This window comes from Lygodium microphyllum, chromosome 11 (genome assembly GCF_053477565.2).
Source record: "Lygodium microphyllum isolate KBCC chromosome 11, Lygodium_microphyllum_v1.1.10, whole genome shotgun sequence".
In the NCBI taxonomy this organism is placed as follows: Eukaryota; Viridiplantae; Streptophyta; class Polypodiopsida; order Schizaeales; family Lygodiaceae; genus Lygodium; species Lygodium microphyllum.
Genome location: NC_141145.1, coordinates 18,108,735 through 18,252,913, shown reverse-complemented (window position 1 = coordinate 18,252,913; position 144,179 = coordinate 18,108,735). Strand labels below are relative to the sequence as shown.

General features: G+C 41.9%; 2 protein-coding genes across 2 annotated transcripts; one reads left to right on the top strand and one right to left on the bottom strand.

Moving 5' to 3' along the window:
• Positions 1-35,152: 35,152 nt before the first annotated feature.
• On the top strand, positions 35,153-132,683 carry LOC148028588 (uncharacterized). Its single transcript, XM_087688849.1, has 19 exons — positions 35,153-35,350; positions 35,733-35,796; positions 60,160-61,905; positions 64,941-65,113; positions 65,187-65,266; positions 67,378-67,509; positions 67,591-67,707; positions 67,813-67,905; positions 68,003-68,080; positions 68,199-68,255; positions 118,139-118,565; positions 118,741-118,796; positions 118,885-118,976; positions 119,117-119,199; positions 119,310-119,389; positions 119,584-119,663; positions 119,771-119,816; positions 130,397-130,541; positions 130,633-132,683. The coding sequence occupies exons 3-19, from the start codon at positions 60,188-60,190 to the stop codon at positions 132,027-132,029; spliced, it is 4,854 nt and encodes a 1,617-aa protein (XP_087544975.1). The 5' UTR covers positions 35,153-35,350; positions 35,733-35,796; positions 60,160-60,187; the 3' UTR covers positions 132,030-132,683.
• Positions 99,483-100,419, bottom strand: LOC148028589 (uncharacterized). The gene is made up of 3 exons (XM_087688737.1): positions 100,090-100,419; positions 99,641-99,966; positions 99,483-99,537 (listed from the first exon to the last, which is right to left on the bottom strand). Exons 1-3 carry the CDS (start codon positions 100,303-100,305, stop codon positions 99,483-99,485), a joined length of 597 nt encoding a protein of 198 aa, XP_087544863.1. The 5' UTR covers positions 100,306-100,419.
• Positions 132,684-144,179: the final 11,496 nt, after the last annotated feature.

The window sequence follows — 144,179 nt, the reverse complement described above, 5'->3', positions numbered from 1 at the left end:
TTTAAAAAAAAATTAAAGTGTGTTGTTTACCTCGATCATCATTTGGTTTTTTTGAAAAAATGGCCTTGTGACATCAAGCAGCACAACCAACCAAAAGACCATAGTAATTTTTATTTTTATGCTCTACTACAAGTCCTTTCAAATTTTCAACCTTCCATTTCTAAAATCTCTTACAAAAGATGAGTTTGAATCAAGTCTCCTCCACAAAAAGTTATATTTGCATACTTGCTTGATGTAATGCATCTAGTATCCCCCACAAAATGTTATATTTGCATACTGACTTGATGCACTACATGAAGTGTCCCCTAGAGAGCACAATAAGTTTATATCCTAACTTGATGATATAGTGCATTGGAATTATCCACCAAAATGGAAAACTTTCATAGTAACATGATACATTTTTGTATCCATGTTCTCTCCACAAAAATGGTAAACTTTCATACTAACACGATGCATTTTTGTATGTAGGTTCCCCTACAGATTAAAAACTTACTTAGAGACTTGTTGCACCTACATGAAATTTCCCTTACAAAGTGGTAAATTGTTTTGTTATACTAGGATACTGATAAAAGATCTAATTCCAAATAATTAATCCCATCATGGAAGGCTAACTATCGTTCCTATGAGATAGATTATTAGTACCAAAGACATCAAGTTCAAATAGTTGAGCTAACAAAAGAATGTCATCAATGTGGACATAAGAATCTCCAATCACACATGATCTATAGAAACAATATTTTTTTAATAACGTAGTACTTGTCCAAAATGTCTTCATGCCCTTACAATTAAGGTAAAAATTGTGGGATTCCAATACCTTCTAAGAATTTGGGGGCACTAATCACTCATAGTAACCAAGATTAGTAGGTAGTGGTTGGACAGAGAATTATTGTTTTGCATGGCATGAGGATGGCTTCGAATTTGTTATGTGTGGTAGCTAGGAACCATTCCCTTTTGGAAGACCCCAATAACCCCATGTGAGCCCCACATTGATCCCACATCTACATTGACCCATCTTTTATGTAGATTTACCCATGTATGCTAGGGAGTCTACCCTTTTGGATCAAGCAATAGCATGGGGATGTGGCCAGTTTGGTTCTTGCTTTTTGAGTTGGTAATTCCTTAGACACTATTGGTTCCTCTTGTAAACTAATAACTACCTTAGCCTATTACCCTTCAATAGCTATAGGCTATAGCACCTTCTTTTGATAAACAAGCATTGGTTTTTCAACCACTAGCTTGGTTGGTTTTGAAGTTTTTTAATCTTCAATTGACTTGACTGACAATGTTGATTTGCATTTAGGTCTAACTCTCTTTTCTTGAGCTTGTGCTTATGGTCATAGGGGGTGTTTCTATGGGCATATTATGTAACCAAATCTATTGATTACTTTCATGGTAACCATGAGCACATAGAAGAGCTTTTGGGACCCATTCTAGTTTTGAGCTAAATTTTTTGTTGACACTCATGATGGACAGCTCTCGGTCATGCCTCTTTTGGTAGCCTTAGTGCTCTTTTTTATTTTATCAAGAGAAGCTTTGCTAAGGTGCTCCCATTTTTCTTTTTGAGCTTTGAGTAGCTCTTTGAGAGCACTTTCTTTCTTTCCTAACTAGGGTTCATGGTTGATCCCAATGTAGCTTCTTTGCCCTTCCGTTGAGGGTAAGAATGATTTCCTTCATTGAAAGTCTTGATGATTTCAATGTTTGGAAGGCTAAGATCTATGCCTTGTGCCTTGTATTGACATTGCACTTAGTTGCATGCTAGAAAGTTCTTCTAAGTTTTCCTTCCCACCATATTCATCATGGTTTGGGAGCACGTGAATATTATTGGCACGATTTCAATTTCTATTGCCATGATAATCTTACACCCCTAGTAAAAGTACGAGATACATGTGTATGGTTTGATAATAGTGTTGTTTGGTACAAGTTAAGGATGTTTGATTTTAGTCCATGTGTAACAAGTTAAAATGTCATAATTAGAATCTATGTCAATGAGAGCATCTATGATGTTCTATCTTTTTGGTATGTCTGACCTTAAAAAATGCGGTTGGTATTATACCCTTGTCATCATGGTCAATTTTTAATTGTCCTTGATCTTTCTCATTTAAATGTTAGGCCTTAGACCCTAATGTGGTGCTATTGGTTGTCTTGCTCTTTGGGTAGTCTCAATATATGTGAGTGATGCCACAGTCGTTGTATCATTGATCGATCTTGTCTTCTTTCCAAGATTCCTACTTCTTCTAGAAATTTGTTTGACATATGCCTTGGTTGATTGAAGTTCCGGCACTCAATCATCTTGTGTGGTTGGCTCATACCTATTCCTTTACCATATCTTAACATAATGATTGGAATGTGATAGTAGTCTATGAGAACTACATTATCCTCTTTGTCATACCTAATGTATGGACTCATGTACTCCTCTTCCAATGGCTTTTCAATGGGGTCTACACACAAGGGTATTGTTAGAAGGGTACATTATGATTGGTCTTCGGGGTCTTAGTATCTCAATCCTTGGAATCATTGATCCTTGGCTAGTTAGTGTTGGCAGGACCAATTATTGGGACATGCTAGAAAGATCCCTACTTGGTTGTTGGGATCCAACACTTGTATGTGGAGTTAGGTATAAGGGCTTTCTTGGGGCTCTATAGAAGGCAACATCATGACCAAAGTGGCTACAATTTTTGCACATTCAATTAGGTGTAGGACACTTTGAAAGTCGATGGTCCTGGCAATAGTGTATGCACCATACATTTGGTCAATAAGTCCTCGTCTACTTCATAACTTCCATGAGTTTTTTATATTTCTCCACTTGTTTGGTAATAAGGAGAACCTCAGTTGGCTCTTTAGTCGTAGATGTGGCACCCAATCCTATTACTAAGGTATTAACTAGTTGTATTCTACTTGGAGCATGTTGGAATGGTCAAGAAGTCATTATTACAATAGGTTTGAAATAAGCATGATTTCAAAACCTCATGACACCATCAATTTCCCTTTGCATTTCACTCTTTCTTTTTGTGTGGTTATGGTCAGATCTAGTAACCAACGAAAGATATGTTTACTTTGGCCCTTGAGGGTTTGTAAGTTTGGTGTAGAGCCTCCTCCACCCTTAATTGGTTGATGTCAAACTTAGTAAAAAACTTTAAGTTTTGTATGGACTCTCATAGATTCAATGGAACGTCCTCCCTAAATTTTTATATCACCATCCTAATAACTTACCTTTAGTTTACTTCTAGGTCTAATAGCCCTATCATCTTTTAGGTGTATTGTAGAATGGGGACTTTTTTTATTCCCAATCAGTATTTTGTACATTATGGACTAAGAGAACTTAGATCTAGAACCTCTAGCTTACTTCATCAGCACATCCACCAAAATGTTCAGTAGCCAAATAGGTCACTTCTATTTGTCTTGCAACATTAGGTTTCTCACACACCTTAGGGGTTTTGTTTTTCTCATGTAGGTAGATAGAGAGTGTAGCCTTTATCATACCTTAACTTAAAATTAGAAATGTTCATGTAGATTCTTTATACCTTTTTATGTCCAAATGGAATGTATTGACAATTGAAAGAGATATGGTCCATAACATTTTTAAAAAGACATTAAATATTGTCAAGGAATTGTGATACACATGATTAAATTGAAAGCCTAAGATAGTTATGATATATCGAGTTTGATAAGTGCAAAGAAAATTTTGCAAAAATATAGATTCCAAGTGCAATTGTCTTTTCAATAGAGTAGGTTCTCATAATTATTTCCTCAAAACTTGCATTAAACCATTGACATCTTCTACAAGGTTCATCAGGATGATAAGGGATGGGTCAAAAGAAAAGCATTCTCTCATTGTCCAACTACAACTCCTATGCTTTGACACTTATCATGCCATTTATAAATTCAACAAGAACATGTGAAATTTAATCATTTGTAATAATTACTAGTTTTTTGCAAAAAGTGGATTTGATGGGGCCTTTAGCATTGGTCATTTCCTATAGAGGACTTTAGATGTCCTTATTTTGTTTGACATGAATTGTACTATTTGGATCCCCTTTTCATTATATCCCTTTATGTATGAATCTATTTGGCCTTTCATATATTACCATTTGGATGAAACATATTGGAGTTTCATTGATTTAGGAATTCAAATTTTCCATTAGCTCATCTTGCAGGCATTCGCAAGAAATAAACTTGGAGCTTCCATTCCAAATTTGGCATGTCTTTTATGATATAACATACCTAAATGAACACTTGGGGATGCATGAGTGTAACATGTCAAACATTTCTTACATATTATGAAGATGGACATGCACTAATATTATAGGTAGCTTGATGAACTTGACTAGCATTGGGCCTAATTTAGGCTATTCTATGGGATTGATAAGTCAATTTATACAAGGAATAGAAAAGCCTCACTTGGATTCAATATTATGGCTATGGAAGCATGATAATTGATATGTTTATTCATACATGCATCTAGAAACTTTTGCTTGTATCTTTGGTTCATGAATCTAGGAAGTTTTGCTTATACCATTTAATATAGTTCATGAATCAAGATGAATATGAATTTAGCAATATGTTAAAGCTATGGTGGAGTATACACTTCTGTAAGAGTATGACAAATACCTATTGGGTGGGATATGATGTGTATATGATAGGAGATCCACCAGTGTATATGTATTCATTCTTAATAGTACCATGATGAGTTGCAATAGCAAACAATAACCCATAACATCATTATTTAACATGGATCTAGAGTATAGAGGAGCAACATCATTTGCATGTCAAATTGCTTGGCTTTAAAAGCATCTAAAGGACTTGGGATTGCAAATGGATAAGCTAGTTAACCTAACAAGCAATGTGTAGCTTGCTAAAATCTAATTCTTGTGAAGGTCCAAGAAAAAGTGGTAGACACCTTTGCCAAGCCATTGATTAGAGATAATCTCATCTACTTTAGAGAGATACTTGGAATTACATACATTAGTTGAGATTGTGGGGAGTGTTAAAGTTATTTAAGGTCAAATCTATTTCATATTGAGAACATAGGAGAATAAGTTTAGTTAAGTCAGCATCATTAGATCTTGTATGGCTTGATTTATTCTAATGTATGGAAGACAATGCAGGAAGAATGGAGGGGGTGTGTGTGTGCACGTACATGCATTATCTCACATCCAATAGGGGGTTTGACTTCATGAAACTCAACCAAATCCCAAGTAACATTTGATGCAAAAGCATTTATCTATCAAATGTAATATGCTCTTAATGTCACCATGATTGTGAACATATATGCAATGTCTAGTAGTAAAGTGACTTTAACTTTAAGTGTCAACATGATATTTGACTCTACTTGACCTTCTCAATCATTATGAAGTACTTACTCAACTACTTCTATTCAATAATATTTTAATAAGTTCTTCTCATTCAACATACTCCATTCTATTTTTTGCCATGTATGAGCATGTCTAGCCAAAACAAATTTAAGACATCTTCATCACCATTGTCTATCATCAAGGAAGAGATATACAATCCAACATATTTCCCAAATCATTTTTGAAAGTACTTGAATACATCCAAGGTCCATCCTTGTGTGTCAAATGATAAAGCTATTATACTTACTAAAATCTTCAATGAGAGAGTACCATGAGCCTAGAAATGAAGCAATCTATGTTGGAGCCCATATATCTAAATGAAACAAATGTAAAGGCATGCTACTATTCTTCACAAAAAAATGTAGGGTACACATGATCAAAGTTTTTATACTCAAATCTAGGCAAACCACTAGCAATGCCCCTATGTTCCATGGTCATCAATTTCTAAAGGTTGACATGGTCAATCCTTATGTTCCCTTTAAAAAGCAAGGTTATCAAAAGGTAGAGGTAAAGAAAAAGGTCATTATGCTTCCTCTAATAAGGCAAATGAGGGACATTTAGATTAGGTATTTGCTATAATAGATGCATGGGGTAATAAGCATGGTTATATTGGTTCAAAATATGTTTGATATGTGGATTTTAGAGCATATAATTACATGTCACCTCATGGAGAATGGTTTGATGAGATGACCTAGTGTGTACATGGACATGTATATACTTGTGATGATGCACATAATTATAGGTCTCATTAAGTATTATTCCCTCCCACAAACACGTCTGCTACCCATGTACACACTGAGTGCTATCATTATTTTTCTCTCTATTATTTGAAATTTGTGCCATTCAGACTAGTGTGTGTTTTAGTGTCTATGTACATGTATTGTGTATGTATATGTGTGTTATCTTTGCCAAAGTGGATGTGCTAGAGAAGATGTTGAAGATGGTCATATTGATGGACATTCAAGATGAATATCTCTTTGTTGCCTTCTAGAAGATGAACATGCTTCAAAAACTCTTACATATATGAAGACTATGATGTGTTTCATTAGTTTTGCTATCATGGGAGATACAGTTTTTGATGCTATGTGAATATCTTTTTCTTGGTGTTTGTTTTCCTTGTGTGGTTTCATAAGAATATTATTCCCTCCCACAAACATGTCTACTACCCATGTACACACTAAGTGCTATCATTATTTTTCTCCCTATTGTTGGAGCTTTGTGCCATTTAGACTAGTGTGTGTTTTAGTGTCTATGTAGATGTATTGTGTACGTATATGTGTGTGTTATCTTTGCCAAAGCGGATGTGCTGGAGAAGATGTTGAAGATGGTCATAGTAATGGACATTCCAAATGAATATCTCTTTGTTGTCTTCTAGAAGATGGACATGCTTCAAAAATTCTTACATATATGAAGAACGTGATGTGTTTCATTAGTTTTGCTATCATGGGAGATACATTTTGTGATGCTGTGTGAATATCTTTTTCTTGGTGTTTGTTTTCCTCGTGTGGTTTCATAAGAATATTATTCCCTCCCACAAACATGTCTACTACCCATGTACACATTGAGTGCTATCATTATTTTTCTCTCTATTGTTGGAGATTTGAGCCATTCAAACTAGTGTGTGTTTTAGTGTCTATGTACATGTATTGTGTATGTATATGTGTGTGTTATCTTTGCCAAAGTGGATGTGTTGGAGAAGATGGTCATATTGATGGACATTCCAGATGAAGGTCTCTCTAATGTCTTCTAGAAGATGGACATGTTTCAAAAACTTTTACATACATGAAGAATATGATGTGTTTTATTAGTTTTGCTATCATGGGAGGTACTTTTTGTGATGCTATGTGAATATATTTTTCTTGGTGTTTGTTTTCCTCGTGTGGTTTCATAAGAATATTATTCCCTCCCACAATCATGTCTACTACCCATGTACACACTGAGTGCTATCGTTATTTTTCTCTCTATTGTTGGAGATTTGTGCCATTCAAACTAGTGTGTGTTTTAGTGTCTATGTAGATGTATTGTGTATGTATATGTGTGTATTATCTTTGCCATAGTGAATGTTCTAGAGAAGATGTTGAAGATGGTCATATTGATGGACATTCCAAATGAATATCTCTTTGTTGTCTTCTAGAAGATGAACATGCTTCAAAAACTCTTACATATATGAAGAATATGATGTGTTTCATTAGTTTTGCTATCATGGGAGATAAATTTTATGATGCTATATGTGAATATCTTTTTCTTGGTGTTTATTTTCCTCGTGTGGTTTCATAAGAATATTATTCCCTCCCACAAACATGTCTACTACCCATGTACACATTGAGTGCTATCATTATTTTTCTCTCTATTGTTGGAGATTTGTGCCATTCAGACTAGTGTGTGTTTTAGTGTCTATGTAGATGTATTGAGTATGTATATGTGCATATTATCTTTGCCAAAGTGGATGTACTGGAGAAGATGTTGAAGATGGTCATATTGATGGAAATTCCAAATGAATATCTCTTTGTTGTCTTCTAGAAGATGGACATGCTTCAAAAACTCTTACATATATGAAGAATATGATGTGTTTCATTATTTTTGCTATCATGGGAGATGCATTTTGTGATGCTATGTGAATATCTTTTTCTTGGTGTTTGTTTTCCTCGTGTGGTTTCATAAGAATATGAAAAATATGCTTGTTGATGTTCTTGGTGTTCTCTTGAGAGCTCCACATCATCATCCACTAATGGATGCCAACTAATCAACAAATGGCCTTTATTTTGCATAGTCCTACATGCTTCTTCCATCTTCAACATGTTGTTGGAATTTAATCAAGATGAATCCTTCCAACACTTGTAGTTGTGCTAGAATTTGATCAAGGTATCCCATGTAGAGTCTTGCAATTTATGAAATTCATGACCATTGCATCTAAAATGTGTGTGTGTGTGTGTGTGTGTGTGTGTGTGTGTGTGTGTGTGTGTGTGTGTGTGTGTGTGTGTGTGGAGGGCAAAGAATGTGATAGGTTTTCCTTTCTCGAGCTTAGATGCGCAAAGGAGACCCATCCCCTCTATCTTTTAACCCTTCATTCCCTTTTCAAAATATCTTCGAGATACAACTTTAGTGTTACAAAGTAGCTATCCAATCCAGAGGCTGAAAATAGTATTTAGGAGACCAAGTCAGTAGAAAATAATGCCATGAACACGGTTGTACTTTCAGATCTCAAATCCGAGCTTGTTTGCCCCTCCGATTTTAATGGAACCACTTGCACGTGTTGGGGGTAAAGGCACCTCCGCCTAGCCACCCGTGTATTACTACACTGACAGCCCCCACCAGTGCACACAGCAGGTGGCGGGCGCCCGTCACCGTCACTTTATTCTTTATTCTTTTAGTGACAGTTTGAATAAAGGAAGGCCCAGTCACACATTGTGACTGTTGGAGTTCCCATTTCTTGTCTCTCTCTTCCTTGCTCATGCTCTCCCGCCATAGCTCTCAAGTGCAAGCTTCAATCCTTCTCACCTTTCAACTGGTATCAGAGCACGGCTTCCCGACTCTTGAGCTTGGCTCATGGCATTCTCAGCTTCCCATCGACTCCTCACTTGCCTTGGGTCTCCTTCCCGGTAGCCATAGCTCATTCTCTTGACCTCCCGTCACTCTTCGACTTCCAGAGCTTCTTCCCGGCCTATTGAGGCACCATCAGGGCATTGACATTGAGGTATTGCTTCATTATTTCAAAGATTTATCTCATTCCACAGGTCTAGGTAAATAGGGTTTTCACAGGTTGTGGGTAGCAATAGCTCACACCTCTTGGAGCTTCCTTCACCTGGATCTTGCTTCTAGCTTATCAAGGCTTGCTGAGGCTTGGTGTAGGCCTTCTTTGACCCCCATTTGTGCCCCCTTTGGGCCCCATTGTTGACATGTGGGACAGCAAACCCCCCTAGCCAGCTCACGTTTTTTATGCGCCAGTTTCAAAATCTGACCCAAAAATCACTCTTTTTGTCATATCTCGGGCATTCGGAATCCGATTTAGGCAAGGTAAGAGTCTAAGTTGGGGTTTTCGCACGCTTGGATGCGATGGTGATGTCGGATTTACCAAATTTTAATGATAAAATATTCTGCAATAAATATTAGGTCTGAGACAGCATGTATTTGTATGCCTATGGCTTATGTGATGCTTCTACTGATGTCTATTGATACCAGATCACTTGTGGATGTTATGCCTCTTATGTGAGACGCATTTGGAGCTGATTTAGCTCAGCCATTGACTATTTTGAACAATCCTAGATCTGTCCAAAACAGGGCAGCCACCTGTTACTTCAATTTTATGCTTACAGGTCTTGGCATTTGATGCCCGATTATGCCCGATTGGTACCTATACATATGGGAATGTATGCCTATGGTTTGCCTGTGGATTTGAGCTTGGATTGAGCACTAATTTGCTCAGTTTACAAAGGTTATGTGTTTTGCTAGAAACTTCAAGGTTGAAGCTATTTATGCTATAGTTGGGTTATGCCTATTGGTCATAGGGTGCTCCCGGCTACTCGGTATGATGTCATGATGTATTTGGACTATGCCACATGTCTTGTTTATGCTCCGAAATGCTTTTGAGCTGAGATTAGAGTTCAATTTGGGTTTGACTGTCACTTCTTTGCAGCTGGCATTTCATCTATGACATGGTTTATGCCTAGGCTACCCAGTATGGGTTATGATGTCTTGGTGAATGCTTTATGCTTTGGCCGTGGATGGCAGTTGTTTGAGCTCGTCTTGACATTCATTTAAGTATTCCCTTGAGCAGTTGGACATTGACTTGGATTTTTCCGTTACGACTTGGCTTTTTCCATTACAACCTTAGATGCTATTGAGGCATTGTCTTGGTTACCTGTCTTTGGTACTTTGACTTGGTTTGCTTGAGCTGTTGAGCTCGTTTATCTGCCTTTTGAGCCAGTGGGAGCATCTTGTATGCTTGACCAACATTGAGCAAAAGGTTTATGCTATTTGAGCATTTTGCAGATACTTGAGACTTTGGGATCTCTTACACTTAAATTTGCATGGTTCATGCACTAATATCTTGGAATTGCTTTTAACCTGAGCTTGGGCTTTGCACTCTAGTGAGCATACACCTACTGGTGTTAGATCTTGCCAGTGTTATGTATACTTTGCCCTACTGTCCAGGGGGTATGCCTACTCACTGACGGATGCTTTGGTGACATGTTTAGGTGTTTGCTCAAGGTCTTGATGACTGTTTGGTGTTGATTTATGCCCGTTTATGGCTGGTCATGTCTTGGCTGTCATTTCTTGACTTGGTGCAATGATTTGGTCAGGAATTGCCTCTCACAATACCCTGCTGTCATTTATTATAGCAAGCATATAACTCCGGACTGACATGGATTTTTCATGCTGAAATATTTTGAAATGATGTACTTTCACTAGTACTTGGTGGACAGCAGTTGTGGTTACACTTTTCTTGCCATCTTCTCTCGATTTTGGTGATTTTTTGGTCATTTTCTACAGTAAATAGCAAGCAGTTTTGAACTGTCTACAGTCTTCCAGTCTGCATTGGCCAGTTCATCCACTGATCATGCTATTTTCAACATCACTAAGCTTGATGGTACGAATTACTCTTATTGGAAGAGCCAGATTTGGCAGGTGTTGGTGCAGAAATCGCAGATCAAACCATTGAGGTTGAGCGAGCATCCATCTACAACTATGCCAGATGAGGAATGGCTTGAGCTTGATGAGTTATGCAAGTCCACTATTGTATTATCTCTCACAAAACAGATTCATTACAATGTATTTGAGAAAGAACAGAGTGCATGGCAGATGTGGGATAAAATCAAGAATCTCTATGACAAGAAAAGTCCAGTGAGTCTAATGTATTGGCTGAAGCAGCTTATGGATTTGCGCATGAAGGAGAATGTGACCATGTCTACTCACTTGAGCCAGTTCCATGCTATACTCAAGAACTTGACTTCGCAGGACATCACTTTTGCAGAGGATGTCACTCCTCTTTTCTTGCTTGGTACTCTTAATGAGTCATGGGATGTATTTCACACTGCATTATGTGCCTCTGCTACTATCTTGAAATTATCTGATGTTGAGAGTGCTCTTCTGCCGGAAGAGGTTAACCATAAGAATTTGGATGCCTCTCGTGTGTCGCGTGCTATGACAGTTAGAGGTAGGAATGATGGGTATGGGAAGTATGGCAGTGCTAATGGTGGCCGTGGATGGGATTCTCAAAAATCTCGGTCCAAGTCTCATGGGAAGTCACGTAGCAAATCCCGTGGCAGGAATGCAGATGTTACTTGTCACCATTGTGGGAAAAAGGGCCATATTAGGCCACAATATCATGAACTGCACAATGAAAGGCACAAAGATAAGGGGAAAGACAAAGTACAGGATAAGTCTTCTGATCGCAGCATAGTGCTTGCAAAGTGCAGTGTTAAAATTGAAGAGATCAATGTTATACAGCTTGAGGATATTGATGATGATTATATCCTTGCAGCTTCTTCTAGTGCTTCGCAGATGACAAAGATACACTCTATGTATGCATAGTGTTGGCTCTTGGACTCAGGTGCATCCTTTCATGTGACACCTTGCCGAGAGTGGTTTTATTCATACCGCACGGTTTTAGGTTCTGTGCACTTGGGTGATGACAGATCTCTTGATATTGTAGGCATTGGTGATGTTAGGCTACAGTTTCCTTCTGGCAGCAGTTTTGTTATGCAGGATGTATGTCATGTACCTGCTTTGATACGCAATCTCATGTCAGCTGGACAGCTTGATGATACAGGTTATCATATATCTTTTGGAGACTCTGCATGGAAGATCACTCGTGGCAGACTTGTGATTGCGAGAGGTGCCAAGGCTGGTAGCCTCTATCCCTTGATTGTATCTGCTTCTTCCCTTGATCATGTTTTGTCTATGGGTTTTATCCCACATGTATCTCTTTGGCATGCCCGTTTGGGCCATATGTCTTTGAAGGGAATGAAAATGCTTTCTACTTTGCAGTACTTACCGCCCCTTGATTATGCATGTTTTGATTCATGTGAGCATTGTCTTTATGGCATGTAGACTAGGTCTACGCATAAGAAGTCTGGTAGGCCACACATGAGTGAGCCCTTGGCATTGGTACATTCGGATGTCTGTGGGCCCATGCCTTGTCAGTCTATGGGTGGTGCCAAGTATTTTGTTACTTTCATAGATGATTTTTTCAAGAAAAGTTTGGGATTATCCCATTAAGCTGAAATCCAATGTCTTGGCTGTGTTTCAGAGATGGCTTGCATTGGTTGAGAACCAGTCTGGGTATAGGCTAAAATGCCTAAGGACAGATAATGGGGGTGAGTATGTCTCACATGCTTTTGAGCAGTTATGTGATGAGAGGGGTATTAAGCGTCACTTGACCCCCCCCAGAATGGTTTGGCTGAGTGGATGAATAGAACCATCCAGAAGCGTGTACGTAGTATGCTTAGCCACGCAGGCCTACCATAGAGCTTTTGGGCTGAGGCAGTTAGTACAGCTATGCATATCATAAACAGATCACCTTCTACTGGTTTGGATTTCCAAGCTGTCGAGGAGGCATGGACTAGAAAACCTCCCTCTTATGCGCATCTCTGTGTCTTTGGATGTGAGGCATTTTGCCATGTGCCTAGGGACAAGAAAAGTAAGCTGGATTCTAAGAGTGTCAAATGCATTTTCCTTGGTTATGGGGATGCAGGCAAGATGGGTTACCGTCTCTAGGATCCGCAAGCGCAAAAAGTCATCCGCAGTCATGATGTAGTCTTCCATGAAGACAAGATGCATAGGCAGCCTGAGAGAGTTATTGAAATCCACAGGGTCATATTTCAGGAGGAGCCGAGAGCTCCCGCACAACCAGTTGGACAACCTACTGCTGCAGCAGATGCTCCTAGTCAGGGTGTTGGATAGGCAGTTGGGCAGGTAGCAGAGCCTGCCATGAGACGGTCTACTAGAGACAGACTCCACCTGATAGACTTCAGCCCTTGATGCATTATGTCTTGGTTATAGATGCAAGAGAGCCTTTCACTTATGATGAGGTTATGCACAGGGGTGACAATCACTCTTGGGAGAGGGCTATGCAGTCTAAGATAGACTCCTTACATAAGAATGAGACTTGGGATTTGGTTTCCTTGCCTGAGGGCAAGAAGGCTTTGCCATGCAAGTGGGTGTACAAGCTGAAAAGTACCCCTGGATACCCCAAGCTGGCATACAAGGCTAGACTGGTAGCAAAGGGTTTTAAGCAGGAGCATGGTGTGGACTTTGATGAGGTCTTTTCTCCTATGGTTAAGATGACCACCCTGCACTTAGTCTTAGCTTTGATTGCTCAGCTTGACTTTGATTTATGCCAGATGGATATCAAGACGGCTTTCTTACATGGGGACTTGCATGATGAGATTTATATGGAGCAGCCTAAGGGCTTTGCAGAACCTGGCAGGGAGCACCTAGTGTGCAAATTGAAGAAAAGCCTTTATGGCTTGAAGCAGGCACCTAGGGAGTGATATCATAATTTTGATGCCTTTATGCAGTTACAGGGCTATAGCAGGAGTGCTATGGATCCGTGTCTTTACACGAAGAAAGCCCGTGATGGTTCTTTATTGATTTTGGTACTCTATGTGGATGATATATTGATAGCACGGAAAGCCCATGATGAGCTAGATGCTCTTAAGGCTCAACTCAAGAAGAGATTTGAGATGAAAGATCTGGGACATGCCTCTCGCATACTTGGTATGTGTATTAGACGTGACAGGCATCAAGGACTCCTCTACTTGTCACAGAGGGAGTACATTCATAAAGTCCTTTAGCGCTTCCGCATGCAAGACGTAAAGCCTATTGGCTGTCCATTGCCTTCTTATATGAAGGTATCACAGGCTAATTGTCCGTAGACAGATAAGCAGAGGGCCGAGATGGCCAAGATTCCCTATGCATCCGCAGTGGGTAGTCTTATGTATGCCATGATAGCCACTCATCGAGATATTGCCTTTGTAGTTGGTGTTGTGGCACGCTATATGGCTACACCTAGCAAGAAGCATTGGGATGGCGTGAAGGGTATTATGAGGTACCTGAAGGGCACTGTAGATCTGTGCATAGGCTATGGCAGCCAGATACAGGAGTCATGGGGTACACTGACTCTGATTATGTAGGAAATGCAAATAGTAGGAAGTCCACTTTCGGCTATGTATTCACCTATGCTAGAGGTGTTGTTTCTTAGATGTCTAAGGTGCAGAAATGCACGGCCCTTTCTATTATAGAGGCCGAGTATGTTGCAGCCACTGAGGCTTGCAAGGAGGCCATTTGGTTGGGTCGTTTGGTTGCTGACCTTGGTATTGATGCTATCCCTACACTGCATTCGAATCATATGAGTGTTATTTAGTTAGCCAAAAATCTGGTATTCCATGCGAAGACGAAACACATTGAGGTGAGGTATCACTTCATACGTGGGGTCGTTGAGGACAAGTCTGTTGACCTTGTCAAGATCTCGACTAACCAAAATCCTGCAGATCTGCTCATGAAAAGCCTCTCTACAGAGCGCTTTGCCTTCCTCAGGAGGTTGATGGACGTGGGATGAGATGACGTCTTTCCTCATCCTGTTGTACATGTGTACATGTTGTACTATCTTTTTCTTTTTCTTTTCACTCATCACTTGGGTAGATTCACCTTTAAGTGGGAGGTTGTTGGGGGTAAAGGCGCCTCCACCTAGCCGCCCGTGTATTACTACACTAACAGTCACCAGCACTGCACACTGTAGGTGGCGGGCATCCGTCACCGTCACTTTATTCTTTATTCTTTTAGTGACAGTTTGAATAAAGGAAGGCCTGAACACACATTGTGACTGTTGGAGTTCCCATTTCTTATCTCTCTCTTTCTTGCTCTTGCTCTTCCACCATAGCTCTTGAGTGCAAGCTTTGATCCTTCTCACCTTTCAGCACACAATGCAAACACAAAAGGAGATGAACTAAATAGGTGCTAATTAAGAGCTTAAGTGGCTTAATACTCAAAATTTATTCACATGAGGACGAGATGGGAGGAGAGGGGGTGCATTTTTCGATTTCTTCAGCATTGCCTCATATTATGTGTTAAAGTGCGTTCTTATGCAATTTCTCTTATTTCACCACATATCTAAGAATATGATGGCGCTTACAAAATCCATCAAAGGCAATGGTGTGAGAGCTAGATTTTGGGACCCGTTTTTGAATTATTTGAGCCCATTCTTGGAGCAAAAAAGTGGCCAGGATGCATCAAGGACAAAATTTTCATGCAAATTTAAACGATGGCGAATGGTTTCCTAAGTGGATTTCGACGCCAGGAATCCAACACAAGTCTCCTTCGTTGATCGAAGGTCGTTTGATCCCCCATTTAATCCCTGCAAGGTTTAGTGCTCTAAAGCAACTATGTGATTTGAGAGCCGAAAAGTGCACGACGAGATCTATGTTTATAGATTTTAACGTCACGGAGCTAGCCATGCAATTGAATCGCAATTCCAAGTCTATTTGCCCCTCCAAACAAGTCGAAAACCCTCACAGAGCAATGTGAAAGTGATTTTTTCAAAGTGGACATTTAATAAATGACATGAAATGAAATGTAAATGAAAAAAACATACAAATTCTTACCCGACAAGAGGAGGGGGCGTTTTTTGTTTTACGCCCCATTTCTAGATGGATTTGTGTCTCTTTAATACACCTCGATCAAGAGAGGGAGAGATGGAAGCCTGATCTACATGCCAAGATCAAGATTTTGACTGTAAACATGTGAAATATGATCAAGGAAATGAAATTCTGATTTCTTAGTCTTTCTTTCTCCTCTCTCTTGTTGCTGCTCGTTCATATGCTTGATTCTATGAGAGAAGGGAGTGAGGTTTGATAAAAAATGCTGATGAAGTGATGGTGCTAGAGCAAAAAGGATTGTAGATCGGGCTATGGAAGTGCGTCAGCAACCAAGAAAGAGCATCAATGACCTCCTAACCTTGAAATACGAGTCTCAAAAAGTGTATTTTTATGCGTAAGTGATCGTTCTACTTGTTTAATGATAGATTTTGGTTGAAATTGTTTGGAAATGGTTGTCTTTGGTTGTTAATGTTGTAATATATCAAAGATGCTGAAGAAAATAAGAAAATTCAGTCACATAATAATTTATACATAAACCCATAAAACTCGCGACTACATGGTTTCAAGAAAAATGGTCAATTTTGGGATTTTTGTGGTGTTTATGGGGTTTGTGTGGAATAAAAAATGATATAAAATTAATTCTCAGTATACATGATCAGTCCAAACTAGAAAATAAGAAAATATCATATTTTATGTATAAATAAAAATAGAAAAATAAAAAATTTAGAAAAAATAAGTTGTTTACATTCGAAAAATAAGAAAAAATAAGATTTATGTGTGTGGATGTGTGACATGACTGGAGCATGAGGGAAGATCCTTAGTTCAACCTTTTCTTTGTGTTAAAGTGGAGTCTTTATCGCTTTTATAAAGAAAAGCACATTCAAAATGCTTCCTATGTCTATCAACGCATGCATAACCTAAGCAGTAGGGAAAAGGAGGGGTTTTGAGAGTGACTAATTACTAATAAGATTCTAACTTCTAATCTTTTTCTTATGCATGGCATATAGGATGTTTATGGTTTAAGTTTAAGAGGGTCTAGCAGCATGAGAATGCTCGGTTCTAACCCTCAGCAATGCAGCATTACGTGTAGGTTAAAATTCGTTGAAAGAAATGTCTTTGTACCTCACAATGTTGCTTTCTAAATGATAAAATGATTGAGCACTATGGTTCATACACAATTGCATTGCACACAACTCATGGTACCATTACTGGATACATTGCAATTGTATTCATGCATATGACCTACATTGGGTATGTGAGATATCCTAAGTTGTAGGTTTAGATGATCGGTTTCCTTTGGGACTATTTAGTGAGGCAGAATAACCATATCTCCTAGAACGTTTGAAAACAAGAGTGGAGTTTGTGACATACGTTCTATTTGTGTTAGCGGTGTATCAAGGAGCCAATCCCCAAGGTGTAGGCACAGGGGATTCACTAGTAGTAATAAAAAGACGTCACATGTGTGCAAGAAATATATGAAAATACCCCTTATCTACCCCCTATTTATGGGACCTTACCTTATCAAATGTACCTTCCTTCCCTTAAATAACCCCCCTCCCTTACACTCACATGGTACCATACAGTAAACCCTAGTGGACCCCCCAGGGGTGTAGGAGAGCCGCAGTGGGGCCACGGCATTTAGCCAAGGGGTGCCTCTTGTGTCTATGCTTACGAGGTGTTTTACACCGATATATGTAGGGACTCCCTCTGAGGAGTGTGGGGAAGGTTGAACCATTAATGGATTACAATCCAAAACAAATGTAAAATTTACTATACAAGTTAGGGCACTGTGTCCCTTAAATGCTCCTAGCTGTGAAGCCGAGAGGGTGTATTCTTTGAGTGTAGAGAGGCCTGTCGGCTTCCCAACATGGTGAGAAGTGGAAAATGAGATTAAATATGCTGATTTTTTTATCTTTCATATGCATATAGGTCTTTTTTTAGGTGTAAGGAGATAGTAGCACGAGTTTTCTCAATTATATCTTCTACATCACTTCAATACATATAGTGAAAAACATAAAAACATATGATTGTACACATGGAACACGTTGTTGTTTTTTCTTTGTTTGTGCATTTTAGAGCATTCCACCTTGCATGGAAAGAACATAAAAGCATGGTATCATAATAAAACTCCTAGATGCATAGCATTTGCTTGAAAAAAAACACGTTGATCCACATGGAGTGGAAGAGGATCCCTGGCCATAGGTTAGCATGTTTATTCTTGGGGGAAAGTTTATATGAGTTTATGAAAAGTCTCTTGGAATGATAAATATCAAGAGAGGAGTTTGTTACGATGTTCTAGGTGTTGCAAACGGCCCATCCTGGGACCAATCCCTAGGCTGTAGGAGAACCATACGAGCCACAATATTTAGCTGGGGTGCCCTTTATGTATGTGATTCAAGGTGAGATAGTCATCTACATGTAGAAACTCCCTTGCTTGGAGTCACAAGGGGTAATTAGTTGGACTACAATCCAAATTTGCATCTATAAACACAACAGTTAGAATAATCATTTATAGTACCCAGACACTCCTGGCTATGAGGCCGTGTGGGGTCGTTTGGTGTGTTTAGGAGCTCTTGGCTAGAGCCATCAGAGCTAGTGTGTTAGACCCATTTCAGATCCATTTTACATCACAGACCCAATGTCAGGCCCATCTTAGGTCCCAACGTAGAGTTTGGCTCTTTCCCACACTAGGATTAGTTTTGGTAGTCAATCGCATTGAGGGTCTCTTCTAGTTCTTCAATCTTTGTCTTCAAATCTTTAACTAGCTTGGTTCCTTTGTGGAACTTCTTTATGTCTTTGTGAATATCTTCTTTGCCGAATGGATTTATTTAAGCAACCTCTCTTTCTTCTTACATATATATTTGAGCTAGTGACAAAGCTCAAGCTTCTCTTTGAAGGAAATGCCATTCCATATTTGAAGTTTTCTCTAGTTGGTTGACATCTCTTTGAGCTAGTGACAAAGCTCGAGCTTCTCTTTGAAGGAAATGCCATTCCATATTTGAAGTTTTCTCTAGTTGGTTGACATCTCAGCTAATATAGTCGTGCTCCCCCATTGAGCTTCAACTCCCTTATAGATTGGTTAGCACATTAGGGTTAGCTTCATGTTTTGTTAGAATCCCCTCTATGACCATCACTAGGAATGCTAATAATAAACCCCTACAAACACAAAGGTTTAAGAGCCATACATAGGCAAGCAATTTTGACTCTAACTAGTCTATGTAATTGTGGTGACTGTTGTGTGTATAGGTTGAATGGACTTGAACAGCATGTTTTGCACGGTTGACTATAGCAAACATGGCATTACTTTGTTTCTCTAACAAGGAAAGTTTTTGTGGCAAATCAATGCTCGCCATAAAAATGAATTAGTAGCAAATATAAAAACTTTCAAGTTAATCTTTCAAAGAGATTTCTTAATAAGAAGATCATGTATTTGCAATTTCTATGATTGCAAAAGTTAAGCTTTTAAACTATTTTCATCAAATTTTTAAGGTATTTTGGAAAATGCACAATCTCTTTCGTTGTAAATCTCAATTTTTGTGAACATTGGGCAAAGTTCTCTCTCTCTCTCTCTCTCTCTCTCTCTCTCTCTCTCTCTCTCTCTCTCTCTCTCTCTCTCTCTCTCTCTCTCTCTCTCTCTCTCTCTCTCTCTCTCTCTCTCTCTCTCTCTCTCTCTCTCTCTCTCTCTCTCTCTCATATATATATATATAGCAACATGGGGGGGACATTGTGACTATGCTTCCTTGATCAATGATGGATTTTTTGAGATGATGTGTACCCTCATACCACCAGGTAGTCTCTTTCGTTATCAACATTTTAGATATTCTTTAATTGTATTGTTTATCCCGAAACACAAATAGTTGTAACTTATACTCTTATAGGCCATTTTGGCCTCTTGCAAATGTTAGTAAATCATTTCATTTGATCTCTCTCTCTCTCTCTCTCTCTCTCTCTCTCTCTCTCTCTCTCTCTCTCTCTCTCTCTCTCTCTCTCTCTCTCTCTCTCTCTCTCTCTCTCTCTCTCTCTCTCTCTCTCTCTCTCTCTCTCTCTCTCTCTCCCCCTCAAAAAAAAAAAAGCAAGTTTGATTTTTCAACATTTCTATGGCAATTATACTTGTGTAGATGATAAAATTGCAAGTGCATGTAGTGGCATGAACTTGCACGAATTCGGGCTTTAATGAGGTAGCACATGTTCCAAAGTTACTTTAGTAACATGAACTTGTGTGTGGATAAAAGAATTGGAAGTTAACATTTATTGTTGGGAAGAACACCCATCTTTCACTCAAAGGCGAGGCACCTTGGTGCCACATTGTACTTAAAGGGGAAAAAAAGGATTGGAAGTTCGTGTTAGCATGAGTGAATGGATTTGTAGCCTGATGAGATTGAGTATGGATTTTAGTATTGTGGGTATGTGAATTCGATCCTTGGGTTGCACTTCTCTCATGGCACCGATCTAAAGCTTCACGTTGAATGTAGTAGCTTACAATCTTGCTTGTGTTTGGGCCTTTAATGATTTAACATGTGCTACAAGAATTACACAGGAGGGGCCAATGAAATTTTCACAATGAGCAAAACAACATTAGCTTATCTAAAATAAGTAGCCTTGGTTGTGCAAGGATAATGAAGCAATGCAAGCATGCAATTGTATGTTTGTAGGAGAAAAAGTTAGAGAATGATGTTGTTTTAGATTTACAAGACATGGGATATGCTCTTTTCATCAATTCAGATCACAAAAAGGGAAAGGAGGAAATTGATTACTATTAGGAATGAAACAAATCTATGTTAGCTAGATTATGATGATGTTGGTAATGTTATCACAGTCACAAATCATGTGGGATGGAGAAGAGGTTTCTATATTCTCTAAGTATAAGTATACCCCTAACTCCTCATGGGAGTTTGCTAGATGTTGGGAATGGATTGCATGTAGGCTTAATTGTAGAGAGACCATTCTTTATAGAGATTGGAATATGATTGTGGAAGGAGATGATAGATCACATGGGTGAGGATGAATGATCAAGGAGGAGAGGATGAATTAGGAAGCATTAAAGGTTAATGCAAGATTAGTGGATCTTATTTGTTGTTCTAGTGATTGTACTAAACTTATAAATTGGCATGATAGACACCATGATGACACATGAAGGGGTGCTCACTCTGATAGATTATATGTGTGTGGGTATGAGAGTGGTTGTTCCCTTAGATTATCTATTTGTGTGGGTATGAGAGTGGTTGCAACTCATGTTAGGAATAGCTCCTGGGCATGATGGCATACCTATTGGTTTTTATTCTAAAGTTTGGGAGTATTATGGTGATTATTTGTGCACATTGATAATTTTGTTAGGCAAACAAGTTATCTTCTTGTGAGAGAAAATCAAGGTGTTATTAACTCCAAAGAATGAGAATAAGAGGAGGCTATGGCACTTCAACATCTTACAATGTTAAATGTCCCTTATAAAATGATGGCTAAAGCGATGGCTTTAAGGATCAAATTCATTCTATCAAAGCTATCAAATGCAATATGGATTTTTTCACTTTAGGAGAATTCATAATGTTATTCTTAATATTTTGTTTGGTAATAACCATGGTATGGAGCTACGAGGGGGATATTGTGTTATCAATATATATTCAGATAAAGAGTATGATATGAATTGATGGGAGTTCATCTTGCAATGGCTAACTTGTGAGGTTTGTTGAGATATCGAGCTCCACTCGTGATACGCCAGGGTGACCGTTGTGTATTTATGTCACCGACTTGTCAGTTGCAGACACGGTTGGTACACCGCCCATGAATAATAGCTACATGATAGCTATCCTTAACTACTCTAGTTCGTGGCTCAGTTAGTATGCCACCTTAGTTAGTTGAGTTTGGTTTGAGACCCATATATAGGGTTCTTCTATTTCTTTGTATTTGAGTTCTTTTTGGCTTACACAACTAAGAAGAGGAAAACTGTTTTCAGCCTCCACCCTTGTGTGTCTTCCCCCATTGTGCAAGCAAGAAAGCTTCAAGCGAGACTCCTTCCTTCTCTCCCACAATCTTGACATGGTATCAGAGCCTTGTTCGTGGTAAGGAGCTCAAGAAAGCAAGCCAAGCTCGCGGTGGTCTGGTAAGAGGAGCAGTGTTGCTTTCATTTTCTGTTTTGGGAGCAGATCTCTGCAGGTAGCACAGCCGGAAAGTGCAGGAGTGCACTGTCTCAGGTTGAGACGCCCTTCGCGGTGAAGCAAGAGGGCAGTATATGCTGCGGGAAAGAGCTTTAGCTCGCGGCGACCCTGTTTTTTTTATTTGAGGCCATTTCGGGGCCTGTTTTGGAGGCGGAAGTTTTCTGCACGCACTCAGGAAAAAGCCCTGTTTTATGCTGTGCAACCACTGTTCTACAGGTCGGTGAAAAGTTACTGTAGAAATCGCATCGTATGCTTGTGCGCAGAGACATTGGGAGTTACAGAATCATCCCTGTTGCTTGTTGATGCAAAATCGTCACTAGGAAGTGACTGTGTGGTCAAATACCACTTTCGCCAGTTTTGCAGATTTGCCCTTGTGAGGGTGAAGCTGAGTTTTTGCAGTGACAGAATTTTTCGCAGTGTTCTGTAATGGCGTCTGATTCTCTCTCACAGATTGTAACTGAAAAGCTTGACAAGAACAACTTCCAGGCATGGAAGTTTAGAATGACGAATTTCCTTATGGGAAAAGGATATTGGGAATTTGTTGCAGGAAATGAAGAAGAACCAGTTCTTCCTGATGTTCCCAATCAACAGCAAATGCAGGCATTCAAAGCATGGCATGAGAGAGCCAGGAAAGTTATGTATTGGCTGTCTATCAGCATTTCAGACTCTATGATTGTGCATATTCAGGATGCAAGTACGCCAAAGGAGGCATGGGATACTTTGTCAAAAATGTATAGCACAAATACGCAAGCCAGGAAAATGCAGCTCAAGCAAGAGTTGCATAATGTGCAAAGAGAAAGTATGAGCATCAACGACTACCACATGAAGGTGAAGAAGATTGCAGATGCACTTGCTTCCATTGGGTCGCCAGTGGAAGATGATGATTTAGTTTCTGTGACCTTGAATGGTCTAGGAAAGGATTATGCACAGTTTCGGACATCCATTTCAATTCGTGAAAGATTTCCTGATTTTGAGGAGTTGATTGCTCTTCTAATTTCTGAGGAACAGAGAAATGGTGGTGCATCTTCTTCAGGAGGAACTTCAAAAGAAGCTGTCTTCTACTCAAATGCTGGAAGAGGTAGAGGCAGAGGTAGAGGAGGCCGATTTGGAGGCCGTGGTAGAAATCAGAATATGCAGCAAACTCAAGAAAACCAGTCCTATGGAGGAGGACGTGGTAACTCTAGAGGCAGGGGGAGCCAAAGAGGTCGTGGTGGATGGCAAAGAGGTCAAAATGCAAACAGTAATGTTGAATGCTACTACTGTGGTAAAATGGGTCATATGGCTAAAGACTGCTATAAAAAGCAGAATGACATCATGAATGGAAAACTGCAACAAGGGAATTATGCATCTTCTAGCAGACAGGGTGATGACAGAAATGAGCATTTGTTCATGGTGCAGCACATGAACAATTTTGTGACAAGTGCAGAAGAAAGCAATGATGTATGGTATGTTGACTCAGGTGCATCAAACCACATGACAGGTCATGCAGAATGGATGGAGGATGCAAGGAAAATGGAAAAACCAGGATTTGTGGAGACTGGTGATGATACTGCACATCCTATTGTGCAGATTGGAAAAATTCCCTTGTCTATGCAGGATGGGAAAAAGAAATACCTGTCTGATGTATTTCATGTCCCGAATATCACCAAGAATCTAGTTTCTGTTGGTCAAATGGTTGAACAGGACTTGCAAGTCAGATTTAATCCTCATGGATGCTTTGTTGAGGATATGAAAAATAAAGGTCGCTTGATAGCAAAAGGAAAGAAGAAGGGCAGAATGTTTACATTGGATGCAGACATGCCTGAATTGAGTGCAGCAATGTTTGCACATGGGACCGGTGTAGTTGCAGATATTGATATCTGGCATAAACGCATTGGTCATGTTAATGTACAGCGACTTAAATCAATGCAGGCCCAAAACATTGTTGCAGGATTGCCAAAATTCAAGGTTGCAGAAATGCATAAGGTATGTGAAGCCTGTCAGTTTGGAAAACAGGCAAGGAAACCATTTCCTAGACATGTTCAAGAGAGTGAGAAGCCATTGGAATTAATCCACTCTGATGTGTGGACTACTAAAGCTGCATCTCTTGGAGGCTGTCATTATTTTGTCACTTTTATTGATGACTATAGCAGAAAACTTTGGGTGTATTTTATGAAGAAGAAAAGTGAAGTGTTTGGGCATTTCAAAACTCTTAAAGCTATGGTTGAAAAAGAAACAGGTCTGCAAATAAAATGCCTAAGGTCAGATGGAGGGGGAGAGTACCTCTCAAATGAGTTTGCAAGGTTCTTGCAGGAGCATGGCATAAAGCAACAATATTCATGCAGTTATACCCCACAGCAAAATGGAATTGCAGAAAGAAAAAACAGACATATTGGAGAGGTGTCTCGTGCCATGCTCAATGAAAAAGACCTGCCAGATTTTTATTGGGCTGAAGCAGTTGCTACAGCAGTCTACATAATGAACAGGACTCCCACTGCAGCAATACATGGAATGACTCCAGAGGAGAGGTATACTGGTAGGAAACCAGATATTTCTCATTTGAAAATTTTTGGTTGCATTGCCTATGTACATGTGCCAGATGAGTTGAGATCCAAGTTGGATCCAAAAGCTGAGAAGTGCATCTTTATTGGTTACTCTCTGCAGCAAAAAGGGTATAGATGCTATAACCCTTCTACTCGTAAGTTTACAGTGAGCAGAGATGTTGTTTTTGATGAGATGAGTAGCTGGTATAAACCAGTAAATGTGATTGATGATGTAGATGCACAAAATGGTAATGCTGCACAGAATTCACAGCAGCAGTCACAAAATATTAGTGGACCTGGAGCATCCTCTAGCAGTGGTTCACATTCTTCGCCATGGACAGGCAGATTGAGATCAGGAGAATCTTCTCAAAGTAATGCAGATAGTGGTATGCAGGTATCACGAAAAGGAAAAGAGAAGGTTGATCAGCCCATGTTTGATGTGAATGCAGGTCACTCTTATGTGGATGGTGAATCCAGTGGCTCAGAACAGAGCATTGATGATGAGTTGGGTATTCCTTCTATTGTTACACCTGGAGTAAGAAAGACCAGGGATGTTTTGAGAGCACCTGGGAGTGAACCTACTTTGCGCAGGTCTACGAGAGCTAGATATCCTGTGGATAGGCTGAAATATGATGGATTTACAGCCATTCACTATGCATATATGGTCAAAGTGATACAGGAACCAGAACCCACTTCTTTTGAGCAAGCCATGGGAAAAGAAAAATGGGAGAAAGCCATGGATGAAGAAATGGATGCCTTGGAAGCAAATGCTACATGGGAGTTAGTACCTTTGCCTAAAGGTAAGAATGCAATTGGCTGTAAGTGGGTTTATAAGGTGAAGCACAATGCAGATGGTTCTGTAAACAGATACAAGGCAAGATTAGTAGTCAAGGGGTATGCACAAACATATGGCATTGACTATGAAGAAACATTCAGTCCGGTTGCAAGGATGGCAACCGTAAGAGCAGTCATTGCTATGGCTACATCAAAGGGATGGTCTTTACATCAGATGGATGTAAAGAATGCCTTCTTGCATGGTGATTTGCAAGAAGAGGTCTATATGGAGCAGCCACCAGGTTATGTGCATGGTGTTCATCCTGAGTTTGTTTGCAGGTTGAAGAAAGCTTTGTATGGCTTGAAGCAAGCACCTAGAGCATGGTCTGACAAGATAGGACAGTATCTTGTCACTATTGGCTTTCAGATTTCCAAGGCAGATTTCTCACTTTATGTGAGAAAAACAGAGAAAGGTATTATGCTACTTGTCATTTATGTTGATGATTTGATTATGACAGGTGACAGTGATGAAGATATCCTTCATGTGAAAATGCTATTGAAGCAGAAGTTTGAGATGAAGGATTTGGGAGAGCTGCGTTATTTCTTGGGCATTGAGGTGATTAGATCACCAAGTGGGATACAGCTCTTGCAGAGGCAGTATGGATTGGACATGCTGTCCAAATATGGGATGACAGGCTGTAAGCCTATTTCAGTTCCTTTGGAGCAGAATGTGAAGCTGAGCACAGATGCAGGTGAGCTTCTGGAAGACCCTACTATGTACAGACGCATAGTAGGAAGCTTGATTTATATGACTATTACCAGGCCAGATTTGAGCTATGCTGTTAGATTGGTAAGTCAGTTTATGCAGGCTCCAAGGAAACCACATTTGGATGCGGCTAGACGCATACTCAGGTATGTGAAGTCCACATTGCAGTATGGACTATTTTATGAGACTGGGGTTCAGATACAGTTGCATGGATACACTGATGCTGATTGGGCTGGTAGTATTTCTGATAGACGATCTACCAGTGGATATGTGTTCTCTTTTGGGAGTGTTGCAGTCACTTGGAGCAGCAAGAAACAGCCTACAGTTGCCTTGTCGAGCACAGAGGCTGAGTACAGGGGTGCAGAAATGGCTGCATGTGAGGTAGCTTGGTTGCATAAGCTACTTTATGATATGCATCAGCCTACAGATGGACCAGTTGTCATTTATTGTGACAACATGAGTAGTATACACTTGGCAAATAACCCAGTCTATCATGCTAGAACAAAGCACATTGAGGTGCATTATCACTATGTGCGAGAGAGGGTTTTACTAGGTCTTATTGATCTAGTTTATGTCAGCACAGAGGATCAGGTAGCTGACATATTTACGAAGGCATTGGGTGCAGAGAAGCTGCGCAAGTTCAGAGACCTGCTTGGTGTGCAGGAATTGGGATCGAGCTCGAGGGGGAGTGTTGAGATATCGAGCTCCACTCGTGATACGCCAGGGTGACCGTTGTGTATTTATGTCACCGACTTGTCAGTTGCAGACGCGGTTGGTACACCGCCCATGAATAATAGCTACATGATAGCTATCCTTAACTACTCTAGTTCGTGGCTCAGTTAGTATGCCACCTTAGTTAGTTGAGTTTGGTTTGAGACCCATATATAGGGTTCTTCTATTTCTTTGTATTTGAGTTCTTTTTGGCTTACACAACTAAGAAGAGGAAAACTGTTTTCAGCCTCCACCCTTGTATGTCTTCCCCCATTGTGCAAGCAAGAAAGCTTCAAGCGAGACTCCTTCCTTCTCTCCCACAATCTTGACAAGGTTTTGGTAGTGCCTTCTACAAGATGGTCGATACTTTGTTTAGCAATGCATCTACTATCATAAATATTAATGGGTATTGTACCCATGCCTTTATCTCAAGAGATCTATCATCAAAGGTTGTCCTTCCTCCCCCTCTATTAATTGCTATGTCACAGCCATTTCTTGAGCATATTAATTACAAGGTACAATTGGATCCTATTAAAGGTCTTCCACTCTCAAATGGCTAGATGTTGGCCTCCCAAATTGCTGACAACACTTTGAATATTGTTGTTGTGCTAAAGGATGCCTTGTACAATATTTGATGAAGTCCTATGATGGATTTGATGATGTGTTGGGCTCTCTAATAAGTAGAGAGAAGACTAAGTATTTGCTTCTTGTGACTGGGTAGGCAAATTAGATTCAATTGAAATGTTGGTCTAAAGTGTATTGAGAAGGGAAGATATCATATATTCGTGTGCTCCTATTGGCTTCATTGTTACAATGGCACATAGATTTGATTTGGATCCTTGCTAAGTTGAAGGACAAGATCAAAGGGAAAAATAATTTGAAACTGGGCTTGGTTGGGAGAATAATTGCGTTGAAGTCTATCTTGACTCCTATCATGATCTTTACTGGCTCTATTTTTCCCTTTTCTAAAAGTTGGAAGAAGTTGGAATCTCTTTTTAATTCTTATTGTAGGTCCTTTGAAAAGAACATGAATTGGTTTGTAGTGTCTTTGAAGGTCCTTATTGCTCCTAAAAGTAGAGAAATTGGCCAATCTATTAAGGATAAATCTCAAAGGTTAGGTTTTGGTATTATGAAAAGGCTCAATAGCCATCAAGCTTGGGCTATTCTTATGAGACACTAGATTGTATTTGGGAAGGCCTGGTGCAATTTGATCCCAAGTATCAATTGTTGGAATATACTTTTAAGCAAAAATGTTGAAGGGAAGATTAAAATTTCTCAATTTTCTTAACGTTTGCTCAATGCCTGGAAAGAGGTGCTTGATAGGTTCTCATGGACACGTGATAAAAATGGTAGGATGGATTCTTCTTTGTCCCATGTTATCCAATTGCAATAATATGAGGCATTCTCAAAAAAACTCTATCCAATGAGTTCTGGACCAAGGTTGTGTCAAAGTACTAGTGAGAAAGGTGGAAGGACATTTGCGATCATCATCTATCATGGATTTCAATGGACTTGGCATCATTGTGGATCGATTTCATCGCTTTGAACCAAGACTATTTGTATGAATTTGATCCTATCTGAGAAAAAAGAGATGTGGCCCACTATAAAGTTTGAAAAAGAAGTCCTTCCCTCTTATTGGTCGAGTTTCTCCTATAGGTGCTCCAACTATTTCTACAAAGGCTAAAGTTGATCTGAGCAAAGGGGATAGTAACTATTGTAGGAAAGTTCATTAGTGTTGGAAAAACTCAAGCAAGAGGGCTACCATAAGAACTTGGACGAAAAGGCTCAAATGGTGCCACTTTGCTACTCCATCATTCAAACTAAATATTATGCTTTGGTGTGTCCAATAAGCTACCTACCAAACAAAGGCTACAATTTCTACCCCATTCACCTTTGTGTTTTATATGTAAGAGACATGTTGAGTCCATCAAGCATATTATGTGGGAATGTTTAGGGCTAAGTATTGCCGAAGATATGTTGAGAGGAACAATGACATCTACAAGGTTGCATGCTAAAATCATGTTCAAGTAAGGAGATAAATGAAATATGAATGATGAATCATATAAGATATGGGCTATTATCAATGGGCTACTATTTAGAGTAATTTGGACATGTAGGAATAATACGGTTTTTGGGGGGACACATATACCCCTATCCATTTTTGGTTCATCATCAATCATCTTAGAGATGATTTGTATGTAGTTGTCTTTGTTTTGGCCAAGAAGACTAGTGTTTAGAGCCAGGTCACACCCAGTTTGAGTGATATGCCCAAGCATGCCAAGGGGAGTGGAGTTATCTAGACCCCCACAAACCTTGCTAAAACTTTGAAAATCCTAGGTGCTAGCAACATGCTAGTGGGGTTACCGCATCCTCTCTTTACAATTGGTCAAGGTCTCGAATATAAGTAGGATGTATTTCTTTATGGTCCAATAGACTTGCTTGCTTTTCAACATTAATGAAAGCATAGCTATAGACTCCCTCTTCTTGCGTTGCCACTGCAACAACCACAATGTTACAAGGAACCTCACAAGACACACTTATTCCTAGAAGCATGGGTGGCTCTTATAGACAACTATTTTTTTCATTTTAAAAAAAGGTCTTGGAGATGAAGCATTAAACCTTTTTTAAAAATTGTACTGAAATGGAATGCCTCCAAATGCCAAAACATTTGCTTTCGCCTTGAAGCTTGTGGCTAGCACAAGGGCGTTACAAGTTGACAAGCAAGTGCATGCTAAATTTTTCAAAGGAGAAATGGAAAGAGAGGTTCAAGTTGGCAATGCATGGGTTGACATGTATGCTAAAACTAGCTCCCTACCACAATGATAGGAAGTTCTCCAAGGGTTGGTAGTTTGAGATGTGGTTTCATGGGCTACAATGATGTCAAGATATGTAGAGCATAGAGCATTGAAAAGCTACTTAAATGTGAACAAGAAACACATGTAAAAGGTATGCCTCCCTCTATTGTAACATTTCTTTGCTACTTGAAAGCTTGCAAACTTGTAAAATAGGTAAAAGCCTCTGTATTGAGATTTTCTCAAAGGGATTGAAAAGTGATATTTCTATAGGTACTGTGCTTGTGAGTATGTATGAAAAAAGTGGATTCTCTAAACATAAGCTTGGAGAGAAAGCACTAAAGTGTTTTGAGTAGATATGGCTCAAGGGCATATTGCCAAATGATGTTATGTTTGCCTATTGCTTGAAAGCTTCTGTTGTCACGAGAGTTTCTAAACAAATTTGGATCCCATGTGTGGATATCACAAAGAAGCGACTAGAGAGATACTCACCTATTGACAGTAAGCATGTTTGTCAAATATGGCTATCTTGCTGAACCTCGCAAAATGACTAATACATTGCTAGTTAAAGATACAGTTTCTTGGAATGCATTGATTACAAGTTACTTTGAATAAGGGGTTGGAGAGGATGGACTGAATTGTTTTTAGCAAACGAAGATTAAGGGCATACGTGTAAACATTTCCACCTTTTTCTCCAGCTTGAAAGCTTATAGTAGCATACGATCTATAGAAACAAGGAAAAACATTCATATGAAGCTACTAAAAAAAGGATTTGACAAAGCTAAATTTGGGCAACGCACTGGTGGACATGTGTAATAGGTGTTGTTTGCTTGCAAATATACAATGTATGTTTCACAATATGTTAGTTAAAGATGTTGTTTCTTGGGCTTCTTTGATTTTAGGATATGTTGAGTGCAGGCATAATAAAGAACTATTAGATAGGTCCATACAAACGATACTCTCTAGTGTGAAGAGTAACATTTATATTTGTTTGCTGCTTGAAAGCTTGTGGCAAAGAAGGTGCCCTAAAAACATGTTGAAAAATACATATTGAGCTTTAAAAATTGGGACTAGAAAGTGATCTTTTTGTTGGCAACTCACATATAGACATGTATAGAAAATGTGGCTCACTTATCATGGGGTCCAACTAATATAGGCCCATGCAGAGAACCATGAGATTGAAATGGTTGTATATTGTTTTAAGGCAATGCATGAGTTGGGTATAAATCCTGATCTTATCATATTTGCATGCTTGCTTGCTGCATGCACCCCTATGAGCTTCAACATGACAATAGAGCATAGAATCAAACCAACTCTAGATCATTTAACTTGAATGATTGATATTCTTGCACAATCTAACAATTTGTTTGAGGTTGAGAGGTTTGCCAAAGCAATGCAATGCTTTTCATCCCAGAAGTCTTAGCAACTCTTCTTATAGTGAATATGAAATATATGGCAAGGTAGAACTTGCTTGACATGCTTCTAGCAACTCGTTGAGCTTAATATGATATAGAAATTCATGGCGGTAATGAAACAACCTTCTAGTGCATTAGTAGAGGTGAGCAAAAAATTGCACAAATTTGCTTCGAATGGTAGTGCAAGTGAGTGTTCGTTGAGTATGTCAGATGAAACAAACGTTGACTTTATACTTGATGGCTCAAGGATATGTGACTCTCTTAGATGGTTTCTATCATTTGACTATGTCAAATGACGAATACCCTAACTTTATACCTGATGGCTCAAGGATATGTGCCAAGTTTGAACATGGTTTTGGTACTTTCAGAATTCCAACTAGACTCTTATCAGTTTGTAGATAAAGAATCTGACAAATCAAGGCATTATAGTAATGCTAGGTTTTATAATACATTGATGAAGTACAATAATCTTGAGACAATGCAAATTGTGTGATTGAAATCATTGTTGTCATAAGTTCTGGATTTGAAAACGATTGTGACTTGTTTGATGGTGGCAACTCCTAATAGTGTGGTCTAGTACATAAATTTCCAAGTTTGAGATTGAAAGGTGCTACATTAGGTGTTGAAGTATGCACACATTGCATTTGGGAGTATAATTTCAAAAGAACATTACATTCATTTATCTTGAGCAAGTAACTAAATTTTGGTTTTCCATTGAGACCTTTAGTCAATTACATGCGATAATTTCGATATCTGTCTCATGTGCTTTTAGCGCCCCTCACATGGCCGACCACCTAGGCATGACAACAATGTGAAAGCCTTTAAATGAAAGTGAGACCTTTGTATTATATACAACTAAATATATAGGGGGAAGCTTTGTGGGAACCAAGTAGTGCCATGAAATACAACTATGCTTCTCTTTGAGAAAAGGACTAAGAGGCAACAATGAACATATCCATAAAAGTTTAGCAATGAGCCAATGAAGCATGTAATGATCTAGTATTTTCTCAATGTCTCTTGAACATATGGATAAGCCTTAAGATCAAAACAATACCTCTCAAGATATTTATGATTCATATCTTGATGTTGTGGATCTATATTAATGACAACTTAGTATTGAGACGTTTGTATATACCAAGTAGTAGGACTCCCTATTTATTAAGTTGATCATAATGATCAACCATTACTGCTACTCTATTTAATTTCGAGATTTAGTATAGCACCAAAAAATCTATGCATGTCAAAATTCTAAGCACCAAAATTTTAGTGGGTGGTATTTCAGGTGGATGTAGGAAGAAAGTGTTGGTGTTCCATAGCTTGTAGTAAAAGCTAGTTTATAGGATGGCATGTCTTGCTGTAGCACAACACTTCATTAAAATTTTTTGGACTAAAGAATCACAATAGTTAAATGGCCATAACTTCTTCACGATGACTCATTTTTGCATGTGAAGTCGAGTCACAATTAGGAGCTTGGGTACATGTATGAAATTTGGTCAAGAAAATAAAGGCCTCTTCAAAATCCTTAAATTTTTAAGAGGATTGCAAAAATGGTAGACAACTTAAAAGTTACAATCTTGGGAGAAATTTGCACACTAAGAGGAAGAAAATAACAATATACAAAACTGAAACACATCAAAATAGAACAACCAATTAGACTTTGATAATGATAGGAAAGAGTTATTTGGTACGAGCATCAACATCAAAGCATTCACCAATGGCCATTGTGACCACATCAAAGACAATTTTCCCTTGGATCTAGTTGGCAACTTCCCACAGGCATACCCAATAGCCGTCCATTTTATTGATCACCTTGACTAACTGGGCAAAATATGTAACCAATTCAAATGTCTATCTGAAAGGCCAAGTTCTCTCTTTAGAGACATGGGGTAAGTGTATACCTACACATGAGTTGAGTTGTTAAGGAAGGCAAACATATTTTGATCTCAAGAACTTCAAAGCAAACTTTTGGTTGAAACAATAGGTCTCATCCTACCTATTTATTTACCTACATAGCTCTTGAGTACTGAAAATTAGACCTCTACAAGACTTGGTTTGCTCAACTTTCTATCTCATTTCTTCTCTATTTTGAGTAATTTGGTTGTCTTTGTTGATCCGTTTGTATTAGTGTTACCTTCAGTAGCATAAGCAAAAAGTAAATTGATAAAGGGTACATTGTCAAGAAGCACTCCCATCCCAACCACTTCCTCATAATTACTACATGCTCTAGTAAATAGACCATTATGCACATAGACCCTCAAGATTGCATTAAGCACAAAAATATTTTTAGTAGCAACTCTCTTAAATGTACTAAATGCAAAAGAAACACTGCAACACTTTCCATACATTTGAATAAGAGAAGCTATGATGGAGTTTACTGACTCAAGCCCTAGTAGCATTGTTCTAGCATGGATTCTTTCTCCTTCCACCAGATTTGGAAGGTTAGAACATACATGAAGTATAGTGATATAAATTGTCTAGTCAGGATTCACGCCTTTGCTTTACATTGAATTGAGAAATTCAAGTGCATACCTTCCATATTGTTGATCATTTTTGCTAAAATCATCACATTCCACATGATTACATTTTGTTCTAGGAGATTGTCAAAAATAATCAAGGCATCTTTCAAATTGCCAAACTTACTACATATCAACAAATGCAGTTCAAATAATGGCATTGAGTTCACATATAATTTTTATTAGGTATGTGTGAGCAAGTGTGCCTTCTAGTAAATATTCCCCACTTGCATAAGCATCAAAGGTGCTGATCATACTTGTTGCAACATTTCATAGAGAAGATGAAATGCATCATTAGCAAAACCCAGCAAATCGAGTTGTGCATATCTGGGTATCATCGCATTCCATGAGAACATGTCATGTGTAGACATCTAGTCAAACAATTTCCTTGCATAGTCTACACATCCACAGTTAGTGTACATCTTCACCAAGGTAGTAGCCAAAATACGATTGCTATTGCATCCAACGAACATGATAAGACAATGTATCTGCTGCTGGCCTCTTAGAAGATCTAATTCATTGATTAGTAGACATATCTTAATTTGCATATTTTTTATATGTTATTTTATACTGATCTTGTTGAAACTAGGGATTCTTGGACGTTAGCACCAAAGGTGGCTTTGTCACGTAGAATCCCTCATGGCATCATTACAGCATACAAACTAAGACACTGATTAGTGTCACCATGCTATGCATAAACAATAATTATGGCATTCCAAGAGACATCATCTTGCACTCACAATCTTTGGAATGCTAGATGTGCTTCAACTATGAAACTACATATAGTTGTTAAGACAACATCACAATCCAATCTCTTGAAAATAGAAAGTATATTGCACCATGTCCCTCTTGCTATTAGGTCTCTCTCATATTGCAGGCAGAAATGATACATACAAGAGTACCTATGTTAGGTGGAATTGCCTCTTGGTGCATTTGATTAGAGAGATAGATACCTTTGTAGCTTGACGATGGCACATGCATGCGCATATGTTGTAAGAAGGCTGTTGGAGTTGAGGCCGCAAGCAAGAGTGTAGTGATGGAGGAGAGCTTGAGCTCTAAAAGACTTGGCCTTTTAGCAGGCCTATGGGAAGGCCAAGGTGGTGTAGGTATGATGGAAGGATGGAAAGTGGTGGATTCTGATGATTACCGTGGTGGATAAGCTATGATCCCCATGGTGAACCATTCTCATGTGGACACCGCACACACACAAACAAACAAATAGACAAAGACGAGAGAGAGAGAGAGAGAGAGAGAGAGAGAGAGAGAGAGAGAGAGAGAGAGAGAGACCCCAAGGGTTCCAGGTTAGTAGCCTTTAATATCACCCCATGGAAAAGCAATAATAAAAGTTTATAATTCAAATTTTTTGATTTTCTATGCTAAGGAAAAATTTCGGTCAAAGTGATCACTATGGGGATACGGCCCAAAGAGTAAAATGATTATAAAAAAAAGTTCTATGGCCGCAACAGGAAGCAGCCGGTAAATTTGACCGCCGGGCCCCGGCGAAAAGCAAAAGAGGGACGGTCGCGATGGGTAAACGCAGCGCCTCTCTCTCTCTCTCTCTCACATGTCAGACTGTACCGTGAAAAGGAAAAAAAGGAGGTCTACAAGAAAAACAGAGTAAAGAAAAAGAAAAAAAAGAGGAAAAAGAGAAAAGTCGGAGGAACGCCGCAGCAGCAGCCTCAGCCCGGCTATGGCGCTCCGCTCCGGCGTGGCTTCTTCTCAGCAGGCGGGCCTGCTGCAAACCCTAGCCACACAGGAGGTTTCTTCTTCTTCTTCTTCTTCTTCTTCCTTCTTCTGCCATTCTTTTCCTTGGCCTCTGTCCCCCTTCCTCCTTACCCCACTCCTCGCCCTCTCTTCAGATTCGCTCGCCTTAATTCTCACCCCGCCAGCGTTTTCCCCGACTCCGACCCATGGCTCTTCCCTTTTGCCAGCATTGCTTTTGAAAATTATTTAAAACGTAAAGCAAATTTTCTCTTCTCTTTTCCTGCCCCCAGTCTGTTATGTGCAGGGGAAATTTTTTAGGCATGCCTCTGCTCATGCGCATCAGGGGTTCTCACAGACGAAATCGAATTGAGGATTTTTTAAATTTCTTCTGGCTGGAGACCCAATTTTGTAGAGCTTTGAATTTTGGACTATAGCAGGTCTGCCAGCTGGAATCTGCAGGGGCAGTCAACAGGATCACAGCGCCTGCGACACTAAAAATTGGTAGGCATCTTGTGCCCTGTTGTTTTGGTGCTCTTTAAGAAGAAATTGTTTCAACCCACTCCTTAGATTCTAAAATGACAAACGTAGTGCAAAGTCTGCTGAGGCGTTTCAGTTTAGGGTCCTGCAATTCATGTCAGGCTTCCTTTTGCAATTGCAAGTCAAATGTGACTCACCGGCTGCACAAAGCCAAATCCTGCACTATGATGGTTTTCGTTTGCAATCGCAAGTCGAATGCGACTCACCGGCTGCACAAAGCCAAATCCTGCACTATGATGGTTTTCGTTGTGATAGCAGCGTTCAAGAGTAATCACTGGCTGTGCTGCAGAAGGCACAGCTGAAATCTATCTAAGTGCTATCGTGCACAATAACGTAACCCTGTTGCATTGGTTTTGATTGTAACAATCGCACATCCAGAAGTGCTGCCGAAGGCACAATTCAAACCCTACAATTATGTCACACTAGCAATTGACGACAAAGAATGTAGCCCAGTTGCATTCATTAGGGTGATGGGGGATGGCCGTGCGTTGGTGCTGTAGTCAATTGTTATCAGACTAGCACTATGATGATGAACGTGGACAACAGCACCTATTCTCTAGTTAACGGGGATTTACACGGATTGGAGCAACAGGTTGGCCTCAATAGATTTTAGGCTTTTGAATGCTTGGGTACATTGTATCATATAGTTCAAGTCCCGGGCATCTATTTTCAGGGTATTGAGGGTTGGAGTATTAGAGTGTGATGCATCCCGCTGTTGGAGAATGTGATATATTCCACTACATCTGAAAATTTTGCACAACAGCTTTTGTGCATACACATGTAACCTCCAAGTTCGTGGGCGTAAATAGATATAACAACCAAAATTAGAGGAAGTGATTGCCTTGATGGGACCTGGTGATGTTATAGGTAGGACTAGCAGGTATATTGCCAAAGAAGCATGTAGGATCAGGTCATCATGGGGGCAAGTATTGGTCACAACATAAATATTGGTAGATACCTGCCTTGGAAATGGACAATGGACATGATGGCAACCTTGAGGGCAACCACCTAGTGCCTTGGCTACTCAATTCAAGCTGACACACCTTGACATCAAAAGCTGCTAGCAGACATTTTGATAGGACAAATGTTTTGGACATTTAGGACTAGATTGCTACAATGTGGGAGAAGAATGGGAAGCTAGAGTTAGTTATTATGGACAAGTGGGGCCCAACTTTCTTCCAACTGGAAATTCGAGTTGCCCGCTACATCCTATCCATTCTGCCACGGAGGATCCTCTTGGACTTATATGTCAGCTTTTATGTCTGTGCTCCTTATTGTGGCTGTTACTATCAAAAGATGGCGTACCAGCGAGACAGTAGGGTTTGCGGGGAGGTACACGGAGTGAACTTGGCAAACATGGAGAAGAGAGGGGAAGAGAGAAGAAACTCTGATGAATGGAATGATGAAGTTCTGAATCATGGGGTGAATTTGATTCAAGGGAACAAGGATGCCGTAGCACAAGGAAGATGATGAGGACAGCCACGAACCACGGACTGCAATTCTCTTGATGGGATGTGAGGGCAAGGGAGAGATTGGAGAGAAGAGGTGATGGACTGAATGAATCAGTTGTGAGGAATGAACGAGAGAGTGGTCTATAAATAGGCATAGTCAGTCTAGGATGGCGCCCCTTCTTAGGGCTGCAAACCCTAAATGCAAAACGCAGAAACACAAAAACGCAAACTGTGGGTAAAGGGTGAAGGGTTTCTCAACACCCCCTCTCAAGCCCAAAAAGGGGAACAAGAGAAGAGTGAGGTGGTAGAGATGCAATGCTACATGCTGAAGAATGCTCATGTAGTAGGTGCCACTTGGACGGTGTCTCTTGTGGGGAAATTGTTCACTTGCCCAAGCGCCCTAGTACAAAGATGATGAAAACATGCAATGCATAGGAGGAATGTCGGACGTTGTGTGGTGCCGAGAACCATAAGGATATACCCATACTCGATCTCGGGAGGTGGCTCCATGCTGACCAAGTGACCAAGGCAAGAAGAGAAGAGGAGGAAGAAGATACAGAGGATCCTTAAGATCCAAGATTTCCACCTGAAAGGGAACCTACAGTAAAGAACAATAGACAGAGTGAACTGGACAATCCGAAACTCAACGTCGGGAGAGAAGCCATTAGCTCCGGGGGGGCGGGAGCATCTCCATGCTGTTTTGAAAAAAAATGGCCCCCCCTTATAAAATCAAATTTTTTAGAAGGGCCTAAGGCCCCTCTCAATGTCCATGCCCTAAAGTTTTAAAACTTTGACCCTTTTGGCACTACCTAACTCATTTCTCCACCGTCCAACTTCCGCTGAAAATTTTTGCATGCCCAACTCGAGGTCCTACATTACTAGCCACTTGCTTTGGCTCAATCCACATTTGGAAAAATGATGAAAAATCCACAAGTGCTCTTTGAAGCTACTTTAAAATCCCATCTTTCACAGTTTGTAAGAATTGCCAAATCCGTCTTTGCTACTTTCGACGAGGTCTAATTCCGCCTTAAATTTGCTCTTCTCCATGTCTTTCCTTTGCACTTTCACGAGCTTTAAAATATGCTCTCATTGGCGACCACGAGATAGGACAACTCAGCTTGTCGAATCCCATGAACTAATTTGCACATGCAAAGCCACAAAGAGCATCAAATGCTCTACTTAGAGACACAAAACAGAGCATAGCCAAAAAGCTTAGCACCCCTTGCGGTATTTCTTTCAGGCTATTGAGAGTTGCATTAATTGGATTCAAAAGAATGTGCAAATGTCCAGGTTGGCCAACTAAAACTGGCCGACTGGGTGCCAAAAATGGCCGATTGGCTGAATATAATATTGAGAAATGTGATCAGAGGTGCCATGTGGCACTGCTGCATGCCCAACTGACGTGCTTGGGATAAGGTGTCCACTCCTAGTGACTGCTGAAAAATGCCCAAATTGACAGGAAATGCGTAATCGTCCTTGAGAGAACTAATACATCACTGTAGCCTGACAATGCCAGACCAAGGAAGGATTGAATCTCCAACACTAGTGGGATAGTTCACTTTGTGAACTATGTCCTTATGTCTTAGATTCTTCAAGACCATGAGCCTATCACAGTTGATGAGGCTCTTGCATAGGATCTTGGTGTAGTGCTATGCAGATTGAGCTCGATTCTATTGAGCGGAACTAGACTTGAGAGTTGGTTCTGCATCCAAAGAAGCGGAAGGTGATTGGTGTGAAGTGGGTCTATAAGACCAATGGATCCTTGGAGAAGCATGAGGCCTGGCTTATTGCCAATGGATTTGCCTAGCGCACAGGGTTGGATCACTCAGAGACCTTTGTACATACAACTCGAATGTCCACTATTCGAGCTATCTTGGCTCTTGCAGCTCATCACCATTGGCTTGTTTTCCAGATGGACGTAAAGTCTACCTTTCTGAATAGTCATTAGAGGTGGAGAGATTGGAAAATCTTTGTTGTAAATCCTAATTTATTGCGAAAATTAGGGTTTGAGAGCCACATTGGAATGCATGCTCAGAATTGAGGGCCCAGGACTTGAATTCTAACAACTTGAAATTGAGGAATTTTAGGGAGATTCAAGAGGCTAGCTAGCCAATCTTAGGACTTATAGCTCCTTATAATCCATCATCTAATGGTGTAGCTGAGCAAATGAATCACACTTTATGTGAGAAGATTCAGTGCATGCTGTCCACAACTAATCTCTTGCAATGGGTGAGAAGGTCTACACGTGTCAGGAGACCTATACGGAGGTTTGATCCCTCTTTGGACTGCATTTTACTCACAGATGAGGGTGAGCCTCTCACATATAAAGATGTATTATCATGTGAGTTAAAGAAAAAGTGGGAGCTAGGAATGTAGGAAGAAATGAAATCTTTGTATCAGAATGATACTTGGGATTTGATTCCATTGCCCAAAGATAGGAAAGCTATTTCTAACAAATGGGTCTATAAAATCAAGTGTGTGGATGGCAAACCCAAATACAAAGCTAGGCTTGTGGCTAAGGGTTATACACAGAAAGAGGGGATTGATTTTTAGAAAGCCTTTTCACTTCTTGTCAAAATGACCACTCTTCAGGTATTGTTTGCTATTGTAGCATCTATAGATCTTGAACTTGATCAGATAGATGTTAGAACTGCATTGAACATTCTTGCATGGTGATTTAGAAGAAGAGCTATACATGAAACAGCCAGAGGGCTTTGTTATGCCAGGGAAGGAGCATTTGATGTGTAGGCTTAAGAGAAGCTTGTATGGTTTAAAACAAGCTCCTAGAGAGCGGTATAAAAAATTTGATGCCTTCATGCTCTCACATCGGTTTAAAAGAAGCAATGCAGATCATTGCTTATATATAAAGAAGGCTGAGGATGGAAGCCTTGTGCTTTATGTGGATGATATGCTTATTGCTGGTAAGCATAAAAGCCAGGTTAATGCACTAATAAGACAGCTGAATTCAGCCTTTTCCATGAAGGACTTGGGTGCAGTTGAACACATTTTGGGCATGCGTGTGACGAGAGATAGAGAGCAATAGCTCTTATTTCTCTCACAAGAAAAGTATATCAGCAAAGTACTTGATCGTTTTTCTATGGCAGATGCTAAGCCACTTGGCGTTCCTTTATCACCATACCTCAAGCTTAGCAAGCATATTGCCCAAAAGATGATAAGGCAGCCAGCTTTATGAAGGGCGTTCCTTCTGCTCATGTAGTGGGAGTTGTGAGCAGGTTTATGTCAACAATCTTGGCAAGCACATTGGGAGATTTTTGAAATGCATCTTCCGGTACCTTAAAGGCACACAAAGAAAATGTATTTGCTATGGAAAGGGTACGTTAGATTTGTTGGGATATTGTGATGCAGACATGGTAGGTGACTTGGATACTCGCAAGATAACTAGTGGGTACATATTTACCTTGACTGGTGGGGCCATTTCTTGGTGCTCTAGATTACAAAAAATAGTAGCACTTTCTACCACTAAGGATGAATATATTTCAGCCACTAAAGCTTCAAAAGAAGCTATTTGGCTTGGTTGTTTGGTCAAGGATTTTGGGCTGCATAGTAAAACACCTATACTTGGATGTGATAGCTAGAGTGCTATATGCCTGGCTAAGAATGCCATGTTTCATGCACGTACCAAACATATTGATGTGCGGTATCACTTTATTAGACAGGTTTTGGATGATGGTCTAGTCACATTGACTAAGATCAGAACACAAGATAACCTTCTAGATGTTCTCCCTAAAAATCTTGCAAAGGCTCAACATGAGCCTTGCATTCGGCTAGTGGGAGTTGGTTAAAGGTTTGCCAAGGATCTTTAAGTGGGAGGTTGTTGGGTGTAAAGGCTCTTTTACTCCCTCTCCCGTGTATAAATTTACTTGTACATGTGACCGCACCCTTATGGATGTAAGTGTACCGTACCCTAAGTATAAATACATTCTTTTATTCTTTGTGTGTACCACACTGATACACACCCATCTCGAGTCTCCACTCTCTCTGCACACTCTCTACTGCTGAATACACCTTCTTTGTCACGCACACTATGTGGGCACTTCCGCTTGCCCTTCACTAAACACAGAGAAATATTTCTTCGAGTTTGTTCCTGTTATAATGAGAGGCCTTCCGATTCCACACAAGTAAGGGGCTCTTGCCCCCCGCCCCCCCCCCCCCCCCCCCCGAAATCCACAAAAACCCCCTCTGCAAATAGAAGAAGACGACAAATTTAGTGAGGTGTGGAAGCCAAGATAAGACTCTGGAAGTGAATTTAGAGTAAAATTCACAATTTCTACATCCAAAATAACCTCATCAATATTCAGCAGCTACTCAGGTAAGTCCTGCAAGTGTGTAAGGTGATAAGTCATGTTGTCACTCTCATCCATATGTGGATTAGCCAATTCTTTTCGTAAGTAAGAGATTTTGGCTTCATTGCGAGCTACAAACATGTGTTCCAAGACAACCCAAGCTGCTTTAGAGATCTTGCACGACTGACTATGAAGTATAATAGCTCTCTTAATTGACAAGGCAATCAATGACAAAGCACGTGCATCCTTTGAATCCCATCTCCTTTGATATGCCGTAGGAGGAGCAAGGGAAGCAACAAGAGCAGCTGGCTATCCTCTAGCACCAAATCGAGGTGTCTGTGGTGTGAGCTCATTTAGTCTTTGCAAATCACCTATGGGATAATCCCAAAGATCATTCGCAACAAGTAGATTGTGCACCATAAAGCTGCACAGGAGATAGTTGGTACCATCTAGCTTATCCTCCTGAGTGAGGACTCCCAAAATGTTGTTGTGATCCCGGGTACGTTGATTTGACATTGCTGCAAATTGATGCACAAATTCAATAGCCAAACATTTCCAAGATGAAATGTGAGATGTACCCAACTAAGTACAAAAATCCTAGCACAGGATATGAATGTAAGTACATCGTAGTAAATTTCCTTGAAAAGCGTACCCACACTACACAAACAACACCCAATCTACAATTTACAACATTTGAGTGTTGTACCATTGCATGTGCCTCGAAACGTATGCCTAATATTAAAGTCAGCAATTTAATGCTGAAAATCCTCAAATTTTTATTGCAATAATTTAAGTTTGTACAAATTTCTATGACCAATCTAACATGAACATCAAGATAATGCTGTTGCAACACCTGTTGACTGCTTTGGGGGGTATACCAAGCAAAAGGCCCAATAATTTAAGTTTGTACAAATTTCTATGACCAATCTAACATGAACATCAAGATAATGCTGTTGCAACACCTGTTGACTGCTTTGGGATGTATACCAAGCAAAAGGCCCAAATTTTCTTGACAAAGTTTCGAGAAATAGAATAGATTTTATACTTAGAACCTTAGAATTTTGTGTAATGTCGCCTTGGGATGCATGCAGTCAGCAACCAACAATTGGACTTCACCTTGGGATGTGTGGTGGACCAAAAAATCAGAAAAGCCTCAAATTTCTCGTACAAATGTTGAAGAAATTGTGCAATGTTGGGAATTTTGATGGAGTGAGAAATTGAAATTTCTTTAAAATTGAACAAATGTTCAAAAATCCCCAAATTTAGAAATGAGGGTTTTTGCGTTTTTTGAATTTTCAAAGATTTGCAAAAAATAATGGGCAAGGTTGAGAAAATGGTGGGCAAGGCTGAGAATATCATGAGCAAGGCTGAGAGAGGCTGCATGCAAGATCATGTATTGGATTGTGCACAGTTAGAAAATAGTAGCAGCTCCTCCTCCAAAAACAACTTCTCTTCTAAAATAGTGACTCCTCCTTCCAAAACAGTAACTCCTCTTCCTTTGTTGTTTGAGTGGACTTCGCATGGGTGGCACAACTAAGTGGTAGCGAGATGGAATTCACGTGTCTAGCTCTGATACCAATTGTTGGAAATGGAGGAAGAGAGAGAGAGAGTGAGCAGTAGATAGTGTGAGCTGAAAAATGAGTACTTGCTGAATTGAAAGTGATAGAATGAAAGTACAACCTTAGGTTTAAGGAAGACCTAACCCCTAACTCAATTGAAGTCAACTAACTCTAGTACTAACGTTAAATGTGGTGACAACTTATTAACTTAGCTGTGTTCACACTGCAAACTAATTGACTAGAACATTGGGCATTGCTTGTAGAATTGGCTAATTTTAACATTTGTCTCTTCGGATTGACCATCTGTTTGGGGATGGAACGACAAAGAAAAGTTCAGCACGGTGTCCATATTTTCAAACAACCCCTTCCAAAGTAAACTAGGTACGTGTGGGTGAAATCAGCCTTCCTTCTGTGGATGGGTGGTAAATCTCTGATTACAACTTAATTACAGCAACAAACAATAAATGCAAATCTAAAAATACAAATTTACCTATTGATCTTGGACAATGCGCACTTGATTGGCACCAAAATTGGTGCCCCTTTTGGTATTTCTTTAGCTTTATTGAAGAAAAAGTTGATTTACAATGGGATTCTCTTGATCCCCTTCACAATCCAAACTCCCCTTGCTGTCCAAAGTGACTAGTAAGTCTTCAATCTGTTTTGCCCCTTGATTCGGTCACTTAATTGGCCTTCACCCACTTCATAGACAATAGAAATGTCCCAAATTTAATGACTGGTTAGTCCTCCACCTGATTTTAGCTGAAATTCACGTTCAGCCCTGAAAAATCAAAGTCTTGGAGCTTCCAATTTTTGGCACGCTTGTTGAGGTTGTTGCTAAACCCTAATTTCTGTTGTAAATTAGGGTTTCAGAGAGAAATTTGCAATTTCTCAGCCTCCAAGGGTCCAAATGCTGAGATATTCGGAGCAACGCTGTGAAATGGCTGGGAGATGAGAGAGAAAGCTCTAGAGAGAGAAAATTCAGAGTTTTGTCGGGAAGAATGACTGAAAATCAGCCAAATCTAGCTGCTGCCCTGCCACAACAACATTAAATGCTGTCGCCTACAGCTGAGACATCCAAATCAGCTGTCACCTTGTACCTGGATGCAATCGCCCAGCTGTGGAGGGTCTGAATCTACAATCGCCTCCTCAAAACTCACTCGTGACTGGTTGCAATGGCTGAAAATAGGCTAGCCATGGCTGCTCACAGCTCTCCCACATTTGCTACAGCAAGAATGATCTCGTTTTTCTTCGTCTTCAGCCTTTTACCAGCCTGTGTGGGCAAGTTTGCCAAGTGGCAGCCTTCCCAAATGGTTTTTCCAACATTATCCATCATTAAATATTAATTTTCAGTCTTTAATTACTAAAAATTAATCTATTAATTATTTCAGTGCCTAGAAAAATAATTTAGCTGGCCAATAATTAAATTGGCTAGGCATCTTCCTCTCCCAAGTCTCTCTGTGCCATCTTTGACCATTAGATTGGCGTTAGGTACCATTAAACGCCACATCTCTAGTGTCACCAATTGACACTTATGGCCAAATGAATGACCTAGGCCAACGATTGACACCAGGTACTACCAAGTACTTGTGTAACATAACTTATAACAACTTTTGCCTTTGACATCCTGTGATTTTCTTGGGTCCCGAGCTCGTAAATTTACTCTAACCCCAGTTGCATCTCACATGTGCAACATTTACTTAATCATGTGATTAAAAATTAATCCACATGTTAAGTGAGGTTTCAAAAATACATGTCCTCATGACAATGGGTCTCAATCACTCTCCTAATCAACTCGGGCATGCCATGATGCTGAAATATGTATTGCATAAACAATCACTCCATTTGATTAACTTTTATCTTCTTCCTGATAGGAATGAAGTGGGCATATTTACTAAACTTGCATATGATAGTCCAAATCCCATCATTCATTGTAAGAGCTCTTCGAAGATTGAAGATTAAATCCATAGCAATACTTCGACAGGGCCTATTAGGTATAGGCAAGGGTTGCGATAAGTCTGTTACCTTTTGCCTATCATACTTGATCTTTTGTTACACACCCATCATTCCCTATAACAATTCTTACAAGATCAAAGAAAAAATCCATAACAATGCTTTTTTAGGGCCTTTTTAAGTGTAGGCAAGGGCTGCAAGAAGCTTGACACCTTTTGCCTATTGTAGTTGACTTTTGACATATAATGCATGTATGGACGAACTCCTCTACATTGTTAGAGATTGGCATTCCGTGGATAGGCAGGTTCAAATTTGAGTAGTTTTCAGCAAGTGTACCAGGCAGTCCACATGGCAGGCAACTGACGTTAGCAGGTAGGAGGCAAGGTAGGTGATATGTGTTAGGTCGGACAATCTGCAGCATGTTGGATTGTGCAGGTCGTACAGTTTCTGTCTAGTCGGCTGCATTTAATGCAGCCAACATGCATTATTTCATATATTATTTGTGGCCTATTTATAGGCCCTAGTCTCCACAATTTTTTATAGTTTAGTTCTCAGGTTTCTAGGCTGCTGTTCATGGAGATTTCCCTCGGGGTTCACTGAGTGTGAGATCTTTGAGGTGGAGACATACACAAAAATACTATTTGCACCTATGTACATATTGGCATCCTTATATAGCATTCTTTACTGCAGATTTTTTGTGTTTCATTCTCTCTCTCTCTCTCTCTCTCTCTCTCTCTCTGTTCACTCTTTGTCTTGGTCATACGTGTTGGAGCTCAGCTGGGGATGTGTAACAGTTCGAGGAGAGTGAGAGAGTGACGGTGAGAGTCAAAGAGGGAGAGTGAAAGTACGATTAGATTTGAGTGTACCAACAATGTGTTGGTACATAAAGAATAAAATGTATTTATACTCGGGGCATATTAAGTGTGCATTCACATGTACAAATGAATAGTGTGTGTGTGTACTATACATGGAGGTCAAACGGGCCTTTATCCCAACAACCTCCCACTTAAAGGTCCGAACTCCCACTAGTCATATGCAATGCTCATGCTAAGCTTTGCTTAGATTTTTAGTGAGAATATTTGCAGGGTTGTCCTGTGTTTTGATCATGGTCAATGTGATTAGACCATCTTCGAGAATCTGTCTGATGAAGTAATATAGCACATCCATATGCTTTGTGCGTGAATGATACATGGCATTCTTAGCCACATACACAACACTCTGGCTATCACATCCCAAAACTACTGTACCCATAGACATGCCGAGATCCTCTGCAAGTCTGCTCAACCATATAGCTTCCTTAGAAGCTTCAGTAGCTGATATGTATTCAGCTTCAGTAGTACTCAGTGCGACGATGTTCTGCAACCTGGAACACCAAGAAACAGCCCTACTAGCAATTGTAAAGACATATCCACTGGTGGACCTACGAGTGTCCAAGTCACCTTCCATATTTGCATCACAATAACCCTACAAACTAAGTGCACCCTGCCCATAGCAAATACACTTTCTTTGTGTACCCTTTAGGTATCGAAAGAATACCCTTGACAGCCTCCCAATGTGTTTTGCTAGGATTTGACATAAACTTGCTAACAACTCCCACTGCATGAGCAATGTCTGGACGAGTAGCAACCATAGCATACATAAGAGGGCCACAAGCTGATGCATAAGGGACTCTCTTCATAGCATTTGCTTCCACGTCATCTTTTGGGCTGTTGGCTTGACTAAGCTTAAGATAAGGAGGTAAGGGTACACCAAAAGGCTTAGCTTCAGCCATGTTAAATCTGTCCAGTACCTTTTCAATGTACTTTTCTTGAGATAAAAATAGCAATCTCTACATTCTATCATTGTGAATCCTCATGCCCAAAATATGCTCTGCATTCCCCAAATCTTTCATGGAGAAATCTGGTTTCAGCTGATTCTTGAGAGCATCCAAGCTAGTCTTTTTTTTCCCAGCTAGCAACATATCATCCACATACAAAGCAAGTATGATGGGGCTGCCATATGTATCCTTTTTCATGTACAAACAATGATCTGCATGGCTGCGTGTAAACTCATGAGATAGCATAAAAGTGTCAAACTTTTTGTAGCACTGCCATGGTGCTTGCTTCAGCCCATACAGGCAGCATTTTAGTTTACACACCATTTGCTCTTTTCCAAGAACTACAAAGCCCTGGGGCTGTTTCATGTAGATTTCCTCATCAATGTCACCATGTAAGAAAGCTATTTTACATCCATTTGGTATAGCTCTAAGTCCAATACAGTAGTGAGAGCAAAAAGCACACGTAGAGTGGTCATCTTCACAACAGGTGAGAAGACCTCTTGGAAGTCAATCCTTTCCTTCTGTGCATATCCTTTAGCAACCAGTCTTGCCTTGTACTTGGGTTTCCCATCAACCGTCTTTACTTTGTAAACCCATTTGTTTGGAAGAGGCTTCCTTCCTTTGGGCAACGACACAAGATCCCAAGTATCATTTGTATACAGAGATTTAATCTCTTCTTGCATAGCTAGCTCCCACTTATTGTTGAATTCTCATGACTTGACCTCTTTGTATGTAAGAGGCTCACCCTCATCTAAAAGCATCACATAATGCAAGGAGGGGTCAAACCTATGTGGTTGCCTTCTTACGTGTGTAGACCTGCGTGCCCAATGATCAACATTTTGAGGAATTGGATCTACATCTGGAGGTATGTTATTTTTAGCATTTATTGGCTGCTGTAAGCCATTTTTAGCATGCTGTTCATGCTGTACAACACCTTCAGTTTCATTACCAGCACCTGCATTTTCATAATCAGTAGGTCTATCTTGCTGTGCATGACCTCCTTGTGCTCCTATTTATTGTCCATCATCATCTGGCTGCTCAAAAACAACTGGCTGATCATCAGTTTCAGCTTGTGGTTGTGGTACAACACTACGAGGCTCATTTTCTGAAGTAATAGGTGGCTGCAAATTCTGAAATTTGACATTTTTCATATTTTCATTAGAGGCTAAAGTACCTTTCAGCAAATTTGCCTCATTAAATACAACATTACGGCTGCGAATAATCTTCTTGGACTGAGGTAACCATACTCTGTAGCCAAGTTCACCCTCATCACCATAGCCCATGAAAATGCCTTTGGTGGATTTTGAGTCAAGTTTGTTCCTCAACTCATCTCTAACATGCACAAAAGCATCACAGCCAAATATGCGTAAATGGTCATATGAGGCCGATTTGCCAGACCAAACCTCCTCAAGGATGCCATTATTTAAGGACATGTTTGGAGAGCAGTTGCAAATGTGAACCGCGGTTTTGAGTGTCTCTCCCCAAAATTCATGAGGGAGATTAGCAGTGGATAACATGCACCGCACTCTTTCACATAAAGTCCTATTATATCTTTCAGCCACCCCATTTGAAGAAGGGCTGTAAGGAGTTGTAAGCTCCCTCTTAATTCCATGCAAGTCACAAAAAGACTTGAATTCAGTAGATGTGAATTCACCCCCATTATCATTTCTCAAGCATTTCAGCTTTCTACTTGTTTGAGTGGTCACAAATGCATCAAAAGTTTTAAAACAACAAACACTTCACTTTTCTTTTTCAACACGTATACCCAAATCTTTTTGGAACAATCATCAATAAAGGAGACGAAATATGTGCAGCACCACCCAACGATTTCACGTGCATACTACATACATCATAATGCACTAAGTCCAAGACATTGGACTTACAAGAGGTGCCAGAGTAAAAGGAAACTTTTATTTGCTTTTCAAACTAACACTCATTACAAAAGTCAAGTTTAGAGCCTTTTCCATCAACCCTCTTCAGAGAGATAAGGACATCAAGTTCTTTTTGGCTCATATGGTCTAATCTCTTATGCCATAACTCCAAATGACATCCAATTTTAGCAACTGCAAGAAACTTGCCATTCAAGGCTTTACAATGCAAACAATACAAAGTGCCCTTCTTGGTTCCTTTTGCAATCAGCATAGAACCCTTTTTCACTTTCCACAAACCACTACCAAACGGTGTAGTGTTGTTGGGGTAAAAGGCCCTTGGGCCTGCCTCTGTATAGTGACCGTCTATATTCTTTATTCATACACATATGAGATAGTGCAATAAGGCTGTCATATGTCATTCTTGACAGCACCTACATTGTGTGTGCTCCTCTCTCCCGCATCTTCCTCTTCTCCTTTTCCACTGCCATTGCATCCCCTTCAACTGGTATCAGAGCGGGTCTTCTGGAGTGAGATCGCACTGTGCACACGAGGTACGAGAGCCTACTTCTCATTCAATTTCAGCCATTCACAGGTACAAGAGGGTTTTGAAGAGCAAGTGCAGCCATAGCTTCACTCTTTGGAGCTTGTTACTACTTCCCCTTGACTTGAAAAAGCCCGATTGCCGGTACTTCAAGAAAGAGCAAGAAAGAAAGAAACAACAAGGTAAGAAAAAGAAGGCTGACAAGAAAGATGATGACAGCTCCTCCTCAAAAGAAGTAGCAAAGGCAAATGTTGCGTCAAGTGTGGTAATTGAAGAGCTTCCTGACACTGAAGAGATACATGTTGTAGCCTCATGTAATGATGCAGATATTAGGCAATAGTAGGTGATATGCACATCACCAAAAAGGAGGTAATTGATGCCTTACTTTCAGCTCATGATGGGTTGTCACAATCATGGATAGTGGACAGCGGTGCCTCTTTTCATGTTACTCTCTCTTTGGAGTCATTTTTTGAATACACTGCAGGTTGCCTAGGCAAGGTTTACTTGGGCAACAACTATGCATGTGAGATAGAGGGTGTAGATATCATTCACTTGACTCTTGAAAATGGCAAAGAGCTGATTTTGCATGATATTAGATATGTACTTGGCATAAAGAAAAGTCTACTGTTAGTTGGGCAGCTTGATACAAGAGGGTATTTTACTACCTTTGGTGGTGGATCTTGGAAGGTCCACAAAGGCTCTATGCTGATTGTTAAAGGCAGCAAAAGGGGGACTTTATATTATTTGCATTGTAAAGCATTGCCTAGCAAGTTCTTGGTTGTGGCTAAAGTCCACTCATAGATGGAACTTTGGCCCAAAAGACTTGGCCATATAAGCAAGAAAGGCCTTTAGGTTCTCTCCTCTTTAAGGAGATTTGATGTAAAAGGCTCTGGCCTCGAATTTTGTAATGATTGCATATATGGAAAACATGTGAAGTCTCCTTATTACTCTAGTTTCGTTAAGAAGTCCAATGCTCTTGATTTAGTATACTTTGATGTGTGCACTATGCCTGTTAATTCATATGGGGGTGCACAATACTTTGTTACTTTTATTGATGATTTCGGTAGAAAGTCATGGGTGTATGTGTTAAAGAGCAAAAAGGAAGTGCTGGATGCTTTTAAAAGGTTTCATGTTTTTGTTACCCCACAGAAAGGGCTTAAGTTAAAAGCTATAAGAACGGATAATGGGGGTGAGTATCTCTTGAATGAGTTCAGAAAGTTTTGTGAGATGCATGGTATTAAGAAGGAGTTAACAGCCCCTTATAATCCTACATCAAATGGTGTGGCTGAAAGACTTAATTGCACGCTTTGTGAGAGAGTTAGATGGATGCTGTTTACAGCTAATCTCCCACATCAGTTCTAGGGAGAGGCTCTTAAAACTGCAGTTCATGTATGCAATTGTTCTCCCAATCGTGCATTGGAAAATGGCATTCCTGAAGAGGTTTGGTTTGGCAAATCTGCTTCATATGATCATTTGTGTGTCTTTGGTTGTGATGCCTTTGTGCATGTACCTTTAGATCAGAGGACCAAACTAGACATGAAATCCATCAAGGGCATCTTCATGGGATATGGAGATGAGGGAGAGATGGGTTATAGAATTTGGCTTCCTCAGGGTAGGAAGATAGTACGCAGCTGAGACGTAGTATTTAATGAGGTAAAGTTGCTGAAAAATGCTACACATGGTAACCTTGACAAAAAGAAGGTCAAATTTCAGCATGAACAGCTAGCCATTCAAGAGCCATTAGCTGAAGATTTTGTTCCTTTTGATGCTGAAAATGAGCAACAACCTATTGTGCTGCAGTGAGAAGATAATGGACAGCAAATAGATGCACAAGATGGAATAGGACAGCAAGAAAAACATGCTGAAAACAGGTTACAGCAGCAAGGAAAAGCTAAAAACCATTCACCAGGTAATGGTGTGCACATACCTGAGGATGTAGGTCCATTGCCTAACAATATAGATCAGTAGATAAGAGGTCTACACGTGTCAAAAGACAGCCACAGAGGTTTCAACCATCTTTTGATTGCAGTTTGTTGACTGATGAGGGTGAGCCTATGACATTTAGAGAGGCACAGTCATGTGAAAACAAGAGAAAGTGGGAGCTTGCTATGCAAGAAGAGATGAAGTCTCTGTATGCAAATAACACATGGGAGCTTGTAACTTTGCCCAAGGATAGAAAAGCTATCCCTAACAAATGGGTTTACGAGGTGAAATGGATTGATGGGAAGCCCAAGTACAAGGCATGGTTGGTTGCTAAGGGCTAATACAGAAGGAAGGCATAGACTTCCAGGAGGTCTTTTCACCAGTGGTGAAGATGACTACGCTATGTGTTTTGTTTGTTCTCACTACATCCTTGGATTTAGAGTTGGATCAGATGGATGTGAAGACTGCTTTTCTTCATGGTGACTTGGATGAAGAGCTGTACATGAAACAGCCCGAAGGTTTTGAAATCCCGAGCAAAGAGCATTTGGTTTGTAAGCTGAAACACAGCTTATGTGGGCTGAAACAAGCCCCTAGACAGTGGTATAAAAAGTTTGATACCTTCATGCTCAACCATGGATTTAAACGCACTCATGCAAATCACTGCTTATACACTAAAAAGGCTGATGATGGAAGCCTTATTGTGCTGGTTTTATATCTGGATGACATGCTGATTGCAGGAAAGCATAAGAGTACTTTGAATGCTTTTAAAAGGCAGTTGAGTTCAGCCTTCTCAATGAAAGATTTGGGGGCAGCTGAACACATTTTAGGCATGCACATTAAAAGAGATAGAGGGCAGCACTTGTTGTTTCTCTCATAGGATAAGTACATTGGCAAAGTACTTGACATGTTTAATACAGCTGATGCTAAGCCTCTTGGTGTGCCTTTACCACCACATACAAAGCTTAGCAAAGCTGATTGTCCAAAGGATGATGTAGCTGCTAGTGCTATGAAGGGCATATCTTATACATCAGCTTGTGGATCTTTGATGTATGCCATGGTTGCAACTCGCCCTGACATTGCTCATGCAGTGGGAGTGGTTAGTAGATTCATGTCTAACCTTGGCAAGCCACATTGGGAAGCAGTGAAATGTATCTTCAGATACTTAAAAGGTACGCAAGAAAAGTGTATATGTTATGGAAAGGGTATATTAGAGTTGTAGGGATTTTGTGATTCGGATATGGCAGGAGATCTTGACACTAGGAAATCTACTAGTGGGTATGTCTTTACATTGGCTGGTGGGGCTATCTCTTGGTGTTTAAGGTTGCAGAAAATTGTGGCACTGCGTACTACAGAGGCTGAATATATTTCAGCCACAGAAGCTTCTAAGGAAGCTATTTGACTTGTTCGTTTGGTCAAGGATTTTGGTCTTTCTTCAGTACTCTAGTGCTTGGTTGTGATAGCCAGAGTGCAGTATGTCTGGCTAAGAATGCCATGTTTCATGCCAAACACATAGATATTAGGTACCACTTTATTCGATAGGTCTTGGATGATGGTCTAGTCACATTGACTAAGGTGAAAACCCAAGATAATCCTGTAGATGTTCTCACTAAGAGTCTTGCAAAGCCTCAACATGAGCATTGCATACGTTTAGTGGGAGTTGGTTAGCTTAAAGGTACCACTTCGGGCCTTTAAGTGGGAGGTTGTTGGGTGTGAGGTTCCTTCGTCTTCGTGTATAAAGATATACGGGTGTGAACACACTCTTATTGTACCCTAACATATAAATACATTCTTTTATTCTTTGTGTACCATCACAATGTGGTACACCTATCTCTACATTCACTCTCCCTCACTCTCAACACTGCTGCTCTCGCTTCTATCTCGCACTTTCATTGTGCACTCTCCTCTTCAACGATCGGACAAGGGCGGAGAATTTGCTTCTAATGAATTTACTCGGTTTTGTGCAAATTGTAGCATACACCAGGAGTTTGCCAATACAAACACCCCTCAGGAGAATGGCATTTTGGAGTGGAAGAATTGAAGTGTGGTCGAGATGGCCCATACTAGGATGAAGCATCGCCAGACACCTCAATGTCTATGGGCTGAGATTGTGGCTACTTTAGTTCACATCCTTAATGGTTTCCCTACTTTCGCTGATGTTGGTATGATTCCTTTTGAGGCGTACTTTAGATCAAAGCCCGATGTTTCTTATTTCAGGGTTTTTGGGGGTGATGCTTATGTTCACATCCCGAAGCTACATCGTGACAAATTTGAATCGGCTTTCAGAAGACAGATGTTTATGAGCTAGAGCCCGCAATCTCAAGGCTACTGATTGTATGATCCTGTTAAGCGGGATGTCTACACGAGCCGTGATGTTCGGTTCGTGGAGGTTCCAGCCCTAGAGGGAGGTGAGGATCACCGTGTACTTGGAGATCTCGGTGGTAGCTGGGCCCTAGCGACTATTCCTCTCGAGCCTGTGTCTCTTGAGGACTCTTCTTCAGATGATGGTGGACCTTCCCGAAACTTTAGTAGAGGGAGAGCGTCGAGGCGAGATTCGGCCGCCTCCTCGTTGAGCACGTGACACGCTCTAAGATTGAGGGATCAAGGAGGTCCGTGAGGAGTGGCAACTGTAGGATGGACCGCAGAGGTCACGGCGGCACTAAGCACATACTTTGGAGCTTGTTTGCTCTAACTATTGTTTGATGTCCCATGTTGTGTAGGATAGATAGCCTACATCAGTGAAGGAGGCTTTACAGTGTGATCATTGGCGAAAAGCGATGGAAACGGAGTTGGAGGCTATTGAGCGGAATGGCACTTGGTACCTTGTGTCTTGTCCCTCTCATAAGAAGGTGATTGGTGTCAAATGGGTCTTCAAGACCAAGTACCATAGTGATGGCTCTTTGGACAAGCACAAGGCTCGCCTTGTTGCTAAAGGTTTTGCATAGTGCCCAGGTGTTGATTTCCATGATACTTTTGCCCCTACTGCTCGCATGGCGACTATTCGCACTGTTCTTGCCTTGGCTAGTCATAGGAGATGGCCTGTCTTTCAGTTGGATGTGAAGTCGGCCTTTTTGAATGGTGATTTGAAGGAGGAGATCTATGAGAGCAGCCTCCTGGCTTTGGTTCCTCAGATGGGAAGGTTTATAGGTTGAAGAAGGTCTTGTATGGTCTGAAGCAGGCTCCGCATGCTTGGAACAAGAAGATTGATTCGTTTCTCCAGGCCAAGTTGGGATATTGGCGCTCTAGGGCCAATCCGCAGCTTTATGTGCATACTTTTGAGGGTGGTCGCGTGTTGTTTGTTTTGTATGTTGATGACTTGATTGCTACAGGTGATCATGCCCAGAAGGTCGAAAAGACGAAGGTAGCTCTACATTAGAAGTTCAAGATGATAGATTTAGGACTTCTCCATTTCTTTTGGGCCACGAGATTTATCAATCTCAGAGGGGGATTTTTATCTCTTAGTAGAGATATGTACAAGAGCTATTGGTGACTTTTGAGATGGAGGATTGTCGGTCCATTTCTACTTCTATGGATCCGAACTGGAAGGCCACTTCACACACAGATTCTCCTTTGGCAGATGCTACCCACTACCGTCAGCTGATTGGATCATTGATTTGGCTCCTCAACACACGGGTTGATCTATGTTTTGCTGTAGGTCTTTTGGCTAGGTTCATGAGTGCACCTCAGCAGGTGCATTGGTAGGCTGCTCAGAGGAGACTTCGGTTTTTGAGGGGGACCTTCGACCTCGGGCTAGCGATGTGGATCAAAGGCGGTCTATTACAGGTTATTGTTTTACCTTGGGTGTTGGTGCTATCTCTTGAAGTAGTAAGAAGCAACCCATGGTAGTCCTATCTTCGACTGAGGCAGAGTATCGGGCTGCGTCTTCTACCACATGTGAGATTGTGTGGCTTCGGCACTTGTTGGAGGAGCTTGGCTGCCCCCAGACTCGTCCTACTATCTTGCGTTGTGACAATGAGAGTTGCATTGCCTTGGCATGGAATTCCGTATTCCATGCCCATACAAAGCACATAGAGATCTAGTGTCACTTCGTCAGGGAGAAGCTTCTGGATGAGACCATTGATGTGGAATACTGTAAGATTGAAGACAATCTTGCAAATTTGTTTACGAAGGCACTTCCCCAGGCTTTACTTCACTGACACTCCAGATCCCTTCGTCTGTTGCCTTGTCTAGGATCTGAGAGGAGGTGTTTAGAGCCATTTCTTGGACGCACGTGGCCACGTCAGCAATGCCATGTGGCAGCAGTAGTCGGGCAATCCGATTGCATCAGTCGGCTGCATTTAATGCAGTCGACCTGATCATTTATTGATATTATTTACAGCCTATGAATAGGGTGAGTTTCCAGCAGTCTACACATTGTCCTTGACAGATTTCAATTTGCTGATTGCAGAGATTGCTCTTGGGGCTAATGGAGATCGAGATTCTCGAGGTGGAGACATACGCAGATAATTTCTCTGCACCCGTATATAATTCTACATCCTTATACAGCGTTCTTCATTGGAGATTTTTTGTGTTTCACTGACTCTTTCTCTCTCTCTCTCTCTCCTTTCTGTGTTCACTCTTTGTTACGGTCATTTGCTTCCGCATTGCTTCACTTTGACACTCTCATCCTATAGCCAGCTCTCAAGTTATCTGAACAAAACCCAGCCATTTGAGTCATCAGAGGTGGAGGGAAAATATCTGCTATACAACCTGATTTACAACATAAATTGGGGTAATAGGCTATTCATTGTCCAAGTTAAAAGTGATAAGTATGCATTTTTAGCTTATGTGAATTTTATGCCTGCTGTAATTGTTGATTAATCAAGTCGTTACCACCCTCTCCAAGAAGGAAGACTGGTTTCATTGTGTTGAAAGTCATTCCTTGTGCCACGTCAATAGTGCCATGTGGCAGCAGTCGAGGATTGTCCGATTGTAGTCGGTTGCATTTAATGCAGCCAACGTGATTATTTCGGATTATTTTGAGGCTATTATTTTCAGCCTTTATAAGGCTGAGTTTTGAGTAGTCTTGTACATCGTATATGATAGATTTCAGCTTGCTGGTGACAGAGATTGCTCTTGGGGCTGACGGAGATCGAGATCCTCGAGGTGGAGACATACGCATATATTTTCTCTGCACTCGTGTATAATTCTGCATCCTTATACAACATTCTTCAATGCAGATTTTTTGCGTTTCACTATCTCTTTCTCTCTCTCTCTTCACTCTTTGTCACAGTCATTCGCTTCCGCATTGCTTCACTCTGACATGGTATCAGAGCATTGAAGGACTGACCGAGGGTGGATCGATCCGAAGAGGAGTTTTCAGCGCGACACAAGGCTGCGTTTTCAGCGTTCAAGTGCGAGTAGGTGGACTGTGCATTAGAACAAGGCTGAGGTGAGCATGGGCATGTGAGAAAAGAGAAGATTTGTTGAAGCTGCTTGCGTTTTCAGCGTTCAAGTGCGAGTAGGTGGACTGTGCATTAGAACAAGGCTGAGGTGAGCATGGGCATGTGAGAAAAGAGAAGATTTGTTGAAGCTGCTGCTGTTTTTTTGCTGTTATAGAAGGAAGAAGGCTGCGTTTTTGGACTTCAAGTGCAGATTTTACCTTTTCATCGCCTCCGGCGGGTGAAGAAGGAATGGGACGAGAGAACCTCAGCCCTAGCAGGCTGTATTTTCATAGTTAGAGGGGGTTGCTTTTTGTGTTTTATGCAGGCATTGTAGGTGAAGATGTCTTCTGAGGCCAAGAGAGAGTTTTAGGCGATCATGGACTGGAAGGTGCCCGTCCTACCATCTCTTCCTTCAGATCAAAAGCTCAATGGTGAGAACTACCGCATCTGGTAGGTTATGATGCTTGCCATATTGGAGTCCTATGATTTGACGAAGCTTGTTACGGAGACTATCAATCGTCCTTTTTCGCGAGATGAGTCCAGACTCTCTTCCAGTGAGAAGGTGGGGTTGGCAAAGGCTCAGGCACATTGGGATAAACTCGATGCATGCATTCGCTTGTTTTTATTTCTCTCATGTACTATAGTTGTTCTCTCTCACATAGAGCATTTGACGGTGGCTAGGGAGAGATGGGTGAGTTGGATTAGATGTATAATTGGATGACCGTCATGAAGCGTGGTCTTTGGAAGTGCAAATGAGGACTATGAGTGTCAACAAGTCATCATCCATGAGGGAGCATATCAACAAGCTAAGGCAGCTTTAGATGCATATTCAAAACGTAGGGAAGGTGATCACTTCTAAAGACATGGCGATAACTCTCCTTTCACAGTTACCGCCTTGCTTTAATGGTTTTTATTTCACCTTGATTGCTTCAAGGCGGTGTGAGACTCTTCGGTGGGAAGAGATTGTTCCTACGGTCTTGGACCAAGAGGAGCAATTGAAAGGAGCTAATGCTTCAAAGTCTGAAGCTTTGGTTGGTCAATCTCAGAAGAAGGGGAAGGACCAAAAGAAGAAGAAGGAAGACAAATCTAAGAAGGACAAAGACGAGGAGTCTACTTGTCACATTTGTGGCAAAATAGGTCACTGGAAGAAGGATTGCCCCGACAAGGAGAAGAAGGAAAAGGAGAAGAAGGAGAAATCTTCAAAGGATTCCGAAGCGGTGACTGCTCCCTCATTAGCTACTTTCCTCCATTTGGAGGTGGTTGAGGATTCGACTATGCCGGCTTCTGATGTTGTGTTGACTGTCCCATTTACTCGGGAGTGGATTGTTGACAATGGTGCCTCTAGGCACATGACTCCTTCTTCAGCAGGTGTTACTCATTTGCGGCCTTTTCATGGTCAGATTCTTATTGGAGATAGTTCGTCTATTCCTATTCAGGGAAGGGGCAACATGCATCTTATTCAAGATGGGCGTGGTGGTGCCCATGCATCTGAGGTACTTTATGTGCCGGCTTTGGGGTATCATCTTCTCTCGGTGCACAAGATTTGTGCGCTCGGCCTCTTGGTCGAATTTGATGTGGATTCTTGATCGAGGATTGAGAGCGGTTCTTTCTTCAGGTTATGAGGAGAATGAAGTCTACAAGTTGCGGTCTTCTTTTGCCTTGACTTCTCTTCTTTTTACCTCTCGATTTGCCAGATATTGTGGTGAGTCAGCAGCCTTGTGTATCTTGTATCTGTGGAAAGCAGACTTGTGATGTTGTTCCTAGCAAGGCTTCGAGGCGGTCTTCCGCACCCTTGGAGCTTGTTTCCACTGATCTTTGTGGACCGATGAGGATGGAATCCCTTCAAGGGAGTTTGTATTTCATGCTCATTGTAGATGATTACAGCAAGATGACATACCTATTTTCTGAAGTTGAAGTTGGAGGCTTTCTCCAACTTCAAGGATTGGTTGCTCTTTGAGGAGAACTGATCGAGGTGGAAGCTGAAGATCTTATGATTGGATAAGGGCGGAGAATTTTGTTCTAACAAGTTTACTCGGTTTTGCACAGACGGTGGCATACACCAGGAGTTTGCCAATACAAACACTCCTTAGGAGAATGGCATTTTGGAGCAGAAGAATCGCAGTGTGATCGAGATGGTTCGTACTATGATGGAGCATCGTCAGACACCTCAGTGTCTGTGGGTTGAGGCTTTGGCTACTTCAGTTCACATCCTTAATCGATCTCCTACTTCTGCTATTGTTGGTATGACACCTTTTGAGGCGTACTTTGGATCCAAGCTTGATGTTTCTTATTTCAGGGTTTTTGGGTGTGATGCTTGTGTTGACATCCGGAAACAACAACGTGACAAATTTGAAGCGGCTCCCATAAGATAGGTGTTTGTGGACTAGGGTGCTGAGAGTCATTCCCTGTGCCACGTCAACAGTGCCATGTGGCAGGCTGCCACGTGGTAGCAGTTGGACTGTCCGCGCCATGTGGCAGGCTGCCACGTGGTAGCAGTTGGACTGTCCGCGACCGAGTCGGCTGCATTTTATGCAGCTGACCTGATTATTTCGGGTTATTTTGAGGCTTTTATTTTCAGCCTTTATAAGGCTGAGTTTCCAGCAGTCTTGTACATTGTATCTGACAAATTTCGGCCTGCTGGTGACGAAAATTGCTCTCGGGGCTGACGGAGATCGAGATCCTCGAAGTGGATACATATGCAGATATTTTCTCTGCACCCGTGTATAATTCTGCATCCTTATACAGCATTCTTCACTACAGATTTTCTGCGTTTCACTATCTCTTTCTCTCTCTCTTCTCTCTCTGTTCACTCTTTGTCACGGTCATTCGCTTCCGCATTGCTTCACTTTGACACATTGTGCACGTGTTATTGGGCTGGGCACATTATTTGTGTAGGAGCCTGATTTATAGGCCCGTGATTTGGGCTGTTTGGGCATTTATTGCTGGCTGACAGGTTATTTGCTGATCTAGCCAACCAACTTATTTTGTAATTATTTTTTGTGCTGGCTGCCTTTTCTTGATTATTGGCCTATTTATTGGCCAGGCTCCCTCCTCCTTAGTATCATCATCAGCACACTCTGTCACTTGCAGGTTGTGTTCGAGAGAGGGAGCCGGTGTGAGTCCTCACTTGATAGACCTCATTGTGATCTTCTTTACGAGTGCTCTTGATAATGAAATTGCTGGACAACATTTAAGGTTGGGAAACTGGCCTTTTTCAGAAATGATTTCAAGATTGTTTTAGGGCTATTTCCTTCCTTTTCAAGTCTTCCAGACAGTTTCAGCCTGTAGACCCCCTGCTGAGATTTCCACTACTCTTCCAATGACATGAAACCTGTCTATCTTGTACCTAAATTTTCAACTACTTAAATCTGGGTCTACGGCAGCTCAGATGAACTGCTATATGGTTTGTTGGTGTCCTAAAGTTCATTTTGCATGCTTTCTTTTGTTGCATAGTGTTTTACTTTTTCCATGTTTGAAGTGAAGTCTGCCAAGTTTTTGTAAGATACTTATGTTTTAAGCTGTAATGTGCAGGTTGTTATATTTTTTGAGGTTAAATAAGATGAGGAAACCTGTAGAGAGATCATCATGCCAGCCAGTAAATATAGGAGACTCTGCTACATTTAATGGTTGGTTACAAGATGGAAGTGGATACTTCAGTGATGCCTCATTGTATGATGCTGATGATAGTAATGAGGATGAACTTTTTGAAGTTGCCAAAAACTTCAGGGATTTAAAGGGGTGCAATTATCAAAAGACAAAATTATTAACAAAGCCTATAACAGAGGTCGTCACACCTCTTGTTGGTGATTCTGACTTGACCTCAGCAACTGCTGCTTCAAGCACTAGCAGGAGAAGGATTTTGAAGGCTTTGCACAAGCCTAAAGGGGATGCTAAGGTTTGGTCGGAAACTTCTGATAATACAAAGACATGTAGAGCCAGCTTGTATGACCTTGAGAATGTTCAGGAGGCTGAAGCAGACTGTGTGGCTACAGTAGAGAAGAGCACAGACAAAAAGAGGCACCTAAGGAAGCTCAAGTTTGTTGAGGAGGATTCAAGTGCAAGTGATGCAGAAGCAAAGCACCCATCTGATTTTGATGTACAGCACAACATGAAATTTACTACTGTACCAGACGCGGGTGTCAAAACTAAGATACAATCTTTAACTGCTAAAGTCGTTAATAGGAAGCTCAAGAAGAATGGACTCTCTGAGATTCATAATTCAATGTACAAAGCTTCAGATCTCGAAGATGCAGGATCAGCAAGTTCTCATGACAGTGAAGTAGAGGTGAATGCTCAGGGTAGACTTGTAACAACTGTTGATATTTCTGGAGATGTTAAGTCAAAGAAAAAGGCAACAGCCAAAATGGTTGGACGACATCTGGTTAAAACAGATGCAGAGGAATTCAAGGAGTCAAAGTCAAGGAAAGAAAAGCTGGTAGATGCAACGTTTTTAGCAAGCAAAGCCTTGCAGAAGGAAAAAAGACATGTTGCAGCCAGAATGGAAGAAAATAAATCATCTCCAGAGGTTGTTGATAATGCAAGGACAAGTAGCATAGCTAATACTGTTGTCTTGGAAAAGAAGAAGAGAAAGTTTCTGCACAAAAGCCATATAAAACGGTTTACAGAGATGAAGGAAACAGACGCTTCCAGATTAGTAAGTTCTATTTTAGAATTAGAAGCTTCAGGTAAGACTGAAGTTACTATGGCAGATGATGAAAGCAGCTCTCTAACCAAATATTTGATGGGGGGTGCAAAAAGGCAAAGCTCTGGGCAGAAGATTTGCAATGATGCAACTGATTTGAGGAAAGGGACAAAGTCTACTCATAATGAGGATGGAAGGTTGATAAAGGGATTTTCAGCCAAGTATACCACAAGTAAGGCCCCTGCCACTGCTGGTTTTCGGAATACGAAGGCTGCCACCACAAAAGACCTTTCAGCTACAACAGCTTGCCAAATGGATCTTTTGAAAGAAGAGACTGGCCATGTCACTAAAGATGTATGCACAAGTTTGGACTCAGTGCATAGTGCAGTTGATCATCAGCAACCTGATGCTGAAAAAGATTTTGACAATGTTGCTGCTGGGGAGGAAGTGTCTAGTGGGGTCACGGAGGGTGGTGAAGAGAATGAGCACAAAAAGGTGGAACATAAAGGGGATGAAACTAGCAAGATAGAAGCTGCTGCCATGGATGTTGGCTGGGTGTTGTGTGATGATTGCCACAAATGGCGTTGCATTCCATCCACATTAGCAGATGCCATTGAAGCCACCAACTGCCGATGGTAAGGAGTCTGAATGTTGGATGTGGTTTGGGTTTTCAGAATGTATAGTTCGTGAGGTGAGAGTCTATTTTGGTTTATTTATGTATTAATTCCTCAAATCTGCCTGTATGATTACTTCTGCTCCATCGTTTGTTTGTTGTATCAATAGAGGCTGTAGTTTCCATTCCCTGTAAGTATTGCACTGCAAGAGTGGTTGTTAGTGCTTTCACACCAGTTTAAAAGCACAACTTTTCAGGTCCAATGAAGATCTGGGTTCATGTACAACAAATCACTGGTACACTGATGTTTTGGGGTTGTTGATCACATGTCAAAGCACTGATGTTTTGGGTTTGTTGATCACATGCCGAAGCACTGAATCGCAGGATTTTTTATTTTACTATTTTATTGTTATTAATGATAGATCGAGCTGCAGGGATTTTACAGGCATAATCCTGGCTCAGATTAAGTTCTGAAACATGAGATAGTCTCAATGTCTGGATCGGAGACGCAAAGCCCCTTCTAGCTTCTCAATTCTGATGAGATGTTTCTTGCATTTGCATCCTTACCCTTGGTAGTGTTATTTGTGTTGAGTTAGCTGCATAAGCTTTGCTGCCATGTCAAAAGTTTATGTGCTGCACTGAGTGTTGATGTGCATTGTAGATGAATGGTGAAAGTGTCAGTAATCCTCATTAAGTGCAACTGAAGTAACCTGCAGCTGCAATGGCCAATAAAACAAGAATGATGAGAAATGATATATATAGGCGATATGCACATGTGTGGTTGTAGCCTGTTCTTATCTAGATGAATAATAATGCGAGATGAGCATGCACCTTTTCCTATAGCCTCTCCAGCTTGTAAAACATTATTCCCCAATATGCACAGCTCTCTTGTAGTATGTGAAGTAGGTGGGTATTACTCTTTTTTGCAGGATCCAATTTTCTAAGTTACAAAGCTTGATTCCGATGGGAGAGGAATGCCACAAAGATGTCTGTTGTCTTCAATAAGTAGAGAGACCATTTCTACCTGAGGGATTTTGCAGTTTCCTTGCAACATTTGAAGTACAGAATATGTCAGTGTTTCCTTGTACCAGAGAGCAAGACCGCCTTTTTGTTACTTTCAGAGGTTCAGCATCTAGATTAGCTCAAAATGTGATGGCCTCAGATATACTGCTAAATGTTCAGTGATAGTGGAAATCGACACATTCATGCTGGAAAATTTCTGCTTACGTAATACCTAAGAGTAGTTGATGTCGTGGCTTGGCTGTGAGCTTGATGTTGATATGAAGGGCAAGATGATTAACAAGCCTGAACCAGATGAGTCTGAAGGCTCTATCATTTCTACTCCCCATATGGTAGCCTTCTCAACATCTGCAACAAGTTTGTTGATAGTACCTAGAGTGCCTTCATGAGTGTAAAGTGGATGGATGTGTGGCTTCATGCTGTGAAATTAGAATTACCATAGAGTCCTTCAATGGTTTTGTCAAGCGATGAGGTTTAATGCCTGTTCATGAAGAATCAGATGAATAAATTTTTTTCCCGGGAATAGGTGCAGAAATGGTGGACAGATACAATACAGTAGTTGTTCATAAAGTTGAGTTAAAATTGTAGAGTTTGGAGTAGTCAAGAATAGCAATTGTGGTGATTGGGAATTTTCCACTTTAGGCACTTATGACATGTTTGCGGATGCGATGATGCTTTGGATTGGTGCTGACTTATTTATTGGGAAGCAGGCAAATGCTACAACTGGTTGATGCAAGACAGGTATGAAGGCAAGACTAGACTGCTCTGATACCAAAATGAATCAGGGTACCATGTGGCATGAAGAGACACAAAGAGAGAGAAGAAATCAAATACTTAATGATATAAGCTTTTAGTTCGTATGGGCCTTACAAGGAGTAAGACTCAAAGTTACTACCTAGTGTAGTGTCTGTCCACAGAACCTACAAAGACACCCATCTATAATGTGTGCTCACACTTAGTATGAGAGGAGAGGATCTTCTTACATCTCCAATTTGTAGTCTCTAACTGTTTACCTTTGACTATTTTTCCACATCTTGCAAGCTATAGTTGGCTTTTGATCAACTACACAACTGAGCTGTCCATCACTAAGGGAGTGGCCTGCACTCTTAGCCTTGTACTCTTAGGATAACCCAATTCCTCAAAACTTTTAGATTGCTGCAAGAATGTTCAGCATATCACGTAAAAGTGCCTTGCTTTTAGGAAATCTTTCATTCCCTGCAGTATAACTATCTAAACGGCAGAAGGTACTATTAAAAGTTCTTCTCTCAGTATCATATGTGTATTGGCACTGGTGTGCATACTTCAGTGCAAAATTGTGTTCATCTCATCTTTTGGTCTACTTTTTCCTATTACTCATCACTTTCATGCCCGTCCATGGTTCTTGCATATTACACTGCTATCAAAGCATTGCTTAGTAACTTGTCCCTAATCTCAAGGTTTCTGGTGAGTAGTTCTGCCTCACCAGAGGGACTTATGAATTGCTTTTTAGGTCCCGATGACAAGGTGCAATAAGTGTCAGTAACCTAGGGAGTTAGATAATTTGTAGCGATTGACACGAGGCACTCATAACTGTATGTGCCAAGTGCTGTTAGTCCATGTGGCTCTCTTATGTGTTATTCCTTTTTTGGAGCTTATACAGAAAGACAGCCTGTATTTGACAATTCATCTGATGCTCCTAGAATGTTTGGTGCAAAAGGGATTGGGGCTTTATTATTATTGGGGCATCCTTAATCGCTCCTCTTAAGCAATCCATAAGACCTCTTGGCTCTAGGGATATTGGGACATCCTTAGGGAGTATGCCAAAACAAATGACAAACCATGAAAAATTCTTGGACAATTAGAAAGTTCTCATGGACAACCAACATACTCACTCAATTAAATAATTAGTATTTGAACGTTTGTTGGTATGCTTTGCATTAGAAATGTTTCTAGCCTCTGTTAACATCTGGGCTTTTGCAAGTATAGCTTGAAACAATGTACAGTTGTCAGCTCACCTTGAGAAGGGTCTAAGAAGGGTGCTCTATATTGTCTTTATAGGTCCTGCAAAGAAAATCCAAATAAAGATTTTGCGGACTGCACCATCCCTCAAGAAAAATCCAATGCTGAGATTAATGCAGAGCTGAATATATCAGAGGTTTCTTTTTGTGAGGATGATGATGATAAAGATGTTTCGATAGATTCAAAGCAATCAGATGGCCCAAAATTTCCAGGTTAGTGTATCAAAATGTTGGTAGATGTGACGAGAGAAGATTTTATTTAATTTTTGGATTCATCTCTTTACAGGCCAACCACAAGCAGCATGGACGTTGATCAAGCACAACATTTTTCAACATCGGGAAAGGAAAATACAAACTATTGATGAGGTATGTTTTCATTGAAAATGTTTGTGCATGCCATTTATTGAAGTGCTTGTATTTCCCATGATGCATATTGTGATAAACACTGTTTTCTTTGGATTGTTTTCCTTCAACCTTCCAATGTTGTGGATGATGCATGCTAGTTATTTGATTGGTTGTTTAATTGACAGGAGATAAGTGGCTTTAAGCCATATTTGATAGATGAGTTTATTGTTTTTCTTCTTCGGAATGATGTGACGTGGCTCGATCCTTTTGAGTGTGAACATCTAATCTGAGATTCATCCCAATCGGTTTCATTTCCATTGCAAAAATTTCCTTTGATTCTATAACTTACTGTGAATCTCTGTGCATTGCTGTGGGCAATGCTAACAAAACCCATCCTGCTGTGTCTGTCCAACCAGCTGCGGCTCTTGCAGTCTTGCAACTGATGCAGGACTTGCAGACTAGATGGATAAAACACAAGTATCAAGCACTTAGGGCCGACAACTGCATGACCAGCACCTAACTGCTCCTGCAGCAGTCTGAAGCCCTATGAAAAGCACAATGCAGATTTGCCAAACACTATGTAAAAGCTGCACTAAATTCAGGATTGATTTATCACAGGCTGTAAGATGATTTCATTTATGAAAAATCAATATTGCTTATCAGCAAAAACACAAGCATAGCTGATCATTTATGTTCCAGGATGCACATGACACTGATGTGTGGTGTTTTGTTCCTTGTTGTGACCCTATCTTGTTCAAGGATGCACAGAACACAAGCATATCTGACCATTTATGTTCGAGGATGCACAGAACACTGCTGTGTGTTTTTTTGTTCCTTGTTGTGACCCTATCTTGTGGACTTATGAAGACAGTGAAGTAATGTTATGGATCTGCACCTTGGTAATAGAACTTTTGCTTAGTTTGGCTGTTAAGGCATTTCAGTCTCTAGGATCTGTTTTTAGAAGGTTGTACTTGTCATTGCTAGGATAGATATGCGAGTTTACCAGGTTTTGTGATGGTGAAATGAAAATGGGTTCATATGGCATTTGAGATTGGACAGTTGGAGCTCTAACTAGGGAGATACACAAGAATTTTTTTTCATCACTGCACATATTTGGACTTATTAGGTACTTTACAAGGACAGGTACATACTTGATGGACTGAGGAAGGTGGTGCAACTGCATAGGTGTGTATTATTCAGGCAATTGAATCAAAAGTTTTTAGACCCTGAAAGTGACATATGAACCAGGCTTTTGGTCATTGGAAGTTTCTAATTTCAGTTTTGTGTGTCAAGGGTGGATGAACCAATGGTTTAGGTGCAGTGTGTATGGGCAGCCGAGTTGAATGGTTACTTTAAATAAGTCTAGTTCAACCAGTGCCCTCTTAAAAACCAATAAGTTAAAAACCCTTAAAAGACTTTATTGCCAATGGGGTTGCAGCCTACGTGATTTTAGTGGGTGGGCGTGTACATGGGTACCTAAGCTCAAACCTTGGATACATCCTTTCAGGCATCTTTCAAAGCTCAAGTCTTCTCAAAAAATTAATAAATGGCAATGGTCACCTCATCGAGGGCAAGCCCCAAATAATGCCAAAAATAGGAGTGCTTTAAAAGTAACACCATGGCAAGCTGAAGGAGATCTTTCTTCATATTCCACAGACTGTATGCCACATCCTACAGTTGACAGGCTGACAACAAAACACTTATGCATTTTTACCTTCTCAGCTTGTAACATGACTCTTATCCACATCTTCATCGTGAGTGTAGTTTGTTACTGGCATGTAAAGCTATGCACACGTTAATGTGAATTACAAGCTTCCGTCTTTAAGTACATTGGCTTACCTGCTCCAAACAACTTTTTGGAGAGTTCTCTTGATTACCCATTCACAGTCTTCATTTGCCAGGGATTGCCTCTACATTGTCTGCAACTGCCTCAAGCAATTGGACTTTCAGTTTTTCAACACACTGGATTTGAAATTCCATTAACTTTTTGATAAGATCATATTCATAATTCATGTCCATTAACTTTTTGATAAGATCATATTTATAATTCATGTCCTAACTAGGACTACAAGGATTTTCTTAGGTGCCATGTATTATTTTTCAACTCTCGTCACTTACTTACATTTTTGCAGATAATGGTGTGTGGGTGTGTACCTCCAGAGGATGGTGGTCCGGGTTGTGGAGATGATTGTTTAAATCGCATGCTCAGCATTGAGTGTATTCCAGAAACATGTCCCTGTGGTGATCTGTGCTCAAATCAACAGGTGTTAGTTGCATTCTGACTGTTTTGCGGCCTATTTCTAGTACACTCACAGAATTTAACCTCGAGTCAATTGTGCTCACAGTTTCAGAAGAGATCATATGCAAAAGTTGGCTGGTTTCGATGTGGAAAAAAAGGCTTTGGCTTGCAGATTCTGGAAGATATTCCTGAAGGAACCTTCATTATTGAGTATGTTGGAGAGGTATAAATATTCAAGACAGACTTGGTACATAATTTCCATATACTAGCATTGCCCTTGGATGGGAAAATTTTGTATGCACATGCTTTGACTTTCTCATGAATGTAGGTGCTAGATATGATTGCATATGAAGCCCGGCAAAGAGAGTATGCTCTTAGGGGACAGAAACATTTCTACTTCATGACACTGAACAGCACTGAGGTACTGAATGTAGTAAGTGATATGTTAGTAGTTACCACGTTAAAATCCAAGCTCTGTGATATGCTCAGTTATGTAAATAAGGCTGTACCATTTGCAGGTGATTGATGCTTGTTACAAAGGAAACCTGGGACGCTTTATTAATCATAGCTGCGATCCAAATTGTAAAACTGAGAAGGTAACAAATGGTTCTAAATGTCTGATCTTTTAGACAGACAGTATAGCTGATGATGAGTTTACTTGACTGCTATGATGCTGTAATGATTCATATTTCAATTCTTTTGATTGCATTACAGTGGATGATTAATGGTGAAGTCTGCATTGGGCTGTTTGCCATCAAAGGCCTTAAGAAGGTATGTTTGCTATCAAAGATCTTAGGAAAGTATCTTAAGACCGGGGGGGGGGGGGATAGAGAGAGAGAGAGATTAATGCCTACATAAAGCCAATGTGGCCTTTGAGACAATCCAGAGTACATCCATGTCTGATGCCATCTCAGCAGTAAAGTGAAGATAGCAATAAAATAAGTGGCCTATGAAACAATGCTGAAAATAAGAAAGTAAGTATACAATAAGACAATGCTAGAGTACAACCATGTGTTGTGTTGTCTTATCTAAAGAATGGAAAAGAAGGCCTATGTTGTTGGAATAGGGTGCAGCGATGGAAGGATGAGAATCTGCTGCAGTAGACTGCACAGATACAAGGGAGAAGAGAAACACTGAAGAAAGGAGAACACTGCAAAAGAACTCAGAATAGAGCTGCAAGATAGGGCGGAGAGTCATTGCCATGTGGTATAAAGCTGTTTGTTGCATTTTCTGCTTTATTTTATTCATTCCTGTGCAGTTGACGATATTTGGCAGTAGTCAGCCAGATTTAGCTAGCCAACTTGGTCATTTTATTGTATTATTTTATGCCTATATAGGCAGCCTTGCCTGCTGGTCATAGTCACTTTATTTTCTAGAGATGAGAGAGAGCTCTGGCTGGTGATACTGTGACAACCTGTTGTATATATCTGCTTTCAGCATTCAGCATTTATACTCTACAATCTTCAGCATTCTACTGTCTCTTTCTCTCTTTCTTTTCTCTTGGTGTTCACTTCTTTCTTTCAATCTAGTCATATGCTTTTGCATTCGTCGCACTCTAACATAGTATTAGAGCAGCATAGAAGGGCTAATTGATTGTGGGTAGATTTGAAGAGTAGGTTTGAGTGTGACACCAAGGTTGTGTTTTCAGTATTCGAGAGCAAGCAAGATGTTTGTGCATTGACACAAGACTGAAGCAAGTGGACGTGTGCAGGAAAGAAGGGATGTTGCTGTTTTTGTGCAAGTTTTGTTGTCAAAGGAGGTAAAAGGGTTGCGTTTTCAGTCTTTTATAGTAGGTTTTGATCGCCTCCGGCGGTTAAGGCATGTGAAGGAGGAGTAGGGGAAGCTTTAGTAGGCTGTCGTTTTCGAGTTAGAGGGGGCTACCTATTGTTTTGGGTAGGTCATTCAGGAGGCATGTTATTGGAAATCGATGTGGAGTTCTAGGCGATTATGGATCAAAAGATCCACATGTTATTAGCTCTTCCACAGGATCAAAATCTAGATGGGGAGAACTACAACATTTGGTAGGTGATGATACTTCCCAGCTAGGAGTCTTATGATTTGGCGAAGCACATGATGGAGGCCATTGACCATCCATCAGCCTAGGATCTTTCCAAACTTTCTTCTTTGGAGAAACCGGAGCTGGTGAAGATATAGGTACATTGGGACAAGTTGAATGCTCATATACGTTCTTTCTTATTTCTTTCATGTACTCTTGCCGTGATAGCTCACATTGAGCATCTTACCAATGCTTGGGAGATATGGCTAGAACTAAATAGATTTGTGTGGAGTGAGGCGGGCGTAGTCCCTCAAGGGGAGCCTTTACTTTATGTTGATTGTGTATGATTACAACAAGATTGCATGCGTGTATTTTTTGGCGCTAAAATTAGAAATTGTCTCACACTTTAAGGATTGACTTATCTTTGAGGAAAATCATTCGGTCAAGTAGCTTAAAATAGTGATATTTTACAAGGGTAGAGAGTTTGTCTCCAATGAATTGGCTTTTTTCTATATGGATTGAGGGATTCATTAGGAGTTTGCTAATACGAAGACTCCTAAAGAGAATGGCATTTTGGAGTGGAAGAATAGGAGTGTGATCAAGATGGAATGAACTATGATGGAGCATTGGCAAATACCTCAGCCTCTTTGAACCGAAACGGTGGCCCCTGCTGTCCATATCCTAAATCGGTGATCCACATCTGCTGTTGCTGGTATGACTCCTTTTAAGGTGTCTTTTGGACTAAAGCCAGATGTTTCCTATTTTTGGGTATTTGGATGTGATGCCTATGTTTACATTCCAAAGAAGCAAAGGAATAAGTTCGAGCTGGCTTTCAAAAAACAAGTGTTTGTTGGTTATAGCTCTCGATCATAGGGGTATATGATTTATAATTCCATCTCATGGGATGCCTATATGAGTTGAGATGTACGGTCCATGGAGTTTTTAGCTACAGAGGGGGGGGTGAGGAACAAGAACAGGGTGAGAAACACCCTCTTCTTGAAGATCCAGTAGGCATTTGAGTGAGTTTTTGTGGAGCTTGTGCCTCTTGAGGCTCCATTGGACTCCCCATCAGCAGATGTTTTAGAGACTTTGACGAATGTAGAGCGGTGAGGGGAGTATGAGTCTCCTTGTTGGGCTTGTGAGATTCTCCGTGATGTAGGGATTGAGGGGTTTCCCAAGGAGTGGTAGCTACATGTCGGCCCGCGGCGATCTCGGAGGAACTAGACATATTCCACTGAGCTTGTTTGTACTATGGTTTGATGACCCGTGCCATGCAAGATAGGGAGCTAACATTGATAAAGGAGGTGCTATAGTTTGATCATTGATGGAAGGCCATGGAGTAGGAGTTGGAGTCTATTGAGTTAGTATCTTGTGCCTTGGCCCACTCTTCACAATGTGATTAGGGTCAAGTGGGTCTTTAAGACCAAGTATCTTAGTGATGGCATACTCGACGAGCATAAGGTAGAGTTGGTTGTCTATGGTTTTGTGTAGAGGCCAAGTGTTGACTTCCATCATCTATGATACTTTTGCACCCACAGCTCATATGGCCACCATTCGTACCATACTTGCTCCTACTAGCTACAATAGATGGACGGTTTACTATTTGGATATTAAGTTTGCATTCTTTTTTGCTCCTTTTTGGGCTTGAGAGGGGGTGTTGAGAAACACTATCATTCAATACCATTTCCCTCCATTTCTATTTTTGATTTTCATTTACAGTTCCAAAAAGGCTTTCTAGGCGCCTCTCAAGAGAGTTGGGGTGCCACTCGAGAGACTTCAATGGGCGACACTCTAGACAATCTATTCCTATATATACGACATTGACTCCACCCATTCATCTATCCCACGTTCATTCCTTTTGACATTCTGTTACTCTCTTCCTCTCCACTGTGTTGCTCACACCCCACTTGGAGGACATTGTAGTTCGTGGTCTTCATCTCTCCCTGCACCAAGTGCCTTGGCTCCTTCACTTCTAGGTTGCATTTTGGGCTGTAGATTCTCTTGCTCCACTTGATGACCATCTCCACCATCTCGCATTGGATTGTACTTATGTTTTTGGCTGCAGATTCTCTTTCTCCACCTGTGACCATCATCTCCATTTGACTCAGTAGCAGGCACTTGCGTTTTTACTACCACACCACCTCCTCTCTAGCCAGTGATAGTGCTCTTTGTGAAGAAAAATGTGTAGTAGCTGCTAGGGTTTGCATTGAGGAAACACAGAGTGTACGACCATGATAGAAACACAACGATACAAACACAAACGTGCAAAACTCAAAATTCAACACAGAAACAAATACAAGTAGAAGGAGAGAGAAAGAACACAACTTTGAAGTGAATGAAAACTGTAAATGAATGAAGAGTGTACAGAGTGCCCAAGGACAAAGCAGTAGTGTTGGAGAGTGATGTTCGCTGGAGATGGATTCCAAGTACTGTAACCACTAGTTGAAGATGAGAGAGTGCTGAATAATGAAGGGCAGTAGGATGGTCACCAAAACATAGCAATTGGAGGCTGAAATTTGATAAACGCAGCAGTATACCACCAAAGTAGGTTGAAAACTGATCAATGGAGGCAGAAAACTGATCAGTGGAGGCAGAGAACTGTCATGCGGCGACAAGAGAGGTGTTTGCTGATGTGGGTGGCCTACTAGATAACAACATTGATTGATTGAAGATTTCTGCGCTCTTCTGTCTCTTTTCTCTCTCCCTCTTCTCTCATGTTAATTGTCTTTTAGTCTTGTCCGTACACTTCTGCATTCATTGCACTCTAATAGTAGCTACCACAGGGTTTGGTTTCTTTGGTTCCGTTTGAGGAAGAGTTGCCACCCTTTGATTGGCTTGCCTTCGCATCTTGCGAGTTCTTGCCATTGTTGGTTTACCTTCTTGAAGAGTTAGCAACCAAACCCCTTTGCTTTGAGTAAGATTGTGTGGAGGCTTTCTTGTGGACTTGATTGTGCAGCCTTGTGTAACACAAGAACTGACACTTGAACTCGTAGAAGTGGCAATCTAGATACTGAGATAATGTGCTGGATTAAATGGAACCATTTGTTGGGCAACCTGTTTAAGAAGAATGTGACCGGATCATCATTTTACTTTGGGGAGCTAGTAGTGGAAACTTTGCGAGTAATTGTGTATATTTGGCCAACTTGACTTTCAGATCATCCCCTTAACGGAAAACTCCTGAAGCTCACAATCGAGATTGATACATCGAGTGTGATCTCTTGTTGCATAGTGGTCAATGAGATGACTCCAATACTCAGATGCCAGGGGAAAATGTTGTAATAGAGAGTGAAACTTAGGAATCGACCCTTGCATTAACTCAATGTTGGCAGGAGCATTGCGGGTTTAAACGAGTCTTATCTGTGAAGGCATTCTTGGCCGTTGCAATAGGAGTCATAGTGGTAGAAGATGGATAAGATGTGCAATGGTGGTAGGGTGAATAGGGTTGGGAAGTGGAGTATACTTGGGATTAATCCCAAAGTGTCCACCATGCATGCAGAAAGTGTGCACAATGGATTTGAATGTGGGCATGGATTGGCTAGGTATGGGCATGGTAACTGCATGAGGAGCCCATGGAGGTGTCAGAGTGCAGCGGTGCGGAAGCGTAGGACTGAGAGAGAGAGAACGCAGAGAGAGAAGAGAGAGAAAGAGATAGTGGAAGATGAAGATCTGCTGTATAAAGTGTGCTGAATACAAAGATATGCAGATATATACACGGGCGCAGTGCGCTGGACTGCGTGTCTCCACCTCGACGATGCAACCTATTGTTCACCTCGAAGTCCACTGCAGTCTGCACTGTCTCCTGTCTGAAATCTGCGAACAGAGACAGAATCTGCGCGTGCCACCGGTCTGTAATCTGCGAGCAGAGAAGTGTAGGAGACTGCTGGAGAACTCGGCTATTTATAGCCAGAATCCGGGTGAAAACCAGGGCGCCAGAAATAGCCTGTCGGTTGCATTAAATGCAGCCGACTGTCTGAACAGGTCGGACTGCCACGTGGCAGTCCGACTGCACACGGACAGAAACTGTCCGACTGCACCTGCTGCTCCTGATCAGGCTGTGATCTCTAACACCCCCTCTCAGAGCCTGGGCGAGCAGAAGCCTGAGGGATCTGGAATGTCTCTGAAGTAGAGCCTGGGGAAGTGCCTTCGTAAACAAATCTGCAAGATTGTCCTCCGTCTTGCAGTACTCCACAGTGATGGTCTCATCCAGAAGCTTCTCTCTGATGAAGTGATACTGAATCTCTATGTGCTTCGTCCGGGCATGAAAAACAGGGTTCTATGCCAAGGCAATGCAACTCTCATTGTCACATTGCAGCAAAGTAGGACGAGTCTGGGGGCACCCAAGCTCCTCCAATAATCTCTGAAGCCACACAGCCTCACATGTGGTGGAAGACGCGGCCCGATACTCCGCTTCAGTAGACGAAAGGGCTACCGTGGGCTGCTTTTTGCTACTCCATGAAATAACACCTGCACCCAAGGTAAAACAATAACCTGTAGTAGACCGCCTGTGGTCCACATCACCGGCCCAATCCGAGTCGCTCCAACCTGCAAGTACAAGATCTGAACCATCTGTCCCTGCGGGATAATGAATCCCTAAATCAGACGTCCCCCTCAAATACCGAAGTATCCTCTGAGCAGCCTGCCAATGCACCGTCTTAGGTTCACTCATGAACCCTGCCAAGAGCCCAACAGCAAAACAAAGATCAACACGAGTGTTGAGAAGCCAAATCAAGGATCCAATCAACTGACGATAGCGGGAAGCATCCGCCATAGGAGAAGCTGAATGAGAAGTGGCCCAACTCTCCCCTGGATCTCCAAGAACGGGATGCTCCTCTCCCGTTGATATGGTCGGAACCTCCACAAACCGCACATCTCGACTAGTGTACACATCCCGCTTGACGGGATCATACAAGCGATAGCCTTGGGACTGGGAGCCGTAGCCAACAAATACCTGTCTTCGGGAAGCTGCTTCAAATTTATCACGGTGAGCCTTGGGAATGTGAACATAGGCATCACACCCAAAGACCCTAAAGTAAGAAACATTGGGCTTGGTCCCAAAGTAAGCCTCAAAAGGTGTCATTCCTTCAACGGCCGAAGCGGGGGATCGATTAAGGATGTGGATTGCAGTAGCCACAGCCTCGGCCCACAGAACCTGAGGGGTCTGGCGGTGCTCCATCATGGTGCGCGCCATCTCGATCACACTGCGGTTTTTCCGTTCAAGAATGCCATTTTCTTGAGGAGTGTTGGTATTAGCAAACTCCTGGTGAATACCTTTATCTGCACAAAACCGAGCAAACTCATTAGAAACAAATTCACCACCCTTGTCGGATCGCAAGGTCTTCAACTTCCGGCCCGATCGGTTCTCTTCAAAGAGAAGCCAATCCTTGAAGTGGGAGAAAGCTCTGACTTTAATGCCAAGAAATAGGCCCATGTCATCCTGCTGTAGTCATCTACGATCAACATGAAGTACGAGCTCCCACGCAAGGACTCCTTCCTCATAGGGCCACAGAGATCTGTAGATACAAGCTCCATCGGTGAAGTAGAATGCCGCGAAGCTGTGTGGGGAATGGCATCCCTATGCTGCTTCCCACGAATGCAGGAGACACATGGCTGCTGGCTCACCACTATATCCGGCAACCCTCAAACAAGCTGTCCACGTGATGCCCTCCGAAGATAATCATAGTTGAGGTGACCAAACCGAGCATGCCATAACTCTGACTATGTCTGAGAGGTAAGAAGAAGAGTAGAGAGGGCGGTGGAAGACTTCAATTTATAGATGCCGTTCTCCTCATATCCGGATGATAGAACCTTCCTTGACCCACGATCAAGGACTCGCACCGAGGTACTGTCAAACTCCACCAAAAGTCCAAGGGAGCAAATCTTATGAACTGACAGGAGATGATACCCTAAACCTGGTACATGCAAGACCTCTGAGGTATGGGTACCACCATGTCCATCTGGAATAAGCTGCATCTTACCTCATCCTGCTATAGACATTGAAGAGCTATCTCCAATGAGAATCTGCCCACGCGAGGGTCGCAACTGGGCAACACCATCTGATGAAGGAGTCGTGCGCCGGGAGGCACCACTATCAACGATCCACTCTAGAGCCTGGGGAGCCGTCATCGCAGCATCAGAAGCATTCGGTGAAGAGTCCTCAATGACAGCTAGATGAAGAAATGCAGCTGATGAGGGTGCAGCCACCGCTCCAGAATCCTTTGTATCCTTCTTGTCTTTGTCAGGGCAATCCTTCTTCCAATGGCCAGTCTTTCCACAAATATGACATGTGGATTCTTTGTCCTTGTCCTTGTCCTTGTCCTTCTTTGACTTGTTATCCCCCTTCTTCTTCTGTTGGTCCTTCCCCTTCTTTTGAGAGGCTTGACCTGTCAGCGCCTCCGACTTGGAAGCATTCTGTCCCTTTAGCTGTTCCTCTTGGTCCAAGACCATAGGAACCAACTCTTCCCATCGAAGAGTAGACTCTCGCCTCGAAGCAATAAGGGCAGAGTAGAATGTACTGAATCGTGGATGTACTGAATCGTGGCGGCAATTGGGACAATAGTGTGATCGCCATGTCTTCGGAGGAAATCGGCTTCCCCGCATTCTGAACCTGCATCTGAAGTTGCCTTAGCTTGTTGATGTGCTCCCGCAGCGAAGAAGACTTGTTTACGGACAAGGTCCGCATCTGTACCTCCAAAGAAACCCGCTTTATTAGGGTCATCCGATTGTACATCTGATCAAGCTCCAGCCATATCTCCTGTGCCACCGTCAAGTGCTCGATGTGAGCTATCACGGCTGTAGTACAAGATAGAAAAAGAAAGGAACGAATCTTGGCATTCAGTTTGTCCCAATGAGACTGAGCCTTGGTCAACTCTGCACGAGCATCGGAAGAGAGTTTGGACTCATCTCTTACCGAGGGCCGGTCGATCTCCTCCTGTACAAGCTCCGCCAAATCATAGGACTCAAGGATGACCAACATCATGACGCGCCAGATGCGGTAGTTGTCGCCGTCGAGCTTCTGATCTGCGGGAAGAGCCGGTAAGACAGGCACCTTCCGGTCCATAATCGACTGGAACTCCAAGTCAATCTCTGTAGACATCTTCACCTGTAATGCCTTCACAAATGCAAAAGCAGCCCCCTCTGACTGGGAAAACTCAGCCTGCTAAGGTTCTTCCGCGTCCTGAAACTTCTTCACCCGCCGAAGGCGATGAAAAAGCAAAACCTGCACTTGTAGGCTGAAACCTCAAACTTCCTCCGTGTCAAACAGCAGTAAACAGCAGCAAATCCACCACCTGGACTCCTTTCCTGTGCGCCCACGCTCGCTTCAGCCTTGTTCCGAGGCGCAGCCCTCCTGTCTGCCCTCAAACGCTGAAAACGCAAATTTGTGTCGCGATAGAAACTCCTCTTTAGGTTGGTTCTGCGCTCAGTCAGCCCTTTAACACTGCTCTGATACCATGTCAGAGTGCAGCGGTGCGGAAGCGTAGGACAGAGAGAGAGAACGCAGAGAGAGAAGAGAGAGAAAGAGACAGTGGAAGATGAAGATCTGCTGTATAAAGTGTGCTGAATACAAAGATATGCAGATATATACACGGGCGCAGTGCGCTGGACTGCGTGTCTCCACCTCAACGATGCAACCTGCTGTTCACCTCGAAGTCCGCTGCAGTCTGCACTATCTCCTGTCTGAAATCTGCGAACAGAGACGGCATCTGCGCGTGCCACCGGTCTGTAATCTGCGAGTAGAGAAGTGTAGGAGACTGCTGGAGAACTCGGCTATTTATAGCCAGAATCCGGGTGAAAACCAGGGTGCCAGAAATAGCCGACTGTCTGAACAGGTCGGACTGCCACGTGGAAGTCGGACTGTGCAGTCCGACTGCACACGGACAGAAATTGTCCGACTGCACCTGCTGCTCCTGATCAGGCTGTGATCTCTAACAGAGGAGGGATAGGAACATGTGGAGCAGAGGATAGGAATCCTTGCATAGGAGTGACCCATGGAAAGTGTGATGACGCACCATAAGTAGAGGATGGAAATCCCAGCGTCTTGTAAAAAAACCTAACTCTAGTTAGTTAGTGGAAGTGTGGTTAGGTCAACCTTAGACCTAAACCTTAGTTGTACTTTCCTCTATCTTTTTGGTTCAGCAAGTAAGTACTCTCTTGTTTAGCTCACACAATCTACTGTTCACTTTCTACTCTCTGGTTTCTCTCTCCTCCATAGCCAATTGGTTCCCACTATTATTGTGTGTGCTTTTGGTGCAAAAGAAGGATGGTTCATGGCGTGTGTGCATTGGTTGACTATCATTGGCCCAATAAGATCATGATCAAGAATCAATATGATGGATAGATGGCAGGGATCATGCATTTTCAGTTGCATCGGTTTGAAATGTGGGTACCATCAGATATGGATAAGATTGGAGGATGTGCCTAAGATAGCTTTTAGAATCTTTTGGCCTTTATTGTTGGGTTTTACTCATGCCTATGCTCACACAGGAGTGTCAATGATCTGCATGTAGGATATTGGGGCATGTTTTACTCTCCATAAGAGAGGGTTTTTCCCCCAGTTACATTATTTTTCATATATGTTACACATTTTGGTCACTTACCACACATTACACACATCTGTGTGTGAACACACTTTAAGTCACTTACACAACCCTAAAGTCTAAGGGTTGTACTTTGTACTTGGTATCTTACTTTTCAATCTATCAAGTGTCGAGCTATGACCACACACTCTCTCTCTACTGTCATCTTCACTCTGAAGTTGTATTGTTATTCTTTGACTTCAACAAATGGTATCAAATCTTTTGGCCTTTATTGTTGGGTTTTACTCATGCCTATGCTCACACAGGAGTGTCAATGATCTGCATGTAGGATATTGGGGCATGTTTTACTCTCCATAAGAGACGGTTTTTCCCCCAGTTACATTATTTTTCATATATGTTACACATTTTGGTCACTTACCACACATTACACACATCTGTGTGTGAACACACTTTAAGTCACTTACACAACCCTAAAGTCTAAGGGCTGTACTTTGTACTTGGTATCTTACTTTTCAATCTATCAAGTGTCGAGCTATGACCACACACTCTCTCTCTACTGTCATCTTCACTCTGAAGTTGTATTGTTATTCTTTGACTTCAACAAATGGTATCAAAGGAGTCCCATCATCTCTCTCGTGACCTGTGAATCTGCCGCCAGCTTCAGCCTACACGTCAGCTGAGAAACAGCTGTCAGCTCTTGTCTGCTCCCATTTGCTCAGTTCATCACCTGCCCTGTGCCACATCAGCAACGCCGCCCTGTTTTTGACACTGCCAGCTGCTCCACAGCTTCGCTCTGGTTCCTACACAGCTTCCTCAGTCTGAAGCCGACTGCCACATCAGCACGTTTTCAGCTCTGCAGTCACTATCAAAAACCCTAATCTGCAGGACATTCCTAGATTGTCACGTCAGCAGTTGCCACAGGTATATTTCATTATTTTATTCAGAATTTCAAAGCCAAAGCAAAGAGCTTTTGCAGGGACAGGTCAATTTTTGCTTCGGCAAGTGTTTCGGCGCACAGATTGCAGAAATTTGTAGGCATTTGGGTCAGTAAATTTGGGGCTTTTGTATCTTTGGGAGACATTGGCACATGTATTGTGGTTTCAGTCGGAAATTGACTGAAACTATGCACATTGGATGGTCAAATTTTGGGGCTTTTGTGTTTTTAGTGCTGTTGAGCATACTTATAGCATTGGGCAGCGTGTTGCTTGTTGAAATCCAAAAAATTTCAGCACATTGAGGTAGTAGTGGTCAAGTGTGATATGATTTAGTTAATTGCATCTTGGTATTTGTTGTAATTTCTGGAAATTTGAAGATTTCCAGGTTAGCCAGCTTTTGTTATTGCTGTTGTGCATTTGATTGAGTGACATCTATCATGGCAGCTCAAGGACAGGGTGATGTCTTCACTTATGTATCAAAAGAGGATAGATTGGATGCCAACAACTATTCTCTGTGGTCCATGGTGAAGAATGTGCTTGTTGCAAAAAATATTTGGGATTATGTCAGTGGGGAAGAAGTACTTCCTGGTGATTTGACTCCTGCAACTCCTCCACAAGGAGGTCATGGCCAAAGGCAAGAGATTGCCGCTGCAACCTCTGAATAGGGAGCAGGAAGTGGACAAGTTGCTGCTCAGCCACCACCCAAAGAATAGCTACATAGAAGTCTTGGGACACTAGGGATGCCCAAGCATTGTCAGTTATTGCATTGGCAGTTCAGCGGTTGATAATCCCGCATATCCATTCTGCTGCTACTTTACGAGTAGCATGGCTTACACTTGAGCATATGTTTGCTAGAAAAAATGATTCATAGGAGAGGCATGAAGATCGATACAGCAGGTGTTTGTTGCGCGCGGAGAGACAGAGAGAGTAAGAGAGGGCAGAGTAGAGAGTGAGCACATTTGTAGGTACAATGACGAGTGTGTACCTCTAGGTTTTTAGATAGATATATATGTGTAAGTACAAGTGCTAAGGGTGTGTTCACACCCGAGCACATTTAAAGGCATGAGGGTCTTTATTCCCAACAACCTCCCACCTAAAGGCAATGTGCCTTAAGATGAGAAAAGAATCAGCTAAGTCTAGGTATGTACAAAGCTGAAATACATATATCTATCCAACTCCCGTCATCTGTCGGGAATGAGCAAACCGCTCTACTGGAAGACCCTTCGTGAGAAGATTTGCAGGATTATCATCTATATGTACTTTGACAAGCTCAATGCTCTTGCTGACAAGTACATCTCTAATGAAGTGGTACTTCACCTGTATGTGCTTTGTCTTTGCATGAAAGACAGGATTCCGTGCTAGCATGATAGTACTCTGACTATCACAATGGAGAACAGGTAACTCTGAGATGCCAAGCTCTCCCACCAGACGTGAAAGCCATAAAGCCTCCTTCTTGCATGCCTCAGTGGCAACCACATACTCTGCCTTTGTAGTAGACAATGCAACACACTTTTGTAGCTTGGAGATCCAAGAGACTACTCTTCCTGTGAAAGTAAACACATACCTAGAAGTGGACTTCTTTCAATCCGCATGACGAGCATAGTCTGTATCTGTAAAGCCAACAATAGATGCCTTCTGCTTCCCAAAGCAGATGCACAACTCCTTTGTGCCTTTAAGGTATCTCATAATATCTTTCACTGCATCTCAATGCTTCTTGCCGCTAGGGGTTGCCATGTATCTGCTAACCACTCCCACTGCAAAGGCAATGTCAGGACGTGTAGCAACCATAGCATACATCAAATTGCCAACAGCTGAAGCATATGGTATCTTGGCCATTTCAGCCTTCTCATCATCAGATGTAGGGCTGTCCTGTGCACTGAGTTTCACATATGGAGGCAATGGAACCCCAATTGTTTTCCCCCCTTTCATATTGAAATGCTACAAAACCTTGGAGATATACTCCTGTTGAGATAGATAGAGTAAGCCTGTCGACCTATCTCTGAGTATTCGCATGCCAAGAATGTGATTTGCATCACCAAGATCCTTCATGTCAAAGCTGCCATGAAGACTTTGCTTCAGTGAGTCCAAGGCATGAATATCCTTGCAAGCAACAATCAGCATGTCATCAACATACAAAACCAAGATAATCAGGCTGCCATCTGCTGCCTTCTTGGTGTATAAGCAGTGATCCACTTGACTTCTATGAAAGCCTTGAGACTGCTTGAATGTATTGAACTTATGATACCATTCTCTTGGTGCTTGTTTCAGCCCATACAAACTCCTTTTGAGTTTACATATCATCTTTTCTTTCCCTTTTTCAACAAACCCTTTAGGCTTCTGCATATATATGTCTTCATGCAGATCACCATGTAAAAATGCACTCTTTACATCCATCTGTATGAGTTTCATATCTTCAACTGCAACCAGGCCCAAAATGATTTTCAGTGTAGTCATCTTGACTATAGGAGAGAAAATTTCATCAAAGTCAATTCCATGCTCCTGCTTGTACCTCTTTGCAACCAATCTTGCTTTGTACTTTGGTGTGGAACCAGAAGTGACTTTCATCTTGTAAACCCATTTGCATGGAAGTGTTTTCTGCCCTTTAGGCAACTGCACCAAGTCCCAAGTGCCATTTTTCTCAAGAGATTCCATTTTTGACAACATGGCTTTATACCAATTTTTTGTTGTCCTGTCTGTCCATTGCTTCCTTGAAGTAAGACGGTTCACCACAGTCTGTTAACATGACATAATCAGCCACATTGTTTGCACCAGGAACAAATCTATCAGGTTGTCTAGTAGCCCTAGATGATCTCCTAACCCAATGGTCATTGTTTGCTGGTTGTTCCTGCAAATTTCCATTTTCAGCATGCTATCCTGGCATTTCAGCCTGCAAATCAGCTTTAATAGCTTGTTGTCCTGGTTGTTCCTGCACATGTAGTGACTCATTATCATGGGCAAGAGCTGGCTGATCATTTCCAGCATCATTTTTTGCATTTATAGGTTCATTTACAGCAGGTATTTGCTGCTGTACAACTAGCACATTTTGCTGTCCAAAAGGTATTTTTTCCCGGAATACAACCCTACAGACCTCCTCAGTCTTTTCAGGCTATTTATGCATGCGATCTTCCTGGAAGATAACGTCATTGTTGCGTAGTACTTTCCTTTTCTCGGGATCCCACAATCTATACCCCATTTCACCCTCGTCACCATATCCTAGGAAAATGCATTTCCTAGACTCTGGCTCAAGTTTGCTACGTTTTTCTTTACGAATGTGTACAAAAGCCTCGCAGCCAAACACTTTCAGATGAGCATATGAAGGTGGCTTGCCCAACCACGCTTCTTGGGGAACTCTCTTTTCCCCCCCCCCCTCCCAAAAAAAAAAGACCTGTTTGCTGACCGATTAATTAAGTGAACAACTGTCATAACAGCCTCTTCCCAAAAACCATGGGGTAATGCAGCATGGCACAGCATTGTATGGATCTTATCCTGTATGGTCCGATTCATACACTCTGCAACTCCATTTTGGGGTGGATTATGAGGGGCAATGAGCTCCCTCTTTATCCCTTTGCTGTCACAAAATGCTTGAAAGGCCTTGGACACATATTCCCCACCATTGTTAGAGCGAAGACACTTAAGTGTCTAATCTGTTTGATTTTCAGCCAATGCAAAAGAAATTTTGAAACTTGTCAAGCACTTCATCCTTGCTATGAATAGGATAAACCCATACCTTTCATGTAGCATCATTGACAAAGGTAACAACATATTTCTTTCCCCCCAAAGATAATCGTGGCATTTGACATACATCTGAATGTACTAACTCTAAAGGAGAAGATTTCAACGAAAGAGGCTTTTTATGAGACGTTTGTGCATGCTTGCCATAAATACAATGATCACAATGCTCAAAATCAGCATAACGAAGACAAGGTAAGTAACCCAAACGAGAAAGCAGTTTCATTATTGTTTGACTCATGTGTCCCAACCGGCCATGCCACAAAGAAACGCTTGGCTACTTTGGTCACGGCAACAACACGGTCACGCACACTAGATACATGACGTGGATACAAAGTATCACTCTTCCAGCCTCTGGCAATAACCCTAGATCCCTTACAAATCTTCCATTTTCCATCACCAAAGGTGGTATGAAAACCATCATTATCTAGATGCCCTGTGCTAATCAAGCTCTTCTTGAGCTGAGGTACATGCCGTACATGCTGAAGTGTAAAGACAGAGCCATGCTGAAATTGTAACTGCACACTGCCAATACTTGCAATGTCACATGCATAGCGGTCCCCAAGATGGACAACACCATGTCGACCCCTTGTATAGGCAGAGAACCACTCACGATAAGGGGTGACATGAAAGGAAGCACCTGAATCGAGAATCTAGGTATGCATGTCATCATCTGTATTTGCAAGTAAAGCATGTGCACCAAAGTGTGAAGAGACAAAGAGTACGCCACTCCCACTATCACTGTCATGAGTGACTACATTTACCTCTTCAATTTTTAAACTGCTATTCTTAGGCTGATTGTCCTTATTCTCTTTCTTGCTATCATCTGTCTTCTTGCCCTTTTCTTTCTCTTTCTTCCATTTGTAGTAGTCACGTTTAAAGTGACCCTTCTTGCCACAATGATGGCATTCAACATCTTTGCCACGTGATTTACTGCGTCCCTTGCTATCAGATTTGTCTTTCTGCTGTGATTTGCCCCTAGTATGCGAAGCACTAGAAGACTTACTGGATGCATTATTTTGCCGATTCATTTCTTCCATGAGTAGAGCACTCTCTACATTAGCGTACAAAAGAATCTCATTCGAATTGCTCATAGCAGTCCTGAATCAACTCTCTGGTAGAGTGCAAAGCAAGAAAGTAGCCTTGAATTCCTCGTCAATCATGAACCTCAAGACAATCAGCTGGCTGAAAATGGAGTTAAACTCACTCAAGTGAGTAGACATTGCTGTACCCTCTTTCATACGCAAATCCATAAGCTTTTTCAACCAATACACTTTGCTTCTAGCACTCTTTTGTACATACAGTTCTTCCAGTCTACAATTACTGACCCAAAACAAGTTGACTAAGAGGGGAAACTCTGCCCAAGTCTTAAACTTCTGGTTAGAGTACAGAATTGACCATTTCAGCCCGCTGTAATTACTGGTTCAGACCTGTTTTGAAACCTGTTTTCAGCTCATATTGTTCCCTCCACTGTTCTCCATCATCTGTGCTAAGTGCCCCTTGATTCTGACATCAATTGGGCTCTGAAATAACCTCTGAACAGTCCAGAATCAGTACTGATTTAGTGCTGTTTCGGACACTTGCTTGGTGAGGTTACCACCCTCACCTGTTCCTGCTTGGGGGCAGCACACAACTGCTCCTGTTCCTGGAGAAAGAAACAGCATATTCCCACACAACTGTACATGAATCAGAAGAAAGGCCCTCGACTGGGGCATAACCATAACTGTCAGGGGGAGAGAGAGAGAGAGAGAGAGAGAGAGAGAGAGAGAGAGAGAGAGTAGGGAGCAAGCTCAACCCTCTATGCATCATAGACAAGGTAGGCAAGCTCTCAATAATTCTCCATCAGCAACTGTTCCTCTTTTTCCAATGACCCCCCCCCCCTCCCCCCCCAAGCCCAAGAAATTGCACGCCAGCCCCTCTTTAAAGAGGGAAGTGCACAAATTTGTGCCAAATGGCAGCAATGGAAGGTGTTTCCCGTTCTAGCCTTCCGGTCTAAAATTCTCCATGATCGGTGCAAAATTTGACCTCGGCACAGACGAGAGGATTAATCCTCATGCAAAAACGAAGATAATGACGCGAACAGATTGTGGGGTCCAAAAATAGTAACTCCCTAAATTTTAGGAGTTGCTTCCATTGCATCCCCACTAGTCTTCTGACCATCTTTGCAGACTATGGCTACATCCAAATTTGTAATGTAGCTCAACTGAAAGTGAATTTCCACTGATGACCCCACATGGACTAATCTTTTGGAGATTTGTCCATCTTCACTTTGAACTAGTCTCTTCCAGGCTAGTTCTTCAACACACTTGTCCATATACACTTTCACAAGTCTCTTCCAGGCTTGTCAATCTACAGTGCCATTAGTCTCTTCCAGACTTGTACTGGACCTTAACTGTCCAGTCTTGACTCACTAGACATTCCTGTCCGATTCACATACTGGCCATGCAACTCAGGCGTTTAGATTTCAAGAGGGATCCTTCAAAAAAGAAAAACCAAATAAAGTAGTAATAAAGAAATCAGCAAAAAGGTAATAGTTGTCACAGTCTTGTGACACTGCCAGCCATGATTTCCAGCCCAAATGTGACAAAAAAACAGCAAATGCAGGCCCAAAACTGTCATTCAAGTGACCAAGGTACAAACAAGTATCAATCAGCAATAAATGACCACGCAGAAGCACAGATTTCAGATCTGTAATTAAATTTTTAGAAGCACCAAACCATGTGCTACAGCATTCCACAACTGATTACAGCTGTTCCAAGGGCATATGCATCACATTACATAAGAAATCCCAAATTTTAGTTGCAATTTCTATTGTACATGTACCCACGGGTATAAAATTTGACTCTTATGGTCAAAAAAAGGCTCAAAATTTTATGCTCAAAGCATCAACCACACATCTGCATTTTCTCTGTCATGCATAAAACATGCCAATTTTGCCAAAATAGAGCAATTTCAGCAAAACCCCCAAATTTTACCAAGTGTTGATGTTCAAATTGCGTGGAATTCAACCTGCATGCATATAAACTAACCAAATGCTGCATAGATTTTGCCCAAACTGCAAAAGCCCCAAATTGCACAGGGTCCAATGTGCATCAATGTCGAGAAATTGGGTAAATTTCGGCCCAATTTGTGCATGTACATGAAAAGCCCCAAATGTCGGGGACAAATGTCACAAAATTCCTGCAATTTTGAGACAAATGATCTTGCTTTGCATCACAATCCCCAATTCGGGGAAAAGCCCCAAAATTTCGGGCCACATTATGCACAAATCTGAATTTTGTGCTTACGCATGCGAATCCCTGTCAGGCCAAGGGAAAATTCAAGAAGAATTTTAAAGAAAAAAAGAAACGAATTTATGACTTCGTTGACCTGCCTGTGACGTGTCTGGAGCCTTGCCAGCTGTCGGTCAGACTTGCGTTACCTAGATAAACCCCCATTGTCTGTTGCAATAACTGGAGTTTTGACCCCGTTGACCTGCCTGCAACGTGACTTGTCACCTGCAATTGCGTTGCAGAAAAGGCGTCTCCTGATGCCATGCCTACAGCTCCCGCCAATCTATGCAGGTCCAACGCGTAGGGGGGGGTTGCCTGCCAGTCGCTTGCTGTCGGAAGCTACCGCCAGTCAGTCACTGACCTGTCACGCACTTGAAGGTTGTCGCTTGGTGTTGCCTAGTTCATGACTGCTTGCCAGGTCAGGAAACAACCTGCCGTCTATTTGGAGATGACATTTTTAACTTGCGCTTGCACCTTGGAATTGTCGGTTGACAAAAAAACGTGACCTATTGACCTGCACGAACTCCAAGAAGTACAAACGCCTCAACCACAGCTCTGATACCAGTTTCCAGTGACGGGAGAGGTACGAGGATCGAGATGGCAGGTGTTCGTTGCACGCGGAGACAGAGAGAGTGAGAGAGAGCAGAGTAGAGAGTGAGCACGTTTCTAGGTACAATGACGAGTGTGTACCTCTAGGTTTTTAGATAGATATATATGTGGAAGTACAAGTGCTAAGGGTGTGTTCATACCCGAGCACATTTAAAGGCATGAGGACCTTTATTCCCAACAGTTCTCGCATTTCTTTTTTTAAAAAGGAGCTTGAAAATGTGAAGATGGAAGAAGATGATGCTATGCAAGATCACCTTAATAAAATTCAGGACTTTCATGAGCAATTGATGAATGTAGAGGAGTATTATTTTGATGCTCAGATGATTTCTAAGACTTTGAACTCTTTGCCACCTTCTTATTTGGCCTTTCATATGGAATCTAACAATGCGGGTTTCTACGTAGCCACTTACTTTTCTTTAGTTGGTTAGCTTATTGTTGCAAGAAGAACAAACAAGGAAGAATAGTGGAGTGGATGTTGTAGCTTTCGAATAAGCTTTTATGGCAAAACAGAAGGGAAAGGGAAATCAATCTAAGAATGCTCCGCAAAGTTCTAGAAGTTCTAGAACTTCACAGAACAACAAGAAGCAGGGGGACACGCAAGCCAAGAAGAGCAAGTGCCATTACTGTAAAAAACCAGGTAATTATATCACATAATGCAATAAATGCATTGCTAAGGAGAAAAAGAAGTCTTGGATGTTAGTTTTAGATGCACCTTCTACTGCTACTGCTACAGGGTTGGTGTTGTTCGTCATTGACCGTGACTACTGTTTTTATACATGCAGTTATGATTCTTTTTGGAAAGATAGAGCATTCAACTCTATAGAGGATGCTAGCACTTTGTTTTTTTACAATGGTGCTTCTAAGCACATTACATCCTGCAGGGATTTGTTTACTTTTGTTGTTGTAGCTCTTGTTGGCAAATTAGTGCAATGTGCCAACAATGCATCTTGTCTTGTTAGAGGTGTTGGAGAGATTAATCATTATTTTGAAAGCCATTGATGGCTCTACTCTTCATTTGCAAGATGCTTTATATGTACCAAGGAGAATGAAGATTTTGCTGTCTATTTCTTCTTTAGCAAAATGTGGAGTGCAAGTCACTTTTGATGATGATAAATGCATGGTCAAGGATAAGGAATTCTTGATTTTGGTACTCACTAGCACATTATGTCATGTACTTTATGAGTTAGATGCTCACTCGATTGATCAGTCAATTTATTTGGCATCTACTCTTACTCTTGCTATGTTATAGGTAGAGTTATGGCATGCTTATATGGGGCATGTGAAATATGGCAATTTGGTGCTTATGCAACGTACTCAGATGCTGGAAGGCTTACCTTTGTTGGAGAGACCTCTTGAGTGCATTTGTGAGAGATACATTTTGAAAAAAATACATTGGTTTTCTTTTCGTCTTGATGTTGCTTTTAGAGCTACAACTAGGTTGTAGATTGTGTATTTGGATGTATGTGGACCCATGCAAACAAAGTCATTGGGTGGATGTTATTATTTCATCACCTTTATTGATGAATTTACACGTTTTTGTTGGGTTTATTCATTGGTTAAAAAGTGAAAAGTGTATGATGCATTTTTGGCTTTTACTGCACTTGTGGAAAATCAATCTGATTGCTTAAGACTATTTGTTTGGACCGAGGGGGGGAATATGTCCTTGCTGAATACTTTTTTGAAGCAAAAAGGCATTGCACATCAATTTACTACTGCATATACTCCACAGCAGAATGGGGTTGTAGAAAGGAAGAATCTGTCACTCATGGAGATGGCTAGATGTATGCTGAAGGCTGAAAAATTGCCACATGTATTTTGGATGGAAGCAATTATGTGTGCTTGTCACGTTTTGAATAGGTGCCCTACTCAAGCATTGAAAAATATAATGCCTTTTGAGACTTGGAACAACCATAAACCTTCAGTTGGTCACTTTCATACTTTTGGGTGTCTTGCATATGCTCATAGTCCCAAAGCATTGAGAAAAAAGCTGGACAATAAGGCTGTCAAATGCATGTTTGTGGAGTAAAGTAGTGAAAGCAAAGGGCATAGATTGTACGATCTTGTTTCCAAGAAAGTTTTTTCAGTAGAGATGCGATTTTTGATGAGAAATCAGAATTATCTCTTGTTGTTTATGACACATATCAAGTTGCAAAAGATGTGTTTGAAGGGCTGTTGCCTATTTTTTTTGGTGATACAGGTGGAGCTTCATTAAATGAACAAAATGTTTAGCTAGCTGCTCCATTAAGTAATCCAAAAATTCAGCCTATGGCTGATCTGGATATTCAACAAGGTGTTGAACAAGCTCATCAAGAGCATGTACATAAGTAGGAGGCTAGACACATACCTAGATGGTACTTGCAGACTCTACAAGATAGTCATTTGGATGCTACTCTTGCTGGTCGTACTGGAAGACAAACACGTTTGCATGATCATGCTAATGATATGGAATTTGTTATGGCAGTAAACACACTCGATGATGATGACGAGCCCGTTTCTTTTGAGGATGCACAACAAAGTGTGTATTGGATGGTAGCAATGCAAGTTGAATATGATTCTATCATAAAGAATCAAACATGGGATTTAGTTACATTGCTTGTTGGAAAGAAAGCCAATGGTACTAAATGGGTCTATAAACTGAAACGAAAAGTGGATGGATCCATTGATAAGTACAAGGCTAGGCTTGTGGCAAAAGACTATGCACAAAGGAAAGGTATTGATTATGAGGAGACGTTTGCTCTTACATCCCACATGACTACGATCAGGTATATGGTTGCATTGGCTGCCCATTATGGTTGGATTGTGCACTAGCTTGACATTAAAACTGCATTTTTACATGGGGAACTTTAGGAAGAAGTGTATGTTTAGCAGCACACGGGTTTTGGAGTTAAAGGATCCGAACACTTGGTATGCAAGCTGAAAAAGGCTTTGTATGGTTTGAAACAAGCTCCATGAGCTTGGTATGCCAAAATTGATGCCTTATTACTCAGCTAAGGATTCATTAATAGCCCATCAGAGTCTGCTCTTTACATATGCAAAGAGGGGAGATCCTTGCTGATAATTTGTCTTTATGTGGATGATCTTTTGTTCACAGGGCCACACACTAGTCAAATTCAGCATTTAAGAAAAATTTGCAGTACAATTTTGATATGTTAGATTTGGGGCCTTTGCATTACTATTTGGGCATTCAGTTTATTCATGATACTAGAGGCATTGGATTGTCACAGTCCAAATATATTGGTAAACTCCTTGAGAAATTTGGCTTCCAGGATTGCAAGCCAGTAAGCACACCGATGGAAATTGGACTTTAGTTGTCTTTGCATGATGATAGTGATATGCTTGACATTCATACATATGCTCCAGTAGTTGGATGTCAGATTTATTTATACAACACAAGGATAGATATTCAGTTTGCAGTTTCAGCCTTGAGCAGATATGCATGAAGACATCTATATGCAGCAGCCTGAAGGGTTTATTGAACAAGGGAAAGAGAAAATGGTATGTAAACTCAAAAGCCGTTTGTATGGGCTGAAACAAGTACCAAGAGAATGGTATCATAAGTTTGATACATTCATGTAATCCCAAGGCTTTCATAGAAGTCAAGTGGATCACTGCTTGTACACCAAGAAGGCAGGAGATGGTAGCTTGATTATCTTGGTTTTGTATGTTGATGACATGCTGATTGCTGGGAGGGATACTCATGCCTTGGACTCACTGAAGCAAAGTCTTCATGGCAACTTTGACATGAGGGATCTTGGTGGTGCAAATCACATTCTTGGCATGCGAATGCTCAGAGATAGATGGAAAGGCCTACTCTATCTCTCTCAGGAGGAGTATATCTCCAAAGTTTTGCAACGTTTCAATATGGAGGGGGGAAAAACAATTGGGGTTCCATTGCCTCCATATGTGAAACTTAGTGCAGAGGACAACCCTACATCTGATGATGAGAAGGCTGAAATGACCAAAATACCATATGCTTCAGTTGTTGGCAGTTTGGTGTATGCTATGGTTGCTACACGTCCTGACATTGCCTTTCCAGTGGGAGTGGTTAGCAGATACATGGCAACCCTTGGCAATAAGGATTGGGATGCAATGAAAGGTATTATGAGATACCTCAAAGGCACAAAGGAGTTTTGCATCTGCTTTGGAAAGAAGAATTCTGTTGTTGGCTTTACGGATGCAGACTATGCTGGTCATGCAGACTGCAGGAAGTCCACTTCTGGGTATGGGCTTACTTTCACAGGAGGAGCAGTCTCTTGGATCTCCAGGCTACAAAAGTGTGTTGCATTGTCTACTACAGAGGCAGAGTATATGGCTGCCACTGAGGCATGCAAGGAGGCTTTATGGCTTTCACGTCTGGTGGGAGAGCTTGGCATCTCAGAGTTACCTGTTCTCCATTGTGATAGTCAGAGTGCTATCATGCTAGCACGGAATCTTGTCTTTCATGCAAAGACAAAGCACATATAGGTGAAGTACCACTTCATTAGAGATGTACTTGACAGCAAGAGCATTGAGCTTGTCAAAGTACATACAGATGATAATCCTGCAGACCTTCTCACAAAGGGTCTTCCAGTAGAGAGGTTTGCTCATTGCCGACAGATGATGGGAGTTGGATAGATATATGTATTTCAGCTTTGTACATACCTAGACTTAGCTGATTCTTTTCTCCTCTTAAGGCACATTGCCTTTAGGTGGGAGGTTGTTGGGAATAAAGGCCTCTTGCCTTTAAATGTGCTTGGGTGTGAACACACTCTTAGCACTTGTACTTACACATATATATCTATCTAAAAACCTAAAGGTACTTTCTCGTCATTGTACCTACAAACGAGCTTACTCTTGACTCTACTCTATCTTACCCTCTTTTTCTCTCATTGCGCGTAACGACTGTCTGTCTCGATCTCTGTGCCCAACCCATCACTACATATACACAGCCCACCGACCATACATTGACAAACTGTTAAGTGGATCTTCATATATTTGCAAGATACTTAGTCACATGCATTATTATTTTCGAAGGGGGGCGACTTGCATCTATAGGCTTACAGTGATTCAGATTGGGCTATTGATTCAGTGACTAGGTAGTCTACTAATGGACACAATTTCTTTTTGGGCCGCTCATGCATTTCATGGCTAAGTAAGAAACAACCTACAGTGGCTATCTCATCTTGTGAGGCTAAGTACAGGGCAGCCTTCACGGAAATAGTGAAATGCGTATAGATTGTTGGTTGATCTATATATATCATTGGAGGGTCCTATGCCCATTCTTTTTGACAGTTAGAGTGCTATTGCAGTGGCAAGAAATCCTATGTTTCATGCTCACAGGAAACACATTGTGGTACATTACTATTGTGTTAGAGGGAGATGCTATGCAGGAGAGATCAGCTTGATGTATGTACCCACACAGGAAAATGTTGTAGGCATTTCAGAAAAGTGCTATCACGTGAGATGTTTGAGGCTTTTTGAAAGTCTTGTAACTTATTATCCTTTGGTGATTGATCATCCTTGTACTTCATCACATTGGCATTGTAGGAGGGTGTTAGAATTTGCCAATTTTGGGCAGTGCCCAATGTAATTCATGTGGTGTGACCACTTATTGAAGTGTCAATGCAGTGTGTGTATACCGAGTGTCTTAGAATATGTTTGGGGGGGGGGGGGGGGGAGGGGCTGGCTCTTTTTAGTATGTGGAGAAGGCTATTGGAGGTGAAGGCTGGAATCCAAGAGGATTGGGGGATTGTGGACAGCTAGAAAGTTGGCAAACAGGCTGGAAAAGGGTCCCAAAATGCATGGAAAATGTGCAGAAAATGGTTGTGCAACAGGCAGCCAAACAGTAAAAGCAACATAGATGGGGAGCAAAAATAGTACTAATTTTATTGTATGGATTTGTATGGAAAGGTACCATATGGTATCATACAGACTGTACCGTATGGACCTATTCACATGACCTACAATGGAAACTATGATCTTGAGATCGATGGATAGACCAAGAGGACAACTTAAAGTATGGAGGATATTGTATGTGCATATGGTGCTCAATACAATTCGATTGGGAGCGTTACCTTCCAAAAATTTGTTACACTTATTGTTGTCGCAGCGCGAAGGGTTGAAGGTTACCACAAGGGTTTGGCAAGAAAACTGGACAAGATAGATAGAGACGTGTCTTCAAGAGATAAGTAGATTACAATGAATGTTTAAGGTTCAAGAGATACTTCACAGTCAATCATAGGGGTTTGAGAGAGAAGAATGTGTGGGGTTTCAAGAGCTTAGACTTCGGAGATGGTAGAGATAAGAGAAGAGTTGAAGGTTTCAAGCTAAGTTCTTGAAGATGTTGATAGAGCTTCCAACTGCATATTCTCAGCAAAGATCACAAGAGTATTATCTTATAAGTTCTAACTTAAATCAAGCTTGTTTTCTTGACTGTAAGAGCAATCACAAATTATAAAATCAAGTACAGTATGCTGCCATGTATCATAAACAACTCTGCATCCCATCATTCATACATGATGCCATAGCATGAATCAACTTTGCATGATTACATTCAATGTAGACTGTTAGGGACAAAGCTTATGAGTCAATTACAAGGCTTGTAGGGCAAAGAGACTTGCTTCAAGAGAGCTTCAAATTGAGTTCTTGATAAGGATAAGTTACCACAGCCAAGAAAGAAGAGAAAAAGATCCTCTTAATTCAACTCAAAGCATCTATGAATGATCTACAAACATTGCCCTGCCATAGGGGCACATAATACTTGCATATATTGACAAGATCTCTTCTGTAGAGTAAGAAATGAATTAAAAGAACAATGATGTAGCTAATTCTTTGGATATGGCTGAAGATATCAGCCCCAAATCAGCCCAAATATCTTCCGGAATTCACCTCTGATGATAGCATAAACTTCCCCTAACATGGTGTCGGTGCGTTTGGTGTTGAGAGTCCACCACGCGGGTAAGAGACAACAGGGTGAAGGTAGATTGAGGGAGAGGAGTAGACGGAAGAGAAGGGGTTCGAAGAAATTGAAGATGTAGAAGAATACTCCCAAAAAGAATTAGAAAATGTAGAAGAATACTAACAGAGATAAAGCTTGTCAGATTATTTCTGCATTATGAGAAGATAAAACTCCAATAGACAAAAACATGTATAAAATAATACATTCCTCTATGCTACTCAGATTGCCAATCTGATGCTTCCATTGGCTCCGAAAGGGGGGGTAAAATACCAGGACACGTGGCCAGAATTTAGCGAGATCACTCCTTCTTCATTTCCTACTTTGGAGTACTGTTCATTGCCCAATCTCTGTTTTTGCATAAAATCCTCTCAAATTAGCTGAAAGCTACATGCTTTCTTTTATATGTTATCATAATCTAGAAGTTGTCTACAATTTTATGGATTTTTACAAGAGATAATAATATTTTGAACCATGGACACTAACACTAATGTCTAAAATGGCATTGGCTCTCTAAATCAATAAGAAAGCCACACTCTAGATTTTTTTACACGGTGTGCGCGCAGCGGCACGACATCCACCCCCTCCTAACCTGAACATCCTGTGGCATGTGCCAAAGTCTTACGGATTTGCAGTGTCAGAAGAAGTATTTTCTGCCATGCCAATGTCTTCATCTTCTGTCTCTTCTTCTTCCTCTATGTCTTCATGCTCTTGAATTATATCCAAGTCTTCTAACTCATATGTTGAACTTTCTCTTCGTTTAAAGAGCTTGATTTTTTTTCCAACTACGGATATCTTCATGCTTGTCCCATCCAATTCAGTCAATGAATATGTGGCATTGTCATGAACGACCTTTACCACATACAGGCCAACCAATGCTTTACCATTTTCCTAGAAGCACTGTATTGATTGTCTAGGCTGCTGTCATAGACAAGCACCCAGTCATTTTCTTGAATTTCTCTTGGCTGAAGTCTATGTGGCTTATCAAATCTTCTTTTGTTCTTTAGTCTTGCTGTCTTTAGCTTCTCAATAGCTGCTTGAACATCTTCAGGCCTTCTTTCTAGCTGCCATAAGCGCAAAGTCAGCAACTCTTATCTACTAATGCCTTCCTCCCAAGAGAATCTTTGGCATTTTCTTAATAATTGATAAAGATTTTCGACGACATGAGCAAAATGTGGTATCCATATGAGATAGAATACATATGCGCCAAGAAATCTTCTCACCTCTGAGATATTTGCGCATTTTTCTTGCATTCTGCTAATGGCATCTATCTTGATTGGTGAAGGTTTACGTCCGTAGGAGCCACACAGATGTCCGACTACTAGAACTTCTTTTACTCCAAAAATCGACTTAGCTCTAGAAAGGGTAAGGTGTACCTCTTGTAGCCTTGTCAAAATCCTGTCACAATCATGATTATGGTTAGTTACAAATGTCCTGCTGCCATCTTCGTCAAGCTCCTCATTCTTTTCATTGACTTCACATCCCTTGATAGGTACATCATCAAGAAATGGAAGAGTAAGTTGTGGAATAAAGTTCCTTAAGAATTTGTGCATGGCATTCATCATATGGGCTACGGAGTTTGTTGCACCTTGTGGTAGAGTGCACATGCGGACCAATCCAAGAGGTGTCTTCATTGTGGTAATGTCTCGGCTTTCTAATGAAAGCTGAAATCGGTCATATCCTGAATATAGGTCGCCCATAGAATAAATTGCTCTACCTGCAAAAGCTTCATCAAACTCGTCAACAATTGAACCTAAACCAACATTTCGGATTGTGACACGATTAACAGGCTCTAGATCTTAGATGAATCATAAAGATCCATTTTTCTTGGGTACGGTAAACTATCGATTTGAGCAAGGTGTTGAAGAAGGTTCTAAAATCTTCATTCCGATCTTCTCATTTAGAAGTTTCAATAATTTGGGCAAATGCGCCCTTGGAACAGGAATAGGCTTGAGGTTCCAAGGCACATGTGAGACTTTAAAAATGGCCATAGGAGCCATAATATTTGGATCCACATTGCGTATTTCACTTGGTTGAAATGCAAAAGCTTTTCCATGTTTCATTAGCATTTACATAAAAGAGTGTTTTTTAGCTGGCGAAAGGAAAAAATTGTCACCTATTTTGAGCTCTTTTATACTTTCAAATGTGAACTTGTGACCAATGTTAGAAGTATCACGAAGACTTGGCTGATTTGCTGCCCTATCAGCCAGCCCTTCACTTTTAGGAGGCAGTGGGACTACCACAGGCTTGACTTTCTTATCCACCATCTTGTATTTTGTCTCCACTTGCGCTTCAGCCTTGTTGAGTAAACCAATGTCTTCTTGCTCAACAAATTCTTGAATTGTTTGATAAAAATCCAATGTACATACTTCTATGGATTGATTTTCAGCCTGATTTTCTGTATTAGCAGCTGCATATATTTCAGCCAATGCGTCAGTAGTAATCAGTAAAAAAAAAAAGCTTGAAATATCTTCATTTTTAGTCATCATGTCATAAGTTTTCAGCTCCCTTTTTACATGACATAAATATTTTCTTTTAGCTTTAGTCATGGCTGGAAGAGACTAATAACAGCCCATACTATTGGCTGTACATACATACAGATTTGCTAGAGACACAATTTCTGTAGTATAAGGAGGTTCAATCTTTTTAGAGACTTCTTGCCATGACGTTTATCTCAGAGCCATGGTCTAAGAGTGCATTACATGGTGTTTCTTTTTCTCCAATTTTGACAATTGTCTCTGTTGTTGCTCTTGCCCAATGTGTACGGGAGTAGTGACTGCTCGGAATGAACTGAGCCTCTTCCTCCTCATGTATGTATTGTAGACGGCCTTTTTTTTGAGAGGTGGGCTATCCAACTAGTTTGAACTAGCCAACCATTACATTTTCAGCTTTTACTTCTTTAATTTTTGCAGTCATGCTTTCTTTATTTTCAGCTTCAATTGCTGCAATTAATTCTTTAACTGCTTCAAGATGAATTCCTTGTGAAGTCAGCTTCTCTTCATCTTGTACAAAAACTCGAAGAACTTGCAAAAAAGCATGCACGGTTTCTTCAACATTATCACTAACATATTGTCTTTTTCTTTTGATCACATTAATAATTATATAATGAAATTCACGTTTGGCAATTCTAAGAATTTCGCCTAAGTTGAATTCAATTTTGCTTCCGAGAATTCGTTATTCTAGGACTCGTTTGAGATCGGTTGCAAATTCTATGTCAGACTGCAATTTGTAGCCTGGCTGCTTGTCTTTCTTCTTTCCTTCGGTCTTCTTTGTTTATGGCACATCTTCCATCTCTTGATCTGGGGTTATATTTTCAGCAAGCTTTGGTTGTTCAGGCGTTCTTCTAGTTACCCGTTTCGGAGGGCCAGAAGAGAAAGGCCCTGGTTTATCTTCTCTTCTTATCTTTTCTTCAATCAAGACTTCTTTATGATTGACGTTAGCCAAATGTGCAAAGGCGGAAAAAGAATCTATCGGTTCTTTCCAACCCATTATTCTTTGAATACATTGATTGGCATTAGCCAAATCTTCTTTGGTTGCTTTACCACGTTTCATTTGATCTAGTGCCTGCATCTATACTTTAGATTGCACATTAGCTTTACATGCTTTTAAATTTGATTTAGTTGGTTCAATTTGCAACCCATAGGTAGCTGCATCAATTGCTGCATAGGCATTCTTTATAGGTAAATCTTCTAATCTTTTCTTCATTCCACCATTGCCAAAATTTGGCTCCAGTGGAAGACCAATTTTAGTTGCATGAATTTTTCCGTCTTTCCAAAAGACGAGCTTCTGTGCTTCAGCCTCACGGAAGGCAGAACACTCCCTCTTGTTATGTTGTTAGCTGTCACACTAAATACAATGTCTCTTAAAGCCTTTTCTCATGGGTCTTTGAGTTGATGATCATCCTGGTTCTTCAACTTTGACATTCAGCTTCTCCACCTTGGAACTAATTTCTGTAAGATCCAGATGAAGGTCACACATGCTTTTAATGAGTTCATCCATGACATCATTTTTAGAAGGAATAGAAGACGAAAGAGTTGGTTGATTAGTCAAAGGAATAGGGGATTTTGAAGGTGGAATAAGCTCTATCAATGGAGTTGTTGAAGTTGAAGTAGAGCCCAATCTTAGTCACATCCGCTCTCTTCGAGCAATCATGTTAACTGCATCAGTAACATCTGTCCATGCAGTCTTGACTCCTGATTCGGAGGTAGCATCTTCTAGGCGATCAGCAAGCTTCTCTTGCGGAATGGGATCTGCAGCCTTAAGGAATAATTCAATTTTCTAACCTTCCATACTTTCTTGGTCTTCAGCATCAAGTTGTCGAAATTTAATTTCAAACTCATGGTATAAAGCGATTGCAGCTAAATCTTTGTTGGGTTTCTCAACCCAATCAGTGAAACTTTCCTTTGTCATTAGGCCAGAGTCTTCTAAGAAGAATTCTTTGCGTAGGGCTTTTTTGAATGCAGTCCAATCCGCATCTCACTGAAAAAGACCATGGATTCTTTCTTGAAGACCATGCTTGGCTAATCTGGCAAAATAGCAACTCCATTCATGTTGCAGTACACCAAAGAAGAGTATTTTCTCAACATACAAGCAAATGAAAACAAAGACATTTTGACCACTAAATTGTTTTAATTCCTGTCCAACTTCCTCTAGGGCCTTGATAGCTGTGGAATCAATCTTTTCTTCGTCTTGCCTTTGTTGTTGTTGTAACATTTGGATTTCTTGTTGCTGAGTCTACTGCAGTATGCGCACCAATTGTTGTACAATATCTTCTGAAGAATCCCCCATCTTGGAGTTCTCTTACACCGACCTTCACATCGGGTTCACCAATGCTGCAGTGCATAGGGTTGAAGGTCACCAGAGGGGTTTGGCAAGAAAACTGGACAAGATAGATAGAGATGTATCTTCAAGAGATAAGTAGATTACACTGAATGTTTAAGGTTCAAGAGATACTTCACAGTCAATCATAGGGGTTTGAGAGAGAAGAATGTGTGGGGTTTCAAGAGCTTAGACTCCGGAGATGGTAGAGATAAGAGAAGGGTTGAAGGTTTCAAGCCAAGTTCTTGAAGACGTTGATAGAGCTTCCAACTGCATGTTCTTAGCAAAGATTACAAGAGTATTATCTCATAAGTTCTAACTCAAATCAAGCTTGTTTTCTTGACTGCAAGAGCAATCACAAATTATAAAATCAAGTACAATATGATGTCCTGTATCATAAACAACTCTGCATCCCATCATTCATACATGATGCCATAGCATGAATCAATTTTGCATGATTACATTCAATGTAAACTGTTAGGGACAAAAGCTTATGAGTCAATTACAAGGCTTGTAGGCATAGTTACTTGGAGTTTCGGAAACGGCAAAATAGAAACGGTGGGGAAATTGTAGAAATGGAGTTTCGTCTCCAGGAAGAAACGGGGAAACGGGGATACAAGGAAATATGTAACCCCGATTTAATATATAATATAGATGATAGATGACAATAGGCCACACTTGTCACTTGATCGAGAAATACTTGACATACATGATTAACATACAATTAATTATTAACATTGAAATTTGATACTATCATACTAGGTCGGAGGTCCTAAATCCTAACTTCTATAACCTGTTACCGATAGCCTACACCGATTTCCAAAATCGAAAGATACATCAGGATTCATACAGTATACTTAAACTTTGAATTAACAAGTGCCAAGCACACTCTAAAGATATTCATAGATCACACTTTAAAGATTAGATCATTACAATTTACATGTAACATAATAATAGATATACATGAATCACAAAAACACCTGGAGGTTGGATCATATTCATGAATCATGAAAAAAGATACAAGAGCATAAAAGATAAGTTGATAACTAATGATCCATAAAACAACACGGTCCACTGAGTCCTCAATCAATGACCATAAATATAAATGATAAGACACAGTCACACAAGAGAGCAATTGTCTGAACTCTGAAGAGTCAAGACTCAAGTCTCATCAGTGATCACCCTCCTCGGCATCTGCATCACTACCACTAGCACTGCCAGATGCACTGACAGAAGCAATATCTGACTCAGAGTGGTCATTGGCACTACTAAATGAGGGCGAGGGTACATTTGCTGAAGTGCTTGCACCCCCTGCTTGTCGACCTTGACCTCCGTGATGAAGCTCGTGTGTGGTGCGCTGGAGCTGACATCTCCTCATATAGCATGGTATAAATGTCTAGCTCCTCTCTGGGAATGTCTGGAATGTCCTTCATTTTCTCAATGTCAATCTTGTCAACATTCACCTGGCAAGGCTCAAGAGATGAAGATGTGTGCTCGAGGAGGCGAAGATTACAATGACAGTACACAAGTCTCTCAAGCTGTGCTGTAGTCAAACGGTTCCTTTTCTTTGTATGGAAGAGGGCCCAAGTGCTCCAATTCCTTTCATAAGGACTTGAGCTGCAGTCTTGTGAAAGAACTCGAATGGCAAGACGTTTCTGCCAATCACATGACAAAAACAAGAGAAAAATATTATAATTGATTATTGTATCATGATTGATGTTTGTCCTGAAGCTTGAAAGTTGAGTCTAGACTATGGTTTATGGGGTTAGCCTACTTACCAAGGTAGGTGCGGATGTCCCATATTTCTCCCACCAAGACACAGGCTGCAACTGTGTCTCTCGAAGCTCTGCTCTAGGGCGACCAAAAGAGAGACTCCTATTTCGAAAGAGGAGAAGATCATCCCCTAGCCTTCTCAGCATCTGCACATCTCCTCCTGCCCACTTTGAGAAGTACTCCTCAATGCCATGCTCTAGCTCCTCATTCTCGTATTGCATCTTATCACGCCATAGAGGATGCAATACGTGTGCAACAGCATGGATTGGTCTATGAAACCAATCCCATCGCGTGTTCCACACACATTGAAGCTCCTCAATCCTTCATTTACACATGTATAAGTTTATAACAAATTACAATTATAAAAGTGGACCCTGCCAATGGAGTCCTGTGCGCCCCAGGCCCCGACCCCCCAGCCCCTCCCACTGAAGCTGCATCTGACTCCAATGTAGCTCTACTCCTCTTTGATGGCCCTGTTGCTGCAGAAGCTACATCATCTACTCCCCTCTCCCTATAACTGATGCACTTTGATTGCCTAACCGACTGAGCTTCCATGCTTGAAGAGAAGCCTTTACATCTGCGGGTACATTTGGGCACGGGCCTATGTCTTTATTTGCCACATGTGCAAGAAGATCTTTGATCCTTGTGGCTGCTCCTCCTCTTTCAATGCCACAATAATTACATCTCCATCGCTTGGAGCCACCACCACCTCTATACTCGGTGAGAATCGTCACATGATCCCATGCAGCATCCTTCACCATGATGAGTGCAGGGCCTAGCCTGCAACGTGAGATGGTTACAGCTTCACGAATCAGAATCACGATTCACAAGCTACAACTTACAACCACAGAGAAATTTGAGATAGAAGATGAGAGAGAGAGAGAGAGAGAGAGAGAGAGAGAGAGAGAGAGAGAGAGAGAAGTTATATTAACGTCTTCTAAAGACCAAAACTGGCCTATGAGACAAACTGTGATACAACTGATGAGGTCCAGCTATCCAAAATAAAAGTGCTGAATGAAAAGCTAAAAACTGGAAACTGAAAATACGGTGCTGTGAGTGTGATAAGTGTCGTGTATGTGTATATGCGTATGTAGCTCTGGTACTCCAGATAATGGCTACAAAAGGAGAACAAATGTCGGCTGTGATAGGGGAACAACTGTCGGCTGTGATAAAGTGGTGCGATGTGTGTATGTAACAGATGCAGGGAGATATACTATCCTGGGATGTAGTAGCAGTCGTCGAAGTCGCTAATAGCAGGTGATCCCTCCTGGATGCAGGATGTGGTACATCGGCGGTGGAGAAAGAGCAAACTGGAGATTTGAGATCCAATGTGTCGAGTGTCGTCGGATCTCAGTTTGGTGTCGATGTAGATCAAGAATCCTCCGGATCTCCTGTCGGTGTGGCTGTGGGGTCCGAAACCCACGGATCCTTGTGCGGCGTCAGGTACGCTGGTCCTCAGCCTGCTGTAGTGTGAGCCCGGAGGTCTGGCTGGAGGCTGGTACAGTAGCTCTCACTCTGTCTGTCTGAAAGAACTGTGTAATAGTCGTCTGGGTGGGCCCCTCTCTGACTGGGACCCGCTGTGTGCTCTGCTCTCTGATGTGCCATGCCTCTCCCAGAAAACGGCCAAATGATCTCTGATCCATATCAGTCATACATCCCTGAAGTGAGCTGCTCAATGTGTATCTAGATCTCAACTCTGAGTATGCCGGGCATCTGAGAACAAAATGCTCCACCTCTGATCTGCAAAGGGGGCATATCCTCTCCTCCCGTGGGATGCCACTGGCTCTGCCACTCTCAATCATAAGCTGATGTGATGATACCCTGAGCTGTCCAATAAGAACTCTCAATCGATGTGGCATTTAGATCTGCATATATCTCGGAATCTCTATGAATCTCTGCTCTGATATACTCAAGAACTGTGTATAATAATGTGCCATCTTCGATGGCAGTGGCTGTGCAGGGCTGACCCATGTCCTCTGTATATAAATATGCCATATCTCCTGTCTGATGACTCTGTTCCTCTCAGAGAGAGAGAGGGTGTAAGTGGGAGCCTGAGTATCATATAGAAGAGGTGGGAGTCTATCAATGTCTAGCCCATGTGTGTCAAACCAAGCTCTAGTCTGTGCATACCATGATGTGGTATCCCCCGCTCGAGCCATCTCCTGAGATGCCATATATGCTCTATATGCAATGCGATCTCTGTCCATATCCTGGAATCTGTGTAGGAAGCAGACTGTCTGAAATAATGCCTCGACTAGCATGGGCGGTGTGGCAAGCTCTGCTCGCACAATGTCATGTGGGACTGAGGCCTTGCTGCGAATCAATCTAGATATCATGATCACCTGAGACTGAGAGAGAGAGAGAGAGAGAGAGAGAGAGAGAGAGAGAGAGAGAGAGAGAGAGAGAGAGAGAGAGAGAGAGCAGCGAAGCAACCGACTTCAGATGCTAAGCATGTTTTGCCTCCCATGGAAGATATGTTGCTTGATGCTCCGTCGCAGGATGCGACCCAGCCACCTAAAGTTTTGGATAAAGGCAAACAACATGCTTCGGGTTTGGATTCCCGTGACAATGACTGGGTAGATGTACGTGCTAAAAAAGGTAAAAGGTTTGATGCTGGCATGGTGGATACTGTGCCTAATGCTTCATAAGATTCCTTGCATACTTATATGCACAGGAAATACATGTTGTCTTCAGAGCACACTACTCATGCTATGGTTTCTTCTGCTCCTCGCAATCAGCCCACTAGGAAAGTATATACGGATGGTCCGAAGGGCCCATTTGCTAAGTTGGCTTTTGATGCTAGAGGTAACGTGATTACCCCAAGGGATCATCGTTATGCCCATTCCATTCCCAAGACAGTGGATACACCGTCTACCTCTAAATCTGGCCATCAGAACTCTTTTGCCGTGTTAGCTGATTTTTTGGATGAGGGAGTCCTTGACATTCTAGCAGAAAAGGTTAAATCGAGGCAAGCTTTACCTCGTTCTTGATTTTCTTTTTTGAATACACATGAAGATAGCCACGTGGAATGTGCGAGGCATTTGTTCTCGCAATAAGCAACATGCCATGTGGAGTTTATTGCATGAGAATCAGTGGGATGTCTTGTGTGCTGTTGAGCACAAGAGTCACGGTGAAGCAGGAAAAGTTGTGGATTGCCATGGGTTTCGCTTGTTTTATACAGGGATATATGCCATGCATTATTTTGGTGTGCTTATGATTGTACATGAGAAATATCAGCCTGTCCTTATTAAAAATGATGTAGCCTGTCCTTATTAAAAATGATGTATATGGTCGTTTTGTGGTGATTGAAGTTTTATTTGAAGGAGAGATCTTATGGTTACTTGGGCTCTATGCTCTAAATGACCCTTTATCCCACCGGGATCTTTGGAATACTTTGCAGACCTTCTTGTCACTTGGAAGACGGGGTTTTTTGATGGGGGATTTTAATATGTGTGTTGATTCTTCACAGTCCACATCAGAGCATTCGGTGATGGACGCTCTGGAAAGCCGTGTGTGGAATGCGTTTGCTCTTGCCGTACTTAAGCAAGATCTCTGGTCATGGCTACAACCTTCTTCTACAGGGTTTACTTTTCATTCTGCACAGTATACAACTACATGGTCGCGGTTGGACCGAATGTACATCATGCACGATGATGCTTTTCTTCCTGAGATGCTGGAAATGAAAGTGTTACAGCAATATGCCTTGTCGGACCATTTTCCTCTACAGCTTGAGATGCTTGTACAACCCATTGCACATTTTAAGCAATTTTTGGATAGACTCCCTTTGCGTTTCAACTCGTCTTATTTGAAGCATTCAATCTTTCAGGGTTATATGCAGCAATTGATTGATAGATTTTAATTGGACTTCTCCTCTGAGGGCAATGCTTCTTTTGAATGATTGCTCTCTAATGTGCAGCGGGTTGCTCGGCAGTATGGGATCTATCATGCCTCTCTTTGTCGACGGCATCGACAAGCAGCGGAGGAATTACTGGCTTTGGTTCGTTCTCTACTGGTGGAGACTCCAGATGATGTATTTCTGCTGCCATTGGCTATGTGTTTGGCTGATGTTATTAAAGAGTTTCAGTTGAAATCTTATCAGCAGGCCAAATTGCAAAATTTGACTGAGAATTTGCAAGATAGTGCTTGTTAGACTCATAAGTTCTTTCGAGCTCTCCATGCATTTCTTGCTCGAGAGAATATGACTAGACTCCAGGATGCAGAAGGTCAAATGATCATTGATCCTCAGACTATTGTGAATATGTGTAGGAATTATTTTCTAGATCTTCTTGGCTCTACTCCTTCACCTCCTGACCAAATTACTCATGCCCGCTTAGTTTTCTATGATTTGGTCTGCAATCAGGTTCCACATGACATGCAAACTACTTTGGAGACATATTCGTGAGGTGGAGGTTATGGATGTTTTGTTACACTTACCCAAGGATAAAAGTCCGGGTTGGGATGGTCTCACCAATGAATTCTTTGAGGTTTTTGCTACCCGATTGGTGAAACCATTGACGGCTATGTTTCAGCAGGTTTGGGAAACGGGGTTCATGCCTTCCTCATGGAAAGAAGGACTTATCAAACTGCTTCCAAAAGTTCCTTTGCCGTATATGTTGAAACATTGGCGACCAATTTCTTTGATGGGTTCTATGTATAAAATCTTTTCCAAAGTGATGGAGAATCGGCTCCATAAGCATCTTCCTGCCATTGTGCATCCTCTTCAATATGGTTTCATTAAGGGCCGAAACATTCTACATAATGTCTTAAATGTGCAAATGGCTATTGACTATGCAAGGCACTCTAATCAGGAGGTGGTATTGATTCAATTGGACATCGAAAAGGCTTTTGATTATTTAGACTAGTCTTTCATTGCAGAATTTATGTCTACTATGGGCTTTGGTACTCGGAAGTCTCGTTTGATCTACACCATTAGTGCTGCGGCTTCTTCGCGAGTTATGCTGAATGGTGGTGTTACCGAGCCATTTGTCCTTGCACGCTCTATGAGACAGGGTTGCCCTTTGAGTCCTCTCTTTTTTGCCCTTGCGACTCATCCGGTTCTTTCGATGTCATCTCATATGGCAGCTTCTGCTTAGTTGGCTGGATTGTCTCTTCCTTTTGGACAGCACTTCATTAGTCAATCCCTGGCTGATGACAGCTTTATGATTTTGCGTGCGGACAAGGATAATCTTCTCAAAGCATTAGATGTTTGGACTCTGTGTGGTCATGCTTTTGGTCTTCATATCAATGCTTTGAAATCAGCCATTCTCAATTGCACGGAGTCAGATTTGTAGTCATTGGACTGGCAGGGAATGGTTGTTCTTCGTGGTTCCATTGTTAGGCATCTTGGGTACCCTTTGGGTGCTGATGTTCGGCCAAAGCAACTACTAGAGTGGATTTCACAGAAACTGGCAGCTAAGTTTCTGTATTGGAAGTCACAGGCTTGGCCCTTCCATGTTCGCCTTAAAGTGGCTCAGACAATTATGTTGCCAATGCTTACATATTTCTTGCCATTGCTGCCTTGGACTACTACTACATTGAATGCTCTTACTCAGTACATTCGTTTCATGTTATGGAAGGACTCCTTGCATGCAGGAATTTCATGGATTTCTTGGTTGCATGCATGTATCCCCAAACACATGGGTGGTGGGGCTATTTTGGATGCCGAAACTCATATGCTGGCACTCCATTGGTCTCTTTTTCGTGCCATGTGCTTGGATCATCACCTATGGGTCTTTTTAGCCCATTATTTTCTTGAGGATCACGGGCTTGTGCATGGTAATACCCCAATTCGGAGCTCCTAGTGGCATGTTCTTAATGCAGACTCTCGGTTTTCTAGTCCTTTATCATCCCTGCTTGCTCATTTGGTATGTTCCTGGAAATTGGTTCTCCTGAAGGCTCAGTGGCATCCAGCGGAGGACCGCTTAGCTACTAACTCTTTTCAACTGGAACTGTTGACAGCCTCGCGATTACTTTCTTGGGAAGGCAAACATGAGCTTAGATCAAAATTTAACCGCATGGCACGTTTGGGCTTGACTTCAGTTGCAGATGCCACCCTTGCCAGTCGCAATGTGTTGATATCGTTTCATACAGCTAGGAGGCTTTTTAGGATCCCTCGTGGATACCGTGATTTATGGGGACAGCTTTTGATGGTGCTTCAGAGCAGACAACCCTTTCCTGCCCTTGCTTCGGATCGTCCTTGGCAGGATTGGGACCTTGCAAGCCGACTGAATTTGGATAAGGCCTCAGCTAACCAGGTGTATCATCTTCTGATTAAAGATCATGAATGGCTGGTTACTAAAGCTAATACTGTATGGGGATTGAGTAAAATTGAGTCATGGTGGAAGGTAACTGTGATGGAGGGCTGGTTGAACAAGACACCTTTCAAATGCAAGGTCTTTCTTTGGAGGGTGATGATTGGTGGTCTTCCTCTTGCTTCAGCCCTTCCAAGTGTTGAATCTCCAACGGCAATTGTTTCTTTTGCACCACCAGTGTGGAATCGGCGCGTCATCGATTTATTTCTTGCCCTCTCGCTAATAAAATCTGGTCACTCTTGTCAGCGGTTTGGCGAGCAGTGGTTGGTTTCTCGCTAAGCCCTTTTGATTGGGTTTTTGTGCAGCCCAAATACCCCACACCGGCACAGGCGCATATGAAGATCTTGTTTCACTTTCTTAGATATTGGGGCTGTTGGCACAATTGGACCATTCGGAATGCTTTTCTTTTTGATTCAGCCTCTAATGTTCAGGGACATATTGCTAGGCTTAAAGGTCTCTTGCATTGGCAGATAGATCTCATTCGGCACTCTGACTTACTCCCTCGGGAGGACTTACTTCCCTGGCATATGGCAATTTCCTTTGCGTCTTTGCCATGACTTCTGTAACTCTTTTGTCGTATAGTACTTTATAAATATAACATCCATTACGAGAGAGAGAGAGAGAGAGAGAGAGAGAGAGAGAGAGAGAGAGAGAGAGAGCTCTTCACATGATGGCTTTGTGTCATCATGTATCTTGTAATCAAGTAATCTTGTATTTTTTTCGTAATTAATACAATTACCTTGTACGAAAAAAAGAGAGAGAGAGAGAGAGAGAGAGAGAGAGAGAGAGAGAGAGAGAGAGAGAGACCTCTTCACATGATGGCTTTGTGTCATCATGTATCTTGTAATCAAGTAATCTTGTATTTTTTTCGTAATTAATACAATTACCTTGTACGAAAAAGAGAGAGAGAGAGAGAGAGAGAGAGAGAGAGAGAGAGAGAGAGAGTGGCTCTGGAGTCAGTCGACAAAGGAGCAGGCCCGAGTCCCGACAGAGTGGAGAGAAGAAACGTAGGTGGGCTGCGGGTGAAAAGCCGACTGGAATGTGGGAGTCGGAGCATGCTCACGTTCGGGCCAAAGTTTTGTCCCAAATCGCAGTGTGCAGAAACGCCGTTTCTTAGGTCTTGCCTATGCCCATATTCCACAGGTACTTAGAAAAAAGTTGGACAACAAGGCTGTTAAGTGCATTTTTATGGGATATAGCAATGAGAGCAAAGGCTATAGACTCTATGATCCCGTTACAAAGAAGGTTTTTGTCAGCAGGGATGTTGTTTTTGATGAAAAATCAGAATTATCCTTGGCTGGTTTGGACACATATCAGGCTGCCCGTGATGTTTTTGAAGGGCTGCTGCCCATTACTTTTGGTGATTCAGCTGGAGCTTCAGAAAATGAACCTAATGTTCAGCCAGCTGCTCCTATGGAAAGTGCAGAAATTCAGCCATTAGCTGATCGGAATATTCAGCATAATGCTGAAACTGAAATTCAGCAAGAGCTTGCACACAGTCAGGAAGCTAGACAGTTACCTAGATGGTATTTGCAGACTATGCAAGATAGTCCTTTGAATGCAGCCATGGCTGGTCGTACTAGAAGGCAAACTCGTTTGCATGATTCAGCACATACCATGGAGTTTGTTAAGGCAGCAAGTACTTTTGATAATAAAGAGCCTGAATGTTATGAGGATGCACAACACAGCGTGCATTGGATGGTAGCAATGCAAGCTGAATTAGATTCTATTACTAAGAATCAAACTTGGGATTTGGTGTCCTTGCCATTTGGGAAGAAAGCCATTGGAACGAAATGGGTCTACAAACTGAAAAGGAAAGCAGATGGATCCATTGATAAATACAAGGCACGGCTTGTAGCTAAAGGCTATGTACAGAAAAAGGGCATTGATTATGAGGAGACATTTGCTCCTACTTCCCGTATGACGACCATCAGGTCTATGATTGCTTTGGCTGCACATTATGATTGGACAGTGCATCAGCTAGATATCAAGACTGCATTTTTACATGGAGAACTTCAGGAGGAAGTTTATGTACAGCAGCCCATTGGTTTTGCAGTTGAAGGCTCAGAACATTTGGTATGCAAGCTCAAAAAGGCACTATATGGTTTGAAACAAGCTCCTAGAGCTTGGTATGCAAAAATAGATGCTTTCTTACTTGGTCAAGGGTTTCTAAACAGCTCATCTGAGTCTACCCTTTACATATGTAAAGAAGGGGGATCTATGCTGATTATATGTCTTTATGTTGATGACCTTTTGCTCACTGGAACACATGCTGATCAGATTTCAGCATTCAAACAAAATTTGCAGCAAACTTTTGACATGTCTGACTTGGGAGTTTTGCATTACTACTTGGGCATCCAGTTCATACATGATGCTCGAGGTATTGGGCTATCACAGTCAAGGTATATTGGGCAGCTTCTTGAGAAGTTTGGCTTACAGGATTGCAAGCCAGTTTGTACTCCCATGGAACCTGGACTGAAACTGTCATTACATGATGACAGTGATTTGTTTGATATACATACATATGCTCCTGCAGTTGGATGTCTTATCTATCTATGCAATACTAGGCCAGACATACAGTTTGTAGTTTTAGCTTTGAGGAGATATATGCATCAGCCACGTATGTCACATTGGCAAGCTGTCAAGCGTGTTTTTCGTTACTTGCAGGGTACTCGATCTCTTGGGTTGCTTTATGCCAAGGGGAGACCACTGTAGTTACATGCTTACAGTGATTCTGATTGGGCTGGTGTGACATTAATGTGACATTAAAGTGATATTTAATGTGACATTAAGGTCACAAATATTGAATGTGACATTAAAGTGACATTTAATGTGACATTAAGGTAAATCATGGGGAACACGCACGAGGATGACCGTCTGGGCTCTTGGGCGCCCGAACGGGGTTAAGGGGAGTCTAGTACTAAAAAGAGTCCAAGAATAGTAGGACTCACCAAGGTTTGACGGCTGGCAATTGGATCATGATGGTCTGGCCAGCAATATACTAGGCAAGGTTGGGAGGTGAAAGGAATGACTCGTGCTCACCCATCCGACTGTTTTCTTCTGGCTTTATAGTCTTCTTCTGAGTGTTCTGACATTGGTATCAGAGCTGACGGGTTTAGTCGTGTGGATCCGTGGAGTTCTTCTACGAAAAGGCAGTCGACGGTTTCAGTTGCCCCGCTATTCATTCAGTCGACGGGTTTCATTCGTCACTATATTCATTTCAGTCGACGGGTCTTGTCTCGTCGACCCGTGAAGGACTCGTGAGTCGCTGGTCAAAGGCGCCTGGTGACACGTCACATAAAATGTGACGTGACGATTATCTACGTCACGAAATTTTATGGTGGGGAGGATATCTTTTACATGAAACGCCGTATGCTGGATCGTGCGCCGTCGAATCTTGGCGTGAGCCTGTCTGAAAACGCACCAACGGACCACACGTTTTTTTTTCCCTTTTCGCAGACTGAGACTGAAGCTATTTTCTGATGCATGTGTGATCAGTCGACTGCACGTTTTGAAATTTTTCTCACCAGCCTCGACTGCACTTGCATCACAAGTACAAGCTCAGCAGAGAACAAGTTCAGGAAAGAAGCATTGATGGCCTGCGTGATTATTAAAGAAGGGGGACTGAATACTAGTCGTTTCTGCAAAGAAGCTCCATTTCCTGCGTAACCGACTTTGTTCGGGCGATAAAATTTGTTCCTTACTCTTCGGGTTTATTTACAAATCAGCAGCAACTTCCTGCCATTAAAATCAGGGAAGTACTTTACTTTGTATGCAAATTTCTTATCTTTGCTTTCCAATTCCAGTGTATTAATGGCAGAAAAAGGGAAAGAGAGAGTAATGGAAGGTTCTAGTTCTGGGGACCACCCTATGGTAGATCCCCATGAACCAGAAATGCAAGAAGAACAGTGGGAATAATTTTTTGCTACACGAGAACAATTTGATGATCTTACTGCTCGTGTGCAAGCTCAGGGGGTTCAAATGGAATTTTTAACCCAAACACTCATTGAAATAAAATCTCAAATAACTTTATTGCTAGAAAGAGATAAAAATAAGATAGAAACCTCGGATGTCCCATCTTCATCGAAAGATTTAGATGTGATTATGCGAGATCCTAAGGAACCCCACCATAAATTGAGGGATAATCCAGTTCTAAAGGATATGAAATCCCCTCAGTTTCACGGGGAGGAAAAATATAGGAATAAAGATACAATTTTTAATTTCCTCCAAAAATGGAAAGATTTACATAAACTTAAAAATACCCCACCACATCTCCAAGCACTGGAGGCTAGTTTAACTTTGGGACCCAAAGCATATAAGTGGTGGCGAACTTTAAAGGAGGCAAATAAAATACCTGAAACTTAGGCTCAATTTGAATCCGTCTTTTTGAAAGAATTCATTCCTGAAAATGAAATGGAAAGAAATTGGGAAGATTGGAATTATATCAGATAAAAGGGAAGACCCCTGCTGACATATCTGGAGGAATATCGTGAGATAATCCTCAAATTGGAAGGAATAGATGAATTTAAAAAAACAAGAGGATTCATTAGGGGGCTAGATAAAGCCTGTAAAAAGGAAGTAAAAAGGAGTTCACCTAAGACGCTGGAAGAGGCAATTAAATTTGCATTAATTCATGAAGATAGTATGCGTCCAGGTACACTCACTAGTCTCACTGATACGGAGCCCAAGTCTAAGGAATTGGAAACCTCAAAATTTGTGGGCAAATTTAAAAGGAAAATACCATTCTTTAAGGGTAAAAAACAACCTTTTGAAAAGAAACCATATGTGAGGCCAAACTTAAGTCCTGCTGACTTTGATAAGGCCAAAAAAGAAAAGTTGTGTTTCAATTGCCTATCCCCTAACCATGCTGCTTGGAATTGCCCTCAAAAGAAAAAGGGGGAAGACAAAGGAAAGGATAAGGACAAGGGCAAGGGAAAAGAAAAACAAATCCATGTAGTGCAGACCTTTGAATTAAAGGGGCATGAAAAGTACAAATCTTTGGAGGTCTTGCACATGGATGTACAACATAAGTGTTGTATGCCAACTTCTATATGGCAGCCTACTTTTGGGCCACATGATTTACTTAGAGTACATGGATTGATAGCCGGAAAGAGGGTTAGAGTCATGATTGATGACTCTGCTACACATAATTTTATAAATTATGCACTTGTCAAAAAATTAAAAATTGAAACTTCCCCAACAAAAGAGTGGGCATCAATATGTTGTTCATATGATGCAAGGCCAAGACAATAAAATATGGGATACAATGGTATCCAATTTGGAAATTGAGATTCAAGGATATAAAGATAAACTTGATTTCCAAATTATGAACATGGAAAGAGCTGATATTGCTCTAGGGAGGGAGTGGCTATGGGGATTGAAACCATCCTTAAAACGTAGTTATCACCATAATACACTGGAATTTGAAAGGGATGGTAAGACTTTTGTCATTCAAGGTGAACATGAAGTATCTGATAATCCTTTGCTGTGTTCTACTGAAGTTCAGAAACTGATAAAGGAGGAGTTTGTGAGGTATATATGTTATGGTCTCTTCCTGTACAGAACACTTTCACTTTTTGTAATATAAAGCAGCAATTTTCTTATGTTTGTGAGTTGAATGTAAATAATCAATTAAGTAGTTTGTTAGATGATTTTAAAGATGTGTTTCCTTCTGATTTACCAAGTGGCCTTCCACCAGATAGGGGTGATATAAATCACCCAATTGATATCAATAAGGATACACACCCTATTTCTAAACCACCGTATAGGTTAAGTGAAACACAGCATCAAGAAGTTGAAAGACAAATTAAGGATTACCTTGATAAAGGGTTTATACAACCCAGTAATTCACCTTGGCTTCACCAATTTTATTGGTAAAGAAAAAAGATGGTTCTATGTGACTTTGTGTTGACTATAAAGCACTTAATAAAATAACGGTGAAGAATAAATTTCCTATGCCCAGAATGGAAGATCTTTTTGATCAATTGCAAGGGGCAAAATTCTTCACAAGGATAGATTTAAGATCAGGTTATCACCAAGTAAGAATTAAGGCACAAGATGTTGCCAAGACAGCATTTCGTACTAGATACGCGCATTATGATTTTTTGGTGATGCCTTTTGGCCTCACTAATGCACCAGCTACCTTTATGAAGCTGATGAATAGTGTTTTACGGTCCTATCTAGGACATTTTGTAGTAGTCTTCTTGGATGATATCTTGATCTTTAGTAAATCAAGAGAAGAACATTTGGAACACTTACAATTAGTATTCCAACTGTTAAGAATACATTCCCTTTATGCGAAGAAAACTAAATGTGAATTCTTTGCACAAGAGGTCAAATATTTGGGGCATATTATCTCGAAACAGGGAATCAACATGGATCCAGAAAAAGTAAGGGCAATTATTGAATGGCCACCTCCAAAGAACCTGGAAGAGCTGCAGATCTTCCTAGGTTTATCTGGATTTTATCGTAGATTCATTCGAGATTATGCCAAAATAGCTGTTCCAATGACTGACCAACTTAAAGGGAAAGGAAAAAGTTTTAATTGGGGAACAGACCAAAATGAAAGTTTTCAAAAACTTAAGGTAGCTATTGCTACGGCTCCAGTACTATTAATAGTGGATCCCAATAAACCATTTGTGGTTGAAGCTGATGCCAGTGATAAGGCGATAGGCGCGGTCTTATTACAAGAAGGTCGACCAGTTGCTTTTGAAAGCAAGAAATTAGATCGTGCAAAACAGAATTATTCTGTTTATGAGAGGGAGCTGTATGCAATAGTACATGCAATGAAGAAATGGAGGCACTATCTGTACGGTGCCAAACTTTTGATTTTATCGGATCATGAAAGCATTAAGTGGCTTAATGATCAACCGGATTTACACGGGCGTAAAGCCAGATGGACCGAACTCCTCCAAGAGTTCGACTATGAGATAAGATATAGAAAAGGAAAGTATAATATAGTAGCTGATGCACTCAGCAGAATGCCCATCATTAATGAATTGAGTTTTACTCAGTTCACTTCCAACTTGCTTGAATCTTTAAAAGGGAAATGCCAGGTTGATCCGCCATATTCCAACATATGGGAAGCAATAAAAAATATGGATCCAAATGAAAGTGCTTCTACTGAGGAAGGAATATCTGAGGATGTTCACCAAGGAAATGGAGCATCAGGGGTTGCTCAAACTGGATTCAAGTGGAAGAATTTTACCATTGATAATGGTTATTTACTCTACAAGGGTAGGGTATGTGTCCCGAAAGATATAGAAATAAGGCGCCAGATACTCTTTGAGTGTCATGATACCCCTAGCGCGGGACATCCAGGAGTTAATAAGACTTATAGTCTTATTAACAGGCATTCTATTGGCCTGGAATGAATAAGGACGTCCTTGACTATATAGTCAAATGTAATAAATGCCAGGTTAATAAAGCTGAAAGATTGAAAATGGGAGGACTTCTCCATCCACTAGAGATTCCTTCGGGAAAATGGGAGAGTATCTCCATGGACTTTATTGTTGCTTTACCTAGAACACAGAGGGGGCACGACTCTGTGTGGGTGATTGTGGATAGGTTAACCAAAATGGCTAGGTTCATTCCAACTTCAACTGATGTTAAAACACCAGAATTGGCTAGATTGTTCGTAGAGAACATATACCGATTGTATGGCCTTCCGGCAAATATAGTTTCTGATCGGGATAGAAAATTTGATAGCCAATTTTGGCGTGCGGTATTTAGGAAATTGGATACTAAACTTAGCATGAGTACGGTGGATCATTCGCAAACAGATGGGCAAACTGAAAGGGTTAACCAAATCCTTGAAGATATGCTTAGGGCATATGTAAGTAAAAGGCAAACTAATTGGGAAGAGTATTTACCGATAGCAGAGTTTGCATATAAGAGTGCCAAGTACTCTTCCACTGGATATAGTCCATTTATGTTAATGTATGGGTTTCAGCCCAGAGCTCCTTTTGCAGTAGGACTGCATAAGGAAAAGGTTCAGGCAGCTAAAGACTTTTTGGAGGATATGAATAGTATGTTAAAATTTGCTCAAGAAAATATTAAAAAAGCTCAAAATCGAGCTAGAGCATATGCAGATCCTCACCGAAGAGACATCTCCTTTGAAGAAGGAGAATTGGTCTATCTTAAGGTGCCTGAACAAACTAAAACTATGAAAAAGGGACAATGTCCAAAGCTTTCACCGAGGTATTGTGATCCTTTCATAATACTTAAAAAGGTGGGAGAATTGGCTTACAAGCTCCAACTACCTGTTGGTAGTAAAATACATCCAGTTTTTCATGTAAGTAAATTAAGCAAGAAGCTGGGTGATTTGGATAATCTAATCTTAAATGATGACATTGAGGAGCTGTTCAATGACCAATCTAATCCACATGAACCAGAAAGAATATTAAATGTTCGTAATAGACGAACAAGGAATACTATTTATCAAGAATGTTTGGTTAAGTGGAAAGATTGTTCAGAAGAAAGCTCAACATGGGAGTGAGTAAGTACTTTAAAGAAAAGGTTTCCCAATTTACAGTTAGACCTTCCAAGTATCGTTTTCGAGGACGAAACCGATTCTTAAGGGGAAGGAAATGTGACATTAATGTGACATTAAAGTGATATTTAATGTGACATTAAGGTCACAAATATTGAATGTGACATTAAAGTGACATTTAATGTGACATTAAGGTAAATCATGGGGAACACGCACGAGGATGACCGTCCGGGCTCTTCGGCGCCCGAACGGGGTTAAGGGGAGCCTAGTACTAAAAAGAGTCCAAGAATAGTAGGACTCACCAAGGTTTGACGGCTGGCAATTGGATCACGATGGTCTGGCCAGCAATATACTAGGCAAGGTTGGGAGGTGAAAGGAATGACTCGTGCTCACCCATCCGACTGTTTTCTTCTGGCTTCATAGTCTTCTTCTGAGTGTTCTGATAGCTGGTGATTATGATACACGTCACTCCACTAGTGGCAATTGTTTCTTTCTTGGCTCTTCTTGCATTTCTTGGCTTAGCAAGAAACAATCCACTGTTGCCACATCGTCATGTGAAGCTGAATACAAGGCAGCTTTCATTACCACAGTTGAATGCGTATGGCTTAGACGCTTGCTAGCTGATTTGGATGTATCTGTTACGGAGCCTACTCCTTTGTTCACTGACAGTCAGAGTGCCATTGCAGTGGCACAGAACCCAGTGTTTCATGCCCGCACGAAACACATTGAGATCCATTATCACTTTGTCAGAGAGAGGCTACATGCAGGTGATATCAGCCTTGTCTATTGTCCTACCACCAGTAATGTGGTAGACATCTTCACCAAAGCTCTTCCTCGTGACAAATTTGAAGCATTTTGCGATGCTTTAAATTTGATATCCTTTGGTGGCGGATGATCCTTGTACTCTTGATCACTCTTCACTCCAGGGGGGTTTGTTAGGTATTTGACTCACGCCTCACTTACGCCTACGCTCATATGGGAGTGTTGGTGATCAGTAGGACACTGGGGCACTTTTTACTCTCGGTAGGAGAGGTTTTTCCCCCAAGACTTATAGTCTTATTGTTGTATGTGCTTATGTGCTTATGTGCTTATGTTACACACTTATGGGCACTTAAGTGTGTGTCGGGTGTGAACACCCCCTACAACCCTAAGTTTAAGGGTTGTACTTTGTACTTTCTGGTGACACTCTTTCAGTCAATTCTCTTGGGTGTCGTGCTTCACTCTGTCTCTCTCACTCTCACACTGTCTACTGAATCTCAGCTGCACCTCGATCCTAAGTGCGTTGGGTGTGAACACCCCCTACAACCCTAAGTTTAAGGGTTGTACTTTGTACTTTCTGGTGACACTCTTTCAGTCAATTCTCTTGGGTGTCGTGCTTCACTCTGTCTCTCTCACTCTCACACTGTCTACTGAATCTCAGCTGCACCTCGATCCTTCCATCTCACAAAAGTGCACTTCATGGTGGACTTTTTGCATGATATGTAGGAGTTGTTTACTATTCCAAAGAAAAGCATTAAAACAACCCAAGATCGTGCTACATTTTATGCTAACTAGAATCATCCTCCTCGGGCTCTAGAGGGTGTGTAGGTTTACCTTGAAGACCCAACGGGCTTTGATTGAATAACTAGCGGCAAGTGCTATAAGTTATCTTCAAGATATTGTGGACCTTTTCAAATTACTAAGAAGATTAGTGTGACCTATAAGTGAGATTTACTCCTAGATATCCAAGTTCACTTGGTGTTCCATGTGAGTCATTTGAAAGAATGTTTGGGCAAGGTGGATTGGTAGTCTTGATTAAGGAAGTCCTATGACTCATGTCTTGAGGATATTGCTAGTTACCCAATTGAACCCAAATTGGTTCTATAGCATCTAGATGGGTGCTGGTAGTATTGGTCATAGTGAAGGAACCGACTCAGAGCAACTTGATGGTTCATACATTTATTGAAGAGTCGTTTCCTCACTTCAGTCATGAGGATATTGCTGAGGACAACAATAATTCATAAGAGGGAAAGTGTTACATCCTTGGACATCTAGATGGGTGTTGGGGGCATTGGTCATAGTGGTCATAAAGTGACAGTGTGTAAATGTATTAGGTGCACTTTAGGGTTAGGAAAGCTGAGTTTTGTTTATAGGACTGAAGGCCCTAGTGCACATCTCATTGTGTGATCACCACTCTTAAACTCTCGGCATGTAGATTACCATGTACATTGGGATGGTGTTGGCTGATGGTATGGACATCAACTCTTGGGACATGGTTGTGGTCCGATGTGTTACTAGCTCCCAGGCTCTATGGTTGGGAATGGACACAAGGTGAATTTGATGTCCATTCCCTTTATGTTCTTTGCCATGGGTACAGCTTTTATTGTGTCTCCTATATGCAGGTTGGATCCTAGGGGGATGTTTCAAGGCCGACATGGTTTGTTTGCGTAAGTCTAGACCCTTGCCCACTTGAACATTTGGTCTTGCTCCTTAGCAGGGTCATTGAGGATGAGGGTCCCAATTCAATCAAGCTCCACTGTTCATTCAGCAGGTGAGCTATTGTATCTATGCATATGGGAAATGCCAGCGTGGTTCTTGCCTGCTCTCTTGGCTAATATTTGGAGTGAGGTGCCCCCCTTGTGGGTGTTCAGGTTTGTAATTTGTTGTTGGAGGGGGGGGGGGGGGAGTTCTATTTTGTTCAAGGCGAATGAGATGGACCTGACTTCATGTAAGAGTGATGTTCAGATGTCCCTGTGCCGTATGCCGTATTACAGCAAGTGGAATCCATGAGGTTGTTGTTTAGTGTTTACCCTTTCAGTCAGAGAACCGACACATTTCTTCAGCTATATCCACAAACCTTGCAAGGCTGATCAGGAGTATGCTTGATCATTCAGGTTCTTGTCACACTGACTTGGGAAGAAAAGGTGTACTCCTGAATGGCTTGGTCCTACCAGTTGGTGACGTCTTTGAATAGTAAAACTGCTCTTTGATACCATAGACAGTGCTGTCATGCATCTGTGAGGTCAATGTACTATTTGAAATAACAATGTGCTCATAATGAGAAGTTTTGGATTACCTGTCCAGGTACAACTTATCTTACTGGACTCATTGGTACAACTTACCTAACTGGATTTATCCTTAGTTGTGGTGAAACATTTAATGGCCAAGACAAACATTTGCCTCCCTCACATCATTAGCTACAAAGAGGAACATCCCAACTTTTCGTGTTTATAAATTTTTGCTGAAGATAATACCTTGTTTCATTTGCTGCAGGGTGAAGAAATTACCTTTGATTACAACTTCGTAAGAGTCTGTGGTGCAGCAGCCAAGAAGTGTCTTTGTGGTTCTACTGAATGCAGAGGGTTCATTGGAGGCGATCCAATGACTCCATGCTCAATAGTTGAGAGTGAATCAGATGAAGAGGACCCAGAGCCTATAATGTTAGAGGAATCAAATCGTGGAGAGGAAGAAGCTCAGCATGAGATTCGAAAGCCCTTGATAGACAAAGGAACTCGTGGAAAGAGTGGGTTAAGCATCCAGAGAATGGCTGCTGGGAAAAGAAAGTGGATGTTTGATGAAAATGATGAGAAGCTTGGAGCTAGTTCCAAGCGGGTTAAGACTCGCACTAAGTTACAAAAGCTAGATATTACTAATGCAAAAAGGCTGACAGTCCAAACAGTTGGAGTTCGCTTTGATGGAGGTACCTTGTTTTCTGGTTCTTTGACTTAACTCTTTATTTTGAAATTTGCACATATGATATATTATACTCTGTATGCATGTAAAATTCCTGATGTGGCAGGTTCTGTTGGTAATACAAAACTCTTATCACTGTTGAACGATTTTGGGCTTACAAGGCCTTATTTCTCTTGTTACAGTTGAAGAGAAGCTAAATGAGATGTTGGATGAAAATGGTGGTTTGTGCAAAGGACAGGTATGGCTTTTGTTAACATAGTCAAGGTCGTCTGGGAATTGACTCGATACCTTGATGTTTTGACTGAAAAATTTTGTTTTCATCTCAGTCTGCCCCCAAGGACATAGCAACACAGTACCTAAAACTTCTACTAGTGACAGCTGCAACTGGTGACACTGTCAATGGGGAGGTGTCTACAAGGTGCTTGCCTCATTTTATGTGTATAGGCGGTGAATCATTTATGTGTTGCCATCTACAATATGAATTGCTCGTGTGCTGTTCTTTTTCTGAAGGGATGTCTTTAGATGTATGTTTTGTTCATTGTCTCCACTTTTTTTTAGTACAAGGGATCTATCAATAGTGCTGGATGCGTTGTTGAAGACTTTGTCTCGTAGTATTCTCACGGAAATTATGAATAAGAACGGTAAGCTTTCGATTATAGTAGTCATATGAGAAGATTGTTAAGATCAACTTTTGTTTTATTTGGCATGTTGGCTTCAATGAGTTCCAGTCACTCATTCTGATTTTGATCAGGTCTGCATGTACTGCATAACATGATAAAGCAGTTCAGAAGAAACTTTCAAAAGACACCTATCATCCGCAAGCTTGTGAAGGTAAGGGGGAAGACCTGCTTGTTGTTTGTATCAGTGTTTGTGTTTTTCTGAACACAATATGGGTGGACTAGCCTTTTATGAAGTTAAATTGTTATAATTTCTTAGTCTGTAGTACATTTGCAAACTTTATGTAGAGCCCTTCCTTTCTTGTAAAGATCTTATCACGCTTTATGAGTACTACTGTTGTACTGTAGGTTTTAGAATTTTTGGCATCCAAGAATATTTTGACATCAGAACAACTGAATGCAGCACCACATCATGATGAAGCAGAGAGGTGGATGATAAATCACGATTTCATCTCATCTTTGTTGAGCTGATGATTAGTATGGCTGATAAAGGAGGGATAATATACTGATCAAGTGCTTGCCTATTTTTCTGCAGTGTGAATGAGACAATTCGTCGGCTTTGTTGGCATGATGATTCAGAGGTAATGTTAGGCTTGTAGTTTTCTGCTATATTTGTCCTTGCCAATTGTGTGTTATTTTGCTGCAGACTTGGAGAGTAGTTTGTGATGCTAATTTTTAAAGTCTTCTTTGCGTTCTTTGTCTTCTAGAGCATCAGTGATCTTTTACTTCTTTGTTCTGAGTTTAAGTATCTACATCTACATGTAATAGGAAAGCTATCATGTCCTGCTTGTGCCAACTGCCTGGAAGCCTCGAAGGCTCTCTTTGGATGCATATCTTGTACTCTGTGTATAAGGCTGATTGTCTGAAAGAGGGTCTTTGTCATCATAGGAGGTGCTGCATACTCTGCTCTAATGATCTCATGTGGAACTGATGTGATGCGGGTCATCCTTGAGAGCATGATAAATCCATGGGCTCCCATAGATGTGTAGCCAATGATGTGGAACATACAAACCTCTAGGGACCACCACCATGTTCCATACCATAGTAGTGATGTGCAAGAAGTTGTAATATCATAATACACATAGAGACTATGAAAATCAGTGAGAACCATGGATACCCAAGGAGTGGGTTAAGCCACCACCAAGGTGCCTTGGAAGGACATCGATATTGATGTCAATTATACTTAATCTTTGATCATAGAAAGTGAAAATAGTCGAATCTTGGCTTTGGATCTCAGTCCCATCCCATCCCCATACCATTCTAGTCTTGTCCCAATGTTACAGCCCCCTCTCATGGTAACAGTGGATGGCAATTCATGTCCCTGCCATCCCCTTCCCATCCCCATCCCATGTTACTATACTTTAGCCATACCGCTAAACTGCCCCCCATGTGAGAATAGACTAGGAGCAAGCATTGCTCGCTGTCCAAACCTTCCAACATGGACTTGGACCACAACAACTCCAAAAGGTTGCCAAGACCCACCACCATCATCTCATAGTCCCTCACGGGCTTGGGAGCTTGTTAGAGATGATGGCATCATGGAGGCAAGAAATTGGGTTCCTCTGTCACATTGGTCTTAGTTGTGCAACTAAAATTGGAGTTAGAGTCCAAGGACAATGAATCAAGTCTTTCCCTTGCCCTTATTCCCCCTTTTTCTTTTTAAAAGCTGCTAGCTTCTCATAATCCTTCAGGGATGCCCCTTCTTGCCACACAAGAAGCATTATGTGCTTCAGAGTAGCTTGCATGCTATGAAGTTGGTCTTTGTAGAAGAAAGGACTGGAGATTTTCTTCCCAAGATGCTGGAAATGAAAGTGTTGCAGCAATATGCTTTGTCGGACCATTTTCCTCTACAGCTTGAGATGCTTGCACAACCCACTGCACCTTTTAAGCAATTTCTGGATAGACTCCCTTTGCGTTTCAATTCGTCTTATTTGAAGCATTCAATCTTTCGGGGTTACATGCAGCAATTGATTGATAGATTTTTATTGGACTTCTCCTCTGAGGACAATGCTTCTTTTGAACGATTGCTCTCTAATGTGCAACGGGTTGCTTGGCAGTATGGGATCCATCATGCCTCCCTTTGTCGGCGGCGTCGACAAGCAGCAGAGGATTTACTGGTTTTGGTTCGCTCTCTACTAGTGGAGACTCCAGATGATGTATTTCTGCTGCCATTGGCTATGCGTTTGGCTGATCTTATTAAAAAGTTTCAGTTGAAATCTTATCAGCAGGCCAAATTACAAAATTTGAGTGAGAATTTACAGGACAATGCTTGTCAGACTCATAAGTTCTTTCGAGCTCTCCATGCCTCTCCTGCTCGAGAGAATATGACTAGACTCCAGGATGCAGAAGGTCAAATGGTCACTAATCCTCCGACTATCGTGAATATGTGCAGGAATTATTTTCTAGACCTTCTTGGTTCTACTCCTTCAGCTTCGGACCAAATTACTCATGCCCACTCAGTTTCTATGATTTGGTCCGCAATCAGGTTCCACATGCCATGCAAACTACTTTGGAGACAGATATTCATGAGAAGGAGGTTATGGATGGTTTGTTACACTTGCCCAAGGATAAAAGTCTTGGCTGGGATGGTCTCACCAATGAATTGTCAGATGGGAGAGGATCGAGGTGCAGCTGAAGTGCAGTAGACAGTGTGAGAGTGAGAGACAGAGTTGAGCACGACACCCAATGCAATAGTACTGAATAGAGTGTAAGCTGAAAGTACAAATGATAACCCTTATACCTTAGAGTTATAAGGGGCTGTTCACACCCGAACACAGTAAGTGCCCGTAAGTGTGCACCACAAGCACATACAAAATAGTACACATAATCTGGGGGAAAAAACCTCTCCTACCGAGAGTAAAAAGTGCCCCAGTGTCCTAGTGATCACCCGCACACTCCCATATGAGCGTAGGCGTAAGTAAGGCGTGTGAGATACCCAACAAACCCCCCTGGAGTGAAGAGTGATCAAGTGTACAAGGATCATCCGCCATTAAAGGGCGTCAAATTCAAAGCATCGCGAAATGCTTCAAATTTGTCTCGTGGAAGAGCTTTGGTGAAGATGTCTGCCACATTGCTGGTGGTAGGACAGTAGACAAGGCTGATATCACCTGCATGTAGCCTCTCTCTGACAAAGTGGTAGTGAATCTCTATGTGTTTCGTGCGAGCATGAAACACAGGGTTCCGTGCCACTGCAATGGCACTCTGACTGTCAGTATATAAAGGAGTAGGCTCCGTAACAGATACATCCAAATCAGCAAGTAAACGTCTAAGCCATACGCACTCAACTGCAGTAGTGAAGGCTGCCTTGTACTCAGCTTCACATGACGACGTGGCAACAGTGGATTGTTTCTTGCTAAGCCAAGAAATGCATGACGAGCCAAGAAAGAAACAATTGCCACTAGTGGAGTGACGAGTATCAAAATCACCAGCCCAATCAGAGTCACTGTAAGCATGTAACTGCAGTGGTCCCCCCTTGGCATAAAGCAATCCAAGAGCTCTAGTACCCTGCAAGTAACGAAACACACGCTTCACAGCTTGCCAATGCGACATATGAGGCTGATGCATGTACCTGCTCAAAACTGAAACGGCAAACTGTATGTCTGGCCGAGTGTGGCATAGATAGATGAGATATCCCACTGCTGGAGCATAAGTATGGATATCAAACAAATCACTGTCATCATGTAATGACAGTTTGAGCCCAGGTTCCATGGGTGTACAAACTGGCTTGCAATCCTGTAAGCCAAACTTCTCAAGAAGTTGCCCAATGTACCTTGACTGACATAATCCAATGCCTCTAGCATCATGTACAAACTGGATGCCCAAGTAATAGTGCAAAATACCCAAGTCAGACATGTCAAAAGTTTGCTGTAAATTATTTTTGAATGCTGAAATCTGATCAGCATGTGTTCCAGTGAGCAAAAGGTCATCTACATATAGACACAAAATCAGCATGGATCCCCCCTCTTTATGTACATAAAGGGTAGACTCAGATGGGCTGTTTACAAACCCCTGACTAAGCAAGAAAGCATCTATCTTTGCGTACCAAGCTCGTGGAGCTTGTTTCAAACCATATAGAGCTTTTTTCAGCTTGCATACTAAATTTTCTGAGCCTTCAACTGCAAAACCAATGGGCTGCTGTACATACACTTCTTCCTGAAGTTCCCCATGTAAGAATGCAGTCTTTATATCCAGCTGATGCACTTTCCAACCAAAATGTGCAGCCAAGGCAATCATAGACCGAATGGTCGTCATACGGGAGGTAGGAGCAAAGGTCTCCTCATAGTCAATGCCCTTTTTCTGTGCGTAGCCTTTAGCTACCAGCCGTGCCTTGTACTTATCTATGGATCCATCTGCATTCCTTTTCAATTTGTAGACCCATTTCGTACCAATGGCACGCTTGCCAACTGGCAAAGACACCAAATCCCAAGTATGATTCTTATGAATAGAATCCAATTCAGCTTGCATGGCTGCCATCCAATGCACACTATGTCGTGCATCCTCAAAACATTCAGGCTCCTCATTATCATGAGTACATGCTGCCATAACAAACTCCATGGAATGTGCTGAATCATGCAGTCGAGTTTGCCTTCGAGTACGACCAGCCAAGGGTGTTTCCAAATGACTATCTCTCATAGTCTGCGTGTACCATCTAGGCACCTGTCTTGCTTCCTGACTGTGTACAAGTTCCTGCTGAATTTCAGTTTCAGCAATGTGCTGATTTACTGCATGTTCCATAGGAGCAGCTGGCTGAACATTAGGTTCATTTGCTGAAGTACCAGCTGAATCACCAAATGTGATGGGCAGCAGCCCTTCAAAGACATCACGGGCAGCCTGATATGTATCAAAACCAGCCAAGGATAATTCTGATTTTTCATCAAATACAACATCCCTGCTGACAAAAACCTTCTTGGTCACGGGATCATAGAGTCTGTAGCCTTTGCTTTCGCTGCTATATCCCATAAAGATGCATTTTACAGCCTTGTTGTCCAACTTCTTTCGAAGTACCTGTGGAATATGGGCGTATGCAAGACACCCAAAAGTACGGAAGTGGCCAACAGAAGGTTTGCGGCTGTGCCAAGCCTCAAAAGGTGTGACGGTTTTCAAGGCCTTGGTAGGGCATCTGTTCAAAATGTGGCAAGCGCACATGACGGCTTCCATCCAAAAACTATGAGGCAAACTCTTTGCCTTCAGCATACATCTGGCCATCTCCATGAGTGACCGATTTTTCCTCTCTGCTACCCCATTCTGCTGTGGAGTATATGCAGTAGTGTACTGATGGATAATGCCCTTCTGCTGCAAATAAGAATTCAGCATAGAGGACATGTATTCCCCCCCTCGGTCCGAACGGAGAGTCTTAATCTTGCAACCAGACTGAGTTTCCACAAGTGCACTGAAAGCCAAAAATGCATCATACACTTCTGACTTCTTTTTCAAGCAGTAGACCCAGCACAAACGTGTAAAGTCATCAATAAATGTTACAAAATAGTAACAACCACCCAATGACTGTGTCTGCATGGGCCCACAAACATCCGAATGCACAAGCTGTAATCTGGCTGTTGCTCTAAAAGCAACATCACGGGGAAAAGAGAAACGATGCATTTTCCCCAAAATGCAACCCTCGCATAAATGCTCAGGAGGTCTCTCCAAGAGAGGTAATCCATCCAACATCTGAGTACGCTGTAATAGCATCAAGCTGCCATAGTTTACATGCCCCAAACGAGCATGCCATAACTCTGCCTCTAACATAGCAGGAGTAAGAGTGGATGTCAAATATGCAGACTGATCTACCGAAAGAGCATCCAACTCATATAACCCATGACACAGAGAACCTGTCAAGACCAATGTCATGTGTTCCTTGTCACGGACCATGCAACGGTCATCATCAAAGGTGACCTGCAAACCACAACGTGCCATAGAAGAAATGGAAAGCAGATTCTTCTTAATGCCAGGCACATACAAAGCATCCTGTAGGCGGAGAATAGAGCCATCAATGGCTGTAAGCTGAATCTCCCCAATACCACGAACAGGGTATGATGCATTATTAGCACACTGAACAGACTTCTCAACGGGAGGTGCACCAAGAGAAGCAAACAAATCTCTACGAGATGTGATATGCCGTGAAGCACCACTGTCAAAGAACCAAGTGTCAGCATCCTCTGTAGAGCTAAATGCTCTATCAGCCCAAGAGACATCATAACTGCAAGTGTAAAAACAATAGTCCCTGTCTGCAACAAAGGACGCGGACTCACTAGCAGTGGAAGGAGCTGCAGAAACAGACATCCCTGACTCCTTCTTCTTTTCTTTGGCGATGCGCTTCCTGCACTCAGTGATGTAGTGGCCAGGCTTCTTGCAGTAATGGCATTTTCCTTTCTTGGCTTGCGTGCCCCCCTGTTTCTGACTTGTCTGTGAAGTGTTACTACTACCAGAACTCTGCGAAGCATTTTTCCCTTGGCTGTTTTTACCCTTCTGCCTTGACATAAAAGCCTGCTCAGAGGCTATACCATCCACACCACTGTTCCGTCTAGTTTGCTCCTCCTCTAGAAGCAAACTGACAAGCTGAATGAAAGTGATGGGCTCTTTCGAAATCCTCATAGTGAGGTTCAAGGCAGTATGAAAAGCCAAGTAAGAGGGAGGTAGTGAATTCAATGTCGTAGAAATCAGCTGCGCATCTGAGTAGTACTCATCCACATTCATGAGTTGCTCCCGCAAGTCCTGAATTTTGTTGAGATGATCCTGGATAGAATCACCCTCATTCATCTTTAGAGTCTCTAGCTCTTTCTTCAAGAAAGAGATGCGAGTCTCATTCTTTCCTGCAAACATCTGCTCCAATATCAACCAAGCTTCTTGTGAAGAAGCTGCTGAACGAATATGAGGAATGATAGAACGCTGAACTGCCAATGCAATCAGCGACATAGCCTGTGCATCCCGTGTATCCCAAGTTTTCTGAGCTGCAGTTCTTGGGGGAAGTGGCTGAGCGGGGTGAGGTGGAGGGGGCTGAGGTTGCCCTCTTGCACGTCCTCCTGGAGGAGGAGTAGCGGGAGCCACAACTCCCGGTCGTGCTTCCTCTCCACTGACATAATCCCACAAATTTTTGGCCACTAATACATTCTTCATCATGAAAGACCAAAGGGAATAATTGTTCCCATCCAATCGGTCTTCCTTGGACACATAGGTGAATACATCTCCTCCCTGATTTGCCATTATTTCCCAAAAGGTAATAGAGCAATGTCAATGCAGTACGGGCTGGAAATCTGCAAATTTCCAGAAATTGCAGCAAACACAAGTCTGCAATTAATGTGCAAAGGGTACTCTGTCAAAAAAAACTGTCACTGATGCACGCTTCCCAAGGTGCAATTAGTGCTCAGCAGCACTAAAACATTAAAAGCCCCAAAATTTTCTGCCAAAAATTTCTGTCACAAATGTCTGTTACAAAAGCCCCAAAATGTGCATTCAATGTGTCACAGACAGACACAGCACGTTTCCCAATGCTGAAAACTGAACCTGCTGTTCAGCACGTTTCCCAATGCTGAAAACTGAACCTGCTGTTCAGCACGTTTCCCAATGCTGAACCTGAACCTGTTGCACGAACTCCTGTGTAAAAGAAAAGTGCAGAATGTTACCTCTGCGTGTTGACGACGGGCACGATTCCCGAGGTAATGACTGCTGGGTACAGTCGGACTGACGCACAGGTACAGGCGTGCAGGTCCAGTGACACGCGCAGGCAGGACTGGGCGCGCGCTGGGCAGAGGAGGCGTCACCCAGGACTGGCTGGTGGAGACAGGTGGCGCGCTGGCAGCTGGAGCTGACGGCACAGGCTAGCTCAGCGCAGGGAGGCTGCGCAGGCAGACTGACAGGCGAAGGGGCACTCTGGGCAGACACAGGGCAGAGGACTCGCTGGGCAGAGGTGGCAGCACGCAGGTACAGGTGGAGCGCTGGGCAGAGGTACAGGTGGCGCGCTGATTGTTGGAGCTGCACGCTGGGCAGAGGAGTTGTCTGGTGCTGCGCGCTGACGGACTGACAGGCGCAGGCAGGACTGGGCAGGAACAGGCGGCTGGGGCAGAACTGGCGGGGGCTGCAGACTGCAGACTGAAGACTGCTCTGAGCTGAGCTCTGATACCAAATGTCAGATGGGAGAGGATCGAGGTGCAGCTGAAGTGCAGTAGACAGTGTGAGAGTGAGAGACAGAGTTGAGCACGACACCCAATGCAATAGTACTGAATAGAGTGTAAGCTGAAAGTACAAATGATAACCCTTATACCTTAGAGTTATAAGGGGCTGTTCACACCCGAACACAGTAAGTGCCCGTAAGTGTGCACCACAAGCACATACAAAATAGTACACATAATCTGGGGGAAAAAACCTCTCCTACCGAGAGTAAAAAGTGCCCCAGTGTCCTAGTGATCACCCGCACACTCCCATATGAGCGTAGGCGTAAGTAAGGCGTGTGAGATACCCAACATGAATTCGTTGAGGCTTTTGCTACCCAACTGGTCAAACCATTGATGGTTTTGTTTCAGCAGGTTTGGGAAATGGGGTTCATGCCTTCCTCATGGAAAGAAGGACTGATCAAACTGCTTCCAAAAGTCGCGTCGCCGTCTATGCTGAAACATTGGCGACCAATTTCTTTGATGGGTTCTATGTATAAAAACTTTTCCAAAGTAATGGCGAATCGGCTCCATAAGCATCTTCCTGCCATTGTGCATCCTCTTCAATATGGTTTCATTAAGGGTAGAAACATTCTACATAATGTCTTGAATGTACAAATGGCTATTGACTATGCAAGACACTCTAATGAGGAGGTGGTATTGATTCAATTGGACCTGGAAAAGGCTTTTGATTACTTGAACTGGTCTTTCATCGCAGAACTTATGGCTACTATGGGCTTTGGTACTTGTCTCGTTTGATCTACACCATTAGTGTTGAGGCTTCTTCGCCAGTTATGCTGAATGGTGGTGTCACTGAGCCATTTGTCCTTGCTCGCTCTGTGAGACAGGGTTGCCCTTTGAGTCCTCTCTTTTTTGCTCTTGCGACTCATCCGGTTCTTTTGATGTTATGTCATATGGCAGCTTCTACTCAGTTGGCGGGATTGTCTCTTTCTTTTGGACAACACTTCTTTAGTCAATCCTTGGCTGATGATAGCTTTATGATTTTGCGTGCGGACAAGGATAATCTTCGCAAAGCATTGGATGTTTGGACTCTTTTTGGTCATGCTTCTGGCCTTCGTATCAATGCTTTGAAATTAGCCATTCTCAGTTGCACGGAGTCAGATTTATAGTCACTGGACTGGCAGGGAATGGTTGTTCCCCGTGGTTCCATTGTCAGGCACCTTGGGTATCCGTTGGGTGTTGATGTTCGGCCGAAGCAACTACTTCAGTGGATTTCACAGAAACTTGCAGCTAAGTTTCTGTATTGGAAGTCGCAGGCTTGCCCCTTCCATGTTCGCCTCAAAGCGGCTCAGACAATTATGTTGCCAATGCTCACATATTTCTTGCCACTGCTGCCTTGGACCACTACTACATTGAATGCTCTGACTTAGTACATTCGTTTCATGTTATGGAAGGACTCCTTGCATGCTGGCATCTCATGGATTTCTTGGTCGCATGCATGTACCTCCAAACGCATGGGTGGTGGGGCCATTTTGAATGCGGAAACCCATATGTTGGCACTCCGTTGGTCGCTTTTTCGTGCTATGTGCTTGGATCATCACCCGTGGGTCTTTATAGCTCGTTATTTTCTAGAGGATCATGGACTTGTGCATGGTAATACCCAAATTCGGGGTTCCTGGTGGCATGCTCTTAATGCAGACTCGCGGTTTTCTAGTCCTTCATCATCCCTGCTGGCTCATTTGGTATGTTTCTAGAAATTGGTTCTCCAAAAGGCTCAGTGGCATCCAGCGGAGGACTACTCAGCTACTAACTCTTTCCAATTGGAATTGTTGGCAGCCTCGCTATTACTTTCTTGGGAAGGTAAACATGAGCTCAGACCGAAATTTAACCGCATGGCACGTTTGGGCTTGACTTCCGTTGCAGATGCCACCCCTGCCAACCGCAAGGTGTTGTTATCGTTTCGTACAGCTAGAAGGCTTTTCAGGATCCCTTGTGGATACCGTGATTTATTGGGTCAGCTTTTGATGGTGCTCCAAAGCAAACAACCCTTTCCTGCCCTTGCTTTGGATCGTCCTTGGCAGGACTGGGACCTTGCAGGCCGGCTGAATTTGGAAAAGGCCTCAGCTAACCAGGTGTATCATCTTCTGATTAAAGATCATCAATGGCTGCTTACTAAAGCTAATACTATATGGAGTTTGCGTAAACCTCAGTCATGGTGGAAGGTAACTGTGATGGAGGCCTGGTTGAACAAGACACCTTTCAAATGCAAGGTCTTTCTTTGGAGGGTGATGATGGAGAAGGGTGTGGTGGTGGTTGGCAGGGAACTGGATACAAGTGGATGGCTCAGTCCAGCATATGGCAAAACCGGTATTCACTGCACAAGGGTTTGGGTTTTTTGCTTTGTGGGCTTTTTGTTTTTGCATGCTGGGTAAGTGGGGCAGGGGAATGAAATGCAAGTCCATGATACATACCAAACTAACAGTGTTGGGGGTATTTTGGGGTTTCAGGTTGGGCAGCCCCCCGGGGGTGCAGGAGGGTGTGGTGGTTTTGTGGATGCAAGATGATGGAAGGAGGGAGGTGATGGAGGAAGGGGGGGTGGTGGTTGGCAGGGAACTGGATACAAGTGGATGGCTCAGTCCAGCATATGGCAAAACCAGTATTCACTGCACGAGGGTTTGGGTTTTTTGCTTTGTGGCCTTTTTGTTTCGGCATGCTGGGGAATTGGGGCAGGGGAATGAAATGTGGTAAGGGGGGAGGGAAGAACGGCATTAGTGATTGATTCCAACTCAGGGTAAAATCAGTATATCATTGCTCAATGTAGTCATCATGCGATGGTGATGGAGGGAATGAGGGAAAGGAGGTGGAAGAGACATAGAGCATCATTATTGACGTCCACCTTGTTTTTCTGAGAGAGATGGTTTGACAAGTTAAATTTTTTCCAGGCCATATGTTAATATTTCTCCAGGCCACTTTGTTTTTCTGACATACATGGTTTGACTAGTTAATACTTTTCCAGGCCATATGTTAAATGTTGTGGTGATGGATGGCATGTGCAGGTCCAACGAATTGCACGCCGTTTTAAGCAGAAGTTCCACTGGATCGTGGGCCATAAACCCTTAAAAAGGCAAAAGGGTTTCTTATCTCAAGATTTAGATCAGCATAGTTCTAGGTTGAATCAGTACCAAGATTCTGAAATTATTGGTAATCACTTCTGGTGCCTGTATTTCAAATGACTTTTTGTTTTCAAGAAAACCTTTTTTCTTGAGTTAATTGATTCCTGATGAGGTTTCAGGTGATGTCATGTTGAAACGCCATACTCAAACCCAAAAGTTGGCAATAAAGCACAAAAGACCAAGCAGGTGGGATCAACCCTCACAGGAGGTGCTAGATACAACTTTGGCTGGTGGCCTACCTCAAAGCTTTTGGCCTTTCAATGCAAGTAATCTTTTAGGGGGAAAAAGTCATAAGGAAATTTCTGATAATGGACCAAGGTTCACTGAAACTGCAACAGCAGATGAGTTTGGAGGTAGGCATCCTGGGCCTCCCACATTTCCAGCTTTTGAGCTGCAGCAGCCTTCTTCTACAGCAAAGACAGAAGCAAATATGCCATCTATTGTGAGCGGCATATCAGTGGGTCAAGTTTCGACCAGTTCATCCATGGGGTTCATTCCACAGCAAATGTCTGTTTGTGTTGGTATACCTGTTACACAGTTTCAGGCTGTTCATCCAGTTTGTGGTCCAGATTCTGCGTATTTCTCTCAACCGCATGCTCCTTGGAATGGTAGTAATGAGGGCCAGATTGTATCACATTCATCATCAACAGAGTCACAAGGATGGGAGCTTAGTAAAGGGGTTTCGCCACCCACTGAGGCTATCGATATCACTTTTGGAGTTTCACCTTCTCAGTTTTTTCAGCAGATGCATGGTCTTTTTGGGTCAGGTTTTCACCCCTGGCAGCTGCAAGCTCTTCTAGCTCCCCATTCATGGGGTCCATTTCTTTCAGGAGATGCAAGAGACGATTTTAATCGTCCAAAGCAGTTTGATGCAGGACTGTTGCCATCTGGATGGAATACTCCTTGTAAAAGAGTAGCGGAACAGCCAAATGAGGCAGTAGAACTTGAGCTTGAGCCTGAGCCACCTGTTCCAGGCTTATCGCCTCCTCAATGTACAGGACCCATGGGACAGCAGTACAATGGAAATGAACATGCAATGAGAAGCAATGTGCATCCTCAGCAAAAACACTTTTCTGAAGGAAGAAACAGTATGCAACCTCGCCAAGACAGTATGTCAGCATGGAGAGGAGAGAAGTGGAATTCTTCTAGATGGTCCAAGTTTCCTGGTAGAAGGTTGCATAGGAACTTTGGTTGCAAAAGAAATTTTGGGTACTTTCAGAAGTACAACCATCAAAACTTCCCTGGGCAGAGGTTTTCTTCTCCGTCTAATGTTTATAGAGGAGGTGCATTTCCGAGAGGTCCTCCAAACAGAAGGTTTGTGGGTATAGAGGCTGAGCAGAATTTCCATTGCATTTATCAAGATAAAGCTTTTGAAGAGGATTGTCCTTCTGTGCCTTTAGAAAAGCCTTGGGGATTTGACCAGGAAGGTTATTACAAAGAGGAATCTGGAAACTATTCTCTTCCTCCTGGAGACTTTTCGGAGGCAGCCAGATATTCCACACAAGCTGACAATTAATGGAGACTTCTGAGGACTGCTTTGAATAAAATCTCGCAGGGGTTTATGTGCTTTCCGTTATCTAATCACGAAGAATGAATGGAGTGCTCCGTCATGAATGGCACCTTCAATTGCCCTCATAAAAGTTGGTGTGCTACTCATCATGAGAGTTACTACTTGGGCAATTAGATAGTGACAGAAAGCAGGTGGAATGATGCACTTAACTGCTTTAGCACGAGTGAATGTTTTGGAACTATTACTTCTGGATTTACAGGAGGTGCTGCCTCATTTGAGAAGCAACGTTTCAGAAAGATGTTTCAGGTGAGAAGTCAGAACCATTTAACAAAGCATGCAAGAAGCCCTGTTCTTGTACTTCATTTACGTCCTGTGCCACAAATTATGAACGGCCTGTACCCCACCCAATATTGTGGTCTGGTCCAGGGTACAGAATCTGTTGTAATTACCGACTGCAACTTGGATCACCATTTTTTATTTTGGGGGTGGCCAAAAACAAAGAGATTGTGTGATCTAATGCAGTGGGGTCATCTGTTTATACATTGAGGTGTTTGTACTGTAGCTTTTATAGATTGAGTTGTGTTCTAGGAGCCTGCCTGCAGCCAAGTTGGCAGCTTAATCTTCATTTGGAAAAATAAATAGCCCTGAGATTTTTTTTTCTTTCTGTTAATTTGATGGTTATATGGCCAAGAAGTCATGGGCTATGCAAGTAAGCTAAATATAGAACACTAATATCCTCGTATTCCCGAGCCAACCCTCTATGAAGTCTACAGGAGAATGCAACCTATGATTATGATGCACTGATGTGCAGAATGATACTATGAAGAGGACAGTACATGATTCAAAAAGCCATTTGGATGGTTATGGGACACTTAAGCATCAGACGAAGACACAACTAGTGATCAATCTGCACATCTGGAATCAGTCTAAGTTGAGCTCGATGCAAGATCAGACACATCATCCTTGTGAGGGAGACAGGCACTTCCGTTAAAGATAAATGATCAAAACAAGTGATCATATATGTTGCTCGTAATCCACCTTACCTTAAAAAGTTATAATGGTTGCATGATATGCTAAGCTGAATCAGCCTATGAATAGTATTATCATATCTAACCTCATGCACGATCTAAGCAGCTACAATTGATCAAAGCAAAATTGAACAGCTTTATCCATAAGACTGTGTATGGATGGGTATACTTGGATGAACATTAACATAGGAGTGTAGGCATTGCTATCTAAAGTTTGGGAGAGGAACCACTTGTATACTTGCTGGGAAGCAAGCCACTGGTTATGTCCCGTAAAGGTCAAGAAAGGAGACACTTGATCATCATTTCAGGCTGGATTGCCCTTCCAAGCCTATAATTGGCTAGGTTGGCTGTGTATATCATTATTATCAAAGAAGAATGCTTGTGATGCAATACTCAAACCACTAGGCCATGACCCTGTTGGCTTGTTGGAACAATATTTACAAGTATTCTGCCAAGTATTAGCGTTTTATTACATGTTTCCGTCTGGTTAACAAGGAACTTGTGGCGTGTCTGGAGAGGGCGGAGTATGAGCAAGAGCCTGTGATCACAGGCCGCCATCTTTAACACCCACAAGGCATGGGCGTTCCTGTGGCGTGTCTGGAGAGGGCGGAGTATGAGCAAGAGCCTTTGTGACACAGGCCGCCATCTTTAACACCCACAGTGCCGATCAATGTCATGAGCAGGCGTGCTCCATACCAGATTAATTATGTGCTTAAATAGATCTCGACATATGTAGCTTGCAAGATTAGCCCTAACGGTCAAATGCCCAGCACAGAGAAATGCTATTCGAGCAAACATGGCACATGCATCAGCCGATATTACTACGTCGTATATCAATCTGCGACCGATCGTGACAACCAATTATGCTGTCATACACGGGAGAATTAAGACGTTAATGACTAGAGTTACAAAGCTGATGGCTAGGAAACCTGGTAGAAAGGGCTGGTTCTGCCAATGACGGGATGCATCTGGAATCTGATATTCAGTCAGGTCTGGAGGCTTGGCCACATCTCATGTCGATAAGACCGGTAAGATTCTCGTCTTGGGTCAATCGATCAAATGTAGCTTGTTGGATGGAAACCACGCCTCGCATCGGACGGTGATTGAAATCAGTCTTACGATGTGGACCAAATCAACGACAGCCACAGAGTTTATTTATTAGGAGCATAAGAAAGGGGAGGGGGAGCAGTCATTATTGTTCTGAATCCTGAGTGAGACGTAAGTCCTAACTTCTAAGATAGGGTTCATCCAAAATGGATGGGCTTCATTAAGGCTTAGCAGTCTGCTAGCCAGATCATGATGAGCGTGCCATCGAATCCACGTTGCAACTAACCGCCTGAAGTGGGACCCACCACCCAAAACACTTGCCCTATTGGGAAATCTCTCTGCTTGATCTTCCCGCTTTCTCTGCTGCAATGAGGATCACTGAGACGAAGGGAAGGGTGCAAAATTGGTATTGCGCAAATCTATCAACTGTAGCACAGACATGCTTTGTGATACAAAGAAGCGACGGTGTCGAGCCCCGAGGACGACGAGAATCTGTGCTCCTTACAACCAATCACAAGCTGGCGTTCAAATTTTCGTCCCAATCCGTCGCTGAGAAGCCTGGGGAAAACTGTCCATCTATTGGGGGGGAGTGCGTGTTGCTTTTGGGGGCCGCTACTCTCTTGGAAATTTGGCCCCCGTGGGCCGTACCCTATCGTTTGGATAAAGCTTTTTCCATTTCCCATTGACAACCCCTACGTCCATTCGCCTTGCCCATCTGTTCTTTCTTTCTATTATATATTCCTTTTAGCTCTACATTCATAGAGTCCCTTGAACCTAATTGCACTTTCCAAACAAATTTGAATTTGAAAGTCCTCTCTTTCTTCCCTATTCTGCTTGGTAGGTTTACTTGTCTCTCTCCATTCCCCCCCTCCCCCCGCCACCCCCAACCAAGTGCTCATAGAAAACTGTCCTATGTATTTTTTCTAGGTAACATTCTCAAAAAACCGGTTGAAATTGAAGCTCGTCTTGACGAAAACCGGTTATTTTTTAAGTATTTTAGTTATAAAACCGGCTATTTCCCTCCCAAAACCAACTAGAGTTAAGCCTAGTCCTTTTTTCCATTTGATGGGAAAAAAAAAATTCGCAAGCAATGCCCCTCTCCCCTTCTCTCTCTCCTACCATCTCTGGCTCTTGCACAAGTATGTGAACTCTCTCTCTCTCTCTCTCTCTCTCTCTCTCTCTCTCTCTCAATATAAGCAAGGTGGGGTGGGGTGGGTTGGGTGCACATGGGAGTAGGTGGGGTGTCTCTCTCACAAATAAGGCTCACTCTATGCCCTACGGACTCACTATGCAAAATATGCCTTGCAAATTCTCTCATATAACAGAAGCAAGGAGATATGGGTGGGATAAGTGACCATGGGAGTAGGTGGGGGTGGGGTGGTTGGACAGAAGTAGGGTTGCAAAGGTAGATGCGAACTCGCTCGCTCATTCATGAGCACATACACTCTTTCTCTCTCGTGCACACAACATGAGCAAGGAGGCAAGGACACACACAATATATAAATAAACAAATTTTTAGGGAGAGAAGAAACTAAATAATTAATATGAGTTATAACAATTAATTTAATAATAAATCAAATATGAGCTATCAATGACATGTCTTGTTGGAGATGATGATTGCCTTTTTTAATTAGCATCATTTACACTCATATTGGATTTGTAAATAGCATGAGACTTAGTCCCTGTGTCCTCCTATACCCCCCAGCTCTGTAACAAGCGGGATACACACGGACTAGGGTTTAGACACCCCGTCACACTGACTGGGGTATTTAAGGTGTAAGAGCCCCGGATTAGGGCAACCAGTTATGATCAAGATCATACTCTTCACCTTCATCCCCAGGTTCTATGGCTTCCTCCTTCCTTCTCTCCTCTTTTCTCTCTTTCTCTCTCTTCTTCTAGTCTTCTTCCTTCTTCTTCTTGTTCTCTTTCTCTCTCCTTAGCTCTTCTTCTCTCTTCTCTCAGCTTCTTTCATTACAAGTGGTATCAGAGCTTCAGGCTTTGGTCCTTTTCCTCTTTCCCTTTTCTCCCTTTTCAAATCCCAAAAACCCTAGTTACTCAGCTTACATGTACAGGTACAGCAAGGACTGCACAGTTAACTCCAGCTTTTTGGAGCAAGTATGAGCTATGGTTGAAGACTCTGATTTATCTAGAGGTAAAACGGTTAAAATAGTAGGTCGTCACTTCTTTTCATACAAATTTTAAGGGTTCCAGCCAAGTTTAGAGTCCCAAGAGTTGGAAGAGGGCAAAACCTCAGTCACTTTTTGCCCCAGTCCTCTCTCTCTCTCTCTTCTCCTATAAGTTGCCATGGTTGCCAGCCCAAAGAAACCCCAAGATCTAACTTGAGGGTGCTCCTCGATATCAACCAGCCCCGGGACTCCTTCCCTGACCCCCCAAGCTAATGATCAAGTAGTGGACTTGGGGGAGTTGCTGCCCAGAAGCCCTGCAGGACAGGCCTGTAATTTTCGGCACATTTTGCGCTGGCTGTCCTGCCCCTGCCCAGCCCTCCTGCCACTCATCCACTGCTGTCTAGCCACTCCTTGCTACTCCTGGGCATTGATTCAACTGATCTTTCTCTTTTCTCTTGGCATTTTTGATCCCGGGATTCAACCTTCAAGATGGACAGTAGCTGGACTGTTTGATACAGTTTGGGGCAGCCATGGATTCTTCAAGCTGACCTTGAGAGCTCATACCCCACAAGCCCTTCAGCTCGTGAATAATCCTCTTGCTCGGATGAAGACATTGAGTTCAACATGCATGGGAGCTTTGCAGGCAGCCATGAAAGCTTCACTTGAAGTTTCCCATTCTTGAAGCTCAAGCTCGGGGATAAGCATGGGAGCCTTCTTCATCAGCAGGAGCATTCAAATACTGAAGTACTCTTCCACGGATACCCAACCAACAACCAGACTTGATCAACGGAGCAAGCGGCATCGCGATGTTTCATGTTTCAACGGTCTTCCCAAGCACTAAAGAGGTATGCCATTCTGATCTTAATCTCTCAATTTAGCCACTTGCTAAGCTTAATCCATTGTTGGAGAGATTCAAGATTGCATAGGTTTAATAGTTCAATCCTCTTTGTGTGCAAGCATCATACTTCTTCTTGAAATTCATTGTAATGGCTGACATTAACCCCCTACCTTGTCTTGTGATCTTAGCTGAACAATAGCCATTGTAAATTGGGTAAGTAGCAGCTAGTGAGTCACTGGACTGCCAAGGTAACCCCTATCCCAACCTTTATCATTCCTTGCATCTCATGAAAAGGCCCAATGTCTTCTTTCCAATGCATCTCATGCTGATTGCTTATTAAAAATGTCTGCCATGTATACTCCGACTGAGGAAAAATGCCGATGCCAGGCGAGCTGGTAAGACAAAAGAGAGGTGACCCTCCCTTACCACTTAAGACTTTGAAGGGGTGCACAACCCGGCCCGGCGGGAACTTTGCCCACCTCCCGGTGATCCAGAGCCCAATACTTGTATGCAGGTGCAGGTACTTCCATGAGCTCCACTCCCCTATCCCAATGATCCTTCTTGGATACCCCACAATGCTAATGGCACCCATGTATGACACTTGAAGTACATGCCGTCAAAGGAGATGTATGGCAGTGAATGTACTTATGCATTAATGGCAGAGTTGATAGGTATGCAATGATGCTTGGGATTATGTTCAGTATGCTCAAGATGCTATTGATGTGGCAGATCAGGCCCCTTGAACTATACTCTATCCGTGTAAGACATTGGTACAAAGGGACAGACAATGTTTTTGGTCACAATCCTGCAGGACTATCACAAAGATTCCATTGCAAAAAATTCTGTCCTGAATCTAGGGGTAAACCCTTAGCTCACCTCGAAGAGGGCTTTATCCCCTCCGGTTTGAATCAAAAACCTCCACAATTGGAGCTACGCTGTGAAAGTTATGCCCATTTTTGTGCACTAGGGTCACTGTGGACAGGATGCATACCGCTCCAGGGCATACACTGTAAACCCCTTACAGAAAATTCTAATCATTTTCTGTCATAAAGATTAATAGCTCATCTCGAAGAGGCCGTTGTCCTCTCCGACTTAAGCTCGAAACCTCATCAATTCGGAGTTTCCTACAAAGAGTTACGCCCTTTTTACTGACAACAGGTCCTGTGGAATGCATCCAAAGGGCTGGCCAGAAATGCAAAAGTAAGGTCCAAGAGGAACTCCAGAGGGAGATTAGAGACTCCCGGACCTCCATGAATGAGGAGCCAAGCTCAGTGCAAGATTACCATGGTGGCATACAGGAGGAAATGCCTGAAACGGACCCGTATACCCTTCTCAATCACACCCTCTACCAACATGAGCTCCGTCATATGGAACGCCACAATGATATGGTCACCAACCACCGCCAAATGATGTCCAAGTTTGATGAAGCGATTGAGCACATGGCTATCTCAAACTCAAAGACTCAACAGCTCACTGCTCTTGTTGCTCAGTTAGCGACCACTTCATTCCAAGAGAAGACCAATACCTCTAGACATGAGTCTAGACGTCCTCCACATCAGGAACCGTCACATGGCCCACAGGGTATACTTGGCACTAAGGGAATTTCCCCTTCTACCTATGAGATCGGGGAACCCTCTCATACGCATGATGAGCCCCTATTGAATTCCTCTGTTCACCATGCCGGTAACATTCACTTGAGGCCTTCTCCCACCTTGGGTCAAATTTCACCCACTCTACCTAGGAGCCCCCATGCACCCCATATGAATCAGCCCCATCAAGGACAATATGGTACAAATTGCCAGCCTGGCAATCATGGACAACATGGTTATAATGGACAACATGGGCTTAATGCACCACAAGGGATGTATGGACAGCATGGCATGTATGGCCACCATGGGCTGCATGGACAGCAAGGATTTCATGGGCAGCATGGCTCCTATGATTTGCGTGACAAGGTCATCCTAACAAAGTACAATGGGCAATCCCCCTCACCATCTGACCTAGAAGAATGGATGTCCAAGTTGGAGTCCTACTTCAACATCTACCCCCGCACTGATGATCAGAAAATACTTTTTGCTTCTTTCCATTTGGAAGGTTTTTCCCACACTTGGTGGTGCTATATCAATCGGGAGAATCAATAGTTCATTGATTGGGAAGATTTCAAAATGCATATGGTCTAAGTTTTTGTGTCCCCTATGGAAAAAGAACAGTTGGCAAGACAATGGTATACTCTTGACCAATGTAATCTCACTGTACGTGACTACACAAATCAGTTCATGAACTTGACCATGTATGTGGAAAGCATTAGTGAAGATACTAAATTGCACAAGTACATCTATGGGTTGGAACCGAGTCTATTGGCTGATGTCATGGCCCAAAAATCTACTACATTGTTTGATGCAATCGAACTAGCTGAGAGATATGCAAGAAAGTACCGTAAGAATGAGCATTTTCAGCAAGGTGTTGGACCTCCTTGCATCCCTTCACAATCAGCCCCATACTACCGAGGTGGTTTTCGAGCCACTTCTATGCCTAATAACAGCCCCAAAGTACCCACTTACCCCAAAGAAAAATGGACACTTTTGGGACAGCATCGGGCTCTACTACTGAAAATAGGCATGCTAAAAATAAACACTCCACTGCATCACCTTCCCATGGATCCAATAGTCAACGGTTCATCTCCCCAGATATTGTGAAGGAATGGAAAGAAAAGGGCCTATGCTTTAAGTGTGGAGATAAGTACACTATTGATCATGCCTCCAAATGCCCGTACAAGACAACTATGGTTAAAGTTCATAGCATGTATGTTATGGAAGATTGGCACAATGAGGAGGATGACCTGGCCATTGACTATGTTGAGCCCGTGGAGGATGTTGATCAAGAGAAGTTCTATGACCCGGAGGATGGGCAAATCAAGGAGTTGTTGGAGATGGGTTTCATTGAACCAAGTTCTTCCCCCTATGCATCCCCTATCCTCTTAGTCAAAAAGAAAGATGGCTCCTTTCGCATGTGCATTGACTACAGAGATTTGAACAAAATTACAGTGAAGAACCGCTACCCCATCCCACGGATTGATGATTTGTTGGATGAGTTAAAAGGGGCACACTTTTTCACTAAGATCGACTTGCGCTCTGGCTACCATCAGATTTGTATGCGGGCAAGAGATGAGGTCAAAACGGCCTTCATGACTGATCGTGGACTTTACCATTTTCTTGTGATGCCTTTTGGGTTGACTAACGCCCCTGCCACCTTTCAAGCCTCATGAACAAAATCCTCCACCCCTTTCTGTTCAAGTTTGTGCTTGTTTTCTTTGATGACATCCTCATTTACAGCAAGTCATCTATGGGGCACCTGACACATGTTCGGAGGATGTTTGACATATTGAGAGAGCATCGACTCTTTGCTAAGGAGAGCAAATGCATATTCATGCAAACATCTGTGGAGTACTTGGGACACATTGTGAGCAAAAATGGTATACAGGCTAACCCAAAAAAGGTGCAATGTGTTAAAGATTGGCTCACTCCTTCCACCACCACTTCTTTGCGTGGCTTCCTTGGTCTCTCTTCATTCTACAGACGCTTCATTGAGCACTATGCCACCATTGTAGCACCTTTGACTGATCGCTTAAAAAAAGAGTCATTCTTTTGGGATGCCACTGCGGATCATAGCTTCAAATAGTTAAAGGACGTGCTTACTTCAGCCCCCATCCTTGTTTGTCCTGACTTCTCTAAGCTATTTACCATTCATTGTGATGCCAGTGGCCGGGGTATTGGTACAGTATTTTTGCAAGAGCATGGTGTGATTGCATTTGAAAGCCGCAAGCTTGATGAGAAGGAGATGCAAATGAATGTATATAACCAAGAGATGTTGGCCATCCTCCATGCCATCAAGAAATGGCACCACTATTTGTATGGCAGCCACTTCCAAGTGAAAAGCGATCACCGAGTCCTCCAATACTTCTTGACTCAGTCTACTTTGACTCCTAAGCAAAGGCGATGGGTGGCAACCTTACAGAACTATGACTTTGACATTTCACATATGCGGTGCAAGGATAATATAGTGACTTATTCTCTCTCTCAAATGTCGACATACAGAGTGTCCTCTATCTCAGAATTGCACGGTGATTGGGTTGAAGAGCTCCAAGAGGCTTACTTGTTAGATGATCATTTCAACCACACATTTCACAAATTACAGCATGGGGTCATGGTTGAAAACTCCCAATATCAGCTCAAGCATGGCCTTATTTGGTCCCATGGCAAGATTGTCATTCCGCACAATTCCCCCTTCACGCAGAAGATCATGGAAGAAATGCATTCTTGCCGCACTGCCGGTTACTCGGGTGTTTTCAAAACGTATGACAGGATTGCCAAGAGCTTTCATTGGAAAGGCTTATGGAGGGACGTCAAGGACTTCATGACCAAATGTGTTCCATGCCAACAGAACAAGGATAGTACACTCAGGCCCGCTCGCCTCTTGTAGCCTCTCCCTATCCCTGAAGGGAAATGGACTCACATCACAATGGACTTGATCATTGGCCTTCCTGCGACTAAGAAAGGGACATATTTGAGGCACTTTTGCCATGATGTACAACACAGTTGGGATACGTGGCTTCACTTGGTTGAGTTTGCATATAATAACTCCACACACTCTAGTATTGGAGTTTCCTCTTTTGAGGCCTTATACGGGTATAAGGTTCCCCTTCCTACAGTCTTGTTTACTGATAAGATCAACCCTTAGAGTCAAGCTGAATTGGATCGCATGCAAGCTTTACTTCAATAATGCAAAATGAATCTTCAGAAGGCCCAAACACACATGAAACTCTATGCTGATGAAAAACGAAGGCACTTGGAATTCCAAGAGGGGGAATTGGTCCTTTTGAAAGTGCGTAAGTCCCGCGTCTCAACTCTCAAAGAGGGCAGTCGTAACAAGCTAGCCCATTGCTTCTATGGCCCATACCGAATCTTGAAGAGAGTTAGCGACTTGGCCTACCACTTTAGAACTCCCCCCTACCACCAAAATCCACAATGTGTTTCATGTCAGTCAGTTGAAACCCTTTGTAGGCTCCTCAGTGGACTATGTGGAAGAACTTCCCCCCATAGATGAAGAGAGCATCACTCAATATGTCTCTGAAGCAATCATTGGGCAGTGAGATAAGCACTTATGATCCCGATCCATCAAAGAATACCTCATCAAATGGCAAGGCCTACCCTTAGAAGAAGAATCTTAGCGCCCAGCAACCATCCTCAATGAATTTCCCTACCTCCGTGAACCCCAACGGTTGGAAGACTAGCCGGTCATGCCCCGAATTGCCCACCCTCTGTCGCAGACTGCACAATATTTTAGAATAGTTTTGTACTTACTCAAATCACATGCATGTGCATTCTACATAGGCTAAAAGTACTCGTCATAAGCTCCATTTTGATATATGGTGCATCCCATTTGGAGCAGCCTATCAAAAGTTATGACGAATTTACTTTAGCAGATCGGTTTCAGACTACATGCTGCCCCTAGTCTCTCCACACCTAATCTGCGTTGTCAAAGGGCTCTGAGTAGTACTCTGCAACCCTCCCTTAATCCACCCATCACTCCCCTCTATTTCTTGTTATTTTTTAGGGAAAAACCCTTTCGAGTGGGGATGGATTGTAACAAGCGGGATACACATTGACTAGGGTTTAGACACCCCGTCACACTGACGGGGTATTTAAGGTGTAAGAGCCCCAGATTAGGGCAACCGGTTATTATCAAGATCATACTCTTCACCTTTATCTCCAGCTTCCATGGCATCCTCTTTCCTCCTCTCCTCTTTTCTCTCTTTCTCTCTCTTCTTTTAGTCTTCTTCCTTCTTCTTGTTCTCTTTCTCTCTCCTCAGCTCTCCTTCTCTCTCCCCTCAGCTTCTTTCATTACACCAGCAATCTCTCATGTACATCATTTACAAGTAGGGGATGATCTTTCTCTCATCTCAATAGGGATTGTTGTCTGGCTTCTAAGCCAAGGTTCCTATTGCATGATATCCTTCTCATGTCTCCCCTATATATAGATACGTCGATGGCTCCAACCTTGCTCTCGACCCACCTTACTTACATTTGGGACTTTTAGTAATGGATACCCCACCCCTTGCTTACATAGAAGCCCTCCAAATCCATCTACTATGCAAAACTCCAACCCTAGATCTAACAACCAGCAAATAAAAGAGAGAGACTCAAAACATTGTGTAGGTTTTAGCAAGGCAAACTTGCTAAAATTCATGTGAATGATAACTTTGGATGGGATGATGGACCTACTTCTCTTGCTTGGCTAGTCCCAAATCGAACTAGCCCAAGATGCCAGTACCAATGTAGTTGATGTTCACTACCTTAGCCCGAGCATCCCAAATTCCCCCATATGCATCCCAGATTCCCCTATTGTATGGATTACCCCCCCATAGGCATATCAAATTCTTATATATGCATCCTGAACTCCCCCATATGAATCTTGGATTTCCCCATCCTTGATTTTCCCATAAGCACCCTAGATTTCCGAATGTGCAACTCAAGTTCGCCCCATATGTAAGAAGTCTAACTAATTTTATATGTGATAGAGCACCCCAAATTCCCTAGTATGTAAATCTAACTAATATTATGATATGGAATGTAATGGCCTTCTATACTAGTAGTAATATCTTTCGTAATTTTTAATACAAATTGTCATTTGTATCATTAAAAATACTTTACTTGTGACATCACGTGGGAGGAACACTTAAAAGATGCTTTTATAATTTGAAAATAACTCCTATTAATGCAAAAGTGCTCAAAACTTGATCTCCTCACCCTAAACCCATTGCAAAAGCACTTAGTAGTTGGATCCCCACACCCTAAATTGGTTAATGCAAGAGCTCTTCCATTAAACTAGACTTTGCAAGCATTTGGTTGTTTTCTTACTCTCGCATTCATATGATTCTTTGTTCTCACTCTCACCAAGTGAGATCCCTTATGTCCTCCATTGGGTGCACCAAACCTACTAACACTATGATTCTACTAACTGTCTATTGAACCTTTCATAATCTCTATTAGCCCTAAGGACATTGCAAGGCTATCCCCAAAAGAAGTGACTCTGTGATGATAGAACCAATCCCGTCATG

Bases quoted from the DNA above. Each gene is read 5' to 3' on its own strand.
- LOC148028588 (XM_087688849.1), top strand. From the start codon at position 60,188: ATGAGGAAACCTGTAGAGAGATCATCATGCCAGCCAGTAAATATAGGA. The intron at 68,256-118,138 runs GTATGTTTGCTA...CATTTGCTGCAG, and splicing joins CCATCAAAGGCCTTAAGAAG to GGTGAAGAAATTACCTTTGA. The intron at 130,542-130,632 runs GTAATCACTTCT...ATGAGGTTTCAG, and splicing joins CCAAGATTCTGAAATTATTG to GTGATGTCATGTTGAAACGC.
- LOC148028589 (XM_087688737.1), bottom strand. From the start codon at position 100,305: ATGCAATACGAGAATGAGGAGCTAGAGCATGGCATTGAGGAGTACTTC. The intron at 99,967-100,089 runs GTAAGTAGGCTA...TGTGATTGGCAG, and splicing joins GGACATCCGCACCTACCTTG to AAACGTCTTGCCATTCGAGT. The intron at 99,538-99,640 runs GTCAAGGTCGAC...TGCTTCTGTCAG, and splicing joins ACACGAGCTTCATCACGGAG to TGCATCTGGCAGTGCTAGTG.